Source organism: Eschscholzia californica, unplaced genomic scaffold (assembly GCF_041429995.1).
Source record: "Eschscholzia californica isolate CP2 unplaced genomic scaffold, dmEscCali1.0.p SCAF_2, whole genome shotgun sequence".
In the NCBI taxonomy this organism is placed as follows: Eukaryota; Viridiplantae; Streptophyta; class Magnoliopsida; order Ranunculales; family Papaveraceae; genus Eschscholzia; species Eschscholzia californica.
The window spans coordinates 46712975-46856519 of record NW_028238309.1 but is presented as its reverse complement, the minus strand read 5'-3'; the positions used below and the strand labels follow the sequence as shown (position 1 = coordinate 46856519).

General features: G+C 35.9%; 10 protein-coding genes across 20 annotated transcripts; 5 read left to right on the top strand and 5 right to left on the bottom strand.

Annotated features, from left to right (window-relative positions):
- The first annotated feature begins 14900 nt into the window (after window positions 1-14900).
- LOC147558437 (uncharacterized) lies at window positions 14901-18384 on the top strand. Its single transcript, XM_086660102.1, has 3 exons — window positions 14901-15675; window positions 15897-16064; window positions 16462-18384. The coding sequence occupies exons 1-3, from the start codon at window positions 15070-15072 to the stop codon at window positions 18247-18249; spliced, it is 2562 nt and encodes an 853-aa protein (XP_086516228.1). The 5' UTR covers window positions 14901-15069; the 3' UTR covers window positions 18250-18384.
- Window positions 18385-38073: 19689 nt separating this feature from the next.
- LOC147558436 (uncharacterized) lies at window positions 38074-46334 on the top strand. 5 transcript variants are annotated; one of them, XR_015234377.1, is made up of 10 exons: window positions 38087-38288; window positions 38388-38473; window positions 39176-39320; window positions 40216-41308; window positions 41381-42972; window positions 43582-43669; window positions 43791-43849; window positions 44862-44916; window positions 45113-45207; window positions 46082-46334. XR_015234377.1 is itself a non-coding variant. In XM_086660099.1 (9 exons), exons 1-9 carry the CDS (start codon window positions 38238-38240, stop codon window positions 45154-45156), a joined length of 3213 nt encoding a protein of 1070 aa, XP_086516225.1. In that variant the 5' UTR covers window positions 38087-38237; the 3' UTR covers window positions 45157-45326. The 5 variants fall into 5 exon arrangements, 2 of the variants coding, with proteins under 2 accessions (XP_086516225.1, XP_086516224.1); XR_015234376.1 differs by having other exon boundaries at window positions 38074-38288; window positions 40216-42972; XM_086660099.1 differs by lacking the exon at window positions 46082-46334 and having other exon boundaries at window positions 45113-45326.
- A 1092-nt stretch (window positions 46335-47426) lies between these two features.
- On the top strand, window positions 47427-51129 carry LOC147558435 (UDP-glucuronic acid decarboxylase 5). 2 transcript variants are annotated; one of them, XM_086660101.1, is made up of 13 exons: window positions 47427-47701; window positions 48066-48162; window positions 48654-48740; window positions 48895-48982; window positions 49160-49251; window positions 49398-49462; window positions 49546-49634; window positions 49921-49998; window positions 50111-50204; window positions 50302-50368; window positions 50471-50534; window positions 50620-50660; window positions 50779-51129. In XM_086660101.1, exons 2-13 carry the CDS (start codon window positions 48082-48084, stop codon window positions 50959-50961), a joined length of 1029 nt encoding a protein of 342 aa, XP_086516227.1. In that variant the 5' UTR covers window positions 47427-47701; window positions 48066-48081; the 3' UTR covers window positions 50962-51129. The 2 variants fall into 2 exon arrangements, with proteins under 2 accessions (XP_086516227.1, XP_086516226.1); XM_086660100.1 differs by having other exon boundaries at window positions 47696-47957.
- A 2327-nt stretch (window positions 51130-53456) lies between these two features.
- LOC147558434 (ATP synthase small subunit 6, mitochondrial-like) lies at window positions 53457-53809 on the bottom strand. The gene is made up of 2 exons (XM_086660097.1): window positions 53582-53809; window positions 53457-53503 (listed from the first exon to the last, which is right to left on the bottom strand). The coding sequence occupies exons 1-2, from the start codon at window positions 53700-53702 to the stop codon at window positions 53457-53459; spliced, it is 168 nt and encodes a 55-aa protein (XP_086516223.1). The 5' UTR covers window positions 53703-53809.
- Window positions 53810-64884: 11075 nt separating this feature from the next.
- LOC147558433 (ACT domain-containing protein ACR9-like) lies at window positions 64885-68012 on the top strand. Its single transcript, XM_086660082.1, has 6 exons — window positions 64885-65287; window positions 65541-65759; window positions 65849-65954; window positions 66491-66845; window positions 67319-67603; window positions 67686-68012. The coding sequence occupies exons 1-6, from the start codon at window positions 65134-65136 to the stop codon at window positions 67830-67832; spliced, it is 1266 nt and encodes a 421-aa protein (XP_086516208.1). The 5' UTR covers window positions 64885-65133; the 3' UTR covers window positions 67833-68012.
- Window positions 68013-71383: 3371 nt separating this feature from the next.
- Window positions 71384-74041, bottom strand: LOC147558432 (THO complex subunit 4A-like). The gene is made up of 5 exons (XM_086660096.1): window positions 73571-74041; window positions 73261-73437; window positions 72757-72825; window positions 72493-72671; window positions 71384-71825 (listed from the first exon to the last, which is right to left on the bottom strand). The coding sequence occupies exons 1-5, from the start codon at window positions 73742-73744 to the stop codon at window positions 71654-71656; spliced, it is 771 nt and encodes a 256-aa protein (XP_086516222.1). The 5' UTR covers window positions 73745-74041; the 3' UTR covers window positions 71384-71653.
- Window positions 74042-87640: 13599 nt separating this feature from the next.
- Window positions 87641-97685, top strand: LOC147558431 (uncharacterized). Of its 4 annotated transcripts, none has more exons than XM_086660095.1 (10): window positions 87641-87987; window positions 88308-88407; window positions 89826-91039; window positions 91320-91785; window positions 91872-92195; window positions 92841-93299; window positions 93377-93699; window positions 94234-94332; window positions 94513-94638; window positions 95476-97685. In XM_086660095.1, the coding sequence occupies exons 1-10, from the start codon at window positions 87856-87858 to the stop codon at window positions 97195-97197; spliced, it is 4965 nt and encodes a 1654-aa protein (XP_086516221.1). In that variant the 5' UTR covers window positions 87641-87855; the 3' UTR covers window positions 97198-97685. The 4 variants fall into 4 exon arrangements, with proteins under 4 accessions (XP_086516221.1, XP_086516219.1, XP_086516220.1 ...); XM_086660093.1 differs by having other exon boundaries at window positions 87672-87987; window positions 92769-93299; XM_086660094.1 differs by having other exon boundaries at window positions 87677-87987; window positions 93374-93699.
- Window positions 97686-99125: 1440 nt separating this feature from the next.
- On the bottom strand, window positions 99126-102475 carry LOC147558430 (ADP-ribosylation factor GTPase-activating protein AGD7-like). Of its 2 annotated transcripts, XM_086660091.1 has the most exons (4): window positions 101394-102450; window positions 100399-100476; window positions 99626-99863; window positions 99126-99573 (listed from the first exon to the last, which is right to left on the bottom strand). In XM_086660091.1, the coding sequence occupies exons 1-4, from the start codon at window positions 102225-102227 to the stop codon at window positions 99545-99547; spliced, it is 1179 nt and encodes a 392-aa protein (XP_086516217.1). In that variant the 5' UTR covers window positions 102228-102450; the 3' UTR covers window positions 99126-99544. The 2 variants fall into 2 exon arrangements, with proteins under 2 accessions (XP_086516217.1, XP_086516216.1); XM_086660090.1 differs by having other exon boundaries at window positions 99126-99863; window positions 101394-102475.
- Window positions 102476-107059: 4584 nt separating this feature from the next.
- On the bottom strand, window positions 107060-108797 carry LOC147558429 (actin-depolymerizing factor 1). Its single transcript, XM_086660081.1, has 3 exons — window positions 108554-108797; window positions 107578-107843; window positions 107060-107476 (listed from the first exon to the last, which is right to left on the bottom strand). Exons 1-3 carry the CDS (start codon window positions 108554-108556, stop codon window positions 107326-107328), a joined length of 420 nt encoding a protein of 139 aa, XP_086516207.1. The 5' UTR covers window positions 108557-108797; the 3' UTR covers window positions 107060-107325.
- Window positions 108798-118340: 9543 nt separating this feature from the next.
- Window positions 118341-122361, bottom strand: LOC147558428 (uncharacterized). 2 transcript variants are annotated; one of them, XM_086660079.1, is made up of 5 exons: window positions 122154-122361; window positions 121893-121967; window positions 120497-120811; window positions 118700-118958; window positions 118341-118574 (listed from the first exon to the last, which is right to left on the bottom strand). In XM_086660079.1, coding segments are annotated over exons 3-5 (564 nt in total). In that variant the 5' UTR covers window positions 120800-120811; window positions 121893-121967; window positions 122154-122361; the 3' UTR covers window positions 118341-118572. The 2 variants fall into 2 exon arrangements, with proteins under 2 accessions (XP_086516205.1, XP_086516206.1); XM_086660080.1 differs by lacking the exon at window positions 122154-122361 and having other exon boundaries at window positions 120497-120814; window positions 121893-121954.
- Between the last annotated feature and the right edge of the window lie 21184 nt (window positions 122362-143545).

Below are 143545 nucleotides of genomic sequence, written 5' to 3'. Positions count from 1 at the left end.
TGCGCCCCTTCGTTGAGAAAATAAAATCTAGCAAAGCAGGAAGACAAAAGGCTCGATCTTTTTTTTTTAGATTTTAGTGGGAGATGGCTCACCTATATATGAACGTGATAAACTTGAATGTGTGGTAAGTATTACATTCCTAGAAACTTGTGAAAGTTAGGAGCTTCCCATGTATAAAATAAAAACTAATACTAGCAACTCATTTGTTCTGATATTATAGAGCTATGGTGTATCACTAGAAAGCATTTGTTGTTGAACCAAAAGCGTGCACCTCATACGATAAAATCAAAAAGCTTCCCAAGGTTCTCTTGTGATGTGGTGTGTATTACGGTTCTTTATATCTACGCGTTTATATATCTATATCTATAGATATATGTTGTTGTATATGTATATCCATATACCATATCTATACCTTTATATATGTTTGTGTTTTATGTTAGTGTGCTGCAACATTTATCTTGGTGATTGTGTTGTGCATCAGGTTACAAAGCTCCAATCTGGTAAGGCGTTTGAACAAGGGCTTTCTTCCAACAATTCGTACATTCCCTCTGTCAAGGTATAAGGTACGACAAGCTAAATTCTCTCGACCAAAAATGTTAAACATTTATGTGTAACAAATGTGGGTCTTGAATGAGTAGATTGGAAGGCCAATATTTTACCATTACACTAAAGTCGAGGCTGCTAGGTATGGGTTCATATGAGTTTTAGATCTAGGTTACTACGCCACCAAGGGTATGTATACTAACAATACTTCTCAAGTTTGGTGACACTGTCAATGTGTATCATCATTTACCATATGAAAAAACGTGATACAAAGTTATTGCAAATGAAGGAAGTAGCGAGTCTGAGTACTTCAGTGAAAGGATGCATTTAATGGGGTCTATGGTCGAATTTTCGTCTCTGAGCACAAAGACAGTCTTCTAGAGTACAATGAGTATGGATTAGACCCGAAGCAAGTATAATCTTTCCCCTACTCTTTTTCTCTTTACTTCCAGCACTAGGTTGGTTGTTTAGACGGATTGATGTTCAACTGAATGGATGGTGAGTGGTATGCAGGTAAGTACAAGGAGTGATGGACATAGTCACATAGACGAGTAAGCAAAGTGATTCTATGAGTTTACCCTCTGTATTCACTTGAAGACATTTGGTGTATGCGTTTTGAGGCACACAAGGGAAGAAGAAAGATGCCAAAGACTGACTTGGTATATAAGTAAAGTTTGATTAGATAGACTGTGGTAGTTTTATGTGTTAACTATGTAAAGTGATGCTTGCTTTCTTATACCTTAAGAAATGAAAGAGTTGAAGTCTATTAGGTTTTTTGCAATCTTAATTTTATTTTTTAATGTCATTAGTACCTCATCAGGACTAAAATTAGATGACATAAACCAAAATATAATCAGATTGAACATCAATATCTATTACATCTCCTGACCTATTACATCTCCTGACCTGACAAACAATTTAAACCCCATCAATTGCACAAAGTTTCTCCTATTACCCTATTTATTAGGGAGGTTATGTTCTCTTATTTGTGGATGTTTCTGCCACTTTATAACCCCTTGAATTTTCAGAGAACATTTCACGTGATATTTGATCATCTCGACGTATTCTATTTTAATTGTATCTACAAAAATATTTTGATTTATTGTTCAGAATTTTCAGATCACCAAGAAAGCGAACTTATGTTATTTGAAAGCGAATCTTATCGTGACGAAGGTACTGGCTATACCTAGTATATAAACATTTCAAAGAAGGGGCCCCTAGGAAGAAGGGGGCCCGGTGCGACCGCACCTCCGGCACCCCCTCACCCACACCCCTACATTTAGTTATAACATTTGTAACGAGTGCAAATGATATCATTTAGCTCAAAGAAATTTAACTTCATTTTATCGTATTTGAGAAAGAAAAAGTTGTGTTTAGGATTTCTTATTGAAGCATAAGTGTTTGATTTAGTATCATAAGTGTCTGGACTTCCTATTTGGTCCTTAATTATTTTCGAGAGTTCGATTTGGCTTCAAAACTTTGTCTACTTTTCAATTTTACCCTTATAACAATTCTGTAATGTCAAAGTAACCAATAAATTTAACATGAGTCAAACCATGAATCTTTGTCGGGTACCCTTATGGAAAAAAAGGTTACACCTATTATGACCTAAAGACTACAATCTTCTATGACTCTCTAAATGTCACATGTTTTAAAATAAATTTTCTTTTGAGACTGTTACTGACATTTAATCTGACTTGCAAACTTTTACTCATTTGAATATTTTAGATGACCCTGTGAGTTCTTCCAACCCATTTTGGTCTCTACCGCAATCAAATATTTTTCCACCTCCACCTCCGGTCGAGTCTCTGCCCTCGCCTTTGGTCGATTCTCGTCGCTTGCTTCTTATTGATCACCGTATCCTACTTTGGTTGAGCCTCTGACTCCATCCGATTCAAGATTTGTAGATTCCAGCGAGGACTTATCTTCACCATCTCCTGTCGAGATATCTATCGCTTCTTTTGGTAATGTATCTTCTTTAGACTTACGCATCTCCTCTCTCGCCTTTAGTTGATTATATTCATTCTAGTTTAGAAAAGACATATTTTCGTATTCTTTATCCACTGGTCGACTATATCAGCTTTAAACGGTTTAGCTCTTTTCATAAGGTTTACCTCACTTCTGTTATCACCACAAAAGAACTCAAATATTACAAAGTCGCCTATGCTTCTCCCAAATGGTGTGAGGCGATGGCTAAAGAAATTTCTGCCCTCGAGAAAAATAATACTTGGTCTTTGGTTTCCTTGTATCCTCTCAATAAACCCTATTGGTTGTATATGGGTTTACAAAATTAAATACCCCTCTTATTGTTCAATCGAATGTCATAAAGCCCGACTCGTTGTAAAAGGGTATACTCAAGTTGAAGTCATCGACTATCATGACACTTTTGCTCTAGTTGTCAAATTGGTAGTTGTTCGTGTCCTCTTATCTTTTGCATCTATCCAGGATGATCGTTGCATCAGTTAGATATCAATATCTTTTGTCCTCTTATTGAGTATCAAATGAACCCGAGTTTATAGAGTTGTTGTGTTATTGAGTTCTACCTTATTCAAGGTGAAGTTTTACCTTTTATAAGTCTTTGTAGCCAACTGCATCGAGCGGCTGAGATAAGGCAGTTGTGATCATCTTGTAGTCTTGCGATATTAGAATTCCTCTTTGAGATCATCTTGAATATTTAGTTTAAGCGGGTTTCATTGTTGATATTTAAGAAAGATCGTGTTTCTGATCTTGTGGAGCCTGTGGGAACAGTTTCCTCCTGCAAGACTCTTGAAGACCAAGTTTGATTAATACTTAAGATTTTAAATTCTCTATTAAGGAGAGGCCAAGAGCTCGTAATGAAAGGAAATTTCAAGAAATGAGTGAGTCTGGAAATTCCAAAAATCATATCAAATTTGAGATTCATTAAGGAACTCAAAGGGGTGAGTTGTTTAGGAATTCAAAGAATCATATTAAATTTTTTATTCGTTAGAGAATTATAAGGGATGATGGGAGTTCAAAGAATCATATGAAATTTGATATGTTCACTTGGTTGTCCTAATCAAAGCGCTTAGAGAAAGTTAAATACAAGGTGAAGTTCGAAGGTCAAATACAAAGTGTCGTCTTCTAATCTAATTGACAATCTTTTTCTCTTTTTTTGTCCTACTCAGCTTGTCCTAGTCACGACCAAGCTGTTTTGTTATATAGATTCTCATCATTTACTGTTGTTAGTTTTGATAAGAAATAAGTTATTATTTGAAACATATATAGTAATTTTTAAGTGCAAAAATTAACTGAATAAGCGACAATAAAGTATTGTTGTTGTAATTATTTTCAACAAAACTTCATTTTGAGATAATGGTGAACAAACAACTAGGAAGTTACCGATTGAATTCCAAAACTTCATTTTTGCTATATATGTAAATATAAAAAATCCAGTTGGGACTACGTGCGAAATTTGAATCTGCCTTTTTGAAAAATGAAAAAATTACTAATAAAAATTGAACAATGTATAGTTTATTTGTAAAAAGTATTGTTTCTTTGGACAAGGTATAGTTCAAAATCTAAAATGCGAGTTTTTGAATATGGTATCTTTTGTGTATGATTTTCACATATATATTTACATATTTTCGAATTTTTAGATTTCTATTTCAACAAAGCACTTCAAAAGATGAAAGAAATGCACCCAAATATATAACAAAATGGTTAAGGAAAAAAGTGTAACAAGGCATAAATAAAGGTTCATTCTGAAATTATAGCATGACATCACAAAACCACGGAAAAAACAAAAAAGAATGTTTGGGTCTTGTGGCTCAAACCTATGCAACATTTGAGCTAAGAGATGTTTTATGTTAGTTATGAATCTTTACTTATATATATTGTCAGGTCAGGTGTGGGGCCCACAACACGGCTCTAGGGGTGTAGGTTGTGCCCCCACACTCAGGGTTGCTCTGGAGTGGCAGGCGAGCAAAATCTCGTTGCGGACTCAGGGTAAAAGGGGCCCACAGGAAGGTCATAACGAAAAAATTAAAAGGCCCCAATTTATCATATCTTTACAAAAGTTTATCAAAAAACACAAGTAGTTTACTTTAGCTTAATTGGTAGAAAACATGTTAGAGATTTCAAATGACTCAAATTTAATCATAAACATAAGCATTTTGTTCATAAATTGTACTGTTTTTAAATTATTTTAGTTGCCACTTCTACTACCACTACGATTACTAAACATCTACATTGTACCTCCATTACGACCATTCACCAACACTAAACTTCAATACCACAACCACCACCGTTAGTTTTTTTGGATTACTTTAGTTGACGCTTCCACCACCACAACGATTACTAACCCTTCACCACTGTACCTCCACCACCACAATTTACTAAATTTCTATCACTGTATCTTCGTTGTCACGACGATTACAAAACCTCCACCACCACCACAATCACCATCAAACCACAACCAACACTATTACCATAATTAAGCACCAGAAAAAGAATGTTGAAATTTATTTGGGTTCTTTTTTCAGTATCATTTTCTAATACTTTTGTTTTCGGTTGAAAAAAAACTTGGACAAGCTACTGTCTCGCTAAGTTTTGATCTATTTGATCGGGAAGTCGACTAAGTACCGATGATGGCTCTCCCCGAACCCGAGTCGATTCCTGAGTAACTAAATCATATCGTTCGATTCAGACAAGTTTCATGTTTAAACTTCACATTAGGTGCACAAAAAATGTAGAAAAATTACGACATACAAATTTTTTTCTTCGGAAACACGTGTAGAAGACATTCTTAAAACTCGCCTTAGACCTCCGGTCCGGAATCTCCGAACCCACCTGCGCACACTCACACCCACCACCAGGGCCGTGCAGTGGGGGGTGCGGGCAGGGCGCCCGCACAGGGCCTCCCACCACCAAAGGGCCCACTTGCTAAAAAAAATTCATGTCAAATTTCATATATTATCTTTAAAGACCATACTTCAAACGTATAACGTACACTAGCTTAACTGGCAAAGTCCTTAACTTCTCACTCATTGGTCCCAATTTCAAGTCACATGGCTGTCTTTTTTTTACCTGGCTTTAAGAGGGTAAGAGAAATATTGTTAAATTAATCTTCATTTTTGCTCCGTTACACCTTTTCTTAACTATTGTATTATCTAATATGATTTTAAGCAATAGAAATCATAACTTTATTTTTATAAAATTCTGACGATAGGTATTATATATATGTTAAGATCCAACATTTTATGAGAATTTAGAATTTCACTATATATGGTTATAAGTATAATTTAAGATAGAATAAAAAATATTCTTCATTCGCAAATTCTTTATATATAAAAATGTTATCAAAATATAATTTTTTTTTTCTATGACTATTTTCTTCGAAATGCATTTGGATTTATCCATAGTTTTCATTTATCTACTAATAGATTATGTTGCATTTTGTTCGGTTCTTGCTTGTAATTTTTTTGTTCGAAAGCCCTACAGTTAAATTTGGTACGGGGCCCCGAAATTCTCAGGCACGGCCCTGCCCACCACAATAGGGCTATAAAGATGTAACAAACAACTATAAAGACATTTGTTAAAAAAAATAAAAAAATTTACACAAGATATCATAATCAACCCTATCTTTGGTACAGAAACCCCCAATTATCAGCCACATCCTTAATGCAAAAGTTTGCAGTTGATAATTAATATTACTCTTCATAATGGAAATCAAGATCCTAAACTTTGTGTGGTTACATGTGATCCCATAATGTGTGGCTAGAAAAGCTGGTTCCATGACTCACTCTACTTTTTCGCTTACTCGATGCTGATCTCAGCTTCGTCATCCCAAGCAAAGTGGTGCGCCACAATCAAATGGGCACGTGGGCTATCCGCACGCACCCCCAACCCCATAACAAAATTACAAATTTTAAACAAAAATGATATAAACCCACCGTTTCTATTATACCTAAAATGTGGTTAAATCTATCGCCGTTCGATTATTTTGAATTTTCAATAGTATTTCAATCGAACGGATAGAAGGAAAACCAAGTTTATACACAAGAAACAGGACGATGACACGTGGATTCAACAATAGAAAGTTGGCAAATTTAGAATGACGAAATTAAACAGTGAGAAAATGGTGAGTGGTGTTTGCTTTTTTACAACTTTCTCTCACTAAAAATAAGAAGAATTGGAAGAATAGAGTTTGACATAATCATCATCATCATCCCATGTAACCCCACACTTGACCCTTCCTTTTACTCAAGGATCAAAAAACTTCAAGTACGCGGCCGGACGAAAAGGGAAAAAGAAGAAAGAAAGAAAATATCAGATTTTAGTGGAAATCTATATCTGATTCCCACCTTAATTATATTCATTTCATAACTAACTTTATTCTATGCTTCCTTCTCTAATTAAATTCCCCATTTTATTTTAGTTAATTTTCTAGAAACAAGTTAACTTTTTTTTAGTGTATTTATTGGATGACTTGGCTAAGTATCGGCTTGAGAGTTTTACTTGGAATATCGGCCATAAGTCATAACTTAAGTTGGTAATTCGACATAAGCCTTTTAAGTGGTGTTTATATTTTCTCATAATCAATTTGACTTGACTCGTTTGAAAATGAATAGAGTAATTAAAATGAGCTAAAAATCAATCAAAATTAGTGACTTAGACGGGGCAGTAATCATGTATTACAGAAAAATGAACTTTATAAATCTCATCAACTGAGACTTTGAATTAGATTTTGAACTTTTTCTCAGAAAACGATACTATCGGCTTACATAGCTCAATGTATCATACAACAATTTTAGCATTTGAGATATACTTGTGAGATGATAAATTGGATGACAAAACAAATAGGGATTACTTGTTTAGATACTTTCAACTAAGAGTAATCTACGTAAAAGTGTTAGCCAGTCAGAATATCAGAAATACAATCGAGCTATGTAAGCCGATAGTATTGGATAACTTGGCTAAGTATCGGCTTGAGAGTTTTAATTGGAATATTGGTCATAAGTCATAACTTAAGTTGGTAATTCAACATAAGCCTTTTAAGTGGTGTTTATATTTTCTCGTAATCAATTTCACGTGACTCCTTTGAAAATGAACAGAGTAATTACTTGTTTAGATACTTTCAACAAAAAAAAACTAAGAGTAATCTACGTAAAAGTGTTAGCCAGTCAGAATGTTAGATATACAATCGAGACTCAACTAGATACATAAAATGTTGATCGTATCAAATGTATGGAATGATAATACGAGTTTGAGGTCGTCTGAACAAATCTAACTGCGATACTTTGATCCAAACTACTTTTTTGTTGAAAATAATGTACCCGTCTAACCTAGCTAGTACAAAACGATTTACACTCACCTGTGACAAAGTAGATAATCCACACTAACTCAATTTGTCGTTTTGATTAGATAAACTAGCTCCATTCATTTTGTAATTGAAAATTTTGTCCATGGATTAAATTGGGTTCCCCACCCAACCTAATGAATGACATGACAACATCACCAACATCAGTATCAATATCTTTGTTGATGTAATTGTTCATTAGTTTCCATGTATTATGGTGTTAGCTTACGTATGAATCAACTAGCAAGACATCAATAAGATTGAATCATTCCGACATAAAGAAAACCCTACACAGTTGTTCTAAAGTTCTGGTGATATTTAAAAAAAAGAATTATTTATAGAGGGGTTGGGCAAAAGACCCAAAATGGGCCTATTAATAGGAACCCAGTCCGCGTCAGAAGAGGAATATGAGGCAGGTCCATGGCATCAGGTCTCTTAGTTAAAAGACGAAAATCACCTCGTTTATTTTGGTATTTACTAATATACCACTCAGATCTAAAAGACCCATTAAGGAAACAGTTCATCTCCTTCTTTCATTTACTAAGAAATTTCATCCTCTCTCTCTACAAATTATTTGAAACCGTATCTTCCCACTCATCTTCCTCATTTCGGCTCCAACAAAATTCCATCGGAAAGCTTTAAATCTCTTCAACAAAGCCATTTACAACAAACAATCTGCTTTGAAATAGTAAGTTTTTCTACTCTCTCACCATTATTACACAAAAAACCCTAAATCTGTACATCTTTCATCTTTGTTTCTCCAAAAACGTTTATTCTTCTCACATTTCTTCTTAACTTTCTCGTTTGATTTGAGAATCTTTCTCGGTTGATTTTTATTTCAAAACCCTAAATCAAAGAAATTTTTGTTTGATTATTATACAAGAACCCTAAAAATTTTCAGTTTGATTTTTTTAACAACCCTAAAGCTGAAAAATTTATCCTCTTTCATTTTATTTAAGAACCTTAATTCTTAGAAACTTTCAAGTTTGGTTATTTAGTAAGAATCCCTAAGGTAGATTTACTCTCTCTATCCTAAACATAACCTAAATCACCATAACTTTCTGTTTTTGAAAATCTCTAAAAATGGTAAAATAACTTTTGTTATTGAAAAACCCTAATGTTCCTGGTATTTTTTCCTTTAAAAAACCCTAAATTGTTGAGGTATGTAACTTAATATTTGCAGTCTAAATTCTTGGTAAAATAACTTTTGTTATTGAAAACCCCTAAGGTAGGTTTACTCTCTCTCTCTCTCTCTATTCTCAAGAACCCTAAGCCCAAGAAAGAAGAAGGTATGCAACTTAATATTATTTTTTTCAAAGTAAATGTTTTTAGAATGGTACATAATCTTCTGTCTAGTAAATTGCTTGATTCCTGGTAAAAAATCGAATGTAAGAAACCTAAAGGGGTTTATACTGATTTCTCTACTTCCTATAAAGTTGTTTCCTGTACACTCTTTTATTCCCAATACATGAAGTTATGCACTGGAACAAAGATTGATTTCTGGTAAAACATTTCATGTATTGTAAACAGGCTTATTCCCAATTAATAACACACTGTACCTATCCCAATGTAATGAAAAAATGTATGTCCATGAAATAACATTGAACTTTTAGTGTTAGTTATAATGTGTTTGTTATAATGGCTAACACAAATTTGTTCCTGGTTTATTTTGTTTACAGACTCCAGCTACGGAAACTACTGAAGTACCCGATCGGTCTATACCGAAGAAACAATAGGAGAGAGTAATAAAAAGAAAGGAAAGTCCTTCCGACATGAAGTAGGATCAGCAAGTGAGATGAAAAACAAACCTTCCGGCCTTGCGGCAAAATTGCCGAAAGGTTATAAGTATTTACAATACCTAGCAGCAGTTGAAGATAGTTTATTCCGAGTAAATACATATTATAATGCACATTATATGTTATGTATAAGAAATTAATTTGTGTACAAGAAATAATTTTATCCATAAACGTTCAGGAAATTGATTTGTGTACAGAAAATAAATTTGTGTACATGAAACATATTTGTGCACAGGGAAGAAAGTTGTGTACATCGAAGAAAATTGGGTACATGGAAGAATGTTGGGTTTGGAGGAGAATCCTCTAGTACAACCAGAAATGCACTTTCAAATAATGCATATACCAAATATTCCATTTGGGGAACAAGATATTATTTACTAGCAAAGACAAACTTACATTCTTATTGACTTGAATAAAATGTATAGCAAATGTACATTTTTTAAATTTGCAATACATAAGAAATTTCAAGGAAATATATTTGTGTATAGGATATTTGATACTACAATCATTTATGTGTAACATACTTGTATTTCATTCTAACTGCTCTTACTACAATCAGAAATGTTCAGGAAATTATTTTGTGTAAAGGAAATAAATTTGTGTACAAGAAACATATTTGTGTACAGGGAAGAAAGTTGTGTACATTGAAGAAAGTTGGGTATATGGAAGAATGTCGGGTTTAGAGGAGAATCCTCTAGTAAACCAGAAATGCACTTTCAAATAATACATATACCAAATGTTCCATTTGGGGAACAAGATATTATGTCTAAGAAAGACAAAGTTACATTCTTCTTGACTTGAATAATATGTATACCAAATGTTCGATTTTTTAATTTTCAATACATAAGAAATTTCTAAGAAATAGCTATTTGGTTGTGTACTAGACAGTTTTGTACTGAGAATTTTCTTGTTTACTGGGAATTATTTTATGTACTGACTGTTTGGTTATGTATTAGACACTTTTTGTACTGGGAATTTTCTTGTGTACCGAGAATTGTTTTATGTACTAACTATTTGGTTATGTACCGGGCACTTTTGTACAGGGAATTTTCTTGTGTACCAAGAATTGTTTTATTTACCGGAATTGTTTTATGTATCTGATTTAAAAAGGGTCCATGGGTGTTAAGTCCAAAATAAAGTTCAAAAAAAGTTTAAGGTCCAATCTTCCCAGAAAATAGGTTTTTAGTCCTTTTCGTTTTGGAAGAAACATTGTTGATAAATAACGTGTTATGTATGACACATATAAAAAAAATGAAATAAAATATGGAAAACATGAAATAAAGTATGAAACTTTAACAATAAATTACAGGTAATTTATGAAACAAAACAAGAATTTTTATACAGAAAAATACTGTAACTTTGAAGTCTAGATATACTTTAACTAATTTGGACTAAATATCTATTATAATTATTATTTTGGTTTAAAATCCTATATTAATATTAGGGGGGACTAAATGTGTGTTTAGGGGGGACTAAATGTGTGTTTAGGGGTATATTAATACATGATTTTCTACTCTTTAAATTTATACTTTCCTCATTTTTAGTAGTTTTTCATTTATTTGTTTCCATATATTTTTTTGGTAGTTTCCCGTTGATTTGATTCTCTCCGTATTTTTTCTTCTTTTTAAACATATTTTTCCTCTCCAAACTTAACTTCTTTCCTTCTCTCAAACATTCTCTCCTTATATGATGGACAATTATAGGATATTCTTTCCAAAACGTAAATTATTTTCAAAGAAAATTTGTAAGACATTTTACTTTGTATTGTACATATTTTTGTGTACTAGACACTTTTGTACTGAGAATTTTCTTATGTACCGGGAATGGTTTTATATATTAGCCATTTGGTTATGTACTAGACACATTTGTACTGGGAATTGTCTTGTGTACAAGGAATTGTTTTATGTACTAGCCATTTGGTTATGTACTATACACTTTTGTACTTGAAATTTTCTTGTGTACCGGAAATTGTTTTATGTACTAGCCATTTGGTTATGTACTAGAGACTTTTGTCGTGGACATTTTCTTGTGTACTGGGAATTGTTTTATGTACTAGACACTTTTGTACTGGGAATTTTCTTGTGTACCAGGAATTATTTTATGTACTAGCCTGGGAATTTTCTCTCTCCATATTTCCTATTTTTATTCTTTTTGTGTACCAGGAATTGTTTATGTACTAGCCTTCCCAGTATCATAATCAAGTCGATTTGAAAATTTTTATATACATAAATGAAACAGTTTTGATTACACTGATCCAATAATTTCAATCTTACAAATCACTTAATAATAAAAATAAAACAAAAAAATTAAGAGAATTTAGGAGAATAAGTATAGAGATCGAACACCCCAAAAATCATATTGTTCTTAAAATTTGTTCTAAACCCAACACCCAAATTAAATTTTCAATCTTGAATCCAGATCTAACCCTCTCGGATCTTCACCCTAGAGAATAGTTTTGATACAAAACTGTTGTTGATTTTAAACTTGTTGTACTGCTAGAGAGATAAAAAAAAACAGATCTAAACTTGGCGATGAATCTCTCTCTAAAACTAATGAATCCCTTTTCAAGATCATAACCTAAACTAGTTAGTGATCAATCCCTATAAAAAGAGTGAATCTAAATCTAAGCAAGTCTAGGTCTTGAAAAAAATTTTGATTTGTGTTCATGAAGAAACCCAATCTCTCAAAAATCTAGATACAAAAGTAGTCTTATTGAATCTGAAAAGTTAAGGTAAAGAGAGGAAATGAAGAAAATTGAGGAGAGATAATGGTGTAGAGAGAGAAACAGAAAATTAATGGCGTGGAGAGAGAAACTGAAAGTTGATGGCGTAGAGAGAGATAATGGAGCAGAGAGATAATGGCGTAGAGAGAGAAACTGAAAAGCTAAAGAGAGAGAGAAATAGGTGTATAAAAAGCTTGGAGGGTGTTTAGGGCATTACCAAAAATCTGGTTGTCCTTTTTTTCTTGGGCCTACAAATTTCTGACCATTTGGACCTAAACCCTATTTTTTTTCTGACTTGGACTGCTGGTCCATTAGGAGTGATATTTATGGATCTTTCACTCATTTTTCCTTATTTATATAGTCTTGTGCATACTCAATTACTAGACTTCCTCCTGCACTAATTTTCAGTCGATTTTGAGTTTCATATTCACAATTTTTAAATAATATATGGTCGGGGACTTAGGGTATTACGTAGTAGACCCGATGATCACCATTTTGTTGCCAAGCACTAAAATTTAGGTCTTGTGTTTATAATAACTTTTCTTTTGGTGTTCATAATAACTAAATGTGTTGAAGATAGTTCTACACAAGTACATAGTGACATAGACAAAGATGAAAATAGCTAGATAAGCCGTGACAAGATCAAGATTTTTAATTAGAGGGATATTTGAAAGTCAGCATGTGTTGGTTTCAATTTTTCCATTTTTTTCACGTGAGATGACTCTTAAAAATAAGATTCCTCCTGTTTTAGGTAATGTATGGATGATAGCTGAGATATTGTCGTAGAATAAAGAATTACATTATACTACTTCCTCCAGTATGTGAAAATCTCATTTCTTGTATTTGGAGGACAAATAATTAGTACTAAAAGCAAATCACGTTATAATAATGTGATATGTTTTCTATCGGCCTAAACATGTCTTTAATAGTACAAATTTCTACGAGAGTTGTCATTTAGTTCAAAACCTACTACATACAACATAATGGGCGGTAGCACGTTGCTATTCCCTATATGGTGATTGAAATAAACATTAAAAAGTACAAATTGAGGCGAACGAAAAATAAAGTTGGGTTCAAAATAAATTTCGTCAGGTCAAGTCTTGTTCTTTTCTATATATTTAAATAACAATTCCAAGAGAACCAAGAAATGAGATTTTCTATCGATTTAACATGTCTTTAATAGTAAAAAAAATGTCTAAGCGAGTTGTCATTTTGTTGAGAACCTACTAAAACCAGTAGAACTGGTGGTTGCACGTTGTTATTCTTTATATGTGATTGAATAAATATTAAATAGTACAAACTGAGATGAACCAGGTTGAATGCAAGTTAGGTTGGATTTAAAGTATACTGAATGAAGTCAAGTCTTGCTCTGTTCTTTACATTTTTAAGTAACGATTGCAAGAGCCGACGGAATAATTCACAAATAGAACAGTATTCACGGCATATCCGGATCCCATTCCACCAAACCCTAAGGCCATGTTTGGCGGACGGGAATGGAATGTGATTCCCGGGAATCGCATTCCCGTAACACGATTCCCGGGAATCAGATTATTCAGTTTGATGTTTGGTTTGGCCAGGAATATGAATTCGATTCCTGATAGATTCCTAACTTGGTGTTTGGTTCGTGTAGGAATCGGAATATAATTTTTTGTAAAATTCCTATTATATCCTTAAACTACATAAATAAAACGTCAATTTTATTATGTACTTTAATCAGTATTATTTATTCAAAATTGCAGATATGAAATAGTAACATGACACACCAATTAAATAGTATCTAAAATGCCAACAACCTTTGGTTGGAGTCGTAAAAGGTATAATCTTCCACTTCGGAGGTCAAAGGTTCGAGGGACGCTGACCATTTAAAAAAAATTATTTAAAATAAATAAAGGTCATGGCTAAATTTTTTTTCTTTTTAAACATTATGAAATCGATTGTAATGAAAAAAGAAAAAGAGAAGAGAGAAAAAACTAGAGAGGGAGAAAAAGTTACATTTGAGCGAGAGAAAGCATTGCTATGGTGGTGGCTAACCATAGATTTTTAATTTTTTTAGTTGTGATATTGTGTGGAGGACGATTTTAATAATAGTCATTCTAATATTTTATTAAGGATAATTTGGTCTATAAATATTAAAACAAAGCATTCCCGGGAATGGGAATCACAAACCCACCCCCCTCCCTGGGTTTGCTATTACCCCATTTTGAGGGAATTCTATTCCCCCGGGAATAGGATTCCCACTGCATTCCCGCGAGCCAAACAATATCAGGATTGTGATTCCCAGGAATCACATTCCATTCCCACGCGCCAAACATGGCCTAAGTATTTCAAACAAAAAAGGCAATAAACTTGCATGACTAGCTTTCTTAATTTGTTGTTAATCGGCTCCACTCCTACTCCAAGCCGCTTAATTAATTATCAATTATTAGTAATTTTTCATAATATTTATGAAAACGTGATTTATATAATTAAAATACTTTTTTAGATTAAATTACAAATATATATGAAGTGGATCCTACTTGATAGATACCCTTGTACGATCTCCATTTTCTCCTCACCTTCCTCTACTACTACAAAAACCCTAGTTATCTGTCCAAACTAATAACCCAAGTCCCAACCAACTCTTTTTTGGACTTCAAGAAATTTCTTTCTTTTCTTTCACCTAAAGCTGTTTTGCTGTTTTCTTGGGAAAAATGTTCATATCAAGAGAATCAAAAGCAGCAACAGCTGAACCAATATCAGCCCCACTACAAGACCTAGTACCAATAACAAGAACTAGACGAATGCGAGACTTATGGCATTCACGACTAGGGTCAGCATTCAGGACATCGTTAGCTTGCATGATTGTCGGATTCATTACCCTATTCGGTCCAGGAGTGCTCCAACACGAGCTAGCGTTTCCGGCTTTATCATACGTAACGGTAATCCTTATCGTTTCAGAAGCAACATTAGGTGACACGCTTCGTGGTTGTTGGCATGTTTTTTATGCAACCATTCAAGGTGTGGTTCCTGCTTTATTAATACGGTGGCTTATTGGATCGGCTAGGTTCTCCATTAGTGCTAGTGTGGTTGCTATTACAATCACGACGTTTTTTATTACATTACCTCAATCAACTCACTTGATATGTAAACGAGTTGCACTTGGTCAAATTGTAATTTTATATGCGGTAATATCTGTCAAAGGCGAACATACTGGATTGTTTACACACCCGATACATGTCAGTGTTAGTACAACTATTGCTGCTTTAGCTGCAGTTTTAGCTTTGGTTTTTCCCTATCCTCGATTGGCATCTTTCGAGGTACGTAATTAGTTCACTAATCAATTCTCCTTAAAGAACAAGATATTCAAATATTTCGTGCCTAGAAGGTGTTCAAAATTTATAAATCTCTTTATCGCTAGCGTCGTATTCAAGAAAATGCATGAGATTTCTAGTATAATTTGAATTTAAACTTTGATGAAAGTAGGGTGAATTTTGAAATCAAACAACTAATTTTGATGGTGCTTGTATTGTTTTAATAGGTAAAAAAGCAGTGCATGGTATTCAATGAAAATATCTCAGAGAGGTTGAGTCTCTTGGTGAAGGGTTTTTGTGCAGAAAACAAGACATCAGCCTTGGCATCAATTTCTTTGGCTAAGTCACTGGCCAGAACAGGAACCACTCTCTTCCAAGATATCAAAATCAAACAAGTACTTTATTCACAACTTTATACTCATTTTTTAACTCATCATCCACATCTAAATGAAAAGCTAGCTAGCTAGTAGAATTTTCTAGTCATTTCATAAAGGAAAATGCTTATATCTTGAGCCACATATATATTCCTTTTAGTTAGTTTTCAAATCTCAATGCAGCAGATCGTGCTAACGATACTTTGCGTAAGAACGTAACACTCTAAGCAAACTCTGAATGACTGTAGCACTTTTTGTTCGTAAAAGTAGGACCCTTAAAGTACCCTAAGATTTCTCATATGTCGACTAATTACCATGAATCGGATTTTCGTGTTAGCTAGTCAAAGGGCTTATCGCATTTGGTAAAGAGACAATTTTTTTTGCAATTCTAATGATAAATCACTTTGGTTTTGAACAGGAAAGCATGAAATGGGAGATGCCTTTAAACAGATTAGCAAAACAATATGACATGAATCCAACAGATAGATTACAAGCCTTGCAGACACCCTTAAAAGGGATTGAATTAGCTCTTAATTCTTGTTCTTCATTTCCTGTTAAGGTTGCAGATGAAGAACTCAAAAATCTTCTTCTCACTTTAAAAGATCGAATAACTTTGACACTAAAGAAAACTAAGTCTTCTCAACCTAGTGATTCATCAACTGTTCATGGAGCTCCTCAAGGAGAAGAAATTCTAGTTGATAAATTGTTTCACCAAACTCTTCAAACCAACTTCCCTACTACCCAAAATGATCTACCATCTTTCTTCTTTCTATTTTGCATGAAACTTCTCCACGACGGATCGAGGAGTATTACCCGACCGAATCAAACTTCCCCGAAGAACAACCCAATACCCATTGTTGATGAAGAACCAGTACAAATACAAAACCATCAAAACACCATAAAAACAATGTTGAAAGATTGGAAAATTAGATCAATTAGTACTGAAAGGCTAATATTTGCAGTTAAGTGTTCACTTTCATTAGGGCTTGCAGTGCTTTTTGGGATGATTTTTAGCAAAGAAAATGGGTTTTGGGCAGGACTAACAGTTGGTGTTAGCATGGCTGGTGGTAGAGAAGCAACATTCAAAATTTCGAACATTAAAGCACAAGGAACAGTTTTAGGAACTATCTATGGAGTAATGATTTGCTTTCTCTTTCCTAAACTAGTGCAACTTAGGCTTTTATCTCTCATTCCTTGGTTCATATTCACAAGTTTCTTAAGGAGAAGTCGAATGTATGATCAAGCCGGAGCAATATCGGCAGTCATTGCTGCCCTAATAATCTTGGGTAGGAAAGATTATGGTCCTCCAATAGAGTTTGCCATTATAAGAATCATAGAAGCTTTCATTGGTCTAACTTGTTCAATCATGGTTGAAATTGTCTTACAACCAACAAGAGCTTCAACAATGGCAAAAATTAAGCTATCCCAAAGTTTACAAACGCTTCATGAATGCATCGAATCGATAGATTTTCTTGCTAAACGGAAGACCAAGTCGAAAATATTATTACCCGAGTTTAAAGGGAAGGAAACGAAGCTAAAAGCAAATGTTATTGAACTAGGGAAGTTCATTGCAGAAGCTGGAGTAGAACCTAACTTTTGGTTCTTGCCTTTTCATGGTGCTTGTTATGGTAAGTTACTTGGCTCATTGACAAAAATGGTGGATCTCTTGCATTTTTCAACTAAATCCATGGTGATTTTAGTTCAAGAATCTCAAAGGTTTGGGGTTGATTGGATTGAGCTACAAGAACAAATAAGTGGAGATCTAAATCTTTTTCAAACTATGGTTGTTTCTTCATTAAAATGTTTCGAGGAAGTCACCTCGATTAAGTCCTTAGAGAACTTAGATAATGAGCTAAAAAGTAAGAACATCTCTTGTGATATAGAGATGGGGAAGTTGTCAACAAATGGAAATGGGATTAGGGTTTTGATAAGTGAAGATGAAGATGACATGGGAAAGCTTATAAGTTCTTTTATTCAACATTCAAAAGAAGTGATTGATAAAGTGGAGGATGTTAGTGAAGAGAACAAAGAGATCAAAACCCTAATGGTTCTTTCTTTGAGTGCCTTGGGATTTTGCATTGATGCTTTGATGAAGGAAACAAAAGAAATAGAGAAGAATGTTAAAGAATTGGTTCAATGGGAGAACCCTTCTAGCTATGTAAATTTGTGTGAGATTTATTACAAGATAATTGTTTTGTATAGATAGTAAAAAGAAATCTTGATGAAGTAATTAGTTGATTTGGAGAAGTTTTATTTCAAATTCTCCACCAGCATTAATATGTACTTGTATCATGATTAATATCTTGTATATATAATAAATTAAATAGCGGGTTTCAACGAACATATGTAATAGTGACTAAATAAAACGATTGTTAGTGTCGTGGTGAATTTTGTATATTGATTAGATAGAGTGAATGAGGTCTTTATACAAATTAAATTGTACGTATATACGTGAAACATGTTAGGAAAAATAACCTAATTAACTTGTTCAGGAATATGAAGATAAACGATGCGAAAGTAAAAGTAGAGACACCAAGATTATTTAACGTGGCAAAAAACCCCTCCAAACTAGAAGGTAAAAAACCACGGGACCTAGTCCAGAAATCTTCCACTATAATTAAATAATGGATTACACAATTCTTCAAGATGTGTAGAAACACTCTTGGACAACTCTTCACCAAACCTATGGGGGATAAACTGAACAAAGAAACAAAGAAATAAAATCTCTTACTCCTTAGGATTTGAACAAATCCTAGATCACTAAAGGTTGAAGAAGATAACCACAAACTAAATTGCTTCACAAGATTAATAATCTTCTTTTCTTCAAACCAATATTCTGCTCTTTCAATCTCTTGAAAGAACCACTTCAGAAATCTCTCTTTCTCTGACTTCTCTTTGTTCTGGAAGTTGTTGTGTATAATCTCTTCCCTTTCATTCCCTATTTATAATAATAAATAAGGAGGTTTACCAATAGAAATAGGAATTCCTTTTTAGGCTTGAAAAATAGAAGTTTCTATTTTTTTCCCCAAACAAGGAATAAGGGAAATCCTATTCCAACTAGGAGTCCTTTAATTATAAGGAGGGACCCCAACAAACTCCCCCTCCCGACTTATGAAAAGGGACCTACCATCCCCAAACCTGCAACACTGCTACATAGCTCATGTTTGCCTTTGGGTAATGGTTTTGTCATCATATCTGAACCATTGTCGTCAGTATGGATTTTCTCGATCTTCAAAACCTTGTCTTCAAGAACATCTTGGATCCACTGGTATCTCACATTTATATGCTTGGACTTAGAATGGAAACTAGAATTCTTACTGAGGTGGATGGCACTCTGACTGTCGCAATGAATAACATAATTATCTTGTTTCATACCAAGTTCTTCTAACAGCCTCTTCATCCATAACATCTCCTTGCAACATTCTGTAATGGCAATATATTCTGCCTCTGTAGTAGATAAAGCTACACACTTTTGTAATTTAGATTGCCATGACACTGCTCCCCCTGAAAATGTAAATAAGTAGCCTGATGTGGACCTTTTAGAGTCTACATCTCCTGCCATGTCTGCATCTGTGTAACCGACTAATACTGGCTTATCATTACCAAAACATAAACGAGCTTTAGACGTACCTCTAAGATACTTCAGAATCCACTTCACTTCTAACCAATGCTCTTTGCCTGGATTAGCAAGAAATCTGCTTACTACTCCAACTGCAAATGCAATGTCCGGTCTTGTACACACCATTGCATACATCAAGCTTCCTACAGCTGAAGCATAAGGAATTTTCTCCATTTCTTCTTTCTCACTTCTAGTTGATGGACACTGATCACGAGTCAACTTGAAGTGACTGGCTAATGGACAACTCACTGGTTTTGTCTTGTCCATATTGAACCTTTCTAGAACCTTCTCAATGTATCTTTCTTGTGATAGCCAAAGTTTTCCAGCTTTCCTATCACGAGAGATATGCATGTCAAGAATTTGTTTTGCTGGACCCAAGTCTTTCATATCGAAATACTTGTTTAGTTCCTTCTTTAACCTGCTAATTTTATTAGCATCCTGACCAACAATCAACATATCATCAACATAAAGTAGAAGTATAATCAAATCTCCATCAGGAAATTTATGAACGAAAACACAATGATCTGAAGCCGTCCTGTGATACCCTTGATCCTTCATGAATGATTCAAACTTTTTGTACCACTGTCTTGGTGCTTGTTTCAGCCCATATAAACTCTTCTCTAACTTACAAACCAAGTGTTCCTTACCTTTAACTTCAAACCCTGTTGGTTGTTCCATATACACATCTTCCTCCAAGTCACCATGAAGGAAAGCGGTCTTGACATCTAGTTGTTCAATTTCTAGGTTCATACTTGCAGCCAATCCCAATACTAACCGTATAGAGGACATCTTCACCACCGGAGAGAAAATCTCATCAAAATCAATACCCTTCTTCTGCCCAAATCCTTTCACCACTAGGCGTGCCTTATACCGTGGTTGTGAATTTCTTTCTTCGGTTTTGATTTTGAAACCCCACTTATTTTTAAGAATTTTCTTATTCTTAGGTTTTTCAACCAGCTTAAAGGTGTTGTTCTTATGCAATGATTCAATCTCATCTTGCATAGCTTTCAACCACTCCTTCTTGTGTTCATCATCTATGGCTTCTTCATAACACTGTGGTTCTCCACTATCTGTAACCATCACATACTCGTGTGGAGGATACTTGGTAGATGGTGCTCTCTCTCTCGTCGATCTTCTCAATTCAACTGGTGGTTCATGTTGAACTTCCGTTCCTTGCTCAACATCATCACCCATAGGAACATCTTCATGAGCTTCATCTTCATGATTTTGTTCTTCACCTGCATTATCATGCATAACCTTAGAAGAGATATGTGGATCTAGATCAATGAGATCATTACTATGATTCTCATGCTTCTCAACTTTCCCGAAGTCCTCAATAGTTTGATTTTCAAGAAAGACCACATCTCTACTTCTAATAATCTTCTTATCGACTGGATCCCATAACCTGTATCCGAATTTCTCATCTGCATAGCCTAAAAAGATGCATTGCTTGGCTTTATCATCAAGCTTTTCTCTTTGATCTTTAGGTATATGCACAAAAGCCCTGCAACCAAACACCCTTAAGTGTTCATAACTGACTTCTTTCCCAGCCCACACTCTCTCAGCTACATCTCCATCTAATGGTGCTAAAGGTGATAAATTGATCAGATAACATGCAGTACGCATTGCTTCACCCCAGAAACTTTTAGGCAACTTAGCTTCTGAGAGCATACATCTGATCCTCTCCACAATAGTGCGATTCATGCGTTCTGCTACACCATTTTGTTGTGGAGTTTTGGGAACTGTCTGTTCATGTCGAATACCATGGGTTTTGCAATACTCTTCAAACGACCCGATATATTCTCCTCCATTGTCAGTGCGAATGCACTTCAATGATTTTCCTGTCTCCCGTTCTACCATGTTGTGGAAATTCTTGAAAACTGCAAGTACCTGATCTTTGGTCTTTATGGCATAAGCCCAAACTTTCCTGGAAGCATCATCTATAAAAGTAACAAAATACAAAGCACCACCAAGTGTTTTGACCTTTAAAGGTCCACAAACGTCAGAATAAACAAGCTCCAAAACACTGGATTTTCTTTCAGATGCATTCCTTTGAAAGGAAACTCTATGTTGCTTTCCTACTAAACAATGAGAACAAGTGTTTAAATTTATACCTTTTACGTTCGGTAAGACTTGTCGTTTAACAAGGATTTGAAGTCCTTTCTCGCTCATGTGCCCGAGTCTTCTATGCCAAAGATCAGTGGAAGAATCTTTTTCAACTGCATTCAATTCTCCTTTACACAGTTTTACTTGAGTCCTGTATAAAGTACAACACTTCTTCCCTCTTGCTATCACCATTGACCCTTTTGTGAGCTTCCACTTTCCATCACCAAAGTGACTGTGGTACCCTTCATCATCTAATACTCCGGTAGAGATTAGGTTATATCGAAGATCTGGTATATGCCTCACATTCTTAAGAATCAATGTACTCCCTGTGCTCGTCTCGATTTTCACTTCTCCAATTCCTACGATTTTTGAGAAACCTAAGTTTCCCATCCTGACTTTGCCAAGGTCACCAGTTCTGTAAGAGTTAAAGAAATCCTTACATGGAATAGCATGATACGAAGCACCTGAGTCAACCAACCATGTTGTTTCTGGTTCTGACTCAGCCATACTTAAGCAAGTGTCTCCACAACCTGAGAGCAAGATAATGTCATCACCTGAGGCAACTGCCGCAACATTATCTTGTTTTTCATCATCCTTTTTATTTTCCTTCTTTGGTTTCCTGCAATCACTCTTGTAATGACCCATTTTTCCACAACCAAAACATCTAACTTCTTTCTTTGGTTTTGATCTCCCCCTTGACTTATCACGGTTATGAGGTTTTCTACTTTTACCTCTCCCCCGTCTTTCTGTAACAAGTGCCTCTGAATGAGACTAGTCTGACGATGATTTCCTTCTTGTTTCTTCATTCAACAAACTACCTGTTACGTGATTCATACGCATTATGCCATCAGGAGCAGAATTGCTAAGAGACACCACCAATGTCTCCCAACTATCTGGTAAAGAATTTAGAAGAAGTAAGGCCTGCAACTCATCATCCAAAACTAACTTCATTGCAGAAAGCTGGTTTACTAGACTTTTCATCTCATTCAAGTGTTGAGCAATTGAGGTTCCTTCTTTATATTGTAATTTTCCTAGCTTTCTGAACAGGTAAGCCTTTTTGGCAGCTGTCTTCTGATCATACAATTCTTCTAATTTCCTCCATAGACTATAAGCGGAAGTCTCCGTCGATACATGATGAAAAACACTGGGTTCTACCCATTGTCGAATAAATCCAACAACCTTACGATCTAATACCTTCCAGTCTTCTTCATCTATCTTCATCGGTTTTGTACCGTGATTTTCAATGGGTGCAGCTAGGTCTTTGCAGTATAACAAATCTTCCATTTTTGCTTTCCACATCAAGTAGTTTTCTCCATCTAAACTAATCATGCAATTAGTATTCACTTCCATATTTCTGAACAATAAATTCAACCTTAGCTCTGGTACCACTTGTTAGGAAAAATAACCTAATTAACTTGTTCAGGAATATGAAGATAAACGATGCGAAAGTAAAAGTAGAGACACCAAGATTATTTAACGTGGCAAAAAACCCCTCCAAACTAGAAGGTAAAAAACCACGGGACCTAGTCCAGAAATCTTCCACTATAATTAAATAATGGATTACACAATTCTTCAAGATGTGTAGAAACACTCTTGGACAACTCTTCACCAAACCTATGGTGGATAAACTGAACAAAGAAACAAAGAAATAAAATCTCTTACTCCTTAGGATTTGAACAAATCCTAGATCACTAAAGGTTGAAGAAGATAACCACAAACTAAATTGCTTCACAAGATTAATAATCTTCTTTTCTTCAAACCAATATTCTGCTCTTTCAATCTCTTGAAAGAACCACTTCAGAAATCTCTCTTTCTCTGACTTCTCTTTGTTCTGGAAGTTGTTGTGTATAATCTCTTCCCTTTCATTCCCTATTTATAATAATAAATAAGGAGGTTTACCAATAGAAATAGGAATTCCTTTTTAGGCTTGAAAAATAGAAGTTTCTATTTTTTTCCCCAAACAAGGAATAAGGGAAATCCTATTCCAACTAGGAGTCCTTTAATTATAAGGAGGGACCCCAACAAAACAAATATTTGACGATCGACCTAGTGGTAGGTCAGCTCTAGGCTCTAGGGGCTGTTATTTGTCGTGTTTCGGACTCTCTATTCTCCTTTGTTCTCTTTGTATGGATGGTGACATGTCCTCTATCTACAAAAATGAAAATGACACCACTCCTAATTTAGAGTGGTGCGAGTCAAGTTTTTGGGCAAGACAACAACCTGACTTGTTTTTTTGTCGAGATTTGCGTTAGAACAATCAATTGTATAACTAAATCACTTACGAAATTCTTTAGATTTTTCTTAGAACATCGATATTTGAACTCTGATCACTCTGGTGGAAAATCCTTTTAACGTATAAATATTATCTTTAACGGAAATGCTACTGTGCCCAAAGAGGGTGACTTAGAGGATGCCCAGTCTAGTCACCCTCATGACGTGGCGCGTTGAATTCTTTGACCGAAATCTGGCTGTTCAAATTGAACGGCCAAGATAAAAAAAATCAAATATCCCAAAACCCAAATCTGAAATCTCTCTCCCATCTCTATCTCTCTCGTCCCTCTCTCTTTGTGAACACCATTAATGATCTTCCTCCCTCACGTATGTAGGGTTTCTCCATCCCGTGTTTCTCTTTATCCATCCCGCATCTCTCTATCTCCATCATGTATCTCTCTTTCTCCATCTTGTATCTCTCTTCCTCTCTAAATATCTCCAACTCAAAAACCCTAGCATCAATGAGGGATTGAAGTCACCGGCTTCGAGTTTAGTGATCTTTGAAGGTGAGTTTCTTGCTTAAACTAGAATCAAAGACGAATTGAAGTAATCATTTCTTGTTCACTTAGTTATAGGTTAGACTTTATAGGGTTTTTTTAGCTATTGTAATCTTTGTACTCCATTGTTCAAATCCTCAAATTTTTGGATTAGAAAGTAAAGTTGCTTATTTTGACTAGAAATCAATGTAAACTTTGGTTCGGCGACGGTCTTTATTGTGACCAATGGAGTAATCTTATCAATTTATTGTGATTTTCTGTTTTAGATGATTACAGTGGAAACCGAGGAAATGCTGAGCCAATTCAACATGAACATGACTTATGAACCGTGCATTGGAATGACTAGACTCGCTCGATGGGAACAATGGCATGGATCCGCCTAAGGAGGTCGAAAGTTGTTTGAGAGAAGTGAAGGTTGGAAAGGAGTGCGTATCCAATGGTCGTGTTTAGAGTTATCGACAAACTCTTTAACTATAATATAATGTTTTAGTAAGAATTGAAGGTTGAAAACGACTCTGTATCGGATGGATGGTCGTGTTTAGAGTTATCGAAAAACTCTTTAACTATGATATAATGTTTTAGTAAGAAGTGAAGGTTGGAAACGACTGTGTATCGGATGCTCGTGTTTAGAGTTATCGACAAACTCTTGACTATGATATAATGTTTTGCTAAGAAGTGAAAGTTGGAAAGGAGTGCATATCGGATGGATGGTCGTGTTTAGAGTTATCGACAAACTCTTTGACTATGATATAATGCTTTACTAAGAAGGTTGGAAAGGAGTGCGTATGGGATGGATGGTCGTGTTTAGAGTTATTGACAAACTCTTTAACTATGATATAGTGTTTTAGTAAGAAATGTTCAGTTACTTTTACTTGGTCCACTCACTTTGTATTCCAGTTCCCTTTATCTATGTACTTTTATTTGTTGAGATTTATCTATGTACTTACTATTTAATATGAATTTATGAACTAGACTATTTTGTTGTTTAAAAATCATGATAATGTCTTTGTTAACTCACTCTTCATAGTTTTGGTGATTTTAAACTACAACTCTTATGTATTCGAGGTCTTTGTATAGAGATTTGAAGTTGACTGTTTTGATGGCCAAAGACATACTTCAGTAGTTATACTAAGAGATTCGAAGAGTTAATTGAAGTATACAGGGTTATATGCAAACTTTACAAGTTGTTTCCCCAGGTTCATGTTTGTTGATGAAAAATAATTAAACAATTAAGAATTAAGAATTTGAGAATTTGTATGTAAATCCAAAGAACCAAGCAGCAGTAATGTTGAAATTGAATTTTTTAGGTAATTATGGATTCATGACCATGTGAAAAACTTTCTCACACTTGCCTCCCTCCCAAAGAATATAAAATCCACTGTACAACCTGCTTCTCTCCCAAAGAATTTAAAATCCACTATACAATTTGGCTCCATCCCAAAGAAATTAAAATCCACTGTACCAATTCTACTATGTGACGTCAACAGTTGGTAGTCCAAGTGGTTCCAAGGTGTTGACATAAACTCCAGAAATCCCTGGAGGTCTCAGGTTCAAATCCCAGAGAAGATGGAATCTTTGGTTATTTGATTTGAGATTATTAGGGTGTAAATAATGTAGTTGGGCTTTAGGCCATTGTCTTGTTGGGCTATAGGCCCGGTCTTGTTTCAGTTTGAGTGGGCAGTTATTGAGCGTATCACATCTTTGATGTATCAATGCCAAATGTAACGACATACGTAGATCGTAGTCGACTTCCAAAAAAAAATTTCTACTATGTGACAGTTGGTGTAACGAGATAAAGAAGGAAAAAAGGGAAACTGCCTGTAGTCATGTAATAAAGAAGGAAAAATGGGAAACTGCCTGTAGTCATGTAACCTTCAGCCTTACCCTTACTATCATCTTCATCAAAATCAAGCACCGCCATGAATGATCAATCTGGAAATTAAGGGTTGTCTCTCCCATATGCACAAAAGAATTAATAGGCTTCCATGAAAAGTTGCATCCAATAAAACCTGTTTCATTCATGAAAAATAATAAATCAAAATACAATACATTACCGAATAATGCAATAAATACTACTAGGACATCAAAAGTTTTCATACACACTACATACTCTAATCTGTCTCTTATATATACAGTATTCATGGATTAGCTTCCTTAGAGCATCTCCAATGGGACACTCTAACAAACACTCTATAAATCCTAATTGTCAAGTGTCAATAGAGATTCTCTTTCCTAAATGTTAATATAGAGACACTCTAATTTTTGTTGATCTCCAATGGAGATCTCTAAAGTTTCTATACTTAATACACATGTCCATCTTCAATTCAATAGATAAAAAGTGGTTGAAAAACAAAGTTTTCTATTGGTTGGAATATTAAAGTAACACTTAGAGAGTCTCAAGTAGACACTCTCATTTTAGAGTTTCTCTCTCTAGACACTCTATAATAAATGTGTCCACCTCATATTAGAGTGTCTAACAAAGTGTTCCATTGGAGATGGTTTTTTAACAAAAACTCTCAAAAATCAAATGTGGCACTCTAAGTATTAGAGATTGAGTGTCCCATTGGAGATGCTCTTAGATAAAGATGGAATTTAGAAGCAATAGCAGCAGCAGCAGTTACTATAATAACTATAACAACAATCAACAATATAGTTATATAAAGAAGAAACAGTTGTTTCTAAGGAGCTACCAGTTTAACAAGAAAATAAGTTTGATGGAGAGAATGAAAAGATCACCATAGAGTGATAGATACACTCTTTACCAACAAACATAAAGACTCAAAAAGGTGCAAAAATCACTGTTCACATTGACATAGCTACCTTAACTGCCTATGTCAAATTGCCCAACACACTACTAGTAGTTGATCAAATATCGCGTTCAACTAACCATGATGATTCAACCATATCCAAAAAAACAAAAACAAAACATTCAACCATATACAATGAACAATATTATAAACATATAGAAAAAAGAAATGAGTAGATAAAATTATGAACTTACTTCAATCGGTCGGAAGAGTGTCGCCCTTCAATTTTTTCCTGCTCGTCCTCTTGATTGGTTTTAACCTTTTTTCTCGTGGGCGTCCTTTGCGAGTAGTAACTAATGGATCATCGATATTAATGTTTCTGCTACTTTCTTCAAATGATTCATCAGTCTTTTTTTCATTCACACTTGGAGCAGTTGGTTGAATCGTTTTATACATCCCCAACGCATCATCAACCCACTCTAAAAGACTCAAGAAATGGTTTTTATGCTCTGAAGCAAAGTCTGCAAGTTCATTAAGTTTGCGGCATAATATATTGTATCGCAATTCCTCTTCAGTCCCCTTTTGACCCTCCACTTCAATCGTCATCTTTGTGTGAGACCTACGTACATCTTTTCTCCATCGTCTAAGAATATATATTTCGAGTAATAAAGATATTCGGTTTTGTTGTAACACTAGAAGGGCATGCCTACATACTATCCCCTTGAACTCGAACGCATGACAAGAACATCGAACTTCAGTAGTAGACCTCACAAAGAGCACAATAAATGTCACGTTCTTTGAATAACCTTCTATCGAAATTTCCTCTCCTATCTCATGTTCTACCCCCATGTGGGTCTCACGGGTTGAAATCGAATAACAATATATCTTTCCAGTAATCTCTGACTGAAACTCTTGAAATTTTGCTATTGTGTATACATTTTGAATTTGTTTCTCCATTGGTAATGTAGTCAAACATGGAACCATTTGCGAGAAAGACTTGAAGTCAGCTAATTTCTCGTTTTTAATTTTTTTCTACGAAGCATAAACACATTGTTCCACAAATTATTTTAGTGTCGTCTTTGAGTTTAGATATCCGTCAAAAAAAGCATTGATCCCCTCACTTCTCTGAGTGCTAGACATACCGGCCCAAAAATACGGTTTCACAAAGCACTGAACTCATCTTCGTCTCTCTCCGTATAATCCATCTAACCATTCATTATTATGCAAGTGAAAGGTATTGATCATCTCATTCCATTTTCTCTCAAACTCCTCTACATTTTGGATGTCAAATACCAACCTTTTTAAAATTTTAGTTATTGCCTCATAATTGGTGTAACTACCAAACTTGTTACGCACTTTTTTCATTATATGCCACAAACACCATCTATGCCTAGTATTTGGAAATACTTTCTCAACTGCAAGTTTCATAGCTGCATCCTGGTCAGTAATGATACCTTTAGGAGCAACATTATCCATACATTCAAGCCAAGCGGTAACGAGCCAAACAAATGATTCAGTATCTTCTTTTGTGATTAAGCCAAAACCAAAAAGGATCGACTGTCCATGGTGATTAACCCCTACAAATGGCGCAAATGGCATCTCATATATATTTGTCTTGTAGGTGGTGTCAAATGTGATAACATCACCAAATTCCTTATATGCTTCTCTACTTCGCCCATCCGTCCAAAACACATTTTTTAGCCGACCATATTAGTCCAAATCAGTTTTAAAGAAGAACCCATTTCTTTGTTCGACCATTTTCAAGAAAAAAATGTATAATGATTCTGCATCACCTTTACCAAATCGTTCCCTTCTTTTTCATCTAAGAAATTCCTCACATCTTTTTCTGTAAATGGGACATTATCGTACCCACCAGCTTCTACAACGAGTCGGTGAAAATTTTTGTTTGCTGTAATATCTGCTTTATCACATAACTCGAGTTGCCTTTACACAGGCTTACTAATTGTTCTATTACATTTAAAGTACCGAGATGTTGTAGGACTAATGTCGTGGTTGTGGTCTAGATGAAATTTTGAAATCATCCAATATCCATTTAAGTCAAATCTTGCAGAAATTTTAACCTGACAACCTGTTCGACAACTTGGTCTAGGCTTCAAAGACTAGTAGTCTTAGAAACTCCTTTGCCTTCTCTAGAACACGAAAATGCTATATAAGTGTCATTCCCGTCGAGATTTTTCACTCTTGATCTCTTCTTAATAGAAAATCCCTTTTTCTTAGCATATATTTTGAAAAACTCGAATACCTCATCATCGGTACTAAATTTCATTCCTATTTCAGGTGGAACTAATGGTTCTTTGTCTGTGGCTTGTTCAACATTTTGATCAGTGGGAAACTCTTCTTGAACTACATTAATAGATTATAAAACTAAGTAAAATAAAATATTAAACAAGATAATTAAAACATATACTATTACATAGATATAAATCTCAAAAGTAAGAGATGAATAAGAAAAATAATGATGCTTTACTGACCTTCAAATTCAGAGTTATGTGATTGAATTTCACAACCCAAATCCGAAAAATCTCTTTCTGATTCACTTCCACCATCTGAAAACCTTTCCCCTTCGAAATCCAATACAGAGTTTTGAGTTTCACCTTCAAATTCAGAAATTGCCATCTAGGGTTTATCTTTTTGAGTTTGATTTGGAGAGATTTAGAGAGGGAGAGAGATACAGTATGGAGAAAGAGAAACACAGGATGGAGAAACCCTAGATACGTGAGGGAGAAAGATCATCAATGGTATTCATAGAGAGGGAGGGGAAGAGGGACGAGAGAGATAGAGACGGGAAAGAGATTTCTAATTTGGATTTTGGGGTTTTTTTTGGGGGCCAATACGTGGACAACCGTTTTTCTTATTACGTGGACAACCGTTTTTCTTATATGGACAACTATCTTATGTGGACAACCAAAATAATTAAATTTTTTTATATGGACACCAGTTTCTAAGGGGACAACTCTCTATTATTTTCACTCAAGTCCTCTTAGAATTAGATGTATTATTTTAACACCTCCCTCTTTTCTCCATAAACTCTAAATAAGTTTGGTCTTCTTCTACTACTTCATCTTCATCATCAACCCAAGATTCTAGCGAGAGAATTTTTGTGGAGAAGATTATGACATCAAACAAAGAGAAGGTAATTGTTGAAGGATATTCCTAACCAGAAAGATCAGATCTAAAAATCCTAAAACTCGTTAAACTTTTAAAACCTAGAAATCAAAAATTTCAAAACCCAAGATTTTTTTACAAACAAGTAGAGTTGTTCATGCTTCGTGGAAAATCGACAAAACATGAGAGATCTTAATTTCTGACTTTTTGTAAAAAAAAAAAAAAAAAAAAAAAAAAAAGAAAAAATTCTGACTTGCCAATTTCGTAGATTTCCCACGAAAATTTGGCAAGACAGAAGGAAACTTGCCACGAAAATCTACCATATTTTCGTGAATTTCCCACGAAATTCTAGGAATTTCTTCTCACTTCGATTTTTTGCCTTGAAATCATTGTATATTCTTTAAAACTACCCAAGCGAAAATACAAAATAAAATTAAAAAAGTTAGAGTTTTACCTCATCAATGTAGGGTTTGATTAAAACACATCTAGGGTTTGATAAAAAACAAAGGGAAGTAGTAGGACCTATAGTTTACTGAAAAACAAAGAGAAGTGGTAGAAACTATAGTTTACTAAAAAACAAGGAAAGTGGAGATTGATGAGTTTTATCTTCCTCATTCATCTAGAGTTTGATAAAAAAACAAAAGGAAGTGGTAGAAACTATAGTTTACTTTTAGTAGCAGTAAAAGAATAAGACTAAGAAGAAGAAGATGATGAAGAAGACGACAACTTAAGTTTTTAATTTTGAACTATTATTTTGTTAATGGTCCAACTATTAGTATTTAAGACTTTATGGAGTTGTCCCCTTATTAAATCAAAGTCAACTAAGTCAAGCATAATTGACTCACACTCGACCCGAAAATAATTGCCCATATAAAAAAAACAGTTGTCCACGTATTGGCCACCTTTTTTTTTTAATCTTGGCCGTTTAAGATTGAACGGCCAGATTTTGGTCAACAAATTCAACCCGCCACGTCAGGAGGGTGACTGGACTGGGCATCCTCTAAGTCACCCTCCTTGGGCACCATAGCATTTCCGTATCTTTAATTATATAATTGTGCATTGACGTGATGGTTCATAGCTTAAGTTGATGCCAATGACTTTACTGCAATTAACTTTAGCATGCCTCCGACATTTCCAAGTGGAAGAAAAAGGAAGAACCCTATCCGTACAGATAGAACTGCAGGTTAATTCTTTTTTGTTTGGAAAAACGAATGAAATGGGGAGACGTAGAAGTTTCATGTGTTCCTTCTTTTTAGGGTAATGCTATTCCTCATCTCCAAATCTGCCTCTCAAAGCTTAATAGTCTTTATAACTTTTAGAGTGGGATAAGTTTTTCTTGGCTAATATTGTATCATTTGAATCACTAGCTACCCACTTAAAGCACTTTGACCTTAGCCGGTGAAATAAAAAAAATATGTATATTGAGATATGAGACTGTTTGAATAAAGAAGAAGAAGAAGAGAAAAATTGTAAATGTTATTTTTCAAATCAAATTAATGAATTACATTTAGAACTCTGTTTAAATAGAGTTTCTAGAGAGAGAAAGAAACAGAGGAGGAAAGAGAAACTTGTTACAACTAACTAACTAATTCTCTAACTAACAAACTCAACTCAACTCTTTTTTTTTAAGACAAATCAACTCTAACTAACTAAGTTGTTAACTCTAACTAAGTTGTTACTTTAATTAGTTGATAATCATTGATTATCCTTAACATCCCTTGCAAACTCAACATAGGTGGAGAGATGTTGAGTTTGGAACGAAGAACAGAGAACCAAGAAATAGATAGGGAGGGACTTGGTGAGAATGTCAGCAACTTGATCATGGGTTGAAATATGACGAACTTGAAGTTTCTGTTGCTTAACCATATCCCTGACAAAGGTGGTATGCAATCTCAACATGCTTCATTTGACAGTGAAAGATTGGATTTGTTGTTAAATTAGTTGCCCCCAAATTATCACACCATAGAATTGGGCAAGAACCAGAGATGATCTTTAATTCAACAAAGAGAGACTGAATCCATAGAAGCTCAGAGGTAGCATTTGCAATTGCCTTGTATTCAGCCTCAGTGTTGGATTGAGCCATAGTACTTTGCTTCTTGGAACACCATGACATCAAATTGGCACCCATAAAAACCAAAATTCCACCAATAGACTTTCTATCATCTGGACAACCGACCCAATCAACATCAGAGAATGCTTAAAGATCATTATCAGAGAAACCAGTAAGAGTGAGATAAGACTTTTGAATTTTAAAAGTATGATCGATAGTGTTTTTGAGATATCTTAATATCCTTTTAACTGCACACCACTGATCTTGAGTGGGTTGTTGAAAAAATTGACATACTTTATTGACAGAAGAAGAGATATTTGGTCTTGTAATGGTTGCATGTTGTAAGGCTCCCACTATACTTCTATATAATTTGATGTCTGAGTCACTTAATGGTTCACCAACATCCTTTTTCAGAACTGAGTTGGTAGCCATAGGGGTAGACACAGGTTTAGCTTCACTCATCTTTGTTTTGAGTAAAAGATTTGAAATATATTGTTGCTGAGAAAGAAGAAGTCCGTCTGTAGAAGATAAGACTTCAATACCAAGAAAATAATTGAGAGAACCCAAATCAGAACTAGCAAATTTTTGAGAGAGTGAGTTAATGGTGAACTGCACCAAAGAGGGATCACTTCCTGTTATGATGATATCATCCACATAGATGAGTATATAGATGACATGAGCAGAAGAATTGTTGAAGAACAAAGATGTATCAATTTGGGAAACTTGAAAATCTTGGTTTAGAAGAAAGTTACTTAATCTTTCAAACCAAGCTCTATGAGCTTGCTTAAGACCATAGAGAGATCTCTGTAGTTTGCAAACATGATGGGGTTTATCTGAATCAATGAAGCCAGGTGGCTGACTCATATAAATTTCTTTTTTTAGAAATCCATTGAGAAAAGCATTTTTAATATCTAGCTGTCGAAGAACCCATCCTTTTGAGACAGTCAAAGATAAGATAATTCTAATAGAAAATGGTTTAATAACTGGACTAAAATTTTCTTCATAATTTATGCCTTCAACTTGATTAAAACCTCTAGCCACTAACCTTGCTTTATATCTAGATATAAAACCATCTGCATTAATTTTTATTCGAAAATTCCATTTGCACCCAATAATATTCATGGTTGGATTTGAAGGAGTAAGAATCCAAGTACCATTTCGAATAAGAGCATTAGTCTCTCCTGACATAGCTAACCTCCATTTGGGATCTTTAGAAGCCTGAATATAAGTAGTGGGAGTGAGAGCAGTACTGTTATTTGGTAGAAACAATATACGCATTGGGTTTTCTGATTCCATCTTTAGCTCTGGTTGTCATTGGATGATTGGTCAAGATAGAAGTAGATGAAGTAGGAACAGAAGAAATAAGAGGAGGAATAGAAGAAATATGAGGAGGAATAGAAATAAGGAAGGACAGAAGAAATAGGAATAGAAGAGAGATTAGGAAAAGGGAGAGGAGAAAGTGGAATAGAGACAGAAGGTTGAGTAACAGAAGGTTGAGTAACAGAAGGAGTAGAAAGAGAGAGATAAGGAAATAGGAACTCATAAAAAACAACGTTGGTATAGATAATTATTTGGTGAGTAAAGGATTTAGAGATCTATATCCTTTATGCTTTGGACTATAGCCAAGAAAAATATGACAAGAGGTTCTGAAATCAATTTTGTGCTTGTTATAAGGTCTAAGACATGGATAACATCCACATCAAAAGATTTTTAGATAGTCATAGTCAGGTTTAGTATGAAATATTGCTTCAAGAGGAGAGATATTATGAGGAACTGGAATTGAAAGTCGATTTATGAGATATACAGCAGTTTCAAAAGTAAAAACCCAAAATATTAAAGGTAAATTAGCATGAGCTAACAAAGCTAGACCTGTTTCCACTATATGTCTATGTTTTCTTTCTAGCATTCCATTTTGAGCATGATCATGAGGGCAGGAAATTCTATGGCCAATACCATTTGCCTCAAGAAATTTGGAAACATCTCGAAATTCACCTCCCCAGTCAGCTTGAATACACTTAATTTTGAGTGATAATATGTTTTCAACATGAGATTTGAAAAAAAAAATGTAGAGAAAACATCAGACTTTTGAATGAGAAAAAAACTCCATGTATATCTGGCACAAGTATCTAGAGAAGGTATATCTTTCGACCAAGATGACAATGCGTACGATTTGGCTCATAGGATAATGATGACTTTATTTGGAAGATCAATCAACCTGGTTCAATTAGGAGTCGTAATGTTTAGCTAGAAGCCGCTTACGACTGATGGACACCGAGAATGGCAACTTGAACAACGAGAATAGTCTGATGGAAACTAGCATATAGATGGATATGATCCAGTCTGATAATGCTTAAAAGATAGAAAAGAATCGGACTCGAAAGGGATGTCCGAAAAGGAGCAAAACCCACTTTTGGGCCAATTAGGGAAATCCCTCAAAGGGAGATCCCTGGCCGGCCAAAAGAGTGAAGTGGGCCGGCCAAAACCAAGCCCATAAAGGGCTGGTGTGGCCGGCCACATCAAGGGGAAACTCTAATTGGGATTTGATCCTAATAGGGAATTCCAGTTAGATAAACCTCTAACTAATGCTTATCTTTTCTGAATGGACTTTTAGGATTCCTTATTTGAGTAGAACTCTACTAAGGTATTGCCTATACAAGGACCAACTTAAAGTTCAGAAAAGGTGTGGAATTTTCTCAGAAGAAAATCATATCTCTCATACATCTCAGAGAGAAGAAGATTTTAGAGAAAAGTCTCATTCTATCCATCAAGTCTACAAGAAGGTATTCTTCATCTCACCCTTCAAGAAGGTCCTAGCTGACTGAAAAGAGGGAATTTAAGTTATTTATTCGGTGTCTCAAGTAGAAGAGCTACACTTGAAGCTCTCTATATTTTGAATACTGGTCAGAATTTAGTTCGTGGGAAAGTGAATAAAGGTATTCTTCTTCCCTTCTAGTTCATTGTTAGTTTATGTATATGATCCTGGATAACTTAGTGTTAAACATTAGGTGTTTGAGATTCCGCTACCAAAACTAGTTAGATGATTAGGGTAGTCTTAGAGACATGTAATTCCCAACAGTGGCATCACGAGCCGTTTGCATGAAATTATCTTTGGTTAGAACGAACTATATTTAAACTTGAAATTGATAGATAGATTTGTTTGAATAGGGATTCGAACATGTTTTTTATTAGTTTAAATATGATTTAGATGTAATCAATTAGGGTTTTGAATGGGATTAAAAGACCCAAAACATTAAAATCTTGGTTTGTTGAAAAGGGTTTTAGAAAACTAGTTTGGCGTTCAATAGATTTTGATGAAAATCATCAAAATACGAGATTTTTTATGATGAATATCATCAAAACAGCAGCTGGAACAGTGGGAAAGAGAAGGAAGAAGGTCTAGGTCGGTTAGGGTTTCTAAATTTTTTAGAAACCCACTGGCCAGACCGGCTAGGACGCGTCCGTACCGGTCCAGCAGGTCTCGGGGCAGTATCCCGAGACCCGGGATAGACGCGACTAGAAAGTCCCGGTCCAAGCAGGAACGGGATTTCTAGTCCAAAACGGACTGGGAGTCCGAGATTTTAGAATCTCGGACATCCCAGACGCGTCTGGGTATTCCTAGTTGGTCTTGGTCTAGGACCGAGACCATGGACGCGAGAATCCCCCAAATTTTAGGTTTTATAATTATCCTCCATTTGTGTTCTTCAATTTGTCGGTGAAACTTTTTAGGGGTATTTAGCGATACCCCCTTTTTTAATTGGATATTAGGGATACCCCCTTTTTTGTACTTAAAAGTACAAAACTACCCTTATTTTTATTGTTTCTTTTTTTTCTTCGATATCTTATACCTCTTCGATGTTATGCGTATCAACTTATTTTCGTTTCTCATAATTTTTTTTCCTCTCATCTATCTTTTTTTAATTTACCAACTACATTTATCGAAAATTTAAAATCGATAAATCACCACGACCGACATATTGTATTTTCTTGTCTTCCCTTTCATATCACTATGACCGACATAACACTCTAACTTTGGTCTTCTCGTGAATTTTTCTATCTAGTTTGTAAATTCACGACTAACATAACACTCTAATTTTCGTTCGTTTCAAGAATTTTGCAATCTCATTTGCAAGTTCATTGAGTAATTTCATTTGAACTTTTTTACTTTTTGTTCGATTCATAATCTCAATTTCCATTGGTATTTTTTAAATGTATATGAGTTATAATTAATAAAAAGAACTATAGATATCAAGAGGTTTTCTTCAAATCAGTCACATACACCAATTTTAACGTAAAATGAAAAACAAATAGAAAGTTAATTTAAAAAAAAAAATATACGATTTTTATTTCGAATTGTTGTGATTTATCAATTTTAAATTTTCGATAAATGTTGTTGGTAAATAAAAAAAATGGTTAAGAAAAAAAAAAATATAAGAAACGAAAATAAGTTGATAAGCATAACATCACAGAGGTATAAGAAATTATAGAAAAAAAAAGAAACACTAAGAATAAGGGTATTTGTGTACTTTTAAGTCCAAAAAAGGGGTATCCCTAATATCCAATTAAAAAAGAGGTATCCCTAATTGGACATTAAGGATGAGGGGTTATCGCTAAATACCCCAACTTTTTGGTTGTGCATAAAGCAAAAACAACAAGTGTGAGTGCCTATAGAGAAAATCAGCCATGGTTCTTATAATTTCTGATACCTTCGGTGTTTTCTTATTCATAGTAACTAGCAAACAGGATAGGCAGTCAAGATTTTGGGAGGTGTAAAGGCGCCATCTTATAGTGTCTGCTGGTTACTAGTGCCCCCATATTCCATAAAATGTTTAAAGCGCCTCCTGGCAAAATAGACATTGCCACCACTTAAAATCGGTGGACTCGAGCCGATTTAATTACAAACTTCGGCTCAAGACTGTCGATATAGGCGCCTCTAAAACTTTGTAACATGAAACGAATTTATTATGGGTTATTTCCCTAATGGCCCCCAACTTTGTGACTAGCTTCCCGCCTGGCCCCCTACTTTACGAGAAATACCCATATGGCCCCTTCCGTTATAACACCGTCACTCTCTCTCCTCCATCATGTTTTCTCTCTCTGCCAACTCACGCCACATCATCTGTTACGCCACCTCATCACCATCTTCGGTAGAGGTCACCGGCCGGCCAAATTTCTGGTCGGCGACCTTCAAACTAAAAAAAAAAAATTTCTTTTTTTTTTTCTCTCTTCTGACCTTCGCCGGAGTAATTTTAGAGAGAGAGGAAGAGAGAAAAAAAAAATTTATTTTATTTTTTTTAGTTTGAAGGTCGCCGGCCGGCGACCTCTACCAGAGATGGTGATGAGGTGGCGTAACCGATGATGTGGCGTGAGTTGGCAGAGAGAGAAAACATGATGGAGGAGAGAGAGTGACGGTGTTATAACGGAAGGGGGCCATATGGGTATTTCTCGTAAAGTAGGGGGCCATGCGGGAAGCTGGTCACAAAGTTGGGGGCCATTAGGGAAATAACCGATTTATTATTGAGGTGTTGTAATGGCGCCCCTTGAAATGATGATGGCGCCCCGTATAGCAAATTTTGGAAAGAGCGTAAAGTGAAGGGGCGCTTATAACAATAAAAGAGGCGCCATTTTGTACTAGGACGTCAGGAAGGTCAGAAGGCGAGGAATTGACGAGCGAATCACTTCCCGCCTAAAAATTCACCACTTCAAGTTCCCCTTCTGATTTTCATTTTTGAACAGAAATCTCTCAAGAAAAAACGATCTCGTGTTTAGGTATTAACGAAGATGAACTCCAACCAAAATTCTCCTAACATTTCATCAACCTATCACAACGTTGTAAGTTTCCTCTCTCTCTCTCTCTCTATCTAACACTTCATTTTATCCGTTCTTTGTCACTTGTTTTCTTAATCTTGTTTTTATTGGTGTTGTTTTAAGGTTTGTTTGCAAGATTGGTGGTTGATCAAAGCAGAAAAGCAAATCGATGGAAAGATATTAGCAATTGAAGGATTAACGTTGAGAGAGTAAGCTTATTTACTTAAAACTAGGGTTTCCTTTACTTTTGCTTAGGGTTTCTCTATTTGCTTCTTTTGCTTTAACTTGATAGAAAATAGTAATAACCCTTTATCTTACTAGTGAGTAGCTCAGTAAAAACACACCCTAAGTCTGAGAAAGTTGAATGTCTCTATATTGCGGCAAATCAAGTCAATTTAGGGAGTTAGGGTAAAAAAATGTTGAGAACTGTTCTAGGATGAATTTTGTCATTTTTTCAGTTGAGTTTGTTATGGCCCCCACGTGATAGGACCAACCCAAGGGCCGCATCGGCTCCATGTTACCCAGAAAAAGACAAGTGTTAGACTCAAAGAACGCCACATGTGAGGGGGCGTGTGAGAATAGTCTCACATTAGAAAAGTGTGCTCTAGTAACCAAGAATATAATATGTAGGTATTTCCACTAATTGCTAATTGATTTTGAGTTGGATGACCACAGACTTAACAGTGTTGATATCGATGAGGTGGGAAGAATGAACCGTTCTCTCTAGTTTGTCAACTTGTGTCTACACTATGGTTTAAACACTGCTATTTAGCTCACTTATGGGCCACTTCCAATTTCAGTTCCTTGTAGTTTTCTCCACTTCCGTTCCTGAAAATTTAGAGAAGTAAATAAACAGATCATTACAACAACTATTTTGACCAGAAAGTTTGTTTCTTGATGATGAACCATAGGCATCGTGCAGTTAGAATGTTTTCCTCTGCTCCAATTATCAAGAGATATGACATGTTCACTCTTAAGTCAGCTGATGGAATCACTATTTTGATTAAGGGCTCCATGAACAAGTTTCGTACTATAGAAAATGGGTTTTCCTTGCAGGTTTGTAGATCTTGTTTATTGATTTTTTGACTTTAATATCTCACACCCTATTTTGAATTATTTTGTTGATGTAATATCATGTAAATTATCTGATAGAAGCATGCCAGCTTTGTATGTTTCATGGCGTGTTATTTCAAATAATTGTACACGAAGTAATGCACACACACACACACACACACACACACATCCATTTGAAGCTTGTCATGGCTTATAACAACATCCAATTAGTGAATTCATATTTGATTAAAACAGAACTTTCTGTAGCTCCATTCTATGCCTATGAATATGGAATGAAAAAATGAAATCTTAATTTTTGAAAGAGTCGTGATCCTCATACACTAGTCTTAAGTTAACACTTTGATACACTGACTCATGTGACTCATATAGATATGCACCACGAGGTGATTTTTGGTGACAAGGTGCGATATAGATCATAGATCATCATTAACGAAAAGTAGCCCACTCTAAAACTTGTTTTCCAGCATCTGGTGAACGGAAGTTAACAGTGATTCGTCCATTTTACTGTTGATTGCAATTAGTGAATGATGGAACACAAGGTTTAGAACTGATCGATTTCCAGTAACGGTGAATTGTCACAATACCAAGCATTTCCGTTAGGGTAATGACAATGTATTAGCTTGTACATTCAAAACAATGTAACCTGTCCTGACTCTCTTGAATGGTTAGAATACTTTTACTAGTAGGACAGTAGTTTTTGTTGTATTCATGAATTGTTATTTACGCAACAAATTCCAAGTGAAACATTGCTATCGTTCAATAATAAAAACACTACAGCCTCTTTAGTGTATGTCTCATTACTTAAGCTAATACCTTTCGTTTTATCCATTTACTGAATTACTCCAGTGTTTAATAATTATATTTTATCTCTGAGCAGGTATGCAATGATTTCATGCTTGGATTTCCTTATTACTGGGAAGAATATGCTGGTAAACTTTTTGAGAAAAACTTTGTGGGCTACGATGTTCCATCAAGTGTTTCTGACTTGAATCAGTTGACCATCCCTCCATCTGTACAAGTCTTAGATGATTCAACAGCTACAAGAGAACGGGATCATTTAGTTTCTTCCGCTTCGGAAAATCCCCGTGTGATGATTTCTTCCGATACTTCTAGTCCTCTTGTAATGCAGGTTTCCTTGCAGGAAGGAACTCCCAGAAACCAGCAGACATGCAATAATAATCTGGACCAGGAAGGTCTTTTACATGCTGCAGATGAGGAAGCTGCAGAAGGTGAAGACAAAATTATACTGAATGAGAAAGATAATTTGCGTGGTGAAGTTTGTCATGAGTATGAAAGCGAAGTTCCTAAAGAGAGCTGTTTTCAAGAGAGTATGGAAAATTCAACCACTGATACTGTTATCCAAGTGAAGTCCAACAGTGACAGGAATTGTGAAGAGAATGAGGATCATTCACATGCTACAGCTGGGGCAACTATGGAAAATGAGGATAAATTAGTGTTAAATAACCATGATAACCTCAACTGGGATAGTTGTAAGGAGCGTGAAAGAAGTTCAAAAGAGCTACCTTTCAATAAGAAAATAGATTTAACCAAAAATATCCCAGTACTGCAAGTAAACGAAGAAGTTAGCAAGACATCTGATGTTGAGCTCCTTCCAACTATTGAAACTCCAGTTGTCACACAAGATGGTGGGATAGATGGGGGAACCTTGAAGACCGAAGGCAATCTGACATCAAATAAACAATTTACTACCAATTGTGATGGTTCTAATGAGCCTCAGATCGAAGTTTTAGAAGAGAACTTTTCCGGAGATGGACTAGAAACTATTAGTGACAAAATTTGTGCCTCGCATGTTAATGCAGAAGTTATCGGGTTGTCTGATGTCGAGTCTAAATTAAGGAAGAAAGCCTTGAGTGACAAAGAAGATGGTGAAACTACAGTTCTTTTAGATACTTCAGAAAGAATAACCAGAAATTCGTTAAAAAAACTGAGGAACTGTGATTCTATCTCTGGTAAGTGTTCTGATCCAACTGGTATGGGTGCGAAAGTTTTTCCTAACATAATTGGTGAGGTTATCCCTGCAGGAGATGAAAGTATATCAAAAGGTTCTGAGAAATCAGGCAAGACAAGGCATGGTAAGGCGAGAGTAGTTGGCCGCCCAAAAAGTAAACGCACAAAGTTACCCCAAGAGTGTGAGGATGACAAGGTGTCTCTGATTGAGGAGACAGTGAGTGCTGCACGTAATTCAAGTGTTCCTGATACTAGTTTTGATGGTATCATGGAAATAGATGCTTCTGCATCAACTGGTCAAGGTGTTTCTGGATTTTCTTGTAGGTTAAGAATATGCAGTGATGTAATATTGAAGGATGATCTCTCAAAAAATCTTTCAATACCAAAAGCTTCTGATGCAAATGATACTAATCCGTCCAAGGTGACCAAGGATGTAATTGTAGATCTCAAAAGCCCATCTAGTAGGATGGGAAGTTCAAAAAAAAGTAAAGGGAATAGCAATAAGACTAAGAGTAGCTTGAAAAGTGAAGGACCGGCTACTGGGAAGGATGACTCCTCTAAGGATGCTTCAGCATCTAGAGAGCCTGATGCCAAAAATGGTGTATCTGAGGGTAGCAGTTTTGTTCCTGCGGACATCTCATTTAGTGACATTACAAAGTTCTCTAAAGTTAGAGGTAGACCTAAACGAAACACGAATCACTCCAAGAGGGAAGAAGCAAATGAACATTCTATTTCTTGTCCCCAAGACTATGAGGGTGTGCCAGAGCTTCATGTTGAGAAGAAACTAAGTCATAGTTCGGGTGTTGGCATTGATGGAATTCTGGAAGAATCTTTGTCAATGACACCCTGTGTAGGGAGTTCTAAAATTTTAGCAAGTGCTGTTAACTGCTCTACTACAGAGGATTTCTCTGCACAGGGGGAACTGGAGAGTAACGTAGATTGCTCAGCTCTTGGCACCCTAAATGTTACTACAAAGAAAGATGCTGCAACAAAATCTAGCGATATGTTGGCAAATGTTGAAGGCACAATGAATAAGAATAAATCAGTAGATTGTTGCTCTGAGAAAAAAAAGAATGATCTGGCAGAAACAACAGAGGGTTTTGAGAAGCCTGGCAGGACAAAATTGGTTGGAACCAAGGCGTCAAATGCTTCTGGCCCCAAAATTGACACAGTTAAGAGCACTGTGAGTCCTTACGAAGGCAGAAGATCGAGCAGCAGGCTGAGAAACTTGAAGTGGAAGGAGGAACAAACCACCAATAGTAAGCCGGATTGCAAAAGGAACAAGTTCAACGCTTCTCTTGCGAAATCTGATGCTGTAAAGGGTGGTGCAGATACCGCTGACGGTGAACTAGGAGACAGATTTCCTTCTGATCAGACCAATGTTGTACTTCAGGCGCCTGTTCTTCCAAAAACCAAGGAAGGTGATTCTGTAGATGTATCCCAAACTAATTGCATGCTTTCTTCTGTCACTACTGCTGCAGTAGAAAAAGCAAACTGTTCAAGTGCTGCTGTCGGTGCTGAGAGTAGTGAGCGGAGTAAAGCCTTCATAAACTCCAATTGGCTTGCTGATGTGGAGCAACCTGGTAAAGCTGAAATGTTAAAGGAACAAGAAGAAAGCGAAGGAAGCAAAGTAGGAACACCTGTAAGGAAAACAAAGAGGAAATCTGTAAGTTTCAAACTTAAGCTGCATTTTGCTTGCTTTGGTGAATAAAGTCATTTTTTTTACCATGCCATGGCTTTAAGTTTCTGTGTTGGGGGCAATTTAGTCAGTTGAAAAACCTAAACTACCTGACTAGAATGGTATACTTGAAAACTTACGTAACATGCAAACACACACCACACGTAAATGCTTGTTCGACATTTCATTTGGAAACTTGCTCTATTAGATTTTCTTTACATGTTCACTTTCTTATAATCCTCTTGGAGCATAATATTATCTAAGTTAGTGTCTAGTATGTAATATTGTTTCCTCTAATGTAAAAAAATACAAAATAAAGCACAGAATAACTAAGTCAATGTTATGCGAGTATAAACTGCTTGGCATCTTTGCGACGGCCAAACTGTAAGAATGAATCACTGTGCAATAAAAAACGATGTTACAGCACTATTATATGTGGTAGTTGTAGTCAGGTAGCATGACCATCACCATAGGTGATTGGGAACTTGGGATGGTTACTTCATGTTGTTTTTATGTATTATCATTTTTATTTGCATATACTTTTATGTTTTTATGTTCTGAATTTTGTATTACAATTATCTTTCTTCTATTGTTCAGGTTCCTCTCTCACTAATTAGGAAAAGTAGGAGGATTGACCCTTGTTTAGTTACTCCAGAATCTGTTAGATATGGGAGATCTAGATCTGGTAACTTTATCATTCCATTATAGAATAACTTCTGTTTTTCTCATTTGTTTCCCATCGGCTAAATTTCTGAATTTGATAATCTTTTCAATATCGCAAACACTTTTGTGTGGATATTTTGCAGGGAGACTACTCGTACCACCGTTGGATTTCTGGCGCAACCAAAAAGTGGTATACGACGTGGTATGAGCTAGCATTTTCTTCTGACATGTTTATATTATGTGCACACTGCACAGTTGGTTCACCTATACCTAGAGTAACATATATGCACCAACTAGTGTGTCCACATGAATTCTAGGGAATATGTTCTTTAGAATTTTCTGTTTGGTGTAGAATCTTAGGATCTTTTATTCTCTTCCGAAATCGTTTCTTAACCACTTGAAGTCTTCAGTCAATATCCACTGTTTCAGTAAATTTGTTGCCATGTGTCAAAAGTCCCCATTCCTTGACTAGATAATCTACGTGAACATATTAGAGAAACATGTAAATAAGCATATAAAGATAGAAGAAACCAAGGAATGAAGTGTCAGTTTTGGTGGAAATTTCGGTAGGCATGGAAATAAAAATATTTCGATCATTTCGACTGAAATATTTTGAAATTTATTTCTTTGACAAGACATTGCTAAGAGAAACTTAATTAAATTTCAGTAGGCATGGAAATGAAAATATTTCGGTTGTTTCGACTGAAATATTTTGAAATGTAATTCCTTGGAAGAAACACGAAGCACCCAAAAGTTAACTCTTCCATTCAAGATATATCCTAAATAGTACGGTCAAATGTGATGGCATTGCTTCCCATGGTATATGAACGGACAAAAAGAGGATGTTTCAAATCAATTTGACTTAACTCCTAATTCTGTGACATTGTTTTTGTTTTTCTTATTATGGCTATTGAGGTTCCTCTTCAAATCTTTTCACATATCATGGTCTGGTGAGTTATTTGGAAAGCACCACTCACACAATTGGGAGGCTTTACAATTGGACCGAAGGCATGAAATGGGCTAAAGCCTACTGTCTAGATTTCATATGTAGTTGGGAGGCTTTAGTTTCAAGTAATTGAGTCTTGTGCTAATGCTTTGTTTTCCTTTGGCTTTATTTCCAATCTTCTTGCCTCCGTTTATTTGTTTTGCTTTTTTAGGGTGGTAGATCAGTTTGTGGCTGTCTGGTACTAATACCAGTACTTATCATGTTGCAGGATGGTTGCATAGCTGGATTTCAGGATGGTCTGTCTGCTGTAAATTCCTCTCCAGGTTTGTCTCATTGTGCCTGTAAAGTGTGAACCAAAACGGCAAGTACTATTATGTGTGAAATGCGAACCATTTATTAATTTAATGGTCTAGCGATATGTACAATTCTGCATGGAGCATTTTATGGATTTTGGCAGTTGCAAGCATCACTTTACTATCCTCGTTTTTTGACAAATCAAGGGGTTTTCTCCGTTGGCAGGTAGCAAATCAGAACCACCAAGCAAAAACGGGAAACTCATGTGACCTTGTAGCTGTTTACCTGTTCGTTAGCAGAAATTGCTGTTTTGTAAATTGGTGAGGCACTTTAGTTCGTCGAATTGAAAAAAATGTCAGCTTCCAAACTTAAAATTCTTTAAATCCTCAAGAAATACCTTTTATGAACTTAAAATTATGAATGAAAATATGTGCTTTGCGTGTGGTTAGCTAGTCTCCCTAAGATGATTAAATGATTTGAGAAGCGTCTTATGATGGAATGAATCTATTGCTGTGGTCGGAAAACGATTTCAAGATGATAAAGAATGGATAATAAATTATGTAAGACAAAAGAAAATATTCATTTAGTTGAATGGGAAAAGGTGTAGAAACTGATTACTGAGCGGGGGGAAACCGCGGGAAGCAGCAAAATAAAACGAGTGGAGTGTTGTCAGGTGTATCCTTTAAAAGCTTTAAAGGCTACTTCATCCTTGTATTATGAGTAACATGGAGAAGGTAAGTGTTAAGTTCGTGGTCATCCAACTCAAAACCAATTGGCAATGAGTGGAGAGGACCTAGAGATTATATTCTTGGTTAAGAAATCACTTTTTTTCCCATGTGGGACTATTCTCACAGTAAGTACGGGTAATAATATCAGACACTGCTGTTAGTATAACTAGGCCAAAACGGTATACCGACGTACTCGTTTTTCCTTGTCGTAGTTATGATGTCCTTTATCTTCACATGCAGCTTCTTTTACTTTTAGATTGACTGAAGCTATTGTTTCCTCATCTTGCTATCAATGTGAAAGAGTACGCAAGAAAAGGTTTCATCTAATATATTCGTCTTAATCATCTCATCTAAATCATCTCATCTCCAATTTTTGTTTTATTCCTTGAATCGTTTGTTTTCTTGCTAGAAATTCCTATAGAGGTCGGTTCAGATTATTTGAGTGACACGGAACACATTTTCACAGGTACTTGGGTTTTGGTGGCATTGGTACTTCGGGGTAGTGTTTTAGTTGTTTGCAGATTGAAGAAGGTTTCAGGACCTTGGTTTTACAGTGTAAATTCGGAAAGGATTTTTTTTTTTCTCCTTTTAGCAGCAGAGGTTTGTAGCGTCAGAGTATGAACATTGACTATGGGCCTATGATAGTTACCTCACAGAAAATACTGAAGTTAAATCTTTGTTCTTAATCTCTTACTTCTATACAGTTTGCGATTATTCCATATTTTGTCTGTTGTCATTCTGTAACCAGTGTTTTGCGACATTGGGATTGTTCCCCTACTACTAAAACTGCAGAGGGAAAGTGGAGTCAGATAAACAGAGGTGCTACAATTTGATCTCGTTATAACAGTCGATTCTTCTAAAGTTGTTTCATATAGCAAAGGGTGCTTTTGCTACGGTTCTTGTGGGACATAAACTTTCAGCACTATATGAATGAGCACTTTCATCCATTCATTGGCAGTCTTTCGTGACAATTCTGCTTGTGCTTTTTGTGGGTTATGACTCCTAAAATGCATATAAAAACATCCCGGAAGATCTCTTACAGTACATGTGAAAATAGTCGAGAAAATGGCGTACAAAGTTTTTTATTTGTTGAAAGTCCTACAAAGTTGCAAAATGGAACAATTGCCAATTGGCTGTATATATCAAGTACATCTGTACAAGTGCTATCGTAAGGGTGTTTATATAGAGGCCACTCTTTTTTATTCTTGGGCAGCCCTCATTCTTAGCGGTCCCACTGAATGGGGCAGTCTGAGTCACTTGAACCTGGTCTAATCCGTGCTGAGCTTGAAGAACACACCTATGGTAGGACATCCTGTTCATTGCATAGGTGCTGAGCTTGCTACTGGGCATGTTAAGAAGAGATGGTTTATGCTTTCATCCTGTTCTTTGCATATGACACACCTATTAGCAAGAGAGAAGCCTTTTCTTTGCAAAAAATCAACATTTGAAATTCTGTTGAGAATCAAAGCCCATCCAAAGAAGCCTACCCTAGGGGGAATGGCCTTCCTCCAAATAATGCTGATGTGAATGGGGTCTAGCAACTGTAAGTCTTGCTCCAAAAGGTTGTAGCATTTGCTGATGTGAATGGGGTCAAGCAACTGTAAGTCTTGCTCCAAAAGGTTGTAGCATACTGCGGTTTACGTTAGTCGTTACAAGACATTGATACAACAAAAAGCCTAAACCCGACAACATCCACATTATTTTAGTGACTAAATTACATGAGATAAATCTTGGTGATAAACTGCTTTCACCGAGACTGGATCTCAAGATCTCATGGGCTTAAGAGGGATGTCCTACCACTACACCAACGAGTGGTGGACATGTTTCTAGAGTGTCCTCTATTTCACCATCCACATGTCATCTTTTTATATCTCATTTTCTTAGAATTTTGATTTCCCCATAGGACAGTTTCATTCACAAGCGTGATTCCCGTGGAATTCTACAATTTTTTCAAAACTAATAACGTACTAAATGTTTTTAACGTCAGAATTTCAATCTTTAATTTTGCATGGGGATTCTTTGACTAGAATTCAAAGAAGATTTGCCCAACTATTAAAAAAACCCTAGATTTTGACCTTTTGAACAGGTAAAATTGAATAAAAACTTCGACATTGATTTGATTTTGTTTTACGTATTTCATAAGATTCAGATCTGAGATCTGAAAATGGTGGTTAACTATTATCAATCGGAATCATTTAGAATTTTGCTTAAACTTTAAGTTTCTCTCTCCACATTGAATTTTTTTCCCTCAGTTGGTACACCATTTTGTATAATTATAAATAGATTGTTCTTCTCTTATACTTATCATAGTCTATTCTTGATCAAAGAACAAAAATTACTAGGTTTTGGTTTTTCTCTTTCTCTAGAATTTCAGATCTTTTTGCAATTCTGCTTACATTTCAGTGAATAGAATGTTATTTCAATTATTGGGTTTGGGGGTAATGTTTCAGGTAAGAGATCTAAGCAATGGCTTCTAATGGAGATCACCAAGCATCATCTAAGGCACCTCCAAACCCTTCCCCTCTCCGTAATTCCAAATTTTTTCAGGTAAATTTGTTTTTTTTTCGATTTGGTAGTTGAAACTTTAAGAGGGAAAAGAGGAACACAATTTAGTTAGAAGTTTGAAAATGGGAATTTCATTAGCAGATCATTTGGAAGAGAGAATGTGATTGTTCTTTCCTGCATTTAGCTTAGCAGTTTGGCTCTGAAACGGTTCGGGGTATATTAAGGGCCGATCCCGAGTCAGTCCGAGTTACTAGGCCGAGTTAAGCCGAATTAGTCAGAGTTTGGAGGATCATTATACTATGATGTCTCTTTGATAATTTCAACTCAATTTGATGATCTTAACCCTTTATGCACCACATTGACGAATTTTGTATTTATTTTTCAAAGTATAGTGTAGAAAGGATATGTTTCTAAGGCTATTTTGGAGCGAAATGGGTTTATTATTATATTCTGACTTCTAAGCGAAAAAATTATGGGTGAATTCTTTATTTATTAATAATGATCTTAACTAGTATTCTTATTGTTAATGACAGTCCAATATGCGGATTTTGATCACTGGTGGAGCTGGTTTCATTGGTTCTCATCTAGTTGACAGATTGATGGAGAACGAAAAGAATGAGGTACTCATTTCTTAAGCTTTGTAAGACGTATACATTTAGCTTGGCAATGACTAATAACCTAAAGTGGAAGAATTTGGTAAATGCATGTAATATACTAGCATCTGGGGACATTTCTTACATCTTTTTCTAATTTATCTTATACCCCTATCTTCAGGTTATTGTTGCTGATAACTACTTCACTGGTTCAAAAGACAACCTAAAAAAGTGGCTAGGTCATCCTAGATTTGAGCTTATTCGTCATGGTATTTACTTCCCCTCTTTATCATTTCATTTAGACTGATAACTGATAACCATAACGAGCACTCTAAATGATCGTGTAGCAATAGTCTTTCTTTCAAGTTGGTGGGTTGTCATTGGATCTCTTAGAGGATTTTTTTTTTTTTCCTTTTGCTGATATATGTTGTTTTCCCGTTTGACAGACGTCACTGAACCATTGCTGATTGAGGTTGATCGGATATACCATCTCGCTTGCCCCGCTTCGCCAATTTTTTACAAGCACAATCCCGTTAAGGTACTTATCTGGACCAGATATTTAACTTCAAAAAATTTCAGGAACTTCTTTTCTTATGCATATTCTATTATTGAGTAGTCGTTTACTTTAAAAATGTTTCTTGAACTCTGAGATAATCTGATTGATTGGTTACTGTATGATAATAGACGATAAAGACAAATGTCATTGGCACTTTGAATATGTTGGGTCTTGCTAAACGAGTTGGAGCAAGGTTGGTGTTCTTTTTCTCGTATTAGTACCTTGAATGTTTGCCCTACAAGCTTTACTCGTGATCTCATGCGCGAAGTCTGACAGGATTCTTCTGACATCGACCTCGGAAGTCTACGGAGACCCTCTTGTGCATCCCCAGACCGAAGAGTATTGGGGAAATGTGAACCCAATTGGTAAGTTCACGGTTTATATTTTTCGCTGTTTTCATTTATAAATGCACCATTCTATTTGGATTAACAGAGAAGTTTAACTCTTATAAACAAAACTTCGTTCTACGAATATTTTGATGCAGAAAGCACAGAAATCTGTTTTAGATTTGCATCTTCGTATAATAAACCTTTACTGTATTGTATGATCACTTAAATAAGATGAGAGCGATAATCTTTATTGATTTAATCAGTAGAGTAAACCAAGCATTTGAGGTTCATACATAAAAGGATACTGCTACGTGTACCTCAGGTGTCAGGAGCTGCTATGACGAGGGAAAGCGAGTAGCAGAAACTTTGATGTTTGATTATCACCGACAACACGGCATAGGTAATTTGGGTTGTGCAGATCTTGATTTCGGATTTGTAGATACAAAAGAAGAGTCACAATAACTTAACAGACACAAGAATCTGAACTTTGATAACATTTGTTGGTTATATAGAGATACGCATTGCTAGAATTTTCAATACATATGGACCCAGGATGAATATCGATGACGGGCGTGTTGTCAGCAATTTCATTGCTCAAGCCCTCCGGTAAATCTTCTTTGTTTCTTCGTTATAGAGATATTTGGCGACACTGATCTTTAGTGTTAAACTGCATATTCTTACACTTAGTTTTGTGCTCGTTTAGAGGTGAAGCCTTGACTGTTCAAGCTCCAGGAACTCAAACCAGAAGTTTTTGTTACGTCTCTGACATGGTACAGACAAGATACCACCCTTCGCTTTAAACAATTCGAGAACACTGCCGTGAATTGATTACTAACCTAGTCTCTGCCATGTTTCTTTTCGAAATATTGAAGGTTGATGGTCTTATTCGCCTCATGGAAGGAGCTAATACTGGACCTATTAACATTGGCAACCCAGGTTCCATATCATTTTATGCAACCCAGGTTCCGTTTCGGTTATTGTTGTAGCTTGTTCTAAGCTAGTGTGGTTGGTATATTTGTAGGTGAATTCACAATGATGGAACTTGCGGAGACTGTGAAGGAGGTTAGTCGTGTAGTTTCTTCTTCTTCTTCTGGCAGCAAAGGATGAAAAGCTGAATTTCCTGTTCATGCGTAATATGAGGAATTAGTTGGTCATAAAACTTGATACTGTGATTTTGCAGCTTGTTGATTCCAAAGTGCAGTTGAAGGTTGTGGAGAACACACCTGACGATCCACGACAAAGGAAACCAGACATCACAAAGGCAAAGGAGCTGCTTGGATGGGAGCCGAAGATCAGTCTACGTGAAGGACTTCCATTGATGGAGGAAGATTTCCGACAGAGGCTTGGAGTCACCAAGAAGTGATTACAGCAACGCTAAAGAGAAGCACGATGGTGTCCTATTTCTATTATCTTTTTTATGTGTGTTTGAACTTTTCCTATTCGGCTTAAATATAGACTGGAAGTCTTGTTTTTCTTTTTCCCCAAAATGGTTCGCTGTGCTTCAAAGGAATAAATTTTTTTTTTTTTTTAATTCTCTCTTTACTCTTACAGTGGTTGTAGACTTGTAGTTGGAAAACCTTATTCAATTTATCTGTTTTTTTTTTTTTTTTTTTTTTTTTTTTTTTTTTTTTTTTTTTTTGAATCCAAGCGAAACATTTCATTTCATAAGTGATAAAAATCACAATTTACATGGATGATAATTCTTATTTCTCTCCTCTGAAAACTTCATGAGAGTTGCATACCTTTAAATGCAAAGTACCTCATGAAGAGAAAGAAATTGGACTAGACACCGACTCGATAAAAAGACCCTAAAAGTCGAGAATGAAAAGACCCTAAAGGTCGAGAATGAAAAGACCCTAAAGGTCGACAAAGTACAACAATAATAATTAATAATACAAAATAAGAAAATACTAAATTTCCACCCCATTTGTTTTCGCCGGAAATCACTGCCGGAAAACCGCCGTCATCACCGGAGAACATCCCTTGTTGCCGGAGAACCGTCGCCGTTACCGGATAACCACCGCGTCGCCGGAAAACCTTATTCAATTTATCTGTTAACACATATGAAGGGAGTCACAGCTCTTCCATGATTTTTTACCAATTTGCTGGGGCATAACCAAATGAGTTGGATTACTCACAAAAACACTCGGAACTAATTTGTGGTCTTATGATTTCTCATCATATCAGAATGTCATTGCTACCGGCCGGTAGCCGTAAGGTTTCACTCTGGGCACAGAAGATTTTTTTTTATCGAACTTATCAACCAATTTGACTTTATTTTGTTGCAGAAGGATAGAAGGATGTTTACGCGAAAGACCTGAAAATAATTTATTTTTCTGACATCCAGGCCCATAAGATGAAGGGAGAAGATGGGCAATGTTGCAACTCTCCAACAACTGGAGTTTAGGTTTGAGAAATGAAGTACTCTACCCCTATCCTTTAGGGAACATTATAAAGATACGATCAGAAGATTATCCATCTACAACAACATCCAGAAAGACAGAAAGAAAGAAAAGGGTCTTATGATTATTCCGTAGAATTCAATGTCAACGTAAATTTTTTCTGTCGGAAGTTGTATCCAAGGAGCTTATATATGAGAACTGAAACCAACAATACAAGTCTGATTTCTTATTCAACTCAAACGAAAACAGAGTGAACTTTTAACATCAAGTACTTCGATATCATCTGAAATATCGTTTAATAACACCACAAAATGCAAAGAAAACTCCTTCAACCATTAAGGAAATAAATCTCCATGACTCCATCCAGTCACTGCATCAGAGATTTGAAATTTCATCTGCAAACCCAACAAAGCATATTAAATAAACATACTACATGATTCGGAAGCAAAGTGATCTAAGAAGCATTCAGACTACTAAGGAAAAATTTGATAGCATATCACCGTCACCATTTGCCCTAGTTCCAAAACCAATATCTAAGCTGAGAGAGTTAGGCTTCATTGGGGAGTGGTAGTAGCCTACGAAGGCCTCAAATGTCGACCTCCTCTCTTGTATATGATGTTGGTAAACTAATAGGTATGAACATTATCAGTTTGGGATTGTGAATTGGATTAGCACATACCTGTTTACTCTTTTTTACTCAAGTAAACTAAAATTGATGCTTCCAAGTTCCACCAACGTGTTCACATGGATTAGGTATATTTATTAGCTGTTTTTTCGGCCTTGACTTGAGGATCGAGATGACATCAAATTGCTATTACCCACTTAGGATACACACGGCAAAATTCACACGGAACTTGTACTTTTCAGGCATATATAATAGATACAAAGTGTAAGGAATTGGAAGAATAAAAAACAATGTTACATGTAAAAGTTAGATTGCTTTCTTTTGTTTCAACTTTCAATACAAGATAGATTTCATATTACTAGTGTGACCATTTGAATCAATTTCGTCTTGCATCTATTTGGGAAAGCTGACTCGATAAGGTTTGTTTTAGTTTGGGTTTGAGCTAGAATTCATAATTTTCTTATATACAATGAATTTGATTAAACAATATTTTACAACAATGTACAAATTTTGGGCTCTAAAAGTACAAGAGAAAGTTCCCTATTCCTATTTTAGGGCACTCAGAGAGGAGAAACACTTGAAAAGATGCAATTTTTATATTTATATATTGTCTGATGAAAAATGCTTAAATTTCGACATTAGACATAGGATTCAATATACAATGTGATAGTGTCATCTCAAAATTCCACAATCAGTTATCCAGTAAAAAAAAAGCCCTAGAAAATGGCATGGATCTGGCATGTGTTAATGAATCTTAAAACAAAATAAAACCCTAATTTTGAGCAGACAAAGTCAGATCTTGTGCAATGAAATTTAGGTAAAATTAGGGTCTTACCTCTTGTGTCTTTGAACAAAAGGAGAGTTTTTAGCATCTTCCTCTGCAAATGAAACACAGATTACGATCAGATTAGTTTCTCTAAACGTAAATAAAATTATAGAGAGAGATAGAGAGGTACCGGTGAGACCAAGAGACATCTTGGTGATGATAGTTCCGGTGACGGCGAATCCGACCAAGAAAGGCCAGTTACGATTCCACTCTCTCTTGAAGAAGATCGGCCATGGATCGAACTTGGGCATCTTTGCTCTTTTCTGCTTTGATTAATTTTTCTCTTCGTCTGAGTTTGAGTTTCTCTCTCTATCGGCTATCTATCTTCTCACCCTTCCAGTTTTGTTATGGATACTCCTATTATTCACTACTCCGCAGCCATAAAAATAGGTATTGATTCCTACGTGTGTGTGTTTGGGTTCCATCTTCGCACGGGGAATTTAGGAGGGTTTTCCGATCCGCCCCATGCCTGCGCGTGAATGCCTGATGGAAAAGTCTCTATTTACGGGTAAGGGTGGGAAAACGGTCCGAGAATCCGAGACCCGTCCAATCCACCCGGACCGTTAGTACCCGAAGACCGCTATGTACCCGAGCCGGACATACCCGGCCCGGTGGTTCGGGCTATAAGGGCGGGACTCGAGCAGAGGCCCTCGTATCCGAGTCCCGACCCAATATACCCGACCGATACCCGTCCGTGAGGATCCGCCCGCTACCCAATGGAATAAGTCGCCCGATCCAAGAGCTCCACTCGTCCGCCGCTGGAAGATTCGCGTACCATCCTTTAGATCCAAAGACTGAGGTAGGGCGTCTCTTCTAAATATACCTCAGCCGTTAGAATAAAAAGGAGAGGCCCCTTGGACTCTATAAATAGGGTTCCTTAAACAGACAAAACCTTTTTACCCTAACCCTAATCACCGCCTCTCTCTCTCACTCTCTCTGCCTCTCTCTCTCTCTCTCCGCCTCTCTATATCTCTCTCTAACCTCCTGCCTCCACTACTATTATCCATTAGTTAGTAGTTACTGTCTCTTGGTGACTTGGTCTCTCTCTATTATCTTCTCAAATCTCTGTAGAAACTAAAACCGAAGCCTTCTTTCATTTCGACAACTCTCTCAACTCCCGCTACCTCTACCTGTCTCTGTTAGTGCTTGACAATGGTTGGTAGAAGCTTATTTCGCCATGATTCTTCATTATTTTCTCCGATCTACATGTGTGTTAAGAGTTAAGAAGATAAGATGATGTTCGGTATACGTCGATGATCTACGGATCAAATGACAAGGTTTAGCTTTTGAACATCATCTTAGACATTAGTTAATATTTTTTATGATTTTATATTATGATGATATATGCTGTTGGGTTACTGTAAATTTTTTTTTAATGTTGTAAAATAGATCTTGACTCTCACGAGTCAGATCTGTTTGATCAGACAGATCTAACTGTTGATTTATTTGATCAAACAGATCAATGATCTGTTTCAGGAAGCTTAAAGAAATGGGATGTAATTTTGTTTTTTTAATGATGATGATGATGATGATATATGTAACTTTCTGAAACAGATCTGAACTCTCACAAGTTAGATCTGTTTGATCAAAACAGATCTAACCGTTGATCTGTCTGATCAAACAGATCTATGATCTGTTTCAGATAGATTAGAGAGATATCATGTATTTTTACGTGATGATGATGTAAGATCGATGATGGTACAACAGTGGAAATCTTCTTATTTTTTTTTGTTTCTTTCTGAAACAGATCATATTGATTGAGTAAGATTTGTTTGATAAGACAGATCTAACCATTGATCTGTCTGATCAAACAGATCAGAGATCTGTTTCAGAAAGACTAGGTAGTTGATAAAGTAGATTGATCTTTAAATAGTTTTTCAAATAGAATCTAACTTTTTGAAACAGATCTTACTCGTTTGATCTGTCTGATCAAACAGATCAAATATCTGTTTCAGAAAGACTAGATAGTTGATAAAGTAGATTGATCTTTGAATAGTTTTTAAAATATAATCTAACTTTCTGAAACAGATCTTACTCGTTTGAGCCAGATCTGTTTGATCAGACAGACCTAACCATTGATCTGTCTGATCAAACAGATCAGATATTTGTTTCAAAAAGATTAGATAGATCATATATCAAATGTAGAATGTTTTTTTGTGATGATGATTAAATTGGTTTTCTTTATGATGATCCTTGGACTTCTGTTCGATTGCATAGAACACTTGTCATTCTGTTTTATGGATGCTTTGTTTAAACACTTAGAAGGACCGGATTGATAAGGACCAGTGGCCAAGGATTATTCTGTTTTCTAACAGAAGAATCTGGTCATGTGGTGTTACAATCGTGGAAACTTCTCTGTTGTTACAACTTAGTAACCAAAATGCGTTGATTCAAGGAAGCTGGTTGGAATTTGGATGTTGGAACAAAATTTAAAGTAACTAACACAATTAATGAATATTTCCTATAAACCAATGATGAAGTTAGTTGTCTTTGTACTCTGGACATGAACTCGACATTTTAGAATGACATTTCTATGTTGGTTGTGGTTCTAATTTAGGTTGCTTTGAGGGAGATTCAAAGTGGTGCTCAAGCAGATTTACCTCTTGTTGGCACTGTTGGTCCTCCTGATCCCGGTGCTTCTGCTCCTGCTGGGTTCTGTCGTACTTGAAGTGGAATTGTCAACTTCTAAGTCATCCTGTAAGAGAGGCAGAATGTCTGAGGTTTGGGAATTTTATACTTTTGTAGATGTTTCTGATCTCAAGAATGAGGGCAAAATAATTAAGTTGGCCCAATGCATTTTTGGTAGTGTTATGAAGGATTCAAATTCTTCTAATGGGACAACTCATTTTAAGCGGCACACTAAAATTTGTGCTGCCAAATTGAAAATTGATATATCTCAAACTAAATTGTCTCAAAATCAAAAGCTCAGAAAGTTGGCCTCCTTTCAGTTTAGTCAGGCAAGAGCTCGGAAAAATACGATCAAACTTATTATTCTCCGTGAGTTGCCTCTGCAATTTGTGGAGGATCCATTTTTCGAGCACTATGTGACAGATTTATTTTATCCTGGTTTCAAATCCTTTTTTTAGGGGAACATCTAGAAGTGATATCCTTAAATGTTTTAAATAAGAAAAGGATGCACTGAGAAATTCTCTTATTAATTCTCCTGTCCAGATTGCACTCACATCACATATCTGGTCATCGAACTAGAAACTTAGTTATATGTCTCTAACTGCACATTATATTGCTGAGACATGGTGTATTCAAAAGAGAATCATCTCTTATATACTTTTGGACAAATGCGATACGGGCGAACACATCGCCAATGTTGTACACGATAAACTCACCAATGATTGGATGATTTCCGGCAAAGTGTTTTCCCTCTCTATGGATAATGCAAGTGCAAAAACATTATTTGTTTCTCGTTTAGTTCAGTTAATGCCTCATTTGCCTTTGAGAGGTGAATAGTTCCATGTCCGATATTGTTGTCATATTTGAATCTTGTTGTTCGGGATGGTTTTAAGGTCTCTCAATTTAAAGAGATGCTTAAAGGTTGAAGGGGAATCTTCATCGCGGCATCAGAAACGCGGAATGCGCAACTTCGAGCACATTGTGAAGCGAACGGTTTTGTTACCCAAAAAATTTACAGTTAGACGTAAAACATAGATGGAATTCGACTTACCTTATGCTGAAAAGTGTTTTTCCATTTGAGGATGTGATAGATTCGTTTTTGCCTAATCGATCTCCTCCGTTTGTTTTAGTTGATAATTATGATTGGCAACACGCCAATATGTTGTACAAGTTTTTGAAGCCTTTCTTCGATACGACAAATTTCTTTTCGGGAGTTGAGTATGTAACTTCAAATTTTGTCCTCGAGTATTTGGTCGATATAGGGATGGTGTTTCTGGATAATCGAAATGATCTGATGTTTTTCAAAATTGTTATTTCAATGGAAGCGAAATTTTGCAAATATTGGGGTGAAACTCCTGTTTTATTTGGAATTGCATGTATTTTTTATCCACGAATTAAGATGAAAGTTGATATGGTATTATCCGAACTTGAAAATTGTTTGGAAAGTTCTGCACATGTATAAAGTGTTCTTCATCTCAATCTTTCACGGCGGTTAGTAAATTACGCGTATTATTTTTCGAGTATAGGGCCAATTTGAATGTCCCTACTTCTGTCTCTTCATCTTACGTTGATGGTCCATCTAAGGCTGATTACTCGTCAAGGCAAGGTTCTTTTTGGAGAAGTATCGAGAGGGCCCGGAGGGACCCTTTGGCTACTGCTTCCGAAGAAATATCTAGACATGATTCTGAGTCGGATCCTTCAATCGATAATATTAAGAAATCTTATGTTTTGGGTTGGTGGAGTGAGAGCGAGAAAAGGTATCCGGTTTTATCTCGGATAGCACGTGATGTTCTTGCGGTCCTGATTTCGGTTGTTGCTTCCGAGTTTGTTTTCTCTTTAGGTAAGAGAATTTTGGGGGACTATATGAGCAGTCTTGCTCTAGAGATGTTGGAGTGATGTGTTTGTCTTAAAGATTGGTGGAAACACAACCTTAACGTTACTTTGATGGAGTTTGATCCGTTAAACGACGGATTTCCTGAAGCGATTCCTAGCAACGTCTCAAGTTCAATCACTCGATTAATGAAAAAGAGAGATATAACTTTTTGTTATTAGTTTTGGACCTTTTGGTAATTATGTACTTTTGTTAAAAATATAATTATATATGAAATTGTATGTTAATTAATTATTTATTTATTTATTTATAATAAAATAACCCGAACCCGTCCACCCCGTGACCGCCGGAGCCTGCTTGGGCTGGCGGGCTACGGGCAGTCCATGAGGGAAATTTGTCTAGCCCGATCCGCCCGGTTATTTGTAGTGGGGTCAAAATTTCGGTGTCGGATCCGCTCGAGTCCGTCTTCATTAAACCTGAACCGATCGAGCTCAACCGAATCCCTACTGACGGGACATATTTATTTTTTGGCTCCAAAAATTTACTCCACAACTTCGTTTACATCTTCATCTTCAACTCACCTCAACCCTACAACTTCCGGCCACCACAAATTTCAGCCACCGTCACCACCACCTTTTTCATCTCCATCTTCATCCTGCTCTCTTTTTTTCTCCCTTCTTCTTCTTCTTGTTTCGGCCTCTTTTTTTTTTTCTTTTCTCTCTTTGTCTCTCTACAAATTATATTTTTCAACTCGGATTTTTTGACTTGAAGAAGACGACGAAGGGGGATCTACAGCAAATCAACCCTAAGACGTCGTCGCAAAGAGGAGGTGGATCATAATATCTGGTACTAGGAGTAGAAGGAGAACCCAAAATAGACCAAGTTGTATTCTCATATCATTTTAATGAGTAATTTTAGGCTTTCGCTAAGGTTGTGTCATTGTGTTTGGACTTTGGTATTAGAGAAATAATTTCATGGAAACAAAACGTTTCCATGTAAAGACTTCCATGGAATATATTCCGTAGTCAAAAAGATATTTTTACATTATGTAGTCAAAATGACATTTTTTTACTCTTACATAGTCAAAATGACATTTTTTTACTCTTACATAGTCAAAATGATATTTTTACCGTTCCGTTCCCAAAATTACATTTTTATCCTCACCATGACAAAATTATACTTTTACTCTTATGTTGTCAAAATTACATTTTTATAAAAATGTCACTTTGCTAACTTAAGAGTAAGAATGTTGATCTCTTCATACAACAAAATAACAACGAAAATATGCGGATATACTAATGTAAAAGGGAAAAATGTCATTTTTATCATAAAATGACCAACGAGCCAAGGTAAAAATGTCATTTTGGTACCATAAGAGGGTAAGAATGTCATTTTGACAGCATAAGAGTAAAAATGTCACTTTGATATTATAAAAGAGTAAAAAAATCATTTTGACAAAGTAAAAGTAAACATGTCATTTTGAAATGTCATTTTGGTATTATAGAAGGACAAAAATGGCATTTGTCCAATATACAAGTAGAAGGACGTTTTGCTAATATTGATGGGTAAAAATGTCATTTTGAACATATATGGAGGTAAATATTAGGTTTCAAGTATCCGGCTATAAAAAAATATATTTCTTTTAATTTCTGACTTCCCATAGAGGAGCAAGAAATTAAAAGTAGAGGATTTCATAGAAATAAATTCCTTATGGAATTAAAGCCATGGAATTATACCTGGTATCGAATGGTGGAAATACCTATTTCCACGAAAATTCTTTTATTTACATAGAAATAGATGATATCAAACACAACTTAATAAAAAAACGGAAAAAATATCGAACCATGAGTGAAGGGGGAGAATTGTTATATCTTCAACTGTTCAATTACCTAGTTGCATTTGTTCCAAAAAGATACCGTAAAGTGTAGAAGGGAAACCAAAAAAAATTTAAAGAAAAAGCTCCGGAAAATTAAAACAGAAAGCAAGATGTGGCTAAAAAAAAAAAGATGTGGCTCAAACATATAAGAGGGAGTTAGAACCATTTTATTCTCGCCTAGTGGTAGTGTAGATCTTAAAATGGAGTATGATCTTCTTGTTAGTATCGGTTGTACTCAGTTTGGCTGAAAAACACCAAGATACGACGATGGCCGGAATTTGTGGTGGTCAGAAGTTGTGGGCTTGAAGTGAGGTGAGGATGCAAATTAGGAGGCAAGAAACAACTTAGGAAATGTTTGCCCAAAAATAAATATGTCCCCTACGTCAATCATGATTTATGCACCGGGATAATTTTGTTTATGCTCCAAAGCCTCCACCTTTGTAATTATTAAAGTTGACTTAAAATCTGTCACAAATAAATTTTAGAATTTCATAAATGCGCAAGTTAATTCCTTTAACTTTGAATTTAACTCGCCTCGTTCTTCAAAAAAAAATGAACTTGTCATTTCTGAGTGAAAATTACCTACCTTGTACATACTTGAGTGAATTTCTCGTTCTTATAGTATAATCTATTCGATCTCTTCTCCTTGTTTATGGTCGATTAATTCTCAAGTAGCATAAAGGTTACCAGGAAGTGCACCTATTCAGGGTCGTGGGTAAAGGTGTGTGTCTGGTGCGGTGGCACCGGGCCCCCACTTTATCGAGGCTCTTAAATATTTTGTGTTGGCCAATAGTTATAACTAAAACAGTTTTATTGTGTAACAAGAAGTGAATATACAATACCGTAGTAATAGTGATTTCTCTCTCTAACTTTTGTTTTCTCTCTACTTTTATTCTCTCTCTTTAATGCAATAGCTATTGTTACATTTCTTCTCTCTTTTTCTCTCCAGGACTCTTACACTCTTACGTTCTTTAACTTCAGTTCAATCCTAAAAACATTTTTAATATTTAACACTAATTGGCCTAATTGTAATGTGTTATCTGTCATGTGTTAATGTGTTATATGTCATGTGTGTAGTTTGTTTTTATCTCTAACTCACCTATATAATTGACCTACCATTGAATACCTATAGTATTATATATAGATAATATATCGTATATCTCCTATTTCTCGTAAAACCTTGAGAGTTTTTGGGTGAAAAGGAATTGGTAAGCATAATATTCACATAAAAGCAATAGTTGCAGATACCATAGGTTCAATCAAACAACCTTTAAGACAAGAAGATGAGTATTATGTGAAGAAATGTTTAGTTTGACATTCACTTATGAAAACATGTAAAATTCTTAAAACTGATATTATAGGTATCTTTTTATTTATCGATATCTTTTTATTTTCACTACATGCTTAAACTTATTGATTGAAAATAAAAACATACCTATAAATTCCCGAGTTAATCATTACTAAAGTCCTGTTGGGATTCATAGGACGTATATGCTCAACAGCTTGTTGAATGGATGTGAACATTCCACATCCATTTAAGCTCACAGTAATCCTAGTCGTCGGGTTATAACACAGAAGAATTTTGGAGACCAAGTAGAGTTATCACATGACTCTACCTTTGACCTCATTGAGAATAGTTGGGATTGTGAGGGTGAAAGAGATCAAATGAGAATGAATAGTAGGGAAGTGGTTGGTAAGTTGGCCATGGTAGTAGCTTGAGAAAATGAGAACCAAATGTTGAAAATTGTAACATGTTTTCGACCAATGGAACGTGGTTTTGTTCTCTCCCAAATTTATATACATTATCATCTAAAAATCATGGGTGTTATGTTGGTTAATAGTTATGACTAAAAAAGTTTTACTGAGTGACAAGAAGTGAATATACAGTACCGTAATACTATTGTTTTATCTTTACTTTTTTCTTTCGCTTGAATGCAATAGGTATTGTCGTACTTCTTCTCTCTTTTTCTCTCTAAGACTCTTATACTCTTACGTCCTTCAACTTGGGTCAATCCTAAAAACATTTTTAATATTTGACATTAACTGATTTAATTGTAATGAACAATATATCATGTGTTGATGTGCTATGTGTCATGTGTTAATGTGTTATGAGTCATGTGTGTAGTTTGTTTCTCTTTCTAATTCACCTATATAATTCTACCATTGAACACCCAAAATATTTTATATATATATATAATATATCGTATATCTCCTAGTCAAGTAATACTAGTTATCAATTATTTTTCTTATACCCTTGAGAGCTTTTGGGTGAAAAAAAAATGGTAAGCATAATATTCACATAAAGCAATAGTTGCAGATATCATAGGTTCAATCGGACAACCTTTAAGATAAGATGAGTATTATGTGAAGAAGTTCTTAATTTGATATCCACTTATGAAGACAGGTAAATTTTTTAAAATTGATTACATTATAGGTATCTTTTTATTTATCGGTACCTTTTCATTTTCAAAACATGCTTAAACTTATTGATTGAAAATAAAAAGATACCTATAAATTTCCGAGTTTATCATTACTAAAGTCATGTTGGGATTCAGAGGACATATATGATCAATAACTTGTTGAATGGATGTGAACATTCCACATCTATTTAAACTCACAATGATTCTTGTCGTCAGGTTATAGCGGAGAGAAATTGTTGAGACCCAAATAGAGTTATCACATGACTCTACCTTTGAGAAGAGTTGGGATTGTGTCTATGAAAGAGATAAAATGAGAATCAATAGCAGGGAAGTGGCTGGTAAGTTGGACATGGTAGTAGCTTGAGGAAATGAAGACCAAATGTTGAAAATTGTAACATGTTTTCGACCAATGTTATTGAACATTGTTCTGTTCTCTCCCAAAATTATATACATTATCATCTTACCAAAAAAGTTGAACAAATGTTATAGAACATTGTTCTGTTCTGCCCCAAATTTAACATTAATTGGCGTAATTGTAATGTGTTAGTATTAATGTGTTATGTGTCATGTGTGTAGTTTGTTTCTCTCTCTAACTCACCTATATAATTCTACCATTGAATACCTATAATATTATCTATATAATAAGGGAGTTGTCCCAGATATATCCCTACAGGGTCCCAAATTCTATGGAGATAAAATAAAATAAAAAACATTTTTACTCAGCTTTCATCAGTTGTATCGAGAGGGAGGGGCGAAGAAATCTTCAGCTTTTCATTTATGATCTGGGCCATTGAGAGGTTCAGCGGTCTATATCTGATTCGGGCAGAGGGGTTTATCTATAAACTCGCTAGTTTCATGGATCAAACTTTGATATTCTAGAAATTTGAAAAAGTGATAGAGTTGAGCCACTCGTCTCCTCTTAATTGGGTCGCTACAGCACTGCATTCGCCCCAAAACAACATTACTGATTTAAGATATCTCTTGTAACTATCTAATAGTAATATTAGATAGATTTTATATTGTTTCCTAGTTTAGGTAGGGGAAACTAGGAATCCCTAAACCTTAATTTCTCTGTAAATAACAGAGAGATCTAGGAATTACACCATTCGATTACTATTCGGTCACTGTCAAGGGCGGAGCCAGGAATGAAACCTAGGCCTGGCTAGCCAAAAATTGTGGACGAAATCAAATGGCCCATTGACGGTCTGGTTATTCCGAACTCAAGTTATAAGCATTTCAGATTTAGCAGATTAAATTTTATATTGAGAAAATGCATTCTCAATAAATGTTCCTGTTAGAGACCACAACAAATCTATCGAGATTTACACTGATGTGGGAGATCTACGCTGATACATTTGAGAAAATGCATTGAAAATAAAAGAAAAAACAAATTGTTCTTAGACAACATGGTTATTGTTGCAACAAAGAAAAAAAGACAACATGGTTATTTTTTCAGTGATTATTGTAGTTTTTATTTGATTTGTTCTTTCAAAACTAAGTGATAACGAGCCAGAGAAATGGAATGAAAGAGATCAGTACTAATCCTTCTTTGTCATCTAAATGATCATCATCTCTTCTTCACTCTCTTTAGTTTCTGACTCTATGCCTCTCTCTCTCTCCAAAATCATTGTTCAAATTGCAACAAAAAAACAAAACCATGGATAAAAAGTTGAAACGAAGAAGCAAATACGTGACAAGGTATTAATAAGAGCTAACCCTAACAATTCAACTGTTTAAATCTTAACCCTAGAATATAAGTGTCTAGATGTGGGTGTAAAGGAGGATCACAAAATTAAAAATATTAAAATCAGTAGAGGAGACTCGAACTCTGACCTTGTGCGCGAACATCCCTAAGTAAGACCAAATGAATTGCCTAATTCCTATTGAAAGTCTTACCCACTTTTATCAAAATATTCGAAATCTATCCCTGGCTGCAGCAGGAGATAGTCTCCATATAGCTCTGCCCTTGGTTACTGTAACGAATCACCACAATTTTGAGTAATAAAGTATGTAACCATTGTGGCTTTATCCGACGATGTAGGTCGTGAATATTCGACTGAACCTCGTTAAATATTTTACCTTGTTCTTTATTTCATGTTCACCTATATCCCATTATATATAATCGTGAATTTAACATGGTACGAGAGTTAAACCTACATGTGATATGTTTAAAAGCCAAGCGTGTTCCACGTCACCTAAAAAGAAAAAGAACACATCTTAGACTCAAAGAAAGACACACTTAAGTAGGCGTGTGAGAATAGTCCCACATGAGAGAAGGCGATCATCCAACCAAGAATATAATGTTTAGGTCTTCTCCACTCATCGCCAATTAATTTTGAGTTGGATGATCACAAGCTTAACACTCTCGTGTCACCTTCGCTCAACTTTTTCTTTCCTCTCCACATCTCATTACGCTTTTCTCTCAATAAAGAAAAGTCTAGAGGAAGATAAAGGAAGATGAGTTAGTGGTGGGCTGCGCGGTTGTCGACTCGTTGGTTACTGGTAAACTGACGAGGAAGACGAAAGTTAGAGAGACTAATGTTTTAACAAAAGTTTTTCGTATCAATTAGTCAGAGTGGTTATCAAGTTGGTTTCTTTTTTATGAGATATCAAGTTGGTTTCTTGATATCGAATTCGGGAATTCGAGAAACAAAAAAAAAAGGCCAATAATATGCACTAACATGGAGACTGACGTAGCATGATAATACAGTCACCTTCCTAATTGTTGGTACACCAAACAAACCAACCACTTGTGCATTTCTCACTCTACTTTATCCACACTGTTCCCTCTCTTTTCCTCTCCCAAGTTCATTCCAGACTCCTTAACAAAAAAAAAGTTCATTCCAGACTCGAGAAAGTAGTACTTCTCAGCTCAAGATCTGGCGTCCGGCAAGACTGATTCTGACTTTCCGGCGGCCTTTTACGATATGGGTTTTTCGAGCGACGATGTGGTGTTAATCCAAAAGGGTAAGAATCTAGGAGACCCTTACGTGATCACTGTTAACTGTCCTGATAAAACTGGACTTGGGTGCGATCTCTGTCGAATTATCCTTGAATATGGTCTCTCTATCACAAGGGGAGGTAAGTTTTGTCAAATTTCCCAAGCTTACAAACTTTCCAATTTGGTGTATGCTGTTCAATTCCAAATTTTTAGGGTTTAGTTGAGTTCTTACTGTTTGATTCAAATTTTGTATGTTCCTTTCAGTTGATGTTTTGGGGTTTCTTAATTAGTCCTAAAGTAGTCACCTTTTCAACTCATATTTGATTTCAGCAAATAACACTGGTTTTGTTGATGCTTACTTTTCCTTGTTTTGATTCAATTTTTGGTGTATAGATGTTTCAACTGATGGGAAATGGTGTTATGTGGTGCTATGGGTAGTTCCTCATTTTTCATCAATTAATGTGAGATGGGCTAGTTTAAAGGATCGCCTTATATCGGTTTGCCCATCAACTTCAGCTTCATTCTACTTCTACCCACAATCTAGTCAGTCATCGACTTCACAAGTTTACCTATTGAAATTTTGTTGTGTCGATCGAAAGGGATTGCTACATGGTAGTTATGAGTTTTTTTGGTTACTACTGTATTTTGTTTCGAAATTTTTTGCTCTTGTGAGGTGCTAATACATTGTGGGTTTGCTATAGATGTTACAAAAGTTCTCACTGAGCTCGAGCTTACAATCCAAAGAGTAAAAGTCATGACAACCCCAGATGATAGAGTCATGGACATGTTCTTCGTCACAGATAACATGTGAGTTTAATCTATCAAGATTGCCTATATCAAGTCACATTCATTTTAAAGAATTGCTCGTCAAAGTGGTTCAACTTTTGTGACTTGTAAGACTAAAGAATGTGCCGAGTCACATATATACTCTAGGGCCTATATTATCTCGTCTTTATACAGTTGTAGCTATGAGGTCTAGTTATTGCATGAGTCTTCATTTGGTTGTGCTCCGATCTAGTTAAAAAAGAAAAAAAAATGGCTACCTTTTTTTTCCTTTAGAATCATTCCCATGGATATATTCTACGATCCTATTCTACAAAATACAGATCCAACCTAACCAGTTCAAGTAATTTTCTGGTTTGAGGGCTTGTTATTATCTGGGGTTATTGTGGAAGCGAATGACACATACCGGCTCTCAGTATAAGCATTTCATCTGTTGTCAGAGTTGCAATGTTCTCTGAGGTTTAAAATGCTCAAAGTTTTATCTAGTTGTTGTTAACTAATCTAAGTTGATTGCACAAAAGGTAAATGATCTCATACCCAAACGTTTTTATTCATATCAGGGAGCTTTTACATACAAAAAGGAGGCAAGACGATACATGTCAAAGTCTGTATGGTGTCTTAGGAGATTCATGCATAAGCTGTGATCTTCAGTTATCAGGGCCTGAATATGAAACTCTTCAACAAGGGGTCTCTTCCGTTCCACCAACAGTTGCTGAAGAATTGTTCTGCTGTGAGGTATCAGACAAGGAAAACCTTTTACATGCTTTAACTTCAGATTTGACGAAACTAAAGGAGCCAAGTATAACAGTCGATAATTCCTTAAGCCACGCTCATACATTGCTTCAAATACACTGTGTTGATCAAAAGGGTCTGCTTTATGACATTATGAGAACTTTGAAGGACTGCAATATTCAGGTGCTTTTCCATATCTTGAACTGTCGTTTTCGCTTGATGATTGATTAGTGGCCTCTATCTCTCTCATGTATCTTGTAGACATTAAAGTTTAGATAGATTAGGTTTTTACTGTTGTCCTGGACTCCTGGCTACCGAACAGCACTTACAGGGCCGACCACTTTCGGTCGTTGGGCTTCCCGACCTATTTTGGCAGTGAGACCGGTTCGACCTCTTGCGGTTATCAGGCGGCTCTAATCTGGCTCATAGCCTGCTTGTGCCGAGCTTAGGTAGGCCAGACCAGCCTAATTGACCCCCCCTAAGTTGGGGCAATTCCCTCTGATCAGATTATGGTATTAGTTGAACCAGCTTCTAGTTTTAACTGTGGTTTGGCTTGATCCTAGACCATGTGAATGAAAAGTACCTAACCTTGTACATTTTTCACTAAATTTCTTCTACTTATAGTATAATTTATTCAATCTCTTCTTAATTCTCAGATAGCTTATGGTCGATTCTCAACCAGCAACCAAGGTTACCGTGATATCGACCTATTCATCCAGCAAAAAGATGGGAAAAAGCTTATAGATTCTGAGAAGCAAAACTCTCTTTGTTTCCGAATGAAAGTGGAAATGCTCCATCCTTTACGAGTAATTATCACCAATCGTGGCCCTGATACCGAACTCTTGGTTGCTAATCCAGTAGAGATATCCGGACATGGAAGACCCCGTGTGTTCTACGATGTCACACTTGCTCTTAAGTTGCTCGGAATCTGCATCTTCTCGGTAAGGGAACATGATTTTTCAATGTTTGAATCCTTTAAAGGCTCCGAAACCTCTAAAGACTAGTCATATGTTCTCTTTGCAGGCTGATATTGGAAGGCATTCGACATCCGATCGAGAATGGGAAGTTTACAGGTTCCTCTTAGATGAAAGTATTGAGCTCCCATTGGCAAATAGTCAATCAAGAAGTCAGATTGTTAATAAAGTGAGAAGAACGTTGATGGGGTGGTGAGTTAATCCATCCCTAACTCTGCTAGCATTGTCCATGTTCACCCTTAGTGTAAATACGTAAAGTAAGAGCACTTACGGTTCTCTTATCTGAAATTCCATGTAATCTGCTTTCATGACTTAGTTCTTGTGTACAGTTAGATTTACTACTGAATCTCATTAAAAATTTCATATTCATCTGCAACTATGAAACTCTTTTTTGCTTTTACCTTATCTTCAAATCTGCCAGATTCGTTGTGTAGGCCTCATCAGCATAGAGCTCATCGGGTTCCCTATGAAGGAACTTGAGATGGAAGATGGAAGTAACTTACCGTCCTATCAAATTTAAAAAAAATTTATTTTGCCCTTGTAGTCCAGTCCATTTCATGAATTAATCTCCTTAAAGTGGGAGGGGAAATATGTAAAGGTTAAAGGCTACTAAATATATGAGAATCTAATCAACTCGTTTACCTGTCTTAGAAGGCAGCTTATCCTAATGTTGCTATAGATTAGAAAACCCCACCTTCGGGTTAGTATACTAGCTTAGACTCAATTTCCAATAAATCAGCACGAGCTCATCAAATGAAATACTAACATACTACACAAAAATAACTTGCTCGTATGCACAAGTTGATTTGTAAACAAAACAGCCATATAAAAGCACCAAAACAACAACTTTTTTTTGTTGAAAGAGCACAAAAATAACTTGCTCATATGCACAAGTAACTTGCTCCTATGCCCGACTCGATTTTAAATAAAACAACCATATGAAAGATTTTTTTTTTTTTTTTTGTTGAGAGAAAAACTAAACAAAACCACAGAGCCTATCTAAAAAACGAAAGTAAAGATTCTGGGAGATCCGATAGAGCCCGCCATATCCAGGTACCCATATTCCTGCGACTCCATTTAGCTAAGATATCAGCTTTTGCATTTCCGGACCTATTGATGTGAGTGTATATAACTTTGATGAAATTTCCTTCAAGTTGACGCATTTTGTCAATGAGCTTGCCTGCTTGCCAACTAATATCTGCATGTTCTCTGTTGAGAGTTTGTACAATATTACTATTGTCACTTTCAATATGAAGATAATCAATATTCTTTGATGTCGACCATTGGAGAGCTTTGACAATTGCCCAGCATTCACATTCTTCTGCATTTTGACCTCTATAATTACATGCCGAGGCAGCGAGAAAGTTGGCTTGGTCATCGTACATGATACATCCAATCCCCGCTATTTCTTTTCCATCCAGAAAAGAGGCGTCGACGTTGATCTTAATGTAAGGAGCTTTCGGAGGAGACCATTGGATATTCCTTTCAATTGGTTGAGAAGGCAAAGGATGCTTGAGGAGGTTCGGTGTGCTATTGACTTGATCAATAACCATCATGGGTAGAATCTTAGCATTAGAGAAGCATCTATCACACCTCGCTTTCCAAATCTGCCAAAGTATATTAGCGAAAAGACCACTAATCTGCTCATCAATATCTTTCCATGAAATAATCCAGTCAATAAGATTAGAAATGTTGCCTGAAATGATATTAAAATGAAACCATACCACTGTAGCCAGATCACAATGTAAAAGTGCATGAATCAAAGTTTCAGGGGATCGACAGTAAACACAGTCAAAGTTATGGCCAATAAACTGCCCAATTTTACCGCGAACTGGTAAGCTGTTCGTACAACATTTCCAAATGAATAGTTTGATTTTTGGTTGAATAGGTAGATTCCAAATGAAGATCCATTCCTTAGTCTCATAGTCATAATGTTTAGTACGTAAATAATAATACATGGATTTAATGGTAAATTTACCTGATTTGGTAAGCGTCCATCGTGCAATATCATCCATTTGTTCCTGTAAGTTTATGCTCAAAATAGTGTTACATATATCATCATTAAAGCATTGAGTTATTATAGTCGTATTCCAATGGTTATTGATAATAAGTTGAGAAACCTTTGTGAGGTTACTATTAGTGGTGTTACATATAGGAGGGAGATGATGATTCAATAATCATACCATATGTTAATATTGGTACCTTTATTAACATCCCAGAACGTTAAATTGGTAACTTTGTCAACATGTTTGGAGATGGATTTCCAGAACCACGAGTGATGATTCTTAGCCTTCTTAGGTTTATGATCTTTGGTGAAGTATTTCGCTTTAAGAATATTTGCCCAAGGAGAGCCAGGATCTTTGATAAGGCGCCAAACTAACTTGCTCAGAAAAGCATGGTTGTCAAGAGCCGGAAAACGAAATCCAAGACCTCCCAATTTTTTGGGAAGACAAATAGCAGACCAGTTAATGGTACGAATCGAATTAGATTTTCCCCACCAGAAAGTTCTTTGAAGAACTTCAATGCGGGGAACAACCATATAAAAGATAGATCGTTGAAAATAAAAATAAAATTCCAACTTTTGGAAGGTTGCCTGCTCGCTCCAGTTTCTCTCACATGGAGGTGAATTTTACCCAGATTAGTTGAGTGAAGAAAAGTCCTGCCCCTTATAATATTTTGGGAACTGTTTTTCGCAGTGCCCTATTCTTAATTAGAATAATATCTTTTACAAATTTTGATCTATTTATATTGATATCTAATATTTGTTAAATATTTTTGTGATGCTCTTTACTTTTGTTTGCTAAAGAATAAAAAGAGAAAACAATGAAAAAAACAATGAACAATCACCTGTGTGTTCAGAACAAAACAATTTGTAAGGACAAAAAACAGTTTGTTAAAGAGAGACAACAATTTATTCAAGACAAAATTAACAGTCCCCTCAAGACTAATAAAATCAAACAATAACTACACATATATTTCCAACACTAGTATTTTTCGGACAATAATAAAAAAGAAACAATAATTTGTCCCCAGAGCTAGAATCCGGAGAGAAAGCAGCATTGTCTAAGATGAAGACAAAGCCACTAGTTTATAGGCAGAAAATACAAGTGATTTTTAAGTTCCTTGTTACCTTCTGTATAATTTTCGCCCCCTTGGCTTCTTTTGCCATTACAATACTCACGTTTTTTGCAACTACCAGTCTCTTTTGGGTCACAATCTGCCATCACCCATTAACAAAACTGGTTTAAGTGCAGAAAAATAACTGTTATGCTCCATTCGCCTAATTCTACCAAACACGCTGAAAATTCAGTTGCATCTATCGATGTTTTTACCACAGATGAAGTGCCTTAGTACTTAATTCACCATATAGAGCCCTTTTGTAGATCCAAGTGGTAAAAGACTCTGATACTACTTGTCTAACCCTCTCATCTTGTTATCACCTGTTTCTCCATGTCATTTAACAAGTTACTAACTTGAGACAAAAGTAACCCGGATGATAGTCACATATTACCAAGAACAATAACCAATAATTTCATAGAAAACTGTCAACTATATAAACCAAGAAACAGAACAACACCATCATCATCATTTACAGAGTTGGGTAAAAAGAGAACATTACCTCAATCGGGCTTTCAAATGCCCAGTAATGCCAGGCGACTCCCACACTCGGATCTTTCATGTGTAGTTAAAGGTTGCAGGATTCCGCTCTTTTCATCAGGCCCCGATTACCAAATAAAAACAAAGCAATAAACAAGAGACTAATGGATAATCCAGAATGACTCAGTCTGAGATCAGTCAAATAAAGTACAATCTCTAAATAACAAGCAGACTTGACCACAACTTGTCAAGTTCAAAACAAGAGGACTTCAAACATTCTTCTCTCTCTAACAACCTTAAAGGAGTGCCACAACTTGGTAAATTTAGAAATACACAAATATTTAGGGGGATAGCATCTGGCTGTCTGTCATATAGGTAGAAAACCTATAAATCGACTAGTAAAGCAAGAAATGAATGTTCTTAGTTGATTTGCATTGATTCTGTATGATACTTTTCTAAGTCAGCATCAAGAGCATCTGCAGACACCGGCTCACTTCGACCTCTGCCCCGTCCACGGCCTCCCCTTGCAAAACCACGACCTCCAGCTGCACCGCCACCACGAGGTCTTACGGGTCCAACCCTTCCTTGTACGCTGTTGTTGGATTTCAGTAAACAGGTCAGAGAGTTCAATCAGATTCATGGCCAAAATAATTATAAGATAATAAAGCTAGATTATTTTGTAGTCGTTATTCTAGTTTTCTTAGATAAAACATTTCATGCACATATAACACAAGTATCAAAATAAAGGATATTTGGACCATAGATGTTACTACGTAAATGAATGAAACCCATGCATGACAATTTCATCGAAAAAGATATTTGTACACTTGCTTCGCACTGATAGCAGAGATTATTTGTATTTGATATTTCATCACATGGGAATAACTTTAAAGGTATGTACCGATGTTGGTCGAACGAATCATGCCAAAACCACATCAATTCTCCATCAATACAACTAACCCCCTCTCCAACTCTTTTTTCCTTTCCTTCTGAAAATATAGACACTACTCTGTGTGATCACCTCATGCAAAACTAAGAGAATGATGGGACAGGGCAAAGGTGATGCATAAACCTTCAGGTGCGGCGTTGAGATCATCAAGTTTTCACAGGTGAGTAATTAATGAAATTTTCAAAAGCTAAATGACATCCTAATTCTATGTTCCTAATAAACAAAAATAGCATAACAAACAAGTAGGCAAGCATTCAGAAGGACCAATACAGCCGACTCAAATAATCACAGTTCGCGTACAAGTGACTACCTTCTCGGTGCACCACTAGGATTTCCAAGACCATTTGTAGGAGGCCTAGCAGCAGGAGTCACAATATTAGTTCCAACAATCTCTATTTTCATCGGTTTTCCATCAAGCTGAACATTGTTGTATCTCTTCAAAGCTGCAGCAGCATCAGATCGCCGAGAAAATACCACTTCCGCCGTTCCCTATACAATTAATATCTTTTTTAATATAGTTACATAAGGAAAATATATTGTGCAGGAACAACTATAGCAAAATTTAGTGTGATACCTTTGATCTTCCGCTCCTATCGTAGTGGATAGAATATCGTTTCAGGTCACCAACCTCCGAAAACAGTTCCTGCAAATAGCTCACTACAAGTTAAAATCAAAATTTCAACTCATCCTCAAAATGATTATTCAGGTTTTCCCAAGATAAATGAAGCAAGTAACTACGAAAGAAGCCAATGACCACTACAGTGATTTGGTCAAGGACATCATATAAACAAGATTTTAGCTATAACTCCAACAATTTTTCAAGCTGGATATTAACATAATAAGAACTAACAATGGGCTACCCAAAAAGTGTCAAAACCCCAAAGGCTGGATTAGGAAATCTAAATCTCAAGAACTATCTAAGCTTCCAAATATTCAGTGTCAACACCAGATTTATTATTTTGCTTCTGAAACACTGAATTGTGCTTATCGATTCATACAAGCATATATCTCAAATACTATAAAGATTTAGATCAAATACGTATTAAGATAAAATTATTAGTCGGTGAAAGTGCTGAACCTTGATATCCTCGTTAGAAACTCCATATTCTAGGTTAGAAATGTAGAGCTTGGTGCCTGTTTCGATACCAGAAGCTCGACCACCACCACCAACACCACCACCGCGGGAAGCTGAATAAGCAGCGGCTTGATCTGAAAACATATCATGCTGCCACGCTGAATCTGGTGCCTGAACCGGCTGTTTCGTGAACCAAAAGACTCCATGAGAGATTGAAGAAGAAATTTCGTAACAAAAACGGCAAACGTACTTTACAAATTATGAAACGAGATTTTTTTTTTTATCAAACAGATCGGAAACCCTAATTTCACACCTTTCCCGTTGAGTAAGGGGTTGTTCTGTTCAGACCGCGATTTGGAAATCGACGAGCAGGACCAGGACCTGAACCTCGTCCTCTACCTCTGCTTCCTCCTCTATCTCCTCCTCCTCCAGATTTCTTGTTGTTCTTGATCAGATCATCTAGTGACATGTCCAAAGCACTAGACATCTTCGAAAAAACCTACTGGTGGAGAGAGAAACTACGATTTCGGTTGAAGATTATAGAGATCCAGAAGATAGTGATAAAGTTCTGAAGAGATGGGAACAAAAATTAGGGTTTTGCCGAACGCGGAGGGAGAGGCAAAGAGGGGCGGTGCGGGATTTTATAATGGAAACTGGGAAATGTTTTTTTTTTTTTTTTTGATGAGAAGGGAAATGTTTATTTGGATCAAAATGTTGGACCTAATTGAAAAAAATTCCGAGAATAAGACTTATTTGATTTTTGATTTTCACTTAATAAGTGCGGACCGGCAATTGTAGGCAATTTGTTTTTTCACTTAATAAGTGAATATCACTTGGAAGTGATGGAAACAAATGCCATAGCACTTACAAGATTAACTACGAAAACATATTTATTTTGGCCAGCGCTTTGGGGAAAGCTAAAAAGTTTCCGGGGTGTGAAGACTTGGTCAAAAATTGGTCAATTTTGTTTGACAATTTTATTTAGGGGGAAAGCAAAATACTTCTCCACCTCACCTCACTCTCTCTCCATCTTACCTCTATCTTCTCCGATTAGGTCGCCGGCCGGAAAATTTTCCTGCCGGCAACCATTAAAAAAAAAAAAAAATTCACTCTCTCTCTCTAGAAACTTCAACAGGCCAGATCAGTCTGTTGAAGAACAGACCAGTTCCGGTCTGTTCTTCAACAGACCGGGACTCCGGCGAAGGGAAACCCCTTCGTCGGAGTTTCTAGAGAGAGAGAGTGAAAAAAAATATATATTTTTTTTTTAATGGCCGCCGGCCGGAAAATTTTCCGGCCGGTGACCAAATCGGAGAAGACAAAGAGGTGAGGTGGAGAGAGAGTGAGGTGAGGTGGAGATAGATTGAGGTGATGTGGAGTGTTTTTTTTATTTCTCCAGAAAATCTCTAAAATTCTACATATTCCCTTTAAAATTTCACACCCCAGAAACTATTTAGCTTTCCCCAAAGCGCTGGCCTTTATTTTTTGCTAAAAAATAAAGCTAATTTTATTTTGGGTTATTTTCCAAATAGTCCCCAACTTTATGACCAGCTTCTTGCCTAGCCCCCTACTTTATCGAGAATACCCAGATGGCCCCTTTTTCAGTTACCGTTAAAACTCCGTTAACTAGTCATCACTTCTGTCTCCTCCATCTCAGCACCTCTCTCTGCCACCTCATCTTCTCGCCACCTCATCGTCTTCACCGGCTAAGGTCGTCGACCGACTAATTTTCTTCCTCTTTTATTCACACATTCATGAAGGAGTTTTCAAGCAACTTGAGAACGACATCCAACAACATTATCGAACTGATCTTCATCGTCCCAAACTGTTTTTAAGCGACGAACTCACCATAGTGAAGTAAGTCTGATTAGGATATTTGTGTCAGGATGAAGAAAGTTGCGAACTAAATCATAATGACCATTTGCAGTTGTCCAATCAATCGAAGACGCATACCACCATTGATCTCTTGTACTCTCCCTCCTAGGAGGAAAGTATGAAGGAGGCATTTTCTTGGGCCACAACAAAGGAAAACGAAGAAGAACTTCCATGGAAGATTGGATAAAATCAATTAAGTACAGATTGAACAAGATTAAGATGATGAATGAGATGAGAAGAAAAAAAAACTTTAAGAAATTTAAACGAGATGCTAAAGATTCCCTGATGAAGTAAGAGTTACTTAACAGTCTAAATCTAATATGCCAAGAGGGTTATTAAAGGAAGAAAAGGATGCCCATTAAAGATTGTAGATAGAGAAGATAGGAAACCAGGGGCATGATTAGTTTTGCAGCTCACAGAGTAAGGAAGTAGTAAGAAAAATTTGAAGAAAAGCCGGGAAAATAAGATAGGTTGGGTTAGGTTAAGTAAAGGGTAAAATAGTATTTTTTTTTTTTTCCTCATGAAATGTTATATTTAACATAATTTTTGAAAATGGGAGTCCAAAGTGCAACACTGGAAAAAGGGGATCCAAACAGCAAATCGATTATACGAAAGGGGGTCCAAACAGCAAATCTCCCCACATTCTTCAATAATCCAATCTCACTTGGTAAACAAAACCTAAATCCATTATGCATCAAGATAATCTCATTCAAACTGCTCATATTACCTAAACTTTCTGGTATACTGGTATACATCACTGAAACTTATTGTTAGCAAGAACAATCACTGATTAGTTTCTAAAGTTTGATGAAAGATCAAAAGGAAAACGAATATGATTAATGAAAATTGCATTAAGATCTTTATCAAAAAGCTTTTAGGCCTGTTATTTGTTAAGACTTTTTTCCTAGATCTTTTTTGTTCCAAATCCCCAAAGATCTCAAAACTTTTAAGAGTTTGGGCTCTTATATGTTTAAAACTTTAAAGGTTCAGAAACTTTTAAGTTTTGAAACTTTTAAAAACCTGGGACATTAAAGTGCTAGATCATTAAGTTCCAGAATCTTTTTATTAAAACTTTGAAGATCTAAAACTTTTTGTTAGAAATTTAAAGGGTTCGTTTTAAATCTAAGCCGCTCAAACTAATAGTTAAGATTAAAACGAAAGTTATATTAATTTAAGAGCTAAATTTTAAATATTAGTCGTTGTTAACTCTTATGAAAATATGAGAAGATAGAAAAATGTTTTCTTTCTCATATATATATATATATATATATATATATATATATATATACATCCAATGTAAAAATGAGACGTAGAAAAAAATCAGATCTACGTATATATATCACATTATTCTAATGTAAACACGAGATGTGATATATATATACATCCTATGTAAAAATGAAACGTAGAAAAAAAATCAGATCTACTTATATATATATCACATGATTTTAATGTAAACACGAGATGTGATAGAAAAATAAAAGCAAATACTCTGCGTTTTTAGTCCGTAAAATACGATAATAACTACTAAAATCCGACAAAAGAAGTAAAAATAGTCATATATTCGACATAACTATACGACTCTGTCGTTCCACATTTTTTCAGCAATACTATATCTACAATCACCAGCTTGTTGTCTTTGTTACTCTTGAGTTTGAAATTCTTCATCATAATCTTCATCCAGGGTACACTCATCGGTTTATTCTTCATCTAGAGCAAATTCTTCTGAACTACATTCTCTTCGAATAAAGTTGTGCAATCCTGCACATGATAAAACTAACTGTGTTTGTGATTTAAATGGAAGTGACAGACCAGTTTAGAAAATTTTGAATCTAGCTTTAAATATACTGAATATTCTTTCCACCGCGGTTCTTAACAAAGAATGACGATGATTAAATAATTCTTCTTTAGTTTCTGTACGTCGAATACTCCCAAACTCTCTTAAATGGTATCTAACACCTCGATATGGTGTTAAAAATTGAGGACGGTTAGAATATCCGGCACCTGCCAAGTAAAACTTACCTACAACATAAATTATTAAGATGTAATTTATATTTCCATATACCAGTTAAATGTATCAAAAAATTTGATAAGAATGTACTATTTTACCGCGAGGAATTTTAAATCCATCGTTTCCCTCTAAAGCATCTTTTAGTACTCATTTATCATTTGTTGAACCTTCCCACCTGCTACAGACATACATAAATTGCAAATCAAAGGTGCAAGCGGCCAAAATATTTTGTGATATAATTCTTTTTCTATTACGATAGACAATTGAATTTTTTATTGATACAATATAGCTGGAATATGTACCGTCAATTGCTCCAACACAATCCTGTTTTTCATACATAAAAATTAATGTAGTTGAAAACAAATGAATTATAAAATTAAATTGAATTTAATCGTAAATAAAAAATTTCTATTACCAAAAAGTACTGATTGAAGCAGTCATTTGTTAGGATCTTCAATGAGGTGGTTGTTGGAGTTTTCGCCTTAACTCTGCAGCTAATAAAGTCAATGCCTTCAAAACTTTATTGAATTTCATGCTTGTACAAAATTTGGATCTATCGAATCTTTCCCTAGTTACGGAGTAACTATTATTCTGACCAACCGTTAAGAGAAATATACCAAGCATCTCTTCCACATTGACATAGCGTGTGTCCTCTAATAACGACTTTTCCTTTAAAATACGACATAACTTGAGAAATGTATCTGGATACATCCTATAAATTTCACAAAATTCGTCAGGTAAATCATCCAATTTTCGTTACATGTAAATGAATCATTTACTAGTGACTAACTTTCTTAGAGCATTAAGTTTAAGAACGCGGATATTGTAACAAGTTATTGCAACGACACAAATAATAGTTTCATTTTTACTATTAATTACTGGTGTGTGTTCATCATATTGGAAACCATCTTCATTATCCATCCGAAAAGTCCTAATAAATAAACATGTACATGAAATAAGTAAGTAAAAAATTTATACTGTAACACTTATTAAGCTTTAATAATATCAACATGAAAAGTATAGCATATGAAGTTTCAATAAAAATTATTAAACCGAAATAAACAAACCAAAATAAATCTTAAACTCTAAACTCTCATTTATTGGCTCAGATAGTATCTAATTTAAAACATAAACTAAACAAACCAAAATAAATTTTAAACTCTGAACTGTAACTTAAAGCTCTCCTTTATCAAGCTCAGATAGAATCCATTTTTTTTCTCATCCATATTCATCATGACAAACTTCATTTTCTGCTCTGATGTCTTTAAAAATTTTGCTCCTTCCATTTTTATTGAGTAGTCCAGATCAAGAATATCAAAAAGTACTTTACACCAATAGTTTGCACTTTTTGTAGTCTTAACTAGTTCTTCAAGACTCGAAGCCATTCATTCACTAACATTATCATGATGTGTCTTTGTTCATTCACTAACGTTGGACAGGTAGTTCGCCTCTATTAGGTTGTTGGTATCTACAAGTATTCTCGTTTGCGGTTAGAGGGTCATTAGGTTCGTCATAGTTAGTCTCACTTGAAAAAGGGTCCAAGTCGACATCAAAATTGACTACATTAATTCCTTGTAAACCTTCAGTTGATGTTTCACATGCATTATCTCCAACAACATAAAACCCTTCAAAAATTGTGCACCAATCGTTGTATTCTGGATATTTCCCATTCTGGTAATCCTTAGCATTAGGGTGTTTATGCAATAAACTACTTGAATAAATATTTAAATAGGAAAAATCTTTTCTATTTATGAAGTAAATTTGTTGTTTACCTTAAAATAATCATCCCAAACTTCTTGTAGAGCGGTGATCTTACCGTACCTTGCATCCCAACCAAACCCGGAGCAGAAAGTCATTAAGTCTCCAATTTGTTTATACTTGCTTTTACATTTCTTAATTTTACTACTTACATGTTCCGATGTTTTATTCCCGTTGCATTTTTTATTTATAGTTGGAATAACAACTTATTCATAGTAGTTCTTTGAAACCGAACCATCTTTACCGCATTTACCACTATTCGCAACTTCAACAACAAGTTGAAGTAGAAACTCATTCTTAGTTGTATTCCATTTCAATATTTTTTTTTTCTGAATACATCTAATCGAAACAAATTGAAAGTGTACAACATTAATTTATATCCACATTGATCACGGAACCATTAAAAACATTCTCATACTAAGCATAAAACAAATATCAAACAATCAATTCGAATAGAAAAGTAAGTAATAAAGAAGCACATACATATAGCAAATCAAACATGACAACTTTCTGGTCCCTACTTTCTCTCTAGGTTTTCTATGTTGTTCTTTGTCTCATTATATTTGTCAAAATTAAACATTTACCTCAATTTTATGTTACGTCATTGTCTGTGTATAGGTATACCAATGTTGTTTTGTTTTTTTTTTCATAGACTTTGTTCTTGCAATAATAAAATAAATCTAACATAACATAACCTTTGTTTTTGCAATAGTAAGTAGTAATTAAGTACACATCTGTTTTTGCAGTGGTAAAAAAAAATACCTAACCTATTATGTACTTGCAAAAGTAAAATAACCTAAGCTACATACCTGTTCTTGCAAGGAACAATAATAAATCTTCTCAAGAAAAATACCTAACCTACTGTGTACTTGCAAAAGTAAAATAACCTAACCTACGTACCTGTTCTTGCAAGTAAAATGACCTAACATAACATACATGTTCGTTGCAGCTTGAAGAAAGAGAGAAAGAGATGTGAGCAGAGAAATGTGAGATGACTACAGAGGATATGATGTATTCAACTATTTGAGAAGATGTATTCGTTTTTTTATAGGGAAACTAGGGTTTTGGTTGTTTCAACCCTATAATTTTTATGCACATCCAAATTAATTAGCTCCTCAAAGTTTCACCTAAATAGTTGGGTCGTTTAATTAGACAAAAATATGAGTAAAAGCGTCTCCAAAAGATCCGAGGCAGATTTTCGGTTAAAAGATCTGATGTCCCGTAAAAAACAAATAACACGTCCCATAAAAGATAATGAACACCATAAAGAATAGAGAGACTGAGAGAGAGAGAATGAGCAATAGTAAGGGAGAGAGTGAGGGAGAGATAATTAACGAAAATCGATAGAGATATAAACAACATCAGAGCAAGAAAGAAAAGAGAGAGGATAAGCAGAAGAGAGAGGAAGAGAGAAGGAGATGAACATTATGGGGCAAATCTCAAGAAAGTCAATTTGTAGACTCAAAATGAATATGTCCCTAAACCAAATCTAGTTGATCAGAGTCTTTATGCCCCAAGGTCGCGACTTTCAATAAATACTACTCCTAATAAATGACTTTTCGAAATAGATGAATTGAATAAATTATATAACTATCATCACCAAAGACAGACGTTGTAGTGAAACGGGGAAAAAATTCGTGGTATGAAATATTAAGGAGAAATGGTTATTTATTCAAAATTTTCGAAGCAACAAAACCTCATCTGTTTTGTCGTATCTCCTATCTCTAACTACCAATTCCGCCCACCACCACATCTAGCCACCACCATAATTTTTCGCTCCTCCTTCGTCTCTCTTGTTTTCTGTTCTCTTTTGTCTCTCTCTCACCTCTCTCATCCTTCCCTCTCTCTCCTCCTACGTCTCCCTCTCACCTCTCTACTCCTTCCCTTTTTCTCCTCTTTCATCTTTCTTTATCTGTTGCAGCAAATGAGTTCCTTCACCAGAACAACAACTTATTTTGGAGGAAAAACCACTAGCCAATTTGACACTAGTTTAGGGGGGAGATCCCCCCCAAATCAATAAACCGAACTGGGTTTTGGTGGGTTCCCCCTAAAATCAGTCGGCGGTCCGGTGAAGGTGACCATCCCCTTCGCTAGAATAGTTAGAGAGAGTAAGAGGGGGGAGAGAGATATGGAGGAAGAGAGGGGGGAAGGAGAAATTGAGGAGAAATAGATGAGATAAATGGTGGTGGTGGTTGGAGGAAGAGGATGACAGAGAAAGATCTAAAGAAAAATATTCAAGGTTCCCGACAATGGAAGTATGTCGTCCATGTGTATCGCATGGAAAAGAAATGATAGTTCGAGGTAAACATAAAAATTTAGCCAAAAATTTTTACTCCAAAAAATTTTCCTGTTTTCCAGAGCGATGGTCGTCTAAAAGCTCATTTTTACCTTTATTTATACCCACTTTTTTGTAGAAAAGTTTAATATTATAAATAAGAATCAGTAGCGAACAAATGTGCGAGTTGATTGGAATTACGTGGACACCACTGGATTGACGCTTGTAATCCTCCACCCTAACATGCCTATGCTCCAGATCGTATGATAGGCGCCACGGGACTTGAGTTGTGTCGGTTGATAGTAGTTGGGTCAAAACCCTAGCATCTCCTTACAATATAAATCCTCTGAGACATAATTTCTCTACCACTTGAAGACCTAACTTAAACCCCTTCCATTTCATTGTGTAAGGGATATTTGGGTTTGAAGGTTTGTGTTTTTGGGAGAATGATGTTGCCATTTGCATCTCTCGTCACTGCTGACGCCGATACTCGTGTCTCCTTATATGCACCGTCCACAGTTATCTTGATTTTTCCTCCATTCATCTACCTGTAACAGTGAAGAAGAAATTGGTGTAGCAGGAAGAGTGGGAACGTTTTGAGGTTGATTTTCACATTCCACCAGGATCGTTGAAGATCCTTCTCCTTCTAATTGAAGTACAAATCATTTTTAAGTTTCCACCACTCCCAAAGGAGGTAAGTATAAATATACCAAGTTTGTTTTCCCCTTTTGCTTCTTTTTAATAGATCAATTGGATTTTTAACTGTATCTGATGTGAGATGTAGTAGATCTGGGATATTTGTGAGGCGTATCAAGTCCTGAAAGGTTTAACAATGTCCGAAAAGATGAAAAGTTGTCTTTATATCTCCCGAGTCACAAAGCTTACAGAGTTGGGGTATTGTTGCTATTCTCGATCCAATCTTAGGTAGAAAAAAATATAGGTCGCTGGAAAAATGTGGTCGACCGACGACTTTTTTCCAGTACCATCTTGGGTAGATGAACGTGAGGTGGAAGAAAGAGATGGATGAGGTGGAGAGGAAAATAAGTATGAGTTGGACTCAAAAGAAACTTTTTAATTACAAAGATACCATAAGCGTCAAAATGGAAGACTAGACAAATTTTGGGGGTCAAATCGAACTCCCGAATCCAATTGGGGGCCAAACAGGAAGCCCTGCCACTTATGGGGTCTAAATCAGCCAGTTGGTCACAAATTGGGGGCTAAAACAGAATTAACCCAAAAAAATAATGGCAACTGAAAAAACAGTAGTTGAAAAATGAATTGATTAATTCATCTTCAAATCCATGACAACCGAAATCATAGTTGAACATAGTTTGGTTGTTTTAGTTTGAGATGAACATAGTTGCTTCGACTAGAGAAAACAAGTGAAAATCGAATCTCGAAATCCAAAATAAACATTGTTGGAGAAGAAGGTGGATGAAGAAAATGAAGTATGATTTAATTGAAGAGAGAAAATGTGATTTTTTATGGGTTAATTCTATTTTGGCCCCCTAAAGATGACCAATTCACCAAAATAGCCCCCTAAAGATGACCAGCTTCTAAAATAGCCCCCTAAATCATTTTTCCGTCCATTTAACCGTCAAATATTAATGTTTATTTTTTTATTACCAATTCTACCCTTCTGACATTACATCAATATTTATTGTCCCAAAAACATCAATTATAAGTCTTATCAATTCATTACTTACTTTTTTGTTTCTCTTAACAATTAATTTTATTTATTTAATTTATTGTTTCCAAATCTTGAATTATCAAGTTTATTTCTTGCTTCTCCAAATTTTCAATTATCAAAGTCTTCAACATCTCTGACTATATCTTCATATTCAATATGTACCTTATCTTCACCATCACCATCTTCAACATTTTCTTTTAGATTTTTTCTCCAAATTACTTTTTCTAAATTTATTTTATTTCTCATGAATCATCAATACTTGAAGATAGATCAAATTTAGGTGAAAAAAAAGTAAAGATTTGTTGCTTGAAAACCCTAATCTATAGAGAGAAAGTACATAGAAGCAAAAAACGAAATCTAGAAAGAAGATATAGATAAGGAAATGGGTTCATCTCTAGAGATGATGTTGATCAAGGCCAAAAATAAATGTTGAAGATGATGGTGATGAAGGTAGAGAGAGAAATTACAATGAAGCAAAAAAAAAAATCTAGAAAGAGCATAGAGAAGCAAATGGGTTCATCTCTGGAGATGCTGATGATGAAGATAAAAATAAATGTTGAAGATGAAGATGATGATGGGGATGAAGGTAGAGAGAAATTAAAAAAAAAAAACAAAAAAAGAAACAACTAATTTACAGAGAGCGAATATCGAGAAGCAAATGGGTTCATCTCTAGAGATGGCGATGATGATATAAAAACAAATGTTGAAGATGATGACGATGATGGTGATTAAGGTAGAGAGAGAAATTAAAAAGAAAAAAAAACAACTAATCTAGAGAGAAAGTACAGATAAACAAATGGGTTCATCTTTAGAGATGATGAGGATGAAGATAACAAGAAATGTTGAAGATGAAGATGATGTTGTTGATGAAGGTAGAGAGAAAATACAGAGAAGAAAAAAAAACCCAACTCATTTAGAGAAAGTATAAAGAAGCAAATGGGTTCATCTATATTCTCTAGAGATATGATGATCATGAGAATAAAAAAAATGTTGATGGTGATGGAGGTGAAGAGAAAAAGTTGAAGATAATGGATGAAAAATTAATTAGAGAGAGTTATAGATAAATTGTTGAGAGAAAATATAAATTTAATAATGAATGACATGATTTATGATTAATGATCTTGAAACCATAAACATTGGAAGTGATGTCAGAAAGGTAAAATTGGTAATAAAAAAAAGTTAATTTCCAACGGTAAATATACGAAAAAGTGAAAAAGGGGGTTATTTTAGAAGTTGGTCATCTTTAGGGGGCCATTTTGGTGAGTTGGTCATCTTTAGGGGGCCAAAATAGAATTAACCCTTTTTTTATTGGAGACATAAAATGAGTTAGAACTAATGAGAAGGCTTCTTTAGAGTTAGGAGATATTTTTAAAAAGAGAATATGATTTATGAAAACAATTAAGGTTATTTTAGGCCAATCACAACAAATTTTTATTTAAGACTCAAAACCCTTTTAGGATTTTATTTTGGACTATCCATCATCACCCCTTTAAAATTTATACATTAGTTGTATTTAGTTTTCTAGTTCAATCATTTTGAGGTAATTCTGTTTTGACCTCCAATTTGTGACCAATTTACTATTTTGGCTCCATAATGTCCGGCAGTTCGATTTGGCCCCCAAGGGCCAAACTTTTACGAAACTATCTTCGGGAGCCAAAATGGGATTATTTCTGAAAAAAAGTTAAAGCCATAAAAGCCACATCACCTTTCTTCTCCAGCGACTGGTCGCCGACCGGAATAAAATTACAGCCGGCCACCTTTAACCTAAAAAAAAAAAAATTTCTCTCTGCTACCCCTCTTCTTCTTCTTCTATCTCTCTCTATCTTCTTCTTCTTCTTCTTTATTTCCCTCTCTCTTTTCTCTCTCGAAAACCTCCGGCGAAGGGGTTTCATTTGCCGGGGTAGGGCTGGGAAAAAGCCCGTTGACCGTGAACCTCCCGGTATCCGCCCGAGTCCGGAGACACCCGAGACCGTCCGAAATCCGGTTAGGTTAAGCCCAAACCGACCGATTAGAGTTGTCGGGCCGGTCTCGATTTTGAAGCTCTGACCGGTTGCACATTACCTGCCCGGACCGCCTGCCCGATTTTCTTAACAACCGTTAGATTAAGACATTAGTAAACATTACCAGCCGTTAGATTAAGGGTTTTATCCCTGGGTATAAATAGGTTTCTCTTGAGGATAACCTTATTAACCTAGCTGCATCTCTCTCATCTCCAAAACCCATATCCCCTCTCTCTGTCTCATCTCTCTCTATCGACTCCTCTCTTTGTTTCATCTTTCTCTATCGACTCATCTCTCTCTCTCGACTCCTCTCTCGACTCCTTTATCTGTCTCATCTCTCTCTTCCGTCTCTAAGTTGAAGAAGAAAACGAAGTTAAAGAAAACGAAGTTGAAGAAAAACGATGTTGAAGAAGAACGAACTTCAAGAAGAATGAACGAAGAAGAAGAACAACGAATAGATGATGATCTGTTTTCTTAAGATTTGTATCATTTTTTTTAACAGAGAAAACAATTGTATCATGTTGTTTCTTAGATTTTGTTTCATCTTTCTTTTTCAGATTTGTTACATCTTTCTCTTTAGATTTGTTTCATCTTTCTTCTTTAGATTTGTTTCATCTTATTTTTGTCTTAAGAGGTAATGAAGAACTGTTTTTGCCCTAATTTTGCTCAAAATTTGCCCTAATTTGTACCCCAAAAGTTGCCCTTATTTTTACCCCAAATTTGTCCTAAACTATGCCCCAAATTTTGCCCTAATTTTTTCATTAATTTGGGTTGTACCGGACCGACCCAGACCGATACCCGAGTACCCGAAGAACAAATTCGGTTGCGGTCGGGCTTTGGGCAAGTGACTTTTAGGTTTTGCCCGACCCGGACCAGACCGAAATTCCAATCGGGCAAGTTGTAGTTGGGCTCGGACCGCCCGAGCTCGATGAAATATACCCGCGAGCAAATCTGACCGGACCGATTCCCAACCCTAGCCGGAGGTCTGTTAAATGAAACCCCTTCGCCGAAGGTTTTAGAAAGAGAAATGAGAAAGAGAAGAAGAGAGAGAATGAGAGAGAGAGAAGAAGAGAGAGAAAGGAAGAAAAAGAGAGATACAGGAGAGTGATTTTTTATTTTTTAGGTAAAGGTGGCCGGTCAGTCGACGATCATTCGCCGAAGAAGAAAGGTGAGGTGGAGAGGAGATGGTGTGATGGAGGAGAGATAAGGTGAAGTGGAGGAGAAAGAAAGAGGTGATGTGGCTTTTCTTTAACCTTTTTTTCAGAAATAATTTTATTTTAGCCCCCGAAGATAATTTCCTAAAAGAATTACTCCTTGGAGGTCAAATCGAATTGCTGGACACCTATGGTGGCTAAAACTGTGAGTTGGTCACAAATTGGGGGCCAAAAAGGACTTTGGAGCTTTGTTTTTGCATGAATGAAGGGGCGGCAGCTGGGTCATCACTTCGTTCATGAGCTGTATGTAACCGCTTCCTGGAAATGGTCCATGCTTAGATATTTAAGGGTTAATTCCGTTTTGGCCCCCGATTTGTGACCAACTGGCCGTTTTAGCCCCCATAAGTGTCCGGCAGTTCGTTTTGGCCCCAAAAAATTCCTAAATGGCCCCAAATGTTTTCCAACCTCCCAATTATACCCCCATGGCATTTCTGTAATTTATTTTTTTTCTTTTTCTTTGTCCACCTCATCTAACAATTGACACATCACTCTGTCCACCTCACCCTTCTTCTCCGGCGAAAGGTTGCCGGCCGGAATAAAAAATTCCGGCCGGCCACCTTTACCAAAATAAATTTTTTTTTTTTTTTTTTATTTCTCTCTCTTCTTCATCTCCTTCTTTCTCTCTCTTCTTCATCTCCTTCTTTCTTTCTTCTTCTTTCTTTCTTCTTCTTTCTTTCTTCTTCTTTCTTTACCTCTCTCTCTCTCTAACCCTTCTATTTCTCTCTCTCTAACCACTCTCTCTCTCTCCCTATAACTCCGGCGAAGGGGCGGAGCCCCTTCGCCGGAGAACCAGACCTTGAAGGTCTGGTTGGAAACCAGACCTTCAAGGTCTGGTTTGAAACCAGATTCGGTCTGGTTTCAAACCAGACCGAGATCTGGTTTCTACAACCAGATCCCGGTCTGGTTTGAAACCAGATCGGAATCTGGTGTTAGAAACCAGATTCCGATCTGGTTTCAAACCAGACCGGGATCTGGTTGTAGAAACCAGATCTCGGTCTGGTTTGAAACCAGACCGAATCTGGTTTCAAACCAGACCTTGAAGGTCTGGTTTCCAACCAGACCTTCAAGGTCTGGTTCTCCGGCGAAGGGGCTCCGCCCCTTCGCCGGAGTTATAGGGAGAGAGAGAGAGGGGTTAGAGAGAGAGAAATAGAAGGGTTAGAGAGAGAGAGGGGTAAAGAAAGAAGAAGAAAGAAAGAAGAAGAAAGAAAGAAGGAGATGAAGAAGAGAGAGAAAGAAGGAGATGAAGAAGAGAGAGAAATTTTTTTTTTTTTTAAAAAGTGGCCGGCCGGAATTTTTTATTCCGGCCGGCAACATCCTGCCGGAGAAGAAGGGTGAGGTGGAGAGGAGGTGGTGTGGTGGAGGAGTGATAAGATGAGGTGGATGATAAAGAAAGGTGTGATGTGGTTTTTTTTTGTTTTTAACCTTTTTCACAAATAATTCTGTTTTGGCCCCCGAGGATAATTTCGTCAAAAATTTAGCCCTTGGGGCCAAAACGAACTGCCGGACACTTATGGGGGCTAAAACGGCCAGTTGGTCACAAATCGGGGGCCAAAACGGAATTAACCCGATATTTAATTGTCCCGCGATATTTTACATAAAAACGGGAATCACTATCAAGTAAGATCCAACGGCCATAAATTGACTACGTTGATATCTTGCTCCCATCAGATCACGACCAAGTGATAGCGCCATCGATCATGTTTTTCATGTATAACCGCCGGTAGAAGAAGAGAGGGTAAACAAAAATAAAGAAAAGAGAGAGAGAGAGAGAGAGAGAGGTAATGGAGGAGATTGAGGAACTTAGGGCAAAAGCAATTGCGTCAATGTCTTCATCTGCAAACCCTAATACCAATTCAAAGAAGAGACCAATTCATCTCAGAGAAGAAGGCGAACTTTCTTCATCTGGAAGCGACGTAAATTCCATTACAAACCCTAATTATTTCCGCTATTCATTTTCATTAATCTTGATTTCAATTGAACTGTTTTAAAATCGATTGTGTGTGTGTTCTTTCCTGGTTGTTTTCTGTGTTCATACTTCAAATTCACTTCCGTCTCTAAATTGCGATTATTTATTGTATGACCGAGATGATTATCCTGGCAATTTGTTTATCCTACTTTATTCTTATTAGATTTGAAGAATATTTGGGGAATGTCTTTTTGATTTGATTTGTTACAAAGATTTCTTGTTGAATCTAGTGGTGAATGTGTCCCTTTTGGTTTCCAATATGTGCAGGAAGTAGCTGTACGGTCCTCTAGTACTACTCCATCCCCGGCACCACCAACGGAGCTCACTGTCAGTACCAGTAACAAAAGCACTCAGAATCTGGTGAAGGGTAAGTGATATTACTGCCTTCAATGGCAAGCTATAACCACATGGTAGGTTTGAAGCTTATTTACACCTGAAATGTCAATTATCAATCTCTTCAATCTACAACTCATTGATTTGTTATACCAGGTGGTCAATGTATCGAACACAACTCTTGAAAGCACATAACCCTGATTTTGTGTTTTGATTGTATCTTATAATAGTGCTTTGGAGAGTATTAGTATTCTAATGTCATCATCTTTTTCGTTTACATCAGAAATGAGCCGATATGGAGTTTATTTAGACCATTGGTTTCTTAAGGACCTTAAACATTCCACCTATTTTCTCCTGAATTGTGCTTTTACTTTGAAGCTTAAGTTAGTTAATCTTTTCCAATTTTGTGCATACATTTGAAATGTTTAATCTCATTCTCTTTAGCCACCTCCGACAGTTACTAAACTGGTAAATGACACTGCGTGTCATGTTCTTGTTCCACCTTACTCAAGGCCAGAAACATATTATTGAAGTCCTTTGGTTTGAGAAATGTGGCAAACTTTGACCTAACGTCACTCTACTTTAAGTTTAAAGGATAAGGCCTATTAAATAACCGATGGAGCTAATTTAAATTTAACTTTTTACTAATCAGATCAATTAGGTTTGTTTCCACGTGATATATATTTCCGTTTCCGGTTTGTTTTGGTTGATGATTCCTGTTCGCGGTTCACTAGGGTCGAATAAGCGCTGGTGGATGGCAAATTGCAGTCGCTAGTTTTACACGTTTAGTCCCTTTGTTCACCTTGTTCCTTGATCTCATTTTGGTTATTTGGTATCTCTTACTTCATGCCATTATGACCCAATCCTCCTGTTCTTTCTCGGGATTTTCGGCCTACATTATTTTTTTCCTTTCTAGCCTTCCGTTCCCATTGTGCAACTTGCATGAGACCCCGTCTTTTTATCCTCAACTGCTAAGAGATAGAGGAGAAAGATTCCTTATGGACACATCAAGTTGGCAATCACTCCTTGCTGCTCTTAAAGCTACACATGCTTCCTTTATAAGATAATAAGAGATTCTATTATTCTACACTGTAATATAACTGTATTACTTGATATCTTTGGAGGCAAGGAGGATCACGTGGGAATGCGACCACTGCATAAGCCACCAGTGGTGTTAGATCTGTATACCCACACGTCTCTGAAACTGTATGTTTTTTTTTCTGTCTCTGCATTCTATTGAAGGTATGGATGGAGGAAAACTAACATCATGCACTCTAGTTTGTATTAGAACTGTCGAATTGAAACCTTAATTTTGCGTTGCGTCTAATGAGAAAACTATTGCTGTTCTATATATGAATGATTTGACATGAGTTAGAAGGTGTTTAATGCCTTCCCTGAGACGTTCCTCTATAGCAGAAATGTAAAATTACTGCTTTTGATCTCTAACTGCAGATAAGTGTGTTCCTGTAAATGGACCTGTGTACTCTGGTGACATGCAGTTCAAAACACCGGTTACGCAAAAATCTAATAAGCACCTGGAAGTGAATGTGGTTTCATCTCAATCTGCTAACAAACGCAACCTGAGATGGTGTGCGCCGCAGTTGCCTAAAGATAACTTAGTGATAAGTTTCTCTGACAATGAGAGTGAAAGTGACGATGAGGATTATAATACAGAAAGAACTTCGGATAAGAAAGTGACCATCTCTGATATACAGGGGAACAGGAGGCCACCTGCTTCATCACATGTTAAGTCAGAGCTTTTGCCACAAGCTGCAACTAACCAACTGAAGGTTATCCCAAAGAAGGTACCTTTAAGTCGTACATTCATTTCCTCTATGACCAAGATAAATGGAACCAGCGCCAGGGTTCCAGGCTCTTTAGTTCGTAGAGTGTCTCAAATTCGAAATACTGATCCCCCGAATAAGACAACACCAAGCCGGGACAGATATAGCCAAGGTTCAAGTTTGAATAACAGTGAGTTAGAGACCTTACGCCAACAAATTGCATTACGAGAAAATCAACTAAAGCTTCAGCTTAAATCCGTTCAGGAGATCCAAAAAACAAATACAGGTTCATTTCACAAAAGTAATGACACGAAGCTTAAAACTCTGCCAACTGCGCAGAAACTAATGGCTTCTATTGAGTCTTCTGATGACGAGCCGGCCAAGAAACGTTTGAAACTTGAACATACTAATCATGTCGGGAAACAGCCATTGTGCAGACCTGCTAGAGACTCTGCTTCCAAATTAAAAGCAATAAAAATGGAAAATGGCGGTGGACATGTGGAGAACCAATTCACTGAAGGAGTTCCTGTAGGTACAAAAGAACCTCTAGCTGGTAAAGTGCAAGCGAAAATTGATAAACATGATTCATATCTTCCTACATATCCGCTTACTCTGAAAGATTGTGAGCCTTCTGTTTCTTTAGTTGAAACCATAGGCCCTGCTGTACCGATTCTTAAGTTGCCTAATAATCAGAGTGCTTGCAGCATTCCAGTAACTGGAGTTACTGGAATCCCTGCTAATTACACTTACTCTGACAAGGGTGCAATGTTGGTTGATGATACCTCATTGATGGTGAAACAACATACACAGGTAGCACAAATGACATCCAAAGTAGATGGTGGTGCTCCGTCCCAGCTCAATATGTCCTCTCCAAATGAATCAGTAAGTTGTGTTGGTGTGGTTTTTCATTATTGTTTTAGACTCTCTTTTGAGATTTTCTAACCAAATGATAACGTATTCTTTGTGATTTTGGTGACGTACAAAAGTTCATCAAGTAGATATTGCTTTTTCTGTTCTCATTTATTCACGCCTGTCTTATGCGAATCCACTCGTTATATGGATTCTTATTGGTTCACTTGGTGTCCTCAGTTTTTTACTTCGTTACTTGCAGCAGTACTTTTACACTTTATTATCTGATAACTTTCTCTGTTTTCATTGCTAGTCTTCTCGAGTTAATGCAAGGCTCCAAGACAATCCCTCAGCAGACAACATCATAGACTGGCAAACTTTAATGGAGATGGAGGAGTTGCAAGAAAAAGAATTGGAAGAAGCACAAGAGCACAGGCGTAGGTGTGAAATTGAAGAAAAGAATGCATTGAAAGCGTATCGTAATGCCCAGAAGGCTTTGGTGGAGGCTAATAGCAGATGCACATCTCTCTTTCGGAGGAGAGACTTGATGTCAGCCCGATTCCAGTCGTTCGTAACGGAGGACTCCAGTTCTTTGTGGTCTTCTAGGACTCATAAACATCAATTTCTACCTTGGCATCAGAACCAGGAGCAGTCTGAGGTCCCAAAGCAGGGGGCCACTGATACAATTAAATGCATGGACAGTACTACTTACCCTCCATCTTACCAGCTCAGCCGCGGGACCAGTTTAGTATCTCAACAACGTAAAGGGCCTGGTGCTGGTAAGTTAAAACTATATCATCACCAGGGCAATGAAGTGCACTAATTACCGTTCCTCCTAATTCCTAACCTTGGTACATGTTTGCAGATGAAAATGATGCATTTGACCATACAATTGTTAAGTCGTGGCTTTTGTGCGAGCATGGTAAGACTTTTGAAGAAGGGGAAATATGCACTAATTGCGAATCAGAAAGGAAATCTTGTGCCAACAGTGTTCAAGATTATGCACTTCTTGAAGCTTCCTTAAGGTCTAAATTGTTTTCCCGCATGGGATCAAAGAGCGTATCAATGAATGTCGAGCCATGTTTGAACACAGGAGTTGAATGTCTTGTCAAGAATATGAAGTCTCAGAGAGGTGTAGATGAACAGCCACTTGTGGCTGCAGATGGAAAATTGACTCCAGCTGTGGAAGGTATTCATCTTCGCCTTATAGTCTAGTTTCGACCAGTTTTTGTGTTGCTACAGCTTTTAAAAAAATAACTTCTGCTTCTTTGTAGAATAACATTGTGAGCAAACTCTATCCGTTATTGTATTTTACAATTATTTGGAAGGTACTATAAAGCTTCAAAAAGCAAAACCATCTTTTAGACTTGAAATATGTTGGAGAAGAGTACAAGGCATCATCTTAATATGTGCTATTGTTGCTCCTTGTGGTGTTAAAGTTGTTGCACTTTGATCAAGCTGGAAAATTTATGAGATCGAGTTTATGGTGCAAGTAGTTTGGTATTTTGGTCATGATTTTTGGGCAGGGAGGGTGTTATTTAGCACTTCAGAAGTTTCTTTGGGATGCCTGGCTTGCGGTGGTTTGGTTTAAAATAATTTTTAGTGATATTAGTATAGCACATTTCCTTAATAAAATATTCATGTATTTTGAAAAAGTATGAAACACTGCTTAGAATTCTGAATGATTTCTCTAAAAAAAATCAAAATGATTTTTATGCATCTGGAAGAACTTAATGAGCCACTTCATGCATGTTTTGACTAGGTATTGTGGGACAGGAAAGAGGCATCCATGAGCTTTCTGTTCGGGTCGATAATCATTGTCATGGCAATGTAGGTTCCTCCAATCACCAATCACATAAAGTCGTCGATCATGAGGATTGCAGTGCTCTGGCAGAAATTTGTAGGTCAACTGCTATTGTATCGTTCTTACCTTCCCCAGCTCTCAAGACCGTAGTTAATTACGTCAAAAGTTTGTCTCCAGTATATTCTGTAGGATTAGGGACAAGGGAACAGAAGAAAAGAGTGCCTGAGATTTCGCATGATAATTGTGGTATCAGTTCTTACAAATTTATTGGTTCTTCGATTTCTTCGAGAACATGTTTAACAGAGGACTCCTTAAGAGACATTGATATGCATGAAACTTTCTCAAATGAGCATAATCATTCCATTGATCCGTTTTGGCCAATCTGCATGTTTGAGCTTCGAGGAATATGTCATGATGAAAAATGTCGGTGGCAACATGTAAAGGACTTAAAGAAGAACACACAAAAGCAAGATGATCCCAAACATGCTGGTACGATTTCATGCCAATCAGTATTTGGTGAATTATTCATATTTTGAAATAGTTTTAATAATATCTATTTTCAGTAGTTGAAACGTCATCCAACCTTGGGGAAGTTACTTGTGAACGCAAAGTTTCTCAGTTTCACCACTGTAATGACACGCCTGCTCCACCAGCTTATATTGTTCGCTCGGGTACACTGGGAGCTGATTTATGCACCTCTAGATCTGTCTTCGCAAGGAATATAGGCCATGATGGGCTAAACATTTTTGGCGATTATTTGTCAATAAATTTTCCTGCTTGGAACATTCTGTTCCAAGATGCAGCTTTGTTGCATATTAACGATGGCCGTGTTGAGGGACAGAGTTGGAACAGGCAGTCTCTGAATCTAAAGGGTCAGGGCGATCCAAAGGTTGTAGTTCAATTACTTTCTCCTTTAGTACATCCTTGTGATGCATTTGTACATTAAACTATGTTCCCATATTCTAAAGACTGTCATTAGTCTAATACCCAATTTGTCATAAAAACTTCGAATCTGGAGACCTTTTTCCAGTTTATTATAAAAACAACGATTATTATTTTTATGTAGACAAGTTTTTAGGCCATCTTCATGCAAAATTATGCTGTTTCGCTTGCTTTACGCGTAAGTTGATATATTCTTTCTTCTTCACCTAGACATATATCTTGTTTATATATTTTCCCTGTTTCCTAGGTTTCTACATTCTATATTGGTAAGCGTCTAGTTTGTTAACTTTTTTATGCTTGCGTCCATTACCTATGCTTAAATAACTTGCATACTTACATATCCATGACTTCATAGGTTTTTAAGAATCAAACTTCAAAATTCGTTTCAGGAAAAAACATTGAATATAAATTATATTAAGTATGAGCCATTTTATATGTATATATTGACTCTAACCCCAAATTTTAATATTTTCTCCCTTAGAAAATACACAACCAAGGTTTGACTGATCCTGAGCAGACACTGGACCTGGCTATTATTCTCTTCTCCCAGGAGGTCAATAAACTACAAGGGCGAAAGAAGGTATTATTTTGCAACTTTCTCAGAAATGCTCATTGCACATATTAAGCTGAATTATCTTTACGAGTGAGTAAATCCCTTTGTTGCTGACAAAGATAAAATGTTTTTAATCTATCCTGGTTACATGGATTGTCTTAATCTTGTTTTTACCACCTCACCATGGTTCTTGAAATTGGTATGCAGGCTCTTTCAGTGTTATCACGTGCTCTTGAGTCTGATCGTACATCGGTTGTCCTCTGGATAGTTTATCTGCGTATTTACTACAGTACAGGAAATGCTCTTGGGGAGGATGATATGTTCCTCCACGCGGTATGCTGTTATTTGCTCCTTTGACCTTTCATGTGCTGAAGTTCTACTTTGTAGATAGATTTTCTGAATCTAATATCTGAGGCTGTAGCATTTGACATGAACTTTTCATAGTTTAGCATCTTGGTAGGGTTGCCTTGGCTTTTGTCTGCCAAGAGTTGAGGTCTTTGATAAACATAGACTTTGTAGAAAAATAGGAAATAAGAATCTGGGCACATCTTCTCTCATTCATTGAGCTTTATAACAAGAAATATGAATTCAGAAATATAAACATAGAGTTAGACTTTTTTATGTATCTCTGCACTTGGAAACTGAGAAAGTTGGTGTTCCTACAACTGATTTGAGAGCTTGTCCTTCCTTATTCATGACAGTATATGTACTTTTGCCATGAACATAGAGATACAGTGCAACAGGGGATGAATCAAGTCATAAGCTGGTTTATAAGCACGTGTGTATGAAAAATAATGGAGAAAAATTCCCCAAAAATTAGAAAATGAGTTTGATGGTATTGATCATAGATTGTGTAAGTTTTCCCCTGATTCATTTACAGAAGAATAGTAGGAACAAAAAATCACAGTCGCTACACGCCTACACCAATAAGCAACACTAGTAAAGAAAACAAATTATATATTTTGTAGTTGAATTTCTCAGTAGTTTTCTTGAAGTTCGCTGCTTTTGATTTTTGTGTGTCGTTTATATATTTTTTTCCTTGAAGCGTCGTCTCTCGTGTTTATTTAGTTGTGCTCATCTTTTCTTGAAAAGTATTTACTTGTTCTTATCTCCTTGGCACTTCAATTTTTAAGCTGTATACATGGAAACAAAAAAAATCTTCTTTTCCAGATCCAGAACAATGAAGGTTCTTACGAGCTCTGGCTTATGTACATCAACAGTCGGGTACTTGTGGATGATCGTTTGGTTGCATATGACACTGCACTTTCGGCACTATGCCGACATGCATCTACATCTGTCAGGGATAAGATACATGCAAGTGCATGCATCTTGGACCTGTTTTTGCAGATGATGGATTTCTTATGCATGTCCGAGAAAGTTGAGACCGCCATCAAAAGAATTTGTGGACTTTTACCAACTTCCAAAGGCGTATCTGACAATAGTAACATTTCACTCTCAAATATCCTTTCATGCTTAACTGTATCTGATAAAGGTACCTTCTGGGTTTGTTGTGTGTACTTGGTGATATACAGGAAACTGCCTGATCCAGTGATACAACAATTTGAGTGTGGAAAAGAATTCCCTTTTTCCATGGAATGGCCTTTAGTACAATTAACAGTTGATGAAAAGCGTCGAGCTTCACAATTGATGGAAATGGGTGTAGATTCAGTTGCTTTAGATATTAATTCTGGATTGAATGAGAAGGAAAATGCTAATAAATCAGCACACCTCCTAGCTGTTAGTCATGTCCAGTGTGTAGGAGTGCTCGAGGGTGTCGAGTGCAGCAAGACATTGTTGAACAAATACATTAAACTTCACCCTACTTGCTTGGAGCTTGTTCTGATATTAGCTCGTCTCGAGAGCAAGTATTCTAGCGACCTCGGATATGAAGGGTTTGAAAATGCCTTGAATATTTGGCCAAAGGAAGTTCCTGGAATCCAATGTATCTGGAACCAGTATGCTCAATATTCCCTGGAGAATGGAGAAATCAAATTTACAGAGCGATTGATGGTTCGGTGGTTTCAATCATTTTGTTCACCTCCTAGTTCACAAACTGGAAATCCCAATGCTTACTTTTCTTCATCTAACTCAAAGGACGAGTTATTTGGATTGGTTAATATGTTTCTCTATAAATTGTTGCAGAAAGATCATGTTGCAGCACGCATTATGATCGACAAGGCGTTGAAACTATCTCCTCCAGAGGATTCGAAGCATTGCATCAAAGAACATGCTTTATTTGTACTCCCTAATGTGCCTGACCATACGAAGGATTCCACTGCTAGTGAAGTACTGAGCCTTCTCAGTAAGTACTTATCTGATTCCCGTTTCTCACCAGTCTCCAAGCCATTATCCAGGAATTTCTGCCAAAGCATAAAAAATCCGAGAACACAGCAGCTGATAAATAACGTGTTGGGTCCAGTTTCTTGTGATTGTTCTCTACTAAATACAGTTCTTGAGGCATGGTATGGACCATCTCTTTTGCCAGAAAATTTCAATGAGCTCAAAGATCTCGTTGGTCATGTTGAGGCGATTATGGCTATATTTCCTGCTAACTACCACTTTGCATTATCAGCGTTTCGATCAATTACAAAGTATTGCAATTCCAGTGGTGTTACATCTGGCAGTGTTGTGTTCTGGGCAAGCTCTCTCTTGGTTAGTTCCATCTACCAAACAAGACCATTAGCACCGCAAAGAACATGGGTAGAAGCGTGTGTTCTCTTGAGTGATGTTGGAGAAGTTCACGGCATCCCCAAGAGGTTTCACGAGCAAGCTTTGTCTGTATATCCCTTTTCAGTTAAGCTTTGGAAATCATACTTCAACCTCTCTAAGATGATGGGAAACGTCGATGTGGTAATAGATGCTGCAAGAAAAAGAGGCATCAAGCTAGAATAATCTTACTTTTCTTGTTTCTGTTGTTACATACAAGAATTTACGAGGAATACATAGAGGACCCAGTTGGAATACGGCTTCTAATAAGGAACAGGTATACGGCTTCTAATAAGGAACAGGAATACATACACAAGAAACAGAAGAGATAAAAACAGTCAACGTAGTTCATATTTCTAAAGAAAATAGTTCGGTTCGAAAATTGCCGATTTTTGTAGTGAGGAGCTAAGCTAGGGAATACATCATACATAACCAAATTAGAGGTGTACAGAGGATCTGAATTCTGGTATTGTTCTTGTGCTATTATTTAGGGTTTTGCATTTTCTGTTAGATGTCAAATTTTGATTGGTAGAGTGTAACCGTTCTTCAGATCTTACCTTGATAGGTATTTTTTAGTTGTACTGAATTTTGTTTGCTGAGGGATTTTGTACTTAGAAGATGAGAAAAAAACAAAATGAAAATTGGAATTCACTAATTAGGTAGTTTGACTGCAATTTTTCTATCTTTATGTTGGATAATGGAAGAGTACTCAAAATTTTCAGGTCTTTTCTATCTTTTACAAGTAATGGATGGTTCACTTCTCTTCTCTCTAGGGGAGCCATTACTTAACTCCATTCATCTGCCATAATCTACCCTAAAAATATGTATTTAAAAATCATCTCCATTCAAAATAAATGTTCAAATGGTGGGGGCTGAGAATTTGATCCTCCACCCCTAAAGTAAATTTTCCGCTGTAACAAATTTCATGAGGTGGCGAAATTGAAAATTTCCGTCTCTTTCTGCCTTCTCTCTTCCGTTGTTTTTGCCTTCTCATTTTCATCTCTCTCTTTCTCTCTCTCTCACAATCCGTCTCTTTCTGCCTTCTCTCTTCAAGTTCCGACGGAGAGAGAGAGAGAGAGAGAGGTGGTAACGGCCAGAATTGGTGTGGTGGGAGGGGAAGATGAGGGAAGAAGAAACTGAAGAAATACCAAATGGTGGGTGAAATGATGTCTTTTGTGCTAAACTAGGGTATAGCCCATTATTATACAAAATTATCAAATATTTTGGTTTTATACCAATATTGAAGTAATAAAAGTTAATTTAAAATAATAACCGAGATTATATTGAGTTGTTTGAAGGGAGAAAAGAGAGAAAAAGTTAGAGAGTTTTTAGGGAGTGAGTAGTTATTTTGACGGTTAAATATCTATCATTTCAAAGCCTCTTTAAAATGAAGGGTCGTGATTACAAAAGAAAATTAGACAACCGAGATTTATAAACCAAAGTTATGACATGGCACCAAACCTATGTCATTTGTTATATAGATTTGATGCCTGAAAAGTAATCTGACCACCCCGGGAAATGATAATCCCATGATATTGTTCTTAGTTATTGGAAATATTTTACTATGTTGTTAAGTTTAATCAGATTGATAAAGATAATTGTCACTCGAGAGGAAGGGAGTGGCAAATCCACTCTCCCTTGAATTTAAAATAAAGGCCGTTCTTCCTCTGAATGTGAATCAGAGTTCATTCCCAAGTACCAAACATCAGAGAGTAATTCATGGTAATCATTATTCATCGGCGTAGGCCAAATATGTTCTTAAAGCTTTACTCGGAATTTTACTTGGGTGTGATTCGCGTTTTCTGAAATGTGGAGAAATGCTTTCCACCTTTTATCGAAGTTTCACCTCAGAGTTTGAGCAATGATTTGGAAACTGGTACACGCCTTCTATACGTTACAAACTCAGTGTTAAGAAGCTGGTCGCAAATCATCCTTAACTAGTGTGATGCTACAAACTTGTTCATTTTTTTTCTACAATATGATATTTTCAGAATAACATGGAAAGATGTATTGAGAATCACATGGAAGGGACATAACCAGGCTGGTGGTCACTCTACTGCAATTATAATTGACAGATCAGTTTAAGTTGCTAAACCAGACTAGAATAATAATAATAAACAGAGAAACAAAATATAATTGACAATTAAAAATTAAGTTTAGTTACACATTAAATTTTCCAAACACAATCGAACAATAAATCATAATTCCTTCTTCTCTTTTGACAATTATTACCTTTTGAACTGTTTGTCTTTAATATCTTTTTCGTTCACTAATGAAGAGAAAACAACTAAAGAAAACTGACCTTATACAAAGCCACCACCCGTCCCCAAGGGTATCCGATCCGCCATTTTGGCCACTCCCAGACGCTTGTCGAATGAGCTCTCATAAAAAAAAATTCTTAACCATCAATCGTCCCATCCTCCCCAGCTATCTCCAGTATGGGCTGCTTCTGTTTTCTTTGGTTCTTCTTTGTGGTTATTGTTGTTGTGACTGCTTCCCCAATCATCCCAAGAGCTAAAAGAGTTTTGGGAGTCTAATTGTTTATTCGACGATGAGTTAGCACTAAATGAAGAGTTTTGGGAGTCGAATTGTTTATTCGACGATGAGTTAGCACTAAAAGAAGAGTTTTGTCCTTTCGTTTCTTTCCCAAACTCCTGATAGGAACCGTTCTTATCGAAGACATCATTTCTTGGCCAGTTGTTTCCTTCCTTGGTCAACTCCTCAACTTTCTGTGAAGCAATTGCGAGGACTCCCTTCATTATTCCCCATGTCTTCTGCCCAATCTCAGTAGTTTTTGTTGTTACAACATTTACTGTTTCGTTTACATTGTAGTCATAGCCACCATCTATCACCTGCAAAAGGGTTCGCTTGTTCATTTTCTTGTATCAACATTACAAAGAAACTGAAGTTATCCTTTGAATCAACATTGTTCTCCGCGTATCAATAAGTGTTGAAAAACTTAAATTTAACGTTTACACTTTCTTGGAAGAATTTATGCATAACAAGGTCTTGGATTTTTGACAAGTCTGATTAACCATCTGATAAATAACAATAGTAGTGGTGAATGGTAGAATTACTACACAGGGAGCTAAACTTGTCATTTACCAAGCAAAACCCTTTCACGGTGAGGCGTTACAGTCTAAACAAGCATGACATATTAACTACTTCCCTAGTGGATGTCATACGGTAAGAAATTGACGGAAATCACCTTCTGTTAGAAAAAAATTCTAGCACAAATTTTTCAAACCCGTTTAACAATTGATACAAATGTGAATTTGTACATGATAACCATCAAGAATTTACTCGGGTAAGTCCATAATCAATATGAATAGGCAACCGACGTCAAAACAGTGAAGAATATAATAAGAGGACAGAATCAAGAGATACCTTAGAAGTGATGTCTCTGGTTCCAGCTTGGACTAAGTTCGCAGCAGAAGATGCAACAAGAGACAGCCTACCTAAACCCTACAAAAACAAATAGCTGTCTGGTCAAGTTGCAAAAGAAAACAATGGCCCGCCAGACAAATCCTACCTTGTCTACACATGAACGGAGTCATATAGTGACTTGTATACATGCACAACCAAATAAATTTAAATTAAAGAAACAAAAAAAAAACATAAAAGCAACACCTATGCCATACTTATGAGCTTGCAGCGGATCCTGTTGAGTAAGGCTTACTACAACACAATAGCAGGAGATAATGAAGCGAACTTTGAGAAAATGTAAGTGTGGAGTCTACCGATCCCCAATAGGTGGATTATCTCCTTTCCGAAAGATATTAGACACGGAGACCCAAAAGAAAAACTCGTTTGCCTGGTCTGGGTAGTGGGTCGTTGAATCATTCTCCCGCCCCTTGTAATCATTCCGGTGAATCAGTGATATATGCACAAGGAAACAGCTGTAAATACTGACCAACTAGCAAGGTGAGAAAGGGTACTTGGAAATACTATGGTTCTGAGATTAGTTAGGTTAATAAGAACTCGGTTACCAACGTTTCATAGTTGGATATGTCCTCTCGACCTCTCGGACATCCATAGCCAAGAAAGATTTGCAAGGATTTTTTGGAGCCACCCATTTAGTTATTATCTCTCTCGAAATTTTAACTATTTGAATAGTTGAACCATATAAGCTGTCTCAGTGAAACATGAAACATTTCAATTATATCGACAGAGAAATCTCGGTATTCTAATACAATGGCTTCTAATTCTTCAATAGATCTTAATATTCTCCAATAGATCTTAATCTAAAACATTTCACAACTAGAATACAATCTATACATCATGTGAACAAATTTGCAGGGCCTTCCGGATAAGATATCAATAAAAACATAGATGAATTTCTTAGTTACTCGCAACAACAATAGAGATGGGAAAATATTTACCTGAGAAACAACAGAAACTGTTTCAGTAAGCACATCCCCTTGTGGATTTCTCCTCTGCTGATTCGGCTGAGGATTCGATCCAAATCCAACATACTTTCCTCCTTGAGAAGGAGGAAGCCCTTCTGGTTTAGATTCATTTTCTGCCATTTTTCTACTAAAAAAACTCTCTTTATTTGCAGCAGAAGATTCCAATTGGGATCTTGTATACATATTATCTGTAGACATGGATCTTGCCGGACCAGATCTACCATTACCACCACTACCATTAACCCTAAAATCCCCTGTTGATTGATTCCTTCTCAAATCTGACGAACTAAAATCATCATCATTATCCCAACTATCCCATCCTCCTCCTCCTCCATTACTCCCCAAATTACCATTCCTACCAACACCACCACCACCACCACCACTTTGTGAAATCGGTGGCTTCTTTTTCCCGATCCCTACTGTTTCCTTAACAACAGGTGGTTCCCTCCATGAACGACCTTCAGATAGGGTTTGAATTTTGTCTCGATAAACTCCAGCAGCATTTGAATTATACTTAGCAATAATATCAGTTTCTTTAGGGATTCCATATAAAGAGAAAAACTTATTAAGTTGTTCATTACCTCCAGCTTCCATCTTCTTGAGTTGGATCTCAGACCAAGAATCCATTGTAACAGATCGAACGAAACTTATGTGAACACCAAGACCTCGATGCTTACCAGAACACTCAAGACACATGAAAATTCCATATGAAACTGAAGCCCATTGAGGGTTTTTCTGTGAACAATCTACACAAGTTTTATTACCTGGTTGTGATTGTAGGGTTTGAAGACGTCGAGATGCCGCCATTGATTCCGATCTGAATCGAATTCGATTAAGAAACGAAAGGGGAAAATTAGATCGATGAAGAAATCTAGAGAGAGAGAGAAAGAAGAGAGAGAGAGAGTTGAAAATCTCTCGCTCTGGATTCTCTCTGGCAAATCACCGACACACTAAACAGGAAGAACTAAAAAGAACTAAACTTTACCTAACCGTTACTGTCAAAAACAAACAAACCGAAAGAATCGTTTCTGTTTTTTTTTAAGTAAACACTTTGTAAATTAATAATGGAGCTTATTGTTTCTCATATATACCCCTGGTGTTTTGTTGTTTTGACAGAGAAAAGTTAGGTCATTTTGGGTGCTTAACCAAGGAGTACTTAAGGGTATTTACGGAATAAAAATAATATTTGACTTTTTGTTTGCTATATTGGCACGTTTTGAGGTAACTTTTAAGTGTCCTCCCTCTGAAGGCGCCCCTACTTTTTCTTTTTGTTCACGCTCGCCTTCACCCTTGGCACTCTCCGAAAGCACCCACGACTAGTTTGAGTCTATGTTGTTCAAGCCAGTCCGAGCACGTTCGGTGTAACTTTTAGGTGTCCTCCCTCTACAGACTACAGTCACCCCTACTTTTCTTGTTCAGGCTCGGTTTCACCCTTGGCACTCCCCGAAAGCACTCGAACTATAGTTTGAGTCTATGTTGTTCAAGCTAGTCCGAGAGCGCTCAGACTGGCTTAGCCTGCGGGAGGCCAAAGAGTGGAAGCGAGCCTGAGTAAAATAGTCGGGCATCTGTATATGAGTATTATTAAGAACCTCCAAGCGATATTAGCACCACAAATTACTCATACGCAATAAAAAATGGTATATATATATATATATATATATTAAATGATGACCAGTTTCCAACCTGACCTCCTAATTTATGTTAAATATCCAAGTGTCTTTATTTTTGTCATTTCAATGCAATGACTCGAAAATCAACTTTTCACTTTCTTACGATACCCTTCTTTATTTTTTTTTATTTTGTTTTTTTATTTTTCATTTTTTATTTTTTTTGTTTTTTCCTTTTTTTTCTTTCTCTCATCTCATCATCTTGTTCCTCTCGCCCCTCTGCCACAACCACCATTCTCTCTCTTCATCCTTTATCTTTTTTCTATCTTCTATTTTTTAACCAATGAAACCAGTCCCAATCCCCCTCCCCACAAACTATAATCTCCTACTCAAAAACTCGAAAACAACAAAAACGGGAATATTGAAGAAAGATTTGAACTTTGGAAGATTTAGAGAGAAGGGGATTAGAGAGTGTCGATCTACACCCTTGAGAGAGATGAACTTCAGAATCACCAGTAATTGAGCTAAACATATGGTTCGGTCCTATTAATTCAACAAGACAATGGATTAATGCACTTATAAACTTTGGTTTAGCCTTGTCCTCTCGTCCTTGTCAAATTCCTCGAAAATTTGTCATTAATCTCTACTTCATTAACCTTCTCCACATGTCTGTCCAACAATTCCTAATCTCTATACTCATCTCTTCAATTTCTCCGGCAAGAAAGCAACTGAAATAGGTTATGGTTGAAGACCAATAGTGAAGGATATATTGCCTCGGTCTGAAGGAATGATATCCTTCCGAAAGAGTGTCCTTCGACCAAGGTTGCAATGCGTACAATTTGGCGAATAGGATCTTAATGACCTTACTCGGAAGATCATTAGTCCGGTCCAATTAGGGGTCGTAATGCTTAGTTAGAAGCCAACTACGATCGTCGGATAACTTCGGTAATCCGCGGCTAACATAGACCGGATCCTACAAGGGTTACACATCAGAGTAATGATTTGAAAGGAGAGAATTGACTAGAAGGAGAATGACAAATAAGTGGATTGGATCCATTATTGGTAAGTCCAGATTAATTCAGAGAAGTCCGAAGAGATACAAACATGTCCGGGCCCGAAAGGGAGGCCCGGAAAGGCTTTAGGTGGGCCGGCCATGTGATGGCCGACCAAGGCAAGGGGCCGGCCATAACATGGCCGGTTAGGCCCTAAGTGGGCCGGCCAAGGAAGCCCATAAAGGGCTATGTTGGCCGGCCACTCCAAGTAACCCTAAAGAGGGTATTTTGGGTGTTGCCTTATAATTAGGTTTTAGGAATCCTAGTTTGAGTCTAATACCTCTTCTAGGGATTTCTATATATACCTAATTATACAACCTAAAGAAAGAGATCCAGAAAAAGAGGTCTGAGAGTTAACTGAAAGAGTTTCAGAATATACATCTCAGAGAGAGAGAGAAAAGAAGTTTTCTCAAGTATCTAGTCAAGAAGAAGGAGTTCTTCATCTCAACCTTCAAGAAGGTCCTAGCTGACTGAAAAGAGGGAGTTCAAGTCATTACTCGGTGTCTCAAGTAGAGGAGCTACACTTGGAGCTCTTATCTTCCGAATACTGGTCAGGATTTAGTTCGTGGGAAAGCGATTAAGAGGTAATCTTATTTCCAATCTAGTTCATTGGTATGTTCATGTATAGATCCTGGAAACTAGTGTTAAACATAGAGATGTTTGAGATTCCGCTAACAACACTAGACAATTAGGTGTATGAGATACCCTATGAAAACCCTTCAAATAGGATTGTGACTTTCTTTACTAGGTTTTGATATCATTGTCACTGATATCTCCCGTCTTATGCCAACACTGAAGTGAAATCTCGAAAGGAACAAACTTGTTCATGGTCAAAACCTGTAGGGTTATGGAGTCTCTTAATGTTCTAAGTGGAATCTCAGACGTATCTACATCTAACGTTAAGTTGCCCAAGATCTCAACTAAAGATGAACTAGTAAAGTTAAAGATATACCTTAAATCGTTTCCCGCGGACTAAATTGATTGTTTTCTCTAGAAGACCGAGAACCCCTCTTGTGCAGTTCCTCTACTTGAGTCTTGAGACACCCGAGCAATCTACTTAATCTCTCATCTTTCAAGTCAGCTAGGAGCTTCTACAACCAATAAGATGGAGGACTAATTCTTCTGTTAGACTAGATAAATAGTTGGGACTAATTATATTTCTATCTTCTGCTTGATGTAATAAAAGATACAAATCTAGTGAGAATTTTTCATACACATTTTTGTTCTAGCGGGAGTCGTTATAGGGGAATTCTATTCAATATAGGATTCTGGAAAGACCACAAAAACAAAAAAAACTCAGAATCTTATTCTGAGTGGGATGCCCAAGACAACCAATAGTGGTTGGTTTAGGCAATCCCATTCCCATGGGACTTGCATTGGCCGACCCATGCCATTGCCCGGGCCAATAGAGCCAGCTTTGGCATGACTTGAGCCATGTGCCCGATCACCTATTTTGGCCCATAGGTGGCCTGAGCACTTGGCCTGGCCCCTATCATCCTTGTCTGGCTCTTAGTTGGACCCTTTTGAGCAAATTTAGGCGGATCTAATCTGACTCTTTTTATTTAATTTCTTCAAGTCATATCTCCCGATCGAGTCGACACTCTTTGATATAACTCGTTGTAAGATCTGGTCGCAGTTAGCTGCAAATAATTCGAGTAATTCGTCGATTGTAATTAGTTTCTATCTAAACATCACAATTTCTGAAACGATAAACACTATTTGTGAATTTAGCATAAACTAGGGAGTCATACAAGAAAATGATCACGAAGTGAGAGGCCATTTGAAAAATAACTGTGAAAAAATTAATGATTTTTTATAAAAATAAAATTATACACGGAATTTCGATTGGGGTGCATGATTATCGATTGTATAAAAGCTCATATGAAAATCTGGAACCTAGTGCTAGTTGCAGTTAATATTACTTGGACAAATTTTTCTTCCATAGAGAACAATGCACTTAGCCCTGATATGGTTACATTCCCAAGTTACGAAAATTAAGATTTCATTACCAACATCATTGCTTCAATTGCAGCTAAGCTATCTTAAAACGCCTCTACTGTATCTTTTAGCCTACTCTTCTTTGATTATTGACTTTTTTTTTTCTATGCTTCTACAAGTTCAAAAGACTAACCCTAGAGATGTGAGAGCACATGGAACATTTACAAGTTAATGTTCATTTCATCAATCTCACATATTTTGGACTATGTTCTTATATTACTCTTCACATCATGGTAGTTGACTCTTCTACGATAAAAGACTACTGCGAATCAGGACACTGGCCCAGCCCCATTACTGCCCAGACCATATGGGCCATGACTCCACAGGACCCTCAAAAGTCAAGACCAATTTGTCACAGGAAACAAAATCAACAGCCAAGACTTCAGGGTCTAACAGCCAAAACTTCAGGGTCAACACTCTATTGGTTCCTGCACTTTTTTCTATATCAGTCCATCCATCTTTATTTTTATTTTTTTGAATTGTCAAAGTGCCTCAAACCCAAGTGGAAAACTGAACCTTTTACCACTCCCACCAAGGTTTTACCACTCCCACCAAGGTTTTTGGCTCAGTCCATCCATCTTGTTTTCCCATTTGGGTCAGCTGAGATTTTCGGCTTCCTTATCTTCTTGCAGACTATATTTTCCTAACTAAACCCAATTTCTGACCTTACTTTTTTTTTTCATCGAAACAGAACTTTTCTCATTTTTTTAATTACAACATACTACGAGTTGAAGTATTTATCCTCGAGAGATCAGTTAATCAAGGGAGACATCAAGATATATGTGATATGAAATAGTAAGATTCAAAAACTGATCTCCTCAGCCAGAGATGCAAACCAACTGAAGTGTGTTTCAGCCAGAATCGCCTTATCTCCTAGGTTAGGCCGGTTTTGGGTCAAACACAAGAATTGAGAGACGTACAGACTTATCTTAGAAAAGAACAATCCAGTCTAATTGAATAGAAGAAAGGGGAGCAAAATAACTGATATCAAGCCAAATAAGATAAAAGGGGTAAACGAAACTACTGTCTACTACCCCAAACAAACTGTTACATTTAACTTGTATATAAGAATACAAGATACCCATCACATAAGATTCGAAAATAACATCACACATTATAGTTGAAATCACTGTTATTGTTGTTTTAGTAATAGAAGATTGTGCAGTAAAACTTGAATAACAAACCCATATCATACCTAGCCAAGAAATGCAGAAACTATGGAGAAATCATCTTGCCTCCATATACTACTCAATTTACTCGGCTTTTAATAACATCAAGATCCATCTCAGTTGGATCAGTTGCTTGCAACTCCACCTGAATTCCGTCTAGTTCTCTCTTGAATCTGTCCTTTGAACTTGCGTAAATCATCTTGCTTCTCACCCTCGATGTATCAGGTGACCTTTCAAACAGAAAAAACTTAATAGTATTACTATCGATTTCAAAGGGTTAGAGAGAATCGAAGTTAATAAGGAACGAATATAAAGATTATCAGATGAAAACCATGCGATGAAGAAGATCCTGCTTTTCTGGCAATTCTCTGCTGTTACAAAGTCGAAATCATAAACAGCATAGCGACATTCATTCTCAGGAAGAGATGCAGTGAAATCCTCGTAGCTTTCACCTGGTTCGCCAAGCTTTTCAACAATAACTTGTTTCATTTTCTCCTCGATCTTGAAAACTATGAAACGATGAGTCCTCTTAGCTTTTAGTTCCAAGAACCTAAGCTTGCAATCGTCGTGAACAGAAAACCCAGATGCCGCATTTGCCTATATATTCAAGTTACAATAATAACAATCATCAAAACTCATGAAATCAATTAAAACATCAAGAACTCTGATCAATACTATCATATAAGATTCTTCTTTAGCTTAATCAACAACCACCATCACCACGAAAATGGACAACTATTACAGAGAAAAACCCTAAAGTTGGCATCACATTTAACTACAAAAGGAGAATCAACAACTATAACCATCATCAATATCAAAAACTTTGAAGTCATATCTCCAAATTCCATTCTTAAGTAGAGAATCAACAGATTTCATTACTTCATACAAAATGATCTACTGATCTACTTCACTAACAAAGTTCTGATTCCTAATATAAATCCAAAGTAAAGCGCTCAATTACTCAAATCCAGTAACACCAGATAGGATTACCAAATACCTAAAAGGAGATTCACAAATCAATCATCAAACACACATAATCAGATCTATAACCTAATCACATGTTAAATCAAAAGAAACCGAGAAAAATCTCCCCGATTTTACCGGAAACTCCGATGATCAAATTCATTCAATAACAGAAACCGATCAAAAACTAAGAACAAGTAGTAAAACTCAGTAAAAGCTAATAACCTGGATGACAAACCAAAATAAGTATAGAAAATGAATCTAAACCCTAAGCGTACAGATTAAGCTAAGGTTCTTTAAGCTAAAAATAGGGCGAATTAGAGTATAAAGGAAGAAAAACAAACCATTTTTTCAAGGAAGATGATCGGAGAAGAGCGATCCAAGGAGATGAGAAAATCTAGGGCAAAGTAGAGAGAGAGAGAGAAGATAAAGTGAGAGAGATAGAGAGACCTCCGATGAGTAAAAAGGGAAGAGAGAGTCTTTCGTCTTTCGGTGGCTTCCTTTCAAAATATCATGATTCAGTCATTCGGTGACAACCGTGAAAAGTTACACCGAACGAATTAAAAAATGCCACGTCATTTATGCGGTGTGAAACTGGTTGCTTTACGAGATGGTGAGTTGAATCGGGGGTTTGAGTATTTGCTTTTGGATAAGAGATAGTTACGTAAATGTATAAAAGGTATTGTATAATTACGAGAGTTGCCATCAAACTTTTAAGGGAATAGTGGATTGTAATTTACCCTTTTAAGGTGAAAAGAATAAAGTTATTGGTTATATCTTTAAGATGGAGATGGAGACGTGCAGCTGCAGCATAGCAGCAGCATCTTTTGCCAGTATAGTATTCATTTTATGTAATATTTGTTGACGTACTTTTATGGTGGGTAAGCTTCACCAACCAATTTTCAGAAGTTTTATAAGGGCTTCCATTCATAAGTGATAAAATCACGATATTACATGAACGATAATTCTTATTTCTCTCTTCTGAAAACTTCATTAGAGTTAAATACTTTTAAATGCAAAAAAGTGCTTCATAAAGGAAAAAAAATTTGGACTAGACACAAACACGTTGATCCTAAAGATCGAGAAGAAAGACCCTAAAGGTTGACAAAAAGATCCTAAAGATCGTGAAAAGAGACCCTAAAGGTATGACAAATACTATAATAATAATAAAAGAACCGTCGACGCTATCATCAGAAAATCGTCGTCGTCACCGGAAAATCGCCTCCGTTATTGGAGAACCGCTTTCGTCACCGGAAAAACCGTCGTCGTCCAACTAAATGGAGATTATATAGAGATACATCCTTCTTATAGAGATTATATAGAGACACATCCTTCTTATGCCTCTCTTCGCACCACCACCACCGCCACGAAAACACCTCACCACAAAATACAACACCACCAACTATGAATCGCAGATCTACCACCATCACCATTAAACACATCCATCTTCTTCATTACTTCACACCACCTGATGATAGTATCTTTTGTGCCTCTCCTTTATTGGCGCCTCACTGTTATTGACACTTCCTTTTCTCTTCGATTTGAAATGGTGGACTCGAGCCCACCAATTCCAAATTCGATTGATTCGAATTGATTTTGTGGTTGAACACTACCACTACAACTAAATACAACTCAAATCGATGGATTCGGTCCAAATTCCACCGATTTGCGACATTTGTATCTAAATAAAATCAAACTAGATTTGTCAAATCAAAGGAGGTGCAACGGGCGCCAATAACATTAGTTGGATGAAAGCTTTCCGGGTGCTTCTAAAGACACCGGGCCAAGAGGCTGGTCATTGACCCGAGTTCTCTATAAGTACCGGTTTTTTATGTGGGTGACGTTCACCTTCGTTTGCTTCTTCAATCTTCTTCTTCCAAAACAAAAGGAAGTCCAATTCATTCTTCTTCCATCTTGTTCGTTGTTGCTTACCACCTCTTTCGCTCGTAGTTGGAGGAACATGTGATGCCATAATAAATAAAGACAACATATAATGAAGATTAGAGCGAGTGAAATCTTTCGATTAGAAAAAAAAATAAGAAGTCACTGACAGGGTAGTCTGTGACGTTTCAGTCCGTCACGGATTACCCTACCCATTATGGCCTTAAAGGTCACGGATATGGTAGTCCGTGACCAAGAAGACCGGGACGGACTGGACCAGTCTGTTCGAGCCGTAACAACAACACCAGTGAACTAGGACAGACTCATGGGGGATAAAATCTTGACATAAAACCCTCTAAATATGTTCGAAATTATAGTACACCACATTTTTAAACATGTTATACTATTCTATTGAGGTCCATAACCAATCAAACAACAAATTAATTCGAGAAAATCAGAAAATTTTTGTGTTTTTGAACCAACCTTAAAGGAGCAAATCGAGCTTGATTTTTACTTCGTCTTCACTAAATGTTCGTTGATTCTTTATCTTAGAGAGTAAAAGGACTGATTTAGTGAAAGAGTTGACAAAAACAAGTGAGAATATGAGAGATTAAGTGAGGAGATTGACGGAGGTTCGGTTTTGAGGTTTAGAGGAAGAAAATGAAGATTTTTTCCCAAATTTGTTTTCAAATTCTGAGATGTGGATGGAGGTTAGGGTTTGGTTAGATGAGTCCGGGTGCTTACAGATTAGGACGGTGCTAACAGAGAAAATAATTGCTGGGTCTGTTGCTAATAGAGCTCGCCCACTAACAACCTTTTGGTCTGGTGCCTTTAGAAGCACCCAAACTTTCCAACAATTTTAGCTGATGATATTGTAAATGGGTGAAGAATGGTTCCTTGACCCGATCTATTGAAAAGAAATTAGGGTGAATTTTGTTTAGACCCCGAATTTGATACCATTGGTCTATTTTGGCCATATAAGTGTCAAGCATATCGTTTTAGCTCTGAAGATTCATTTTTTCCTTCCAAAAGTACCTTGTAATCTTGTTTTTTTCATTCATCCACCTTAATCTCTTTTTTTCTCCTTCATATCAGTCCCTCACTCTACATCATCCAACCGTATACTCCCTCTACCTCACCTATTCTTTTTGTTGTACGTGACGGCATGTCGGCAACCTTCTCCAGTGACCTTAAAACAAAAAAGAAATAGTAATTTTTCTTCCCGCTTTATCCCCTCTATTGGGGGAAGGGGAAGAGAATTCATTCGTCGAAAATTTTGATGGAAGGGCACCTATCCAAGAGTTGTCGCAACGCTATTATGTATGATGAAACCATCAAATGTTTGATCTTTTCTAACTCTGTATGTAACTCACTAGAGGCTCGGGAAACAAAGAGAAGATGTGTACGGAGGAGAAACCACCAAGATTTAATAAAGCCCCCAAGCCCAGCCCAAAAATACTTCGGTTAAGAACCTTTTGATCATCACTTATTCAATGAAAATATGTAACAACCTAAAATACAGAGAAACATTTATCCTTTGTTCAAAATCCCACTCGATTGCTTGTTGAACCTTTAAATCGCAAGAAAGTAGGATACTCTAAATTTGGGGGTCAAAAAGTTTCATAATACGTTCTTGGTAGAAAAAATGTGAGTGAAATATCCCACTGGTGTAAAGGCCCCAAACTTAACAAAAAGTAGGGCTGTAAACGGTAGCTTATCGGATCGGATATAGGTATATCCATATCCGATAAGCTATCCGAATATCCGTATCCGATAATTATCCGACGGATATTATAAATCAATATCCGAATCCGATAATATTAACGGATATCGGATAATATCTGATAATAAATCTCAACCATACATTTTATATATTATTATGAATAAATTTAAATTTTATTATTTTTTTATGTTACTTATCGGATACGGATATTTATCGGATCGAATATTAGTGTATCCGTATCCGATATCCGATAAGGAATATCCGAATCCCTATCCGATAAGGAATATCCGAATCCGTATCCGATATCCGAAATTTCGAATACCGATGCGAATCGGATGTCGAATATTCGGATATCTATTGATAGGCTTAACAAAAAAGTTATCTAATTAAGAATTATTGTATCATCACGTATTAAATGAACATATGTAATGACTAAGAATCGAGAGAAACATTTGTTCTTTATTCAAAATCTCACTCAATTGCTTATTGAACCATGTGAATTGCAAGAAAGTAGGATACTCCAATAGCTTGGGTCAAAGAGTTTCATAAAACGTTATTCGAAGAAAAAAAGTGAGTGAAAGAACCCACTAGTGTAAACTAGGTGCTCTACCTAACTGAGCTATAATTCTTGTAGTTGTGATAGATAGTTTATCATGTAAATGATTTCTTGTCAAGATGAATCTTCTATGATTCAACATGAGAGCCTCTGGTCAGTTTTCTATCAAAAATTGTTATTGTTTGGAAATAAGATTGTATAAGCTTTTCACTTTTTTTGTTCACCGTACACAATTTCATGATGTTGATAAAAATGTGGATCTATAAATTCATTTCATACAATTGAACCTTCTGAAACTGTTTTTTAATAAAAAGATATTTTGCCATAATTGAACCCGCTCTGAATAATCCCCCTTTTGGTGGATTATATTGTTGCCTATATAATCATAAAAAGTTGATTTTTTGGAAATTTTAGATCAAGCTTCTAATAAACTTTAATGTTTTGCCTGTTTGGCCTAATTCTTGGATATATTTCTCCATGGAAGTATCCTTGATCCCCACAGTGCACAAAACTGACTATTTTGATTCATAACCAACTTTCCAACACATTTTTGCAACCGTACTACGTACTCCGCATGCATGTGACGCTGCAACAATATATTATGCTTTTGTGGTAGATGGAATTACAACTAGTGGCTTCCTTGAGGATCATGAAATTACTCGTAAACTTAATAAGAAAAGGAAACCTGTAGTGCCCTATCTGCCCTTTAAGTTTCTTGCATAGTCGTTGTCAGTGTAAGCACAAGTTCATCGTCTCTTCCAGTGGCGGACCCAGAAAATTTTCTTTGTGGGGGCACATTTGATTATATCAAACAGTAAAAAAAAAATTATCAACAATGACACATTATCGAACATCACTAAAAACTTTTAGCGAAAATAATAATAAGTAAATTATTAAAAAATAGGGTTAATTCCGTTTTGGCCCCCGATTTGTGACCAACTGGCCGTTTTAGCCCCCATAAGTGTCCGGCAGTTCGTTTTGGCCCCAAGGGCCAAATTTTTGACGAAATTATCCTCGGGGGCCAAAACAGAATTATTTCTGAAAAAGGATAAAAACAAAAAAAAAGCCACATCACCCCTTTCTTTATCATCCACTTCACCTTATCTCTCCTCCATCTCACCACCTCCTCTCCACCTCACCCTTCTTCTCCGGCGGATGGTGACCGGCCGGAATAAAAATTCCGGCCGGTCACCTTTAACATAAAAAAAAAAAAAAAATTTGTATCTCCTTCTTTCTCTCTCCTCTTCTTCTTTCTCTCTCTTCTTCTTTCTCTTTCTTTCTCTTTCTCTCTCTTCCCCTTCTTCTTCTTCTTCTCTCTCTCTCTCCTTTCTCATTTATCTCTCTAAAACCTCCGGCGAAGGGGTTTCCTTCGCCGGAGGCCTGCTTCAACAGACCCTCGGGGGTCTGTTGAAGCAGATCTGCAACAGACCCCCGAGGGTCTGTTGAAGCAGATCTTCAACAGACCCCCGAGGGTCTGTTGAAGCAGATCTTCAACAGACCCCCGAGGGTCTGTTGAAGCAGATCTTCAACAGACCCCCGAGGGTCTGTTGAAGCAGATCTTCAACAGACCCTCGGGGGTCTGTTGAAGCAGATCTGCAACAGACCCCCGAGGGTCTGTTGAAGCAGATCTTCAACAGACCCCCGAGGGTCTGTTGAAGCAGATCTTCAACAGACCCTCGGGGGTCTGTTGAAGAAGATCTGCAACAGACCCTCGAGGGTCTGTTGCAGATCTCCTCCGGCGAAGGAATCCCCTTCGCCGGAGGTTTTAGAGAGAGAAATGAGAGGTAGGAGAGAGAGAGAAAGGGGAGAGAGAGAGAGAGAAAGGGGAGAGAGAGAGAGAAAGGGGAGAGAGGAGAGAGAAAGGAAGAAGAAGAAGAGGAGAGAGAAAGGAAGGAATTTTTTTTTTTTTTTTTTTTAGTAAAGGTGGCCGGCCGGAATTTTTTATTCCGGCCGGCAACCTTTTCGCCGGAGAAGAAGGGTGAGGTGGACAGAGTGATGTGGTAATTGTTAGATGAGTTGGACAAAGAAAAAGAAAAAAAATAATTACAGAAATGCCATGGGGGTAGAATTGGGAGGTTTAAAAAAAGTTGGGGCCATTTAGGAATTTTTTGGGGCCAAAACGAACTGCCGGACACTTATGGGGGCTAAAACGGCCAGTTGGTCACAAATCGGGGGCCAAAACGGAATTAGTTCATACTAAAAGTCCATGTATGTAATAACAACACTCTTAATTAATTAAGCCGCGAGATTTGAATAATTAATGTTAAGTTATATAAAAACGAATATATACGAATTAATTAAGCCGCAAGATTTGAATAATTGTGTAAAGATTAAGGAAGAAGGAAGAGAGAAATAAGAGTGAATTCAAAAAGAATATTGCAAGAAAATAAACACAAAAATGAAGGTTAAAGGGGACTAATTGGAACTATGGAAATACAGATAATTCAACTAGAGAATAGATGAGCAAACTTGAATTTGCAAAGAATAAGAACGAAGGAAAATTTAATCAGATAATAGGAATTACAAAGAAAAATTGAGGTGTCAAAATGATAGAGGCAAAAACAAATAAGTAATTTTAGCACGACATGTTATTAGCGCTCAATTTCTACCTTCTAAAGGCAATCTGCCTTTAGATGGGCGCCATGAATACTTAAACGCGGTGTATTTAAAGTCAGCTAAAACAAATTACTTAAGGAAAAACGTAGGAAAAGAGGACAGAGGGGCTCGAAGCCATGACCTCTTACGCGTGCACCTAAAGATACTACCACCCGACCAAGTCCTCTTTGCTGCTAATTTTGTGCAATTACCTTTATTTTAAGGAAATAAGTTCGAAATTTTGGGGTTACAACCACTTTCGGCTTGGGGCCATGGGGGCACGTGACCCCATAGGCCCCAACGTGGGTCCGCCCCTGGTCTCTTCTCTCCCCGTAGACAATTTCAACCTCATTAATTCGTTTCAAATATTTTAACCTCATTAATTCGTTTCAAATATTTCAACACCCTTTTTGCTTCTTGTAAATGAAGTTTAATAGGACTCTCCATATACCTAGTAGTATTTTATCAGATTTTGTGTTATTACTCGCAATCAACACACATATTGTATTTGCTCAAATTTGTAATGACGTTGGGTAACTCAACTTAGACAACATGTTTTTGTTTTATCTGCAAAAACGTATAACGTGTTCGATATAACTATTTCTGACCTACATGCACAGGTTATTCGATACAAATTTTTTGAAGTAAGATCTCACTTCTTTTTGAGAAATGTCTTTTTGTTAGTCGTAATACTAATTTGGTTTAGTTATAATAGTTGGATATAGGTGGGTTTGTAATGAAATCCCTTTAACATGGACAAAAAGATATATTAAGATTAAATAAAAGTGAAAGTATCCCTTAAGTGTATTTTTTTCCTTGCACCTATTAAATCGGTAGTGAAATTTCGATAAATTCAGCTTAAGGAAGCTGTTGTGAACGTTTTTAGATTTTGTAACGCGTGCAAAATGAATTTGTTGAGGATATATTAGGTCTAAAGTGAAGAAATTCAAAAATCATTCTTGAAAAGGGTTACTCTGAAAAAGGAGAAAAGCAAAGAAGCAAGTCATTAGGGAAAAAAAACAGAAATCTTTATTCATGATGTTCATTACTATTCTTTGACCATGGCAATTGAGTGTTTGCTAAATACTCCTATAAACTTTTTCAACATTGACTCAATAATTCTTTGAGACAAAATTATAGATTAGGTTTTTACCAAATCATCCACAAAGCAGGTGTATAGTAAGAAAAAAATGGCTGTTATACTATTTCAAAAATTACTAATTTTTAACTATCAACCTCCATAATTTTGTAAATTCTTTTGATGTTAATTAATTGTTTCTTCCTTCTCTTTTAGAGATTTATTTTGGAGTGAACTTTTTGATTATAAATTCAATTAAATAATTATTCTCTTTTGCAACGGTAAGGACGGCTATATATAATATTTGAAATGAAGTCATTCTTAATGTCTGGAATATTATTTAATTTTATCTTATGAACCTGTAGACCCTAAATAGAGTTATGCTTGTGAAAGTTGAAACTAAAGATTTGAAACACCACTGAAAAATGTTTTTTTTATCAACATTTGTGATTTTGTCTGCACAAAAACTAAATAAAATACATATTAAATAATGGTTGGAACTTGGATATAAGCAAACATAAGAACAGTTTTTTTTTCATTTTTTATAATGGACCCTTGAGGATTAGGGTATATGATAAAACATAAATTCTTTCGTTTTTTGTTGTTAAACATTTTAGAAACAATACAATAAAACCGATATCTATAAACAACTTTTATAAACAACACAATTAGTGCCGCCAGATCAAGCAAACGTGATTAGGTCTAGGGTGCAATATTAAATGGACACAAGAATCATATAAGAATTTATATGTTCAATTTTAATCAAATTTCAACAAAAAAAAAATCAAAATAAAACACCCCCAATCAAAGCATAAGATGAAAATAATAAAAACCCACATAGAAGTGAAAATTCTCTTCATTAAACTTTTCTTTATTTCCATTACAAAGTAAAACTAAATTACTTTTCTCTTAATTAATTCCAACACACATATATATTGGATAAGTAGGTAAAATAAATTAAATAAAGAAAAGGACAATTTTTCACTCAACCAATCAATCAAGAAGTGCTGCTACTGAATCTTTCGATTTCATCATGACAACATTTTCTTGAAAACCCTTCTTGGAAGAAGGAAGAGGAGGAGGGAGATCAGGTGATTGAGATACTTTTGGGTTTGATTCAGAGCTACCCTTAACTCCATTAATGGAGTTATCAAGCAAATTAGTAGCATCAAAGCTAGCTAAGTCCTCAGGAAGTATGAATGTGGATTGTGATGCCCTTCTCTGGTGACGACTCACCTTTGTTCTTTGACTCGACATCTTAATCCCCAAAACCTAGAGACAGAGAGAGAGAAAAAGTAAGAGAAGGATTTGTGTTGAGAATGAGAATTGAGATGGGAGAATAAGTTGTTTATATAAAGTATTTTGGTGGGTGTGAAGTTAATGAGTTTACCAAACAGATAAAATGAATAGTAATTACCAAGAAATTGGGTAGAATCTTTTCTTTACCAGGATACCATTTTTTACCACTTTCAAAGATATGAAGAAGGAATTAATTTTCTTCTGCTTCTAGTACTTCACTAACCAAGGACCAAAAGTCTTGACCTAAGTAGATGAAGATATTCTAGAATCATTCATTACCAGGTCGATTTAGATTTTAAAATGTTTGTTTTTGTGAAACTCGTTTAGATAGATGACTTGGGTTGAGTTTGAACTCATATTTGAATCACACGATTCATATTCAGATATGTTAGATTCAAACAATAGAAAACAATAAATAATGAAATATAATTGATCTCTTCATGTTCGTTTCATGTGCGAAGTACTACTACACAAATAATGATCTCCTCATTAATACTATAAAATCTTTTATTAATGTTTAAAATTTGATATTTTCAATAGATATATAGAAACAAATTAATTGTGAAAGTTTCCAAACTTTTGCTACTTCACCATGAATAACTCTCTTGGTTTGGAAAATGTCTCTCTGCCCGACCACTATCCTCGCCGAATTCCAGTCGGATTATGTGTTTCCAGTCGGATTATGTGTCTGAACAAAATTTGAAGAGAGAGAGAGTATTTACTTTCTCTCTAAACCCTGACAAGCCACATATTTCAGCCGGGATTAGGCGATTGGGCAGAGAGCATGACCGATTGCTCCTGGCTTTGTACGAAAGGAACAGAAACAAAGAAGAAAAATGTTAAGTACATCGAGGGAACGATCTATAAAGAACACAAGATACTGTATTTCGCTGTCCATGGTGTTGGCCTAAGTTTGATTAACGGTGGTGAGGTTTTCGGTCCTCTATTAAAACCATTTGAACGTTAACAAAAAATGAAAGAAATATAAAAACCATTAGATCATCCAAATGAAAATAGATAGATGGCAAAAGGATGCAAGATAACAATTGGGAGGAAAAGAAAAAGCATGAAACCAACTTTAAACACTATATACAGATACTCCTGAATTAGGGTTTGTTTTTATATACAAAATAGCTAGCATGAAGAAACAGATTCTAGCTAGGTAGCTTCAGCAACTGAAATGTGCATGCTGGTGAGAGATGTCATGAGGAAGCTACTCCCACATTTCGAGTCCTGCACAAAAACAATGTCCTCGACTGACTTATTTAGTCGATCAGCTAGAAATAATCTATCATCGGTTATCTGTGATGAATCAGGAAATGATAGTTCTAGTTCTGAGTTGCAAGTCGTGTACTTACAGTGTTGGTTCTTGTCATTGTTGTTCTTGCTCCCACGAGATGACTTTCCTTTGTTTTTGCGTTTTCGATGTTTCTTGTTGTTGGATTTGGAATTGGAATTCGGTTGTTCGTTCTCGTGACTTCTCACAGTGTGTGAGAGAGATGTTGTTGGTGGGTCTCGCACATTAGGAGCCCACTTTACTTTCAGCTTCTCCGGAAGTGTCGGTTTCCCATCTTTTTCACGACCACCTTTCATGGCAGACACGAGCTTCTTTGGAGTCTGTCCGGTAGGGGCGTACATAAAATAGAAACGGAAACAAGATATTGGCATGATTTTAACTTCGAACACAATCTTACTAGCAGGATAAAATTATAACTCAATGTATAATAATTAGAGGGCTTCATACATTTAACGCAAGGGACTTCTGAGATCAAAGACAGAAGTTCTTGTATACAAGTTTATAAGGATTTAAGAAATCGAAGACTTGACATTTCTTATATGCATTAGGAAACAAGACAAAAACCCACAAAGTAAAACGGGAAGAAATATTTTTAGCCGGAATTTCAGAAACTATGTCGATAAAGTAAAGAAAAACACTCCAACAGCCACAACCAAAACCAAAGTGGTATCAAGGCGTATTAAAAGCATTACCACGTTCTTTCAACACTAAGCCTTGTTCACAGGAATCACGTCTCTTGTTAATGAAAAGTTCTACTTCTTCCTTGACAAATAAAAAGCTAAAGCAGAGCTAGACACCGACTACCTGTTTACCAAACTTGGTACTAAAATTACTCTTTATCTGCATCTTTTCATGATACTAGACTAATCAATTGACAAGCAAATTACTCGATAATCATTTTTGGAAGAGCGTCATAAAAGATCGGTTCTCGTCTGGAGTATCAAAACCTAAAGTTAGGAACCAACATATGATTTTTGTTAATACCGTTGAAAAATAACGAGGACAGCTGAACAAGCCAAACAAACAATAAACATAACGCACTATCACCACCTTGAGTCTTGCTATGACATCAATATCTACTTCGAGTTTTGATAAAAGATGATGGCAAGAGTTCAAAACAGGAAACTGATAAAATTATCATGCATCTGGTTACAACTCAACCGGTAAACGCTATAAATGACCCCTTAAGGACTGCGCTTTAGACAAAAAAGATCAGGCAGGGAGAGATATGTGCAGGAAAACAAAATACAGATTCTACCACCTATACTTGAAGTTATTTCGTTGAGGTCATACTATTACCAAATAAGGGAAGTTTAAAGGCAAGAACATCAATACGTAGGCAATTCCCAAATACATTAACATGCGGTGGAAAAATTACGACTGACACTCGTCAAACCACTAACTTGACCTCTTGAACGGAAATACAAGTCCAGTTATTTGAAATGATAACAGAATCAGGTTATATCATCTAATTGGTTATTTTGTTTATTTCGAAAAGCATCCTTTGCCTCAAAACCAGTATTGTAATGATATACAATTTTCGAGGATTTTGGCCAATTAAATGGTAAACCTACCATTGAATAATATGGAAAACCTTGACATGCACCTTCTGAGGAAGTCTATGATACAACATGTAGTCCGTAGATACAGAAAGTTACTTATTTTACCAAGTTAAGATTCACCAACGGAACGAATTTAATGATTGAGAGTTATAGGGAGAAATCAAAGGCAGACAGTATTAAGAGGAACCTGGGGTTCATGCAATGGTAATCTGTACTACTAAGCTTAACAATTCCCATGGTCACGAGTCATGAGAGTTGCTTTCTAGAGATTAAAAAGTAACAGTCTAGTTTAATACCTTCTGAGTAAATTCATTTGACGGCATGACCTCAGTTATGGATTCATTCCTCAAGGTTCCTTTATCATGATGACGTATCTCACTCGAATCTAAAGATTGAATGCAGCTAGATACACATAGAGTAATATCTTCAACATTTAAGGTTTTACTAACTGCAGTCCCAAGTTTTGATTGATCACTGTCTTCACCGGTACACTTCTTATTACAACTACGTCGCTTTCGATTAACAGAGGATCGCTTTCCACCATGAAGGCTACTTGTATATTCAGAAAGTGAATTCTGACGAGGCCTAGAAGTATCCATTTATTCCAACGCCTGCTAAACAAAGAATTGCAAAGAATTATAGATAGAAGTAAAAATGTCCAGTCATCTGTAGGATGTAAATAAACAATTATAACCGCGATACATTTTGAGCTACCCGGACACTAGCCACATGAGGAATGATTATAAATCTATCCCCATACAAACCCACTTGCTCTATTTGACACTTGAAAACGTAAGGAAAACAACTAAAAGGGTAAAAAAATTTAAGGAACATACAACCAGAGTCTAGAGCGCAATGAATAAGTCAAAAACTATAGCATTTCGATGTTCAATTGCTCTCCAATGATGGGCAATATTAGGATCAACCAGCACAAGCAAATACAATAACAGCTAGTCTTGGTTCCGTTGCCACTTTCGCGAAAGATTCAGCTCCTATTTATGTATTGGTAATATTTATTTAGCTAAGAGCTCACATGGACCAATTACTAAGAACCTATGTATTTGGCAAAATAGGGCGTCATTTTTGTAGCTAGCTTAATATCAACAGACTAAGAATTCTCACACCTTATTTTATAAAACTCATATGGATATAACTAAGCCGAACACTGCGAAGGTCATATATAAGATGTACAATATCTGCAAAAATTCCCTATATACCAATCTGAGCTAACAGATTGTGAACTTTTAGTTTACCATTTATAGTTTCATCCTAAATGCGCATAATGATGAGAACCCAATCACATTTCATCCGTTCCATGATGGATAACAAGTAATTAAGCAATAATTAATGAACTTTTAGTTTACCGTTAATGATTTCGTTCAAAATGTATATAATGAATGAGAACCAAATCACATTTAATCCGCTCAATGATCGATAACAAGGAGTAATTATAAGCAATAACTAATCGTTATTCCTATTTTGTTTTAGAAACAACATGATTCGAATTCTACTCGCCCTAAGTGAAGAGATAATAATGCTAAATAACAATCTCCACTAATGCCATTGACAAGTTAAGTCAGTACAACTCACACACCCATCACACCAAACTACTAAACCCTATAACTTAAAGACAGGGAATATGATACATACATATATATAGAGTACTTATTGGACTGAATTGGGGGTCATTACCTTTAGGATAAACCACCAGCAATTCCAAGTAGAATCAAATGTGAGCAATCTCCAAAAGCAACTTCTAATCTCAAACTATAAACAATATAGATCAAATTTATTAAAACATTATGATTGAACATCAAAACTATTCTAAAACAAGTGGAGATTCATGATTTAACCTAATTTATAATCAACTCAAGATTACTAGGCTGATTCGACATTTCAAGATGTCTTATAAGACGATGAGAATGAAAACCTCTATGAAATTAAAGAGCTTACTCAAGTACGCATTATCAGAGCATTTCAACGATCTGATTCAGACAGAAACGAAATGGTGAAGTTTACGAGGTTCTTGAGTTCGATCAGTGAGATACTACTTTTTAGAGAGAGAGAGAGAGAGAATAGAGGGGGTTTATCGTGTTGGTCACTTCAATCCGTATTTATAGCAAGGGTTTATCCGTCTTCATAGGTTTTACCGACAAAACACAATAGTGTAGGTAAATGGTAATAATAATTAACCTCAAGGGTTATCTTATTGTTGGTTGGTCCTTATATGGTCTTTTTTTTTGTTGAAAGGTCCTTATATGGTCATGGTAAATAGTTTTGACTCTATAAATTTCAGCTATTAGATGATCATGTTGGTTTTAGGGACTAGGATCCGCAGTCCAACAACCAAGGCGACCAATGGGCCAGGCTAGCCCCCAGTCTAAAAGGTCCGACCACTGCCTTAAAAAGCTCGATATGTGACATGTTCGAAGTCCAAACCGCATCACTGGTTGACGAATGCTTTACTTTTTCCGTTTGTGATCTTACTTTTTTGGTTTCAAACAACATTACTGAACACTGATTAGATGTAAATGAAGCGAAGGAGATTTCTCCCTCTTTATTGACGGAGGGGAGAATCTCTTTCGCCAAATCTTCATATCTTGTGCTTGTGATAAGTTTCACTATTGGGCGTCTCTAGGGTAGTTTAGTTGGGACCCCTAAAGTGTTATTGATGCTCCTTTTCCTCCTCCTCCCTCAAAATTTGCTTTGAGGGGACACCACTAAAATTTTTCTTCCTCTTTAACTATCTATGGCCTTAGAGGAAGAGTGTCAATAATAATCTTGGTAAAACGGCCGCCCACCTCATCGGGCTGCCTATACTATTTTGGGTGATTCTCCATATTTGTGATCTAACAAAAAACCTATGAACTTGGACTCTCCTATCATGTTCTTGTTGATTTTTCCTCACTGGCTGTGCAAATTTAAAATTTTCTTTGGCAGAGAAGAAGAAGATTTATACTTCAGTGCGTGCTCTTAGACACGTAATGGAAAATACCATTGGTTTCATTGGTTCCCAAACAACCCATTCAATATTCCATTATTAATAGAGGTCTTAAACAATGCTCCAATCTAGGGTAAGCCATTTTTCTAGGAATACCATGATCCAATCTAGGGTAGTTTGGATAAGGGATATACCCTACTAAATCACTCATAGTTTGATTCGGTTACCATCCAATCACAGAAGCGCGCTTGGATAACATCAAATACCGACCAACCATGAAGTCAATTTGTTCATAAAAACATTAAATCAAACAGTTCTCTTCATGCAATTAGCAACAGATCAACCTTCTCCTTCTCAAAACCTATAGGTACAATCAACCAACATAATATTTGTTTTTCAACTAAAAAAGAACTAACATAATATTTGTTCATCCACATAATTGGAATTTATGTGTTAGAGTAGCTTAACAAAATATATAGTGTCTGTAAATGAGCAATCTCTCTTATGTTATGAAAGGAAAATCATATGCATCGGACTACTTATATACGCGGCCGTCTTGGATGAACAAAATTGTAAGGGCACAACAATAAGGGTTAAAACCTTTTTGTTTACCCTAAAAGCCCACAACCATTTCTTCAATCTGGTAAGGGTTGCTAGCAGACTGCCATCACCGACGATCCTTAGAAAAATTCAGATCTTCTTCTTCATCTTTTCCTCCGACCACCACCGCCACCCTCTCTCATTGCCGACTATCTTTAAATTTTTTTGGATATTCTTCTTCCTCTTCGCTGACCACCACCCTCTCTCGCTCTTCCCCCCCTCTTATTTCCGACAAAAGGGAGAACCCTCTTTTGTTTTGTTCCAGAAAACTATAAAGAGAATTTTTTTTGTTTGGAAACCGACAAATAGAGTTTTTTCGTCTGCAAAACTAGATGAGGATTTCGGGGAAGGAGGTTTTTACCTTCGCTGGAATATAGAAAGCCAGAGAGAGCAAGGGAGACAACAATGAGCAATGAAGCTACCATCCTAACCCTAAGAGAGAGACTTTTTATCATTCAGTAGCCCCATTTACCTTCCCTTATCAAACTCCAAGTACATTAAGAGCATCTCCAATGCAACACTCAACTCTAAAAACTCAATTTGTTGACACATAAGATTAGTTGAGTTTTTAACAAAAAACTCTCTCCAATGCAACACTCAACTAAAATCTCAATATGATGTGGCAACAATAAATATTGAGATAATCAAAAGAAAACTCAATTGTTGAGTTTTCTTTTGATTATCTCAACATTTATTGTTGTATTTCAATTGGTCCACATCATCTTTTTATATATTAAAATAAGAAACAAGAGTAAATGTTGAGTTTTTTTGAGTGTTGCATTGGAGAAGAATTTTGAATTGAGTATCTCAATAGTGGCACTTAGAGCATCTCCAATGCAACACTCAATTTACAAAACTCAACTTGACACATAGGATTACTTGAGTTTTTGACAAAAAACACTCTCCAATGCAACACTCAACTAGAGTCTCAATATGATGTGGCAACAATTGTTGAGTTTTCTTTTGAGTATCTCAACATTAATTGTTGTATTTCAATTGGTCCACATCAACATTTTATATATTAAAATAAAACCAAAAGTAAATTTAAAGTAAAAGTTGAGTTTTTTTAAGTGTTGCATTGGAGATGAATTTTGAATTGAGTATCTCAATAGTGCAACCTAGGAAAGAGAAACTCAATTCATATTTGACACATTGGATTAATTGAGTTTTTGTTGAGTGTTGCATTGGAGATGCTCTTAGGAAAGAGAAACTCAATTCACACTTGACACATTGGATTAATTGAGTTTTTGTTGAGTGTTGCATTGGAGATACTCTAAGGAAGGGAAGCGACATGAATGGGCGTTGGCGGTTGGCATATAACTCTATAACAACAGAGCTACTAGGGAAGAAGTGAGATACAACTTCCTACTACCTACGTGGGAGGGGAGAGTGAGAGGGAAACTTCCTACTAGCTAGTTGGGAGGGAGAGAGAGGAATTGAGAGAGAAGGGGGGGGGGGGGGGAGGGGGAGAGAGATGATGACGATGATGGTGGTAGTGAGAAGAGACGAGTTTTCTTTTAACAGGTCGATGACAACTCTTACTCGCATGGAGATAAGGAGCACTCAAATTTTTTTAATCGTTAGTTCCCTAAGTATTTTCGTAAGTTGCAACTGATTGCAAGAGGTTTGCAAGTGATTGCAAATGGGTTACAATTGATTTACAAAAAAGTTGCAACTGCTTGGGTCGGCCCTGAGATTTCAGAGGCCCGAAGTGAGTTTTAAGAAAGTGGTCTACACGCGTTTCACGAGAAAAAAATTTGTAAACCGGAACTTTTTACATTTTCTTTGCACATAATGTGAGGTTTAGACATGAAATTTGTGTTCATAACTTGCAGTCTGAATCGAACGATCTGATTCAGTTAATCGAAAATTGACTTGGGTTCGGAGAGAGCCCTCGTCAGTCCATAGTCGACCTCACGATCAAGTGGTTCAGGGAGTTCGGAACTCGTAGTCAATAGCTTGTTCAGTTTTTTTAACCGAAAAAAAAATAGAAAATGATTCTCCGAGAAAGGAGCCCAAATAAATTTCAGCATTCTTTTTTTAGTGCTTATGGTGATAGTGTTGGTTGTAGTTTGATGGTGATTTTGACAATGGAGATTTAGTAATGGTAGTAGTTGTGGTGTTTTGGTCTAGTAATGGTGGTTGTGATAGTGGTGATAGTGGAGAAACAGTGGTAGAGGTTTAATGATCGTGGTGGTGGTACTGGAGATATAACAGTGGAGGTTTTAGTAATCGTGGTGGTGGAAAAAGTGTCAACTACAGTAACTAAAAAAAATATAGCTTAACGGTGGTTGTGGTGTTGAAGTTTAGTAACGGTAGTGGCCATAGTGATGGTGATGGTGATAGTGATAGAGGTTTAGTAATGTGTAGTAATCATGTTGGTGGTAGAAGTGTTAACTAAAGTAATTAAAAAAGATACATCTTAAGAAGCAAACAATCAGGGGCGGAACTATGTGGAGACCAGGCTGGGCAGTTGCCCGGCCTGATCTCCACATATATGAGGTAAGCTACAACAATTAGCAAAACTTTGCTTTAGCTCATGTGGGATAGCCTCTACCCTTCCGACTCAATGGCCCGGGTTCAAGTCCTTCTGCCTGCCTTAGTTTTTTTTTAGTTGTCATTTTGCTTTCAAAGAGTAAGGGGGCTTAACTAAGTGACCAATTGCTAGAGAAAATCTAATTTTTATTTGGGTATACTTTTCATTATGTAATTTTTCTACTGAAGTGTCATTGAATAATTATAACACGAAGACCTTACATTAATTATTTAATGAAAATATATGATTTTTTTGTTCTTTAAGATGTTGAATAATTGATAAAAATCTATTGATATTTTGGTACTCAATTGAGTTATCTAATATTACGTTAATTTGTAAATGTAAGTCAAAAGATTACTTCTATTCTTTTATTTAGGTTATTAAGATAAATGTAAAAATCACGATATAAAAAGGTGTTCTTAAAAAATTTGTCTTGTGTTGTATTTCGTAAGGTCATACGTATTATACGTAGAAGTTTACTTTATAGAAGTTTTAGGCTTGCCCTACCTAGTATGAAATCCTGGTTCCGCCCCTGCAAACAATGCTTATGCTTGAGATTGAACTTGTGTTGTTCGGACTTTGTAACATAATTTTCTATCAATTGAACTAAAGTAGATTACTTTTCAATTTTGATAATTTTTATAAAGATAAACTAAGTCGGGCTCCTTTAATCCTCTATGTGTACTGTTCCTGTGTGACCCTTGGCCTTGGGTCCCAAGTGAGGATTGGCTTGCTTGCCCCGCATCACGGACCATGCTTGCAAAAGAGTTGCAAGTAATTACAAAAGACGAAAAATATTGAATTAACCAAACAAATACAAATTTTGGTTTTGACATTACGAAGTATAACTTATTTTTTTAGCTTAAAAGAACTTAAAATTAAGTCGTCAACCCAAATTTTAGAAAAGAAAATTATATTTTTCTGCTAAAAAAATCATATTTTTCACCCAAAAAAAAGTACCCTGTAAATATTATTGTTTCTCTAAAACGACAATTTATATATGGTCGCGGCTTTGAGGAATAAAGAAAATTCTCTAGGGAATAAAGACTTAGTCAACTGTAATCGACTTTGGGTACATATTCATGTTTTAACCCAAAGACTCATTTGATTAAATTTTGACCCTTAATCTCCATCTTCTGATCACTTCACTGCTACCATTCTAACTCTTAATGCCGCATGTTCTATCTCGATCTCTCTCTTCTTTTTTGTCTCACTTTCTTCATAGCAATGTCTAACATATGAAAGCCACAAAAAATAAGAGTTCTAGTTGGATTGGGAAACGATGATCTTACTAGTGAAGGTTGCATTAGGGACGACTTTTCCATTTCAAATAGGATCCCGAGAAGGTAAACAAAGAAATATTCAATTTATGGTCAAGGAGGTGCTGACCAATCTACTTCACAGAAAGCATCCATTAGATCTTCTCTTGTTACATTTTCCCAATCCATCTTTCTCTCTCTACCTTTTGTTTTTCTCAAAACCCTAGTTTTATAAACTAAAACTAAGATATTACCAGATGATTTGAAAATTTCCCCTGTTACATTTTTCAAATCCATCTTTCTCTCTCTAACTATTTTTTTTCTCAAAACCCTAACTTTATTTCAGACTAGAATTAAGAGATTGCCAAAATATTTTATATGAAAATCAATGAACGATTTAGATATGAGTTGGGGGAACTAGAGAAAACTACTTGTCTGTTTGTGTTTTATTTTTTCTGGTTCTTTAAGAAACAAAGGGTTTTTAGGTAGATCGATAGAGAACAAAGAGATAGAGAAGAATGAGAAAGAGAGAAAGAAAGAGAGAGAGATAGAGAGAGAGAGAGAAAGAGAGATAGAGAGAGAGAGAGAGATAGAGAGAGAGAGAAAATGTGGTGTGGTCGGGATTGTGGTGGATAGTGGTCGGTATGGTGGTGCTAGGAAGGTGTAGAGGTGAAGGTGATAAGAAGATGATGATTAAGAGCCAAAATTCAATCAAAAGAATTTTGAGGGATTGAGCCATTGGTCCAAAAAGGGGGCCAAAATGAAAATTTCACCCAAAGTTGCCTAAAAATGAAAGGGAGGTCCAATGTGTCAGTTTGGGGGTCAAAATTACGTAAAGGGCCCTTAGAAAATAAAGTATTTACCGTTCATGCCATCGAAAATTACAAAATTGCCATCGAAAATTCTCGAGAAACGATTTTTTTTTCTGAAAATTATTTTATTTACTGGAAATTTTCGGAAAATTATTTTATTTACTGGAAATTACAAAATTTGGGCGGGAAATTATTTTATTTACTGGAAATTTTCGGGAAATTATTTTATTTACTGGAAATTTTTTTCTGTACTAGACATTTTTGCTGGGCGGGAATTTGAAATTTCGTAAAAAAATTTGAAAATTTGGGCGGGAATTTGAAATTTCGTTTGAAAATTTCAAAACTTCGAAAAAAAAAATTTGTGACCGGGAAATTATTTTATTTACTGGAAATTTTTTTCTGTACTAGACACTTTTGCTGGGCGGGAATTTAAAATTTTTCAAAAAAATTTCAAAATTTGCCCGGAAATTTAAAATTTTCAAAAAATTTTGAAATTTTGGGCGGGAATTTGAAATTTCGTAAAAAAAATTTGGGCGGGAATTTGAAATTTCGTTTGAAAATTTCAAAACTTCGAAAAAAAAAATTTGAGACCGGGAAATTATTTTATTTACTGGAAATTTTTTTCTGTACTAGACACTTTTGTTGGGCGGGAATTTAAAATTTTCAAAAAAATTTCAAAATTTGCCCGGGAATTTAAAATTTTCAAAAAAATTTGATATTTTGGCCGGGAATTTGAAATTTCGTTTAAAAATTTGAAAATTTCGAAAAAAAAAATTTCGTTTGAAAATTTCAAAAAAATTTGAAAATTGGAATTTTTTGTGTAAGGGAAATTATTTTATTTACCGGGAAGAGATGGTTTGCTGGGCGGGAATTTGAAATTTCGTTTTCAAATTTTCAAAAAATTTTGAAACTTTGAATTTTTCGTATACTGGTAAATTATTTTATTTACCAGACATTTTTTTTTTTCAAGAAAACGTCAGCATGTCCCGTCCAAGGGCAAGAGGGGAATAAAAAAAAAAAATCTGACATTTGGACCTGCAACTAATTTTTGGGCAAGAGTGGATTTTTTTTAGGTTTACCCCCCACTTTTTGGACCCCTGGCTCAAAAATCCGAAAGAATTTTTGGGTTAAAACACAAATATTTTTCTTAGTCAATTTTAATTGACAAAGTCTTTATTCCCCGGAGATTTTTCTCTATTCCCCAAAGCCGCGGCCTTTATATATATAACCTTCATAAACCCAGTTTCTCTCAATCAATGGTAGTACAGGCGAAGTCAGAATTTTTTTTACAGTGGGGGTACTTCAGTAAGGGTAAAATTATTAATATGCTAAACTTACGACAATAAATAAAATCATCCAGAAAAATTTCAGCGAAAATAGAAACTTCTTTTTTAAGTCTACCGTTATTTTTTATTTTGTAATAATAAAACAAAATCTCAAATACTGCAAGTCTTGATATATTTATAATCGTACTCAACACATTTTTTTTTTCTTTTGAACCAATTGTATAACAAAATCATAGATATATCAATTTGTTACAGTTTTGTCGATGCGTAGGAATAAGTTACAATTGATCCATATCTCTTTCATAAACCAACTTTGGGACTTTATATAGGAAAAATTGTGTCATGATAAAATTTGTAATAATAAAATAAAATAAAATTTCAAATAATTTAAAGTCTTGATATATTTATAATCGTATTCATCACATTTTTTTTTTCTTTCGGGCCTATTCCATAAATAAAATTATAGATATATCACATTGTTATAGTTATCTCAGTTATAGATATATTTAGTACTAATTTTATCCTTCAACTCAAGGTACAACTCGGAATAGAGGTGCTCTAGTGATGCTACTTAGAATAACGGCCAGATTTTCACTTTTTTTTTTTGTTGCAAGATACCACATTTTCACTTTTTTTTTTTTGTTAAGTTGATACCACATTTTCACTTGGTGCCATTATTGTTAAACGTATCTACTACCTTCTATATCATTTTTTATGTCTAATATAGTAAAATATATACATATATTTATATATATTTTAAATCTATTATATAAAACAGAAGGGAAAACGATGACTGGGACAAACATCCTTATTTAATTATGTATATTGTTTAGGAGTCCCTCTCAAAATTTAAAATATAGTCATTCGTAGAAATAAAGTTACCTATTTAAAAAACAATAATCTTTTCCTTCTTACAAATAAAAATTCTAATTTAAGAAAAAGAGAAACAAGATAAATATCACGGGTTAAAAAAAGAAATTAAAATCTCTCTCTCTCTCTCTCTCTCAATAAAATAATGGAGTAACTAATTTAAGAAAAAATAAACAAAACAATAATAACTAATAACACAATCTAAAAAAATAAAAATAAAAAATAATAACTAATAAAAATCTCTCTCTCTCAATAAAATATAAAATAAATTTCGTAACATTTAATTGATACAAGTGTCCGTGCCCTAGGGCACGGGATATACCCTAGTAAATATAAAAGATCGAGTATAACGAACTATGTATTTGGTGGTTTAAAGTACTTATGGCCAAATTTATTAATCGAACCATTCTTTCACAAAAAATAAAAATAAATATCTACATAAACATATTGAGAAATCCTCATCTAAAAAAGAGAATGAAAACAATGAGTGTTGAATATCAAATTCTATAAATCATTAGTCTATAAGCATAAATTTATAATTTATTATTTAGAAAAGAAAGAATAAACTAAAAATCAATATGGAACTCATGACCTCAAATTAGTTATTAGGGGCGGACCCACGTTGGGGCTTATGGGGTCACGTGCCCCCATACCCCCAAGCCGAAAGTGGTTTTAACCCCAAAATTTCGAACCCATCTTCCTTAAAATAAAGGTAAGTACGAAATACTATCAGTAAAGAATATTGGTCCGGTGGTAATATCCTTAGTTGCACGCATGGGAGGTCATGGGTTCGAGCACTTCAGTTGTTTTTGCCTCTATTGTTTTGAAGTTATCACTTTAACACCTCATCAAATTTTCCTTTGTTCATATTCTTTGTAAATACAAGTTTGCTCATCTATTCTCTAACAGAATTATTTTTAAATTCACTTCATCCTTCATTTTTGTGTTCATTTCTTGCAATATTCTTCTTAAATTCACTCTTACCTCTCTTTCCCTTTATCCTTAATCTTTACACGATATGGACCATAAGGACTTTTTAAAGATAAAGGGTCCTTTTATTAACATATAATTCGTATATATTCGTTTTTATACAACTTAACATTAAATATTTAGATTTCGCGGCTTCATTAGTTAAGAGTGTTGTTATGACATACATGGAGCTTTAGTTTGAACAAAACGTATTAGTTTTTAATAATTTACTTATCACTATTTTCGCTAAAAGTTTTTAGTGATGTTCGACAATTCGTCATTGGTGGCGATATATTTGTTTTTTACTATTTGATATAATCAAATGTGCCCCCAACAAGAAAATTTTCTAGGTCTGCCACTGTGAGAGACCCCTCGACTGTTTCATTATTTCTGATCGTTTAAGAGGAGTCCGCTAATGACATGGTCGCTTATTTCTTGTTGTTCGAGTGGAGTTTGACGCAGTCCCACATATGGTACCCTCTCTTGCAAGCCCAAGTCTCATAGCTAAGAACAACTAACTAACACTAATGCTACCTATATGGTACACACAAGCCCAACAAACTCTTTTGACATCTTGACGTCACAATATATATCTTTCATGGCAGCCATGCATCAATCAATATCAACCGTTTCAAATACCTAACTTTTTGGCCTATAAACGAGTTATAATTAGGTAGAGAATTAGGAAAAAAAAAGGAGAGAACCAATGATGTTGCCACCCGGTCAAGTCAATATTGTCCTTCAAAGTACACTTGTTTCATTAACATTTAAATCTCTCAATTTCTTTCTCTCTAAGAATGTTTGGTCCAATTTAGATTTAACTCCTCAAAAAATTTCTTCTTTTTGAGAAAGGAAAATCTTGATTGAGTTGTCTTCCTCCTAAAAGTTGATCCATGCTTTAATTAAATCTCTCATTATCATATCAAACTTTATCAATTAATTAAGCAAAAAACCCACATTAGGAATACTATGACTACAGCAAATCTTAAGATTTGAACTCATCACGAAACGCTTTCTAATCACTAATATTTAATTAAATTAAAGTTAAGTAATGTGGGTTAGGTTAAATATCTTAATATATATGATTTATAGAATCCGAACTAGCTTATGAATGCAATCCACGGAAGGGAAGAATATGTCAATCCCATGGGTAGGATTGCTTCATGGGATCAAAAGTTCTTCTAATTAAACTTGTTTAAGTTCAAATAATTAATTAAATAATTAGAGATTAATGCTCACTAATTTTTGTTTATCTTACAGGGGACATGCCTGCTGAACTTTATACTAATAATCTTTGACTAAAAAGGGTAAACTAGAATATTGATTATACTCAGAATTCGATCTGATAAGAGCCGACCTTGTCATTATCTTAATTAATTAAGCTAATGTAAGTGAAGGCACACATGTAGAATGGAGCGAAGAACACGTGTTGCTATTACTTCATGGAGTCTTGTTTAGTTAAGATTAACTAAGAGATAAATCTTAATGACATGTAAACAACTTTGTTGGATTAGTTCTTAGTTGTGGAAATATTGTACACCTGTCAAAGATAAAGTACAAAAATGTGAAGTCACATTTTCACTTACCAAAAGAACATAATACACTAACCCATTTTTGGGTTTGATCCTTACTTTCGTGTTTCTGAAAGGACAACTTACCAAAAGAACATAATGAAACAGTCTTGTAATATTATGTCCGACTTAGATCTCCAATGCAACATTCAAGAAAATCTCTAAAAAATTTAAGTGCTAAGTGTGAAAAGTTGATCATATCTAAATAATATTTTCCCTATACGCCCATTGATAATCTATTAGAAAATCTCCTCCAATGCAACGGTCAAAAAAGGCTTTAAAATTTATATTTTGACCATAAAATTAATTGATTTTTTGTGACAGTAATAAATCCTCAACAAGACACTCTAAATTTAGAGTATCCTCTTAAGGATCTCTAAAGCAAATCTTGATACATCATTTTAGAGATTCACGTTGAGTTGTGCATTGGAGATGATTTTTAAAAAGAAACTTCAAGAAACCTATGCGAAGTTCTAAGTTTTAGGGTTTGAGTGTTGCATTGGAGATGCTCTTACGGATTAACAAAAGCCTCAATTATTTGGATGGACGGGCAATCTTTCCTCTATAAATCTAAAAGGAGCGTCTAAAGGCACCCCCAAAAGGGTTTGACCGTGGTCAAACCCCGACAACTTTAGGCGCCTTCATTTGGACTGAGCAATCCTATGCCTAAAGTATTGTATTAGATTTGCCAAGTCCAAAAGGAGTTGGACTAGGCCCAGTCCGAGGGCTTCGGATTGACCAGTCTGATGGACTTGGCCGAGGGATTTTTCATCTTCAAATCTCACAAAACTCTGTTCCTTCATCTAGGGTTACTTTATACCCAAATTTTTATTGTTGGTTACTTCATCCCCAAATCTAGGATTTCTTCATCTCAACAAAAACTAGAACCTTAAGCTTGAAGATTAATGAGTTTTTTATTTCTTTAAGCTTGAAGACCTTAAACTAAATCGAGGTTTTTGATATCTTTTATGATGTTTAATCTTTGATTGATTAATTGATTTTTTTTTAGATTAATGGGTCTTTGTAAGTTTAATCTTTGATTGATTTTCAGATTGAAAATTGAGAGAGAGAGAGAGAGAAAAAAAAAAACCTAACGTAAAAGAGAAGAAGAAGAAGAGGGAGGTGCTTGGAAGGCACCTAAGCAAGTACCAGAGGTACCTACAGAGGAGAAGCGCCTACAACAGTTTCGGAAGGCGCTATAGACGCTCTAAATGTAACAACTCAAGGAGGTTGAAATTAAATCATGTTTTGTATCAAGCGCCTAATGATGTTTTTATTTTGAATGAAAATAAAAGTTTGCAGATTTCTTTTATTAGTCAAGTACCTTTGGATAATGAAATAAATACTTGTGATGAATTAGGTTATTACGGAGATATGAGACAGGTCGAGGTGAGAGGTGCAGCGATCAAGATGAGTCCAAGATACTAGAGCTATGAAAAATATCGAATATACATTTTCTTATATTTAGGATTTTCTTGTAACTATCTAATAGTAATACTGGATAGGGAGGGTTTATATTATTTTATAATTTAGTTAGGAGAAACTAAGAAACCCTACACCTAAATTCTTTATAAATAAGAGAGTGTTATAGGATGGTGCGGACCAGCCTTCTGGACTGCTAGTATACTGTCCGCTTTGGCACATCCGGACCTCACGGTTTTAAAAGGTCTCACTAGGGAAGAGTGCTTAACCTCTTAAGAGAAACACCACACTCCTGTCTCCCACCAATGTGAGATTTCTCTACAACAGAGAGGAATTTTAGGAATTAACTCACTCGATTAAATCATTTTACATTCAATTATTGTGATGAATTACTATAATTGCGGAGTATAAATTGCTTTGGTTTTATCTAAAGATGTAGATGATCCGAATGTATGGTGCTCCATGTTAATATTTATTTATCTCCTATTATTATAATATAATATAATGGTGAACTTACCACTTATATTAAAATCTGGGTTATTTCCCTAATGGCCCCCAATTTTGTGACCAGCTTCCCGCCTGGCCTCCTAAATTAGCAAAAATACCCATATGGCCCCTTCTTTCCGTTACCTTTAACTGTCCGTTACTCTCACTCCTCCACCTCATTTCCTTTCTCTGCCAAGTCACCTACAATGCCACATCATCATCTTCTCCGGCAAGGGGTCGCCGGCCGGCGACCTTCAAACATAAAAAAAAAAAAAAATTCTCTCTCCTCTCTCTCTCTAAACTTTTTTTTTTCTTTCCCCTCTCTCTGTCTAGATGTAGAGACAGTGGCGGACCCAGAAAGTTCTCTTTATGGGGGCACATTCAATTATATTAAATAGTAAAAAAAAAACAAATGTGTATGACCTTTTATCTTAATTTCTTTTCACAAATCCACATGCTATAAAGAATTTAAGGAATGAGTGGAAGAGAGATAAGAGCGAATTTAAAAAGAACATTGTAAGAAACTATATATAAAATTAAAAGATGAAGATGACATACGGGTTATATGAGGATACAAATAACGCTACTAGAGGTTGGATGCTTAATTAGAGAGAGAGGGATCCGTTCAAGGTCTGATCGGACCTTGAACGAGTTCAGACCTTGAACAGATCTCTCTCTCTCTCTCTCTCTCTCTCTAGGGGGAAAGAAAAAAAAAATTTAGAGAGAGAGAGGAAGAAATTTTTTTTTTTTTTTTATGTTTGAAGGTCGCCGGCCGGAAATTTGGCCGGCCGGCGACCCTTTGCCGGAGAAGATGATGATGTGGCATTGTAGGTGACTTGGCAGAGAGAGGAAATGAGGTGGAGGAGTGAGAGTAACAGACAGTTAAAGATAACGGAAAAAAGAGGCCATATAGGTATTTTTGCTAATTTAGGGGGCCAGGCGGGAAACTAGTCACAAAATTGAGGGTCAGGCGGGAAGCTGGTCACAAAATTGGGGGCCATTAGGGAAATAACCCTTAAAATCTTAAAGGCCGCGGTATCTAAATGCATAAATTATGATCCAACCAGCGGACGCACACCAATCCAATCCAACCAATGGGCCCAATAAATACATGGCAACTGAAGATAGGTTGATTTGGGTAGCCAACTAAAAACATGAACCAGATCTCCCATGACTAAAATAATCCAACAGTAAAGTTCACGTCTCCTCCTCGTGCAAAGAAGTGGTCGCATTTTTATGTCAATTTGCCATGTTATATTTCGTAGTCTCTTTCAACAAAAACTAAAAAAATTAGTAGGCTGAGTTGGTAGATGGGAGGTACTAATACTAGTAGTTAGTAGGACATATCCCTAGGTTAGATTAGATGTGGACCAAGTCAATTTGTTCCGAAGGTGATCAGGTCTCCCAAGTCCCAACCACCATTTGTGATACAGGGAAATCCACCCTATGACTGATTCTTGCAGTTTACCCTCTTCTATGTAAGATTCAATAAGTTTGATCCCAATCTTTATATCTAGTTTGGAGTTAGGTATTTATGATCAGAGAAGTATATCTAAACTTGTGTTTGATATAGAGTAATAATTCAATGGAATATTTTTAATGGAATATATTCTATAGAAATAAGAGTTCTTTCTTGTGTTTTTTTTTAGGAATTTGACTTCGAGTCTTCGATGTACGATAGTACATCAAGGATGTGTTAAGCGCGGTAACTGCCAGATTAAACAAGAACAGATCTAAATCCCAACTAAACTATGACCTAAAGCCCATCTACATTATTTATGCCCTAATGACCCAAAATTCAATAATCCAGAGATTCCACCTCTTCTGGAGATCGAACTCGGGACCTACAGGGACCTTTGGAGTATATGTCAACACTTTAACCTCCAGGGATAAATACGAGTTCTTTCGTTAAATTGTTATTTATTATTCTGTAGAACTACAAATTTTGTTATTTGGTTGACAAATAACTTCTGCAAATGTAATGTTAGATTAAGAGATTTTGTTTATCCCTTATGTGGTCAAAATGACATGTTTATCATTCGCTAAAATGACATTTTCACTTTTCTTTGCCAAAATTACATTTTTATAAGAATGTCATACTTAAGAGTAAGAATGTCCTCTTACCAAAGCAAAAAATCGAGTAAGAATGTCAATCACTTAGAGCAACAAGACAAAAAGTTAAGTTTGCCACTCTACAAGGGTAAAATGCCATTTTGACAAAGTATGGACAAAAAAGACATTTTACTAATATAAATAGGTAAAAATGTCATTTAGTGTAAAAGAGTAAACCTACCATTTTTACAAGATAAAGTTAAGAATGTCATTCGAATAAAAGAGAAGATTAACATATGGAGCGATTATTGGATCCCAGATCATCCTCCTCCGAATGTCAACAAAGGAGAGAAGATTAATATATGGAGCGATTATTGGATCCCAGATCATCCTCCTCCGATTGTGAACCATAGCAATACTAATATCACGTGGGTAGCTCAACTAATTGATAATAACAATTGGAATACGAATATAATTAATGAATGTTTTGACAATGATACAGGTAATGCGATCTTAAGCATACAACTACAAGCAGATAAAGACGACACGGCTATATGGTCTTTGACCAAGTCAGGTAAATTTTATGTTAAGTCGATGTATAACTATTTAAGAAATGGTACTAACCAATATCATCAAGAAACTATGGACTGGTTCGTTATTTGGAATATTAACACTATTCCGCGTATCAAATTATTCCTTTGGAAAATAGCCTACCGGTTAGAAGGAAGATAGGTAATTTCATTGGTAATATTTATAACTGTGTCCATTGTAATGAAGAGGAATCTATAGACCACGTAATGTTACATTGTCACTACGCTAAAGCCATATGGTTTCACTTTCATATTCGGACTGATACTTTAGACACTGTTACTCAATGGATTCAACAGTGAAAACAATTAGATGAAGAACAAACGAGTCTTTATGCTAAAATTATGTGGTTTATTTGGAAAGCTAGATGCGAAAATTATTTCCAAACTATTAAGCAAACTCCGGTTCAAATCATTAGAAGGATTAAACACTCTTCTACCTCACCTTTGAATACAGGATCTTTACTAACTAATAAGTGCAGGAAACAATCAAGGCAACACCAATGGAGACCTCCATCGACACCATTTCTCAAGTTAAACATAGACGCATCTTTAGGAACCTTACAGAACCAGCCGGAATAGGTTGCATTATTCATGATGAACATGCAAATTTTGTTATAGCAGCAGCAGATACAGTTCGTGGACAAAACGCAGAGGAATGTGAAAGTCTAGCATTACACTTTAGCATTACATGGGCAATACAACTCCAAATCAAATTCATCCATATCGAAAGTGATAATCTAAATATTGTCAACTTTGTAAACAATCAAAGTGAAGGACTGACGTGGGAATCGAAACGGATTGTGTCTCCAACAATGGAGCTCCGCAAGCATTTCACTGAATTGATCGTCTCCTACACTCCTAGAGAATGCAATGAGAAAGCTGACAAGCTAGCAAAATGGGGTAGAATCAATCGGCAAAAGAAGATTTTGAATACGGCGCCTCCTTTTCTCACGAATGTAGTGTAATTTGATAGTGTTTTCTTTTCTGTTTAGTCCTTTATTTCTCATCAAAAAAAAAGAATGTCATTCGGATCACGCTAGGGTAAAAATGTAATTTTGGTATGATGAAAGGATAAGAATGTCATTTTGACAACATAAGGGTAAAACGTCATTTCGACAACATAATGTTAAACATGTTATCCTGGTATTATAACAAAAATGTCATTTCCCAATATATAGGTAACAGTGCATTTTGCTTATTTTGATGGGTGAAGATGTAATTTTGAACATATATGAAGATAAATATCAGATTCAAATATCTGGATATATTAAAATATTTTTCTTTTGTTTATTTACTTCCAAGAGAACTAATTCCTGGAGAGAGCAAAGAATTAAAAGAACATAAATATTCATAAATCTAACAAAAGGGGATAGCGAAATAACTAAAACATAACTTGGATGAAATCTAACAAAAGGGGTAAAACTTGACTTAGCACAAAAACAAAGGTAAAAAAAATTAAATCCAGAAATAGGAGACATCTTATGAAATGAAATTGTTTCACTTGGATTAAAAAAAAATAGGAGATATAATTGATTAACTTGGGGAACTAAAAGTGAACATAAATGTAACATAAGGCGCAATACAAAATTACTTTAACAATTAGAAATTAAAAATCTGGAATTGAGAGTGAGGGGTTTCAAACCCGTGATAGATTGGGCGCTAGGCAAACCACACAACCAATTCCACTACCTAGCTACCATGCTGTAAATGACTATTTTTCTTTACTTATATCAAATGTCATCCCTGACTGCAGCCAGGAGTCGCCACCCTCTGATTCCGCCTTTGGTGGTTGGACACCCACTCCGTAACTTGGAGATCTCAAGTTCGATTCTATAGAAGCAAAACATGATTTATTGATAGGTTACAAATAAAGTAAAGATTGATTAGATGGACTTTAGGTATCTTAAGATGGATGTCTTAAATCAAGTTGTTATGTGCTTATACAATCCATAAATTTTGGTGTATATTTGTATTATCTTTTCACGATCAAATTAACAATGCCTTGACGCCTTGTAATCAATTTTGTAGTTTATATTAAAAAATAATAATTTTCTTCCATTTGATTCCCTTGACAATGAGCAGTTAACTCTTGCAAGTCAAAACTTTAGGTATGTATCTGTATCAAGTGGACTGGTGTTCTAAGTTTAAGAAATTAATTAAGAAAACATGTTTAATTAAGAATTGAAGTAGGTCTCAAGGCAGATAAGAATCAATCTAACTTGCAACACCATATTTGTTGTAGTAGATAGTTTAGGTCATTAATTGATTAATCACAATTAGTTTATGTGTTATGTGGCTTTGACTTTTTAATTAATTTATTTAAAAATGCAATCAAGTAGGTTTTAAGCTGAGAATTATAATTCAAATGTCTTTAATCTCCACAATTGAAGGTCTCCTAATCAAGAGTTATCCAAACTAGTGACATTTGTTAGCTCATCCGCTTACCTTTCTGTATTAACGTGGCACTAATTGAGCAGACCAAAAAAATCTTATGTATAGATATTTTTCACAAGTAATTATGATATAAATTAACGATTAAATAGGAAAAAATTAAGAAAATGGAAAAACTTCCCACGAAGAAGAGACTGGTAAACAAAATCATTTCAAATGCGTAATTAGCCAACTTATATAGACTATGAGTCAAATTTCTCTAAATTATTTAAATTGTTAAAATAATTTTAGTAATATTAGTACTTTTTTGTTATTATAGCATATTGTGCTAAATAATTACCGACATCATTATTTTAATTGAATCAGTGTGAGATTTGAAGTAGTTGCTTGTTTCCTTTCAAGTATAAAGAGACTTCCGGTTGGTTTTTCATTATATATGACATGAGCATTACTTTGTATAATTATATTCATTAAAGATATAAGTGATCACAATTATGTAATTACTCCTAGCATAATTGGGAGATAAATTTTAGGCAAAAAGAGATTCCATGAACCAAAGATGCAAGAAAACTAATGGGGAGATGATGATGTGAAGAAATAAGGGAGAAGGACCAAAAGGGGAAATTTGTTTCAACAGATTTGACATGTGTGATCCTCCTCTAATTAATATTAGTGGACCATAATCAAAGTTATCCAATGGGTGATGTGATTGTTCCTTGATTAGCACAATCTAGACATAATTTGCTTCACTAGGTAGGCACTCTTCTATTTCAGGGGTTGGGTGATAACATCCTCATTTATAGATTCTTAGAAAAGGTTAGAAACACCACATAAGAAGTAATATAATTGGGAATGAAAGTATTCTACCAGTATCTCTTGTCAAAATCTTTGAAGATTTTGTAGATCAAATTCATTTAGGTGATGAATTTCAATATGATAATCATTAGTCTGTGGTCGACAATCTTATTTAAAATTAAAATGCACCAACTATTAACCGATCTTACAGGGTTGTAATTCAATGTTATGTTATTTTTTTTTTCGTCCAGTAAAGATCTATTACAAGCCACTATCGATTGTATTATCATTTACAAAATGAACTTGAATCACTAATAATAGACATGTTTCATTAAAGATCAATTTTAATAAAAGATCATATCATTTTTATCAATTTTTGCTGATTTATATTTCAGTGGGTTCCCTGAAGAATGTCAAGTAGGATAAATAATTGGGACAAAATTACAAAAGATTTAAGAGGTTTCATTTGATTCCTCCAAAGAACTCAAAGGAGGTAGAGACTAATTTCATATTTTATTTTTTTTTAGATAATACAAATATTTGTCTCAATAAGGTCTATTCAAGCTCTTTTTGCCACAATAAATATATGGAAGATTCTAAGAACTCAAACATGGTTTGCAAGGAAACTACTCGATTTCCTAACTGATGAACTAACAAACTAATCCATTTAGAATTATTTCTATTTGAGCCACATACTTTGTTGTTGACTCAACATAAATACTAGAGTACCAAACAATAGTTTCATGCTTTGTGGTCCTTCTCTGACCCATGCTTTGTGGTCCTTCTCTGACCCAACACCAAGAGTAGGGAAATCCAGAATAAAAAAGTCGTTATTTTGAGAAAATAAGAAAAAATTTCGGATACAAAATTTTTTAGAGCAAGAAAATTAATTATATTTTTCAACAAAAAAAAAAGAAAATTAATTATATTTTTTTTTCCAAAACTCCCTTCTTCTCTTTTTCCTTTGGGACATAAAAAAAATCTCTAGGAAATATAGAGACTTGGGGAAGATGTTTATTGTTTAGCCTAAAAATTTGCTCGATTGTTTTTAGCCCCCTAATCTTCTCCTTCCACCACCACAAAAACTTCCGACCAACACCACTAGTTCCGACTACCGACCACCTCACTCTCTCTCTCTCTCTCTCTCTCTCTCTCCCTCCCTTTCTATAGATCTCTCTCTCTCTAAACCCCGATCTCTGTCTCTCGTTGGCTCTCTCTAGATCTCCCTCTGGCTTCCTAAACCTTAAAATGGGAGAGATAAACCGTGAGAGGGGGAGAGCGACAGAGAGAGAGAGAGGGAGAAAATTATTGCCTCAGAGAGGATGTTGAGAAGGTTTTTTTTGTTGTAGAATTTGTTTGTGAAATGTGAATCCTGAAATGATGAACATGAGAACAAATTAATGAGTAGGGACAATAGTAGTGCCCGAAATGTTAATGGATAAAGATGGGTTTAAAGAAAAACACACGACAGTAGGGATGAAGAGTCATTGATGAGACAGTGGAATTACCCCTGCTGGTGAAAAAGGTTCATCTCCCTCCATGATACCTCGAAAAAGGATTTGGAATTTAATTGGGCATTTGATGAACCCAATACTCAAATCAAGGTGGGTTTCAAGTACTGCTTGTGTCGGAAGGAATTTCTCCTGTGGATAATGATGCCTCTTCAAATAGCTTACTCTAATGAAATCGAAAATCCTAAACAGAATAATCTCAATGCCTCTTGGATTTGGTAGGGTAACTCTCCATAGTCATTTACTATTTAGTCTTTGGTTGTCGGAATGATGGTGCCATCATGGTGGTCAGAATGGTAGTAGTCATCAGAAGTTGTGGTGAAGGTGATCAGAAGATGATGATTAGAGAGCGAAGCTCAATCAAGTGAATTTTAGGACTAAATAATAAATATGCCCCCTAAGTCAGGTTTGATTGACTAAGTCTTTATGCGCCGAAGATTTTTCTTTATGCCCCAAAGCCGCGGCCAAAAAAATTTACTGGGTTTTCCTGTTCTCACTCTTTGTACAATCATTCTCCATGATCTCTCTCTAGAATCTTTCTCTCTGATCTCTCTTTCTCTCTCTCGAGTCTCTCTCTGATCAAAACTTTTAAATGAGACTTTCATAACTTAGTTTTGATGAAAAGGCAGCAAATATTTAATTTAATTAAACAATATCTTACTGAAAAATTCTCAGCAAAATCAATAACAAAGATAACAACAAGAGAAACAAAAACGAAATCAAACTCCGAGAAACAAATCGAGTAAGAACTTCAACCAACTATGATTTTTAGCTTCGTTGAGCAAATACTCCTAATCAGTTTTCTTTTTCCTTGTGACCAATTCGGTATATCTAGAGTCTAGAGAGAGAAACTAAAAAAAAACTAGAGAGCTTTGAGAATTTTTTGTTGTTGAAAAAGAAGAGAGAGAGACGGGTGAGGCGATCTGGAATCTTAATGGAGTTGTTTCTCTCTTTAGTTGATGAAGAAAAAAAAACTAAAACCGATGAAGGCCACAGTATTAAAATTACACCTAGAGAGCGAGAGGGAAGAAGGGTTGTTAGAGTTTGACATGAGAGATGTCGCCGAAGTTAATGGTGGTGGTGGGAAGGATAGATGGAAGAATAAAAAAAATGAAAAAACATTATGAGTACAGTGTGTTTGGAAGAAACAAAACTTTGAGATTTTTTTTGTTTCCACCCAAAACTTTGTATCCCAGAAAATTTCTTTATTTCCTGAAACATCGACCTAATAAAAGGGTTAATCCTATTATGTCT

Bases quoted from the DNA above. Each gene is read 5' to 3' on its own strand.
- LOC147558437 (XM_086660102.1), top strand. From the start codon at position 15,070: ATGTTCATATCAAGAGAATCAAAAGCAGCAACAGCTGAACCAATATCA. The intron at 15,676-15,896 runs GTACGTAATTAG...TTGTTTTAATAG, and splicing joins CTCGATTGGCATCTTTCGAG to GTAAAAAAGCAGTGCATGGT. The intron at 16,065-16,461 runs GTACTTTATTCA...GGTTTTGAACAG, and splicing joins AAGATATCAAAATCAAACAA to GAAAGCATGAAATGGGAGAT.
- LOC147558436 (XM_086660098.1), top strand. From the start codon at position 38,238: ATGAACTCCAACCAAAATTCTCCTAACATTTCATCAACCTATCACAAC. The intron at 43,850-44,861 runs GTATGAGCTAGC...ATCATGTTGCAG, and splicing joins AAAAAGTGGTATACGACGTG to GATGGTTGCATAGCTGGATT. The intron at 44,917-45,112 runs GTTTGTCTCATT...CTCCGTTGGCAG, and splicing joins TGCTGTAAATTCCTCTCCAG to GTAGCAAATCAGAACCACCA.
- LOC147558435 (XM_086660101.1), top strand. From the start codon at position 48,082: ATGGCTTCTAATGGAGATCACCAAGCATCATCTAAGGCACCTCCAAAC. The intron at 49,252-49,397 runs GTACTTATCTGG...GTATGATAATAG, and splicing joins ACAAGCACAATCCCGTTAAG to ACGATAAAGACAAATGTCAT. The intron at 49,999-50,110 runs GTAATTTGGGTT...TTGGTTATATAG, and splicing joins TCACCGACAACACGGCATAG to AGATACGCATTGCTAGAATT.
- LOC147558434 (XM_086660097.1), bottom strand. From the start codon at position 53,702: ATGCCCAAGTTCGATCCATGGCCGATCTTCTTCAAGAGAGAGTGGAAT. The intron at 53,504-53,581 runs GTACCTCTCTAT...TTTCATTTGCAG, and splicing joins GATGTCTCTTGGTCTCACCG to AGGAAGATGCTAAAAACTCT.
- LOC147558433 (XM_086660082.1), top strand. From the start codon at position 65,134: ATGGGTTTTTCGAGCGACGATGTGGTGTTAATCCAAAAGGGTAAGAAT. The intron at 65,760-65,848 runs GTAGTTATGAGT...GGTTTGCTATAG, and splicing joins TCGAAAGGGATTGCTACATG to ATGTTACAAAAGTTCTCACT. The intron at 65,955-66,490 runs GTGAGTTTAATC...TATTCATATCAG, and splicing joins TTCTTCGTCACAGATAACAT to GGAGCTTTTACATACAAAAA.
- LOC147558432 (XM_086660096.1), bottom strand. From the start codon at position 73,744: ATGTCTAGTGCTTTGGACATGTCACTAGATGATCTGATCAAGAACAAC. The intron at 72,672-72,756 runs GTATCACACTAA...TTAATTGTATAG, and splicing joins ATAGGAGCGGAAGATCAAAG to GGAACGGCGGAAGTGGTATT. The intron at 71,826-72,492 runs GTAGTCACTTGT...ATCCAACAACAG, and splicing joins CCTAGTGGTGCACCGAGAAG to CGTACAAGGAAGGGTTGGAC.
- LOC147558431 (XM_086660092.1), top strand. From the start codon at position 87,856: ATGGAGGAGATTGAGGAACTTAGGGCAAAAGCAATTGCGTCAATGTCT. The intron at 91,786-91,871 runs GTAAGTTAAAAC...ACATGTTTGCAG, and splicing joins ACGTAAAGGGCCTGGTGCTG to ATGAAAATGATGCATTTGAC. The intron at 93,300-93,373 runs GTACGATTTCAT...ATCTATTTTCAG, and splicing joins AGATGATCCCAAACATGCTG to TAGTTGAAACGTCATCCAAC.
- LOC147558430 (XM_086660090.1), bottom strand. From the start codon at position 102,227: ATGGCGGCATCTCGACGTCTTCAAACCCTACAATCACAACCAGGTAAT. The intron at 100,477-101,393 runs GTAAATATTTTC...TTGTTTTTGTAG, and splicing joins CAGTTTCTGTTGTTTCTCAG to GGTTTAGGTAGGCTGTCTCT. The intron at 99,864-100,398 runs GTATCTCTTGAT...ACCCTTTTGCAG, and splicing joins CCAGAGACATCACTTCTAAG to GTGATAGATGGTGGCTATGA.
- LOC147558429 (XM_086660081.1), bottom strand. The intron at 107,477-107,577 runs GTTTTCATCTGA...TCTGTTTGAAAG, and splicing joins AGGATCTTCTTCATCGCATG to GTCACCTGATACATCGAGGG.
- LOC147558428 (XM_086660079.1), bottom strand. From the start codon at position 120,799: ATGGATACTTCTAGGCCTCGTCAGAATTCACTTTCTGAATATACAAGT. The intron at 118,959-120,496 runs GTATTAAACTAG...CCTACCGGACAG, and splicing joins CAAATGAATTTACTCAGAAG to ACTCCAAAGAAGCTCGTGTC.